Raw genomic sequence first — 144,179 nt, 5'->3', positions numbered from 1 at the left:
AACTCACTTCCAAAACCATGCAAGGGCACAATTCAAAAACAAACCAACAAAACTATAGGCCATTACCCCAAATGAACATCAATAACAATGGCACTCAGCAAAATGATCCACAAATCAAATTCAACCACACAGGAAAAAAAAAATCTAATGTCACTGTTAAATTATTTGCAGAGATGTGATCCTCATAGCACTTACGTAGAAATACATTTACTCCTACATATAAATATTTCTACCAATATCCACTTTTTGTAACCATTTTTTAAAAATTTCCTTCATTTTGCAAATTGAAAAGCTTGCTAATTTTGAGATGCCAAAAACTGATTTCAGAATTTAAACCAATTGCACAAGCTTCCTGGCAGATTTATATTTTAACAAGATGAATTTTTAATCATCTACTACATGACAGTGCAAAACATGTTATGAATTTTCTATTATTATTGGCTTTATTTTATGCCATTAAAATTATGTAATTTGCCCAAATACACAGAGGCTGTCATTGGTGAGACTAGATTTGAACCCAGTTAAACACGCTCTTTTATAGCATACCATTATAACTCCAAATGTAGAAATGGATTAAAAACAACATGGTTCCATCAAAATACGGAAAAAGACACTGCACTGTGGTAACTCAGGAAAGATTAAATTCTTTGAGTCGCCCCAAAGAACAAACTTTCATAGCCACTTTCCCACCACACCAGTACCACTAATATTGTGATCCCAACATGAGAGCCAACCTACTGATAAGAAGAAATCCAAAACATCCTTTCTCTCAGCAATGTAGAAAACTGTAAGATTATTTGGTGGTAGAGCTGCACTCAGGAAAACAGAATCCTTTCTTCGGAAAGGCATTCTAAGCGTTTTGTGTCTGGCGTGACAGAAGGTACCTTTCAGGAGGCCAGAGATGGGGAACTGTGGGCTCAAGTTGGGCAGACGAACACCTGCAGACTCCAATCCCATTTGGTCGGTGTTCACGGTCTTTTCTAAAGAATGTTCTGTGTCCTCACTTTTAAAGGCTCTACCTCACAGGTATTGGTGGGGAACTGTCCCACTCGGGACAACAAAGTTTCCCAAATAAGCACAGCCAACCTACAAAGTGTTTTGAGCTTCTAGTAAACTAATCGAATGAACCTGGGTATTTTCATGGTGTATCTCATTCTCAAAAACCAGCACTCCTTTCCTAAAGCAATGAGCTTCCCCTAGCCAAAAAGGTCCATATCTATCAGTTCCTAGAAATAACATCATGACATTTTCATAAGAAGGTTCATGAAAAGTGGAACCTCTGGGAGTGGGGTGAGCACCTGACACAGAAAGGAGTCATCGTGATTTGAAAACTTGCTGTTGGGACATCAAAGTCACAGAAAAAACTAAAATGCTTTGAAGTTCCAGGCTGCCACATTCACTTTCAAAATCTAGAACTTCTTTATGAATGGTACCACACAGAAATCAGGATTTCACAACACTCCCAATCTTTGCCGAGAGGGTCTGTTTTCTTTCTTGATGGAAGTTGTGTTTGAGCTTCCCCAAGGGCTCAAGAAGAGGCAAGGGATCAGGGCTTCCCTCCTATCCCAACCCATACAAATAGTCATTGGCATCCACACATGAGACTCAGCACCCATCTCCCCTGAAATAATACACTGAGGAACTGAACCAGCAAACTCACACCCTGTGATGTTCACATCAACCAAACAGATCGTTTTACTCAAGCAAAGAGAGTGACTTCTGCTTTAAACCCAACCACATTGCAATGATCAAACCTCGAGAAAATCTCTCGTGCAAAATAAATACTGTTGGTTTGAAACCCCAATCTCCTCATTATCTTCTGCAAGGGTGCTCTTCTCTGGAAGCTGTTTTCCGAGGAGAGAAATGTCTTTTCAGCACATCCTTGAATTAATTCAGCACATCAGTGCGGGCAGCCCAGGGAGCCATGAGGCACTCATTTGCCATCCTCATCACATTCTTCCCCAGAAACATCCCTCGTGGGACTTGAGAGCCCCCCAAAACAGCTTCTACAGGGATTGCACAGTGTAAATGAAATTCCTGTCTATAAACAGGAAGATGCTCTCATGACTTACCAGCACCTCTGCATGGGGGCTATCTTGTCTGGAAGGGAAATGCTGAGAAAAGGCAGTTTACTGAGAGGCACAAATTTTTACCTGTTACTGAGTGTGGCCAAGGAATTAGTTCCCATGATCTAGGCAAAGCATCTTGAGGCAGTAATAATAACCCCTATGTTCTTTCTGTGTAATAACACAACTGCAGGCTCTGTTCTCAGAATCCAATGTGCAACTAAGTACATCAAGGGATGATGAAGTGAGGACTTGCAGCAAAACCCCATTCTCTCCTCATGGTCCAGTGACCGATGAATTAGAGGCTGCTGTAGGGCTTTGCTGATCATTGCTTGACGCTGTTTATCTTATTAAAGGCACGGTGTACTTATTTTTCACCTTGTGGAAAGATGATACCAAGTTATCTTGGATCACTATCAAGAGACAAGAGGCTTAAGTAATTTCTTTTTGTTTTTTAGCACAGCCAAATGGTAGCTCACACAAAAGATGGAAGCAAGCATGCTACCTAAAACCTTAGAAGGAGACAGATATGCTATCCTCAAAGGCTTAGATGACTCTGTATATGAATACACAGTACGGAAAAACAGGAAAGTACTCAGAACACAGTAGGGTGCAAAGGAAAGACAGAACATGCAAGATAGCTAACTGTTGGTGACATTCAGACCTTTAGTCCTTGGACACAAAGAAGGTGGTGGGGGGGGAAGCAAAAACAAAAACCTCAACACCACACAGCAATGACGGTACCAACCACTGAACGAAGTGGGCACACATGGACAGGGATTCAGAATAAAATCACCTTCTCTGCTTCGAGGACTGATTTATGGCAAAGAAATGCTCTGAAGGCAATGGGCACCTAGACTAGCACAGTGATTCTCCGGAACAGAAGGAAAACTTGCCCTACTTCTCACACGAAGAATCCAATAAGCTCACAAGAGACTGCAATTAGAGAGGTGGACATACAATATGCCCCAGACTGCCTGACCAATTACTTCACCAAGACTTCAAGGCTTTCTTGTAACCTACTGTTGTGAGGGCAGCAAACACAGGCCCAGGCATTTTGCAGACAAATGATAATGGCCTTCCGTGTGTCTCAAATTGGCTCAAAGCCCATACTGTGTAAATTGCTAAAACACCCCGATGTAATTCTGAACCTCTTGCAGGCCTTAGGACTCTGTGCGCTGATAATAATTAGATGGACTGGATAATTAACTTCCAACATACAAAGGAATGAAGGTGAGTGAGGAAAGTGTAGAGCTTACCAATGTCTGCTTCAGGCCAAGGTACAAATTCTCTCTTTCTCTCTCTCTGTTTCCGTCTCTCTCATACACACACACACACACCCCACCTTGTGGCATTTATTTGAGGAATAAGGACCCTAGTCCATCTAACCGAAGTTCCCTGTAAGAATGGGGAGAAATTTTTCCACATTCACTTGATTACTCCTTCCTGGTACTTGCACATGCTGTCTTACTCATGATCATTTTCCTGTGGACAGTCTTGCCTTACCGCTTTTGAGATTGCTACGAGAAGCTATCAGCCGTAGGCACATGAGAGCACAGGGTGTTAACATTCACTCCCACAGGAAGAGAAGAGTTCATCTCTGCCTGCAGGAGGCAGAGCAGCTGACATGGAGCCCCCAGCACAATGCACCAAGTGTTGAAGAGCTGTTGCTCACACAAAGAGAGAAGCCTGGGGAGGTGGCAGGAAGTCTTGCCATCTGTCCAGGGCCATGAAGAGAAACAACAAGATGCTCCAGAGACACTAAACCCCAGGTGTCCAGGGTCTCAATCTACACTAATTATATAGTAAGGAGTTTCGAAGACTAGAAATCGAGATGCAGACCTCTAAACCATGACAGAAAACCTTATGGCATCAGAGGAAATAGCCATAAAACTTCTCTAAGAATATTTTCACAGTCCAGAGTTCCAGGAACTCCTGTGGGGGAGATGCAGCCCCACTGAAGGGGGCCTCAAAAAAATTCAATCACAAAGACAGAAAGCGCCTTAGGAGACACCATAGACTCTAACAGCAGGCCCAGGCCTGGAAGCTGAAAAAGGTTGTGTGAAAAGCCTTTAGCAGGGCTCAGGAAATAAAGTAAATAAATAACTAACAGTAAACTGCAGTGAAAGGCCAGGACATAGTGAAGAAAGCTCTGGCTAGAGTGTCAAACCATGACAATAATCTGCATCACAGGTGCAGCAGCAAAGCAGCGTGCAGTAAGAGATCCTGTGTGTGCTCAACTGAACATGACAAAACATGACACTTAAAATACCTGAAAATACAAGACCATGTGAAGAAAACTGGATAATGCTGATGAAAGGTTACAAAGGAAGATCCAAACACATGTAAAGTATCCTGTGCACTGAAGATTCAATGTTATAACCTGAATTCCTCCTAATCTGGAAATTAACCCAGCATAAAATATCAACTCTTTTCATCGGATGAGCTGATTCTAGAGTTCACACAAAAACAATCAAATAGAACAGCCAAGAAAACATTAACCAACAAGGTAAAAGAAGGAATTATCGCTAGCGGATATTAAAACACTTTCTTAAACATCAATACAGAAAGGGATTTTGCAGCGGTCCGTGAGATCAGTGTTGTAGAAAAGCAAATCAAGGGTGGACCCAGATGTTTACTATAGTTCACTATACGATAAAGACAAATTCACACCAAGGGGTGGAGAAGTCCAAGCCAGAAGTAAAAATCATTTCGAGACAAATTAAGTAGCTGTTAACTTTCTTATTCTTGTTGATTTTGTTTTATGGCTTTTCACTTAAGGGAATGTGTAATAACTGTGTAGTAGAGACTATCATATACAGACGTGAAGATACAATGCAGTGTGCATCTCTACTTCAAAATCAAAGATAGACTGTTAAGTATATCTTGATAATAGGATGCTGGACTCTCTGCCATTGTCCATACCTACAATGTCAGAATACACTTAAACAACACAATGATGGATATATGACTATTTATGAAAGACTATGTTATTGTAATAATATAAGGTAAGTCAGTGTGGGAGAGGGAATTTGGGAAAGGGCCAAGGGAACTTCCAGAAATACAAATAAAATTTTAAAAGTAAAAAGACATAAAAGAAAAGATTAAATCTGTATCTCCCACATCATTTGTAAGTCACACAGATGCAAATTTTTAAGTGAAGTGAATAAAAGTGAACAGAATGAGATATAGCTCCATCATAAGGTCATTGTATCTAAGACTGAAAATTCAGAATACTAATTAACAGACATAAATTATAAAAATTTTTAAAGCTATTGCAGCAATAGAAGTTATAAACAGACAAAAAATCAAACCAGAAAAAAACTTACAATTTATTTGAGACAGAGAATAACTTACATAATATGATAAAAACTGTTACAAATGGATAAGAAAGAAATTCAACATAAGAATGGATAAAAGATGTGGAGAGATTTGTAATGTGCTCAGCTTAGTCACAGAACATTGAGACCATTGCAAAATGCCAGCATCCCATGGGGCAACAGTTCATATCATTGCTGCTGCACGTCTGACCCAGCTCCTTGCTCATAGCCTAGAAGAATTAAAGGAAATGGGCCAAAGATCTGGTTCCCTGCCATCTTCACGTGAACACCACATGAATCTCCAGGCTCCTGGCTTCAGCCTGGCTCAGCTCTGGCTGTGGCAGCCACTTGACGAGTAAACCAAGCACATGGCAGATCTCTCTCTCAGACACTCCCTCACCCCTCTCTCTGTAACTGACTTTCAAATAAATCTTAAAGAAAAAAGGAAATTTAGGAGTAAGATGTAGAATTATCTTATTTTACACACTTCCAAGATTAGTGTTTTTGTGGACTTTAATGTCTACTTCGAACGATCTCAAGTGCATGAGATCTAATTTTTCAGGAGGAAGGCTAGATAAACGTGGCTTAAACCCTGCTCCACAATCAGAGGCTAAGCTCAGACATGCAGCAGTCCTTCATTCTCTAAGACTGATGTATTTGTTTGAAAGGCAGAGAGAAAGAGAGAACATCTTTCATCCAGTGGTTCACTCCCCAAGGAACCACAAGAGCCAGGAATTCCGAGTCTCCTCAAACCATCATCTGAGCCGTTACCTGCTGTTTTTCACGTGCATTAGCACATAACTGAATAAAAAGTGCAAGTCCTAACTGGCCCTCCCATACGGAACAGGCTTCCCAAGTGACAGCTTAACCCTCTCCACTACCACATCCACCGTCAGCAGTCCTTTGACAAGTGTGGACATGCCACCCACCTCCTGAACCTGAGAGATGCCCCAGTCGTTGGTCCTCCCCAGGGTTCTCCTCCTGTGGGCCCCTGAGGGTGCATCCCAGGACTATGCCCTGTAACAAGAACCTCCAGTTACTCTGACAGCAGGCTTTAACATCACTGGCAGAGATCAGGGACTGACTTTTCTTCTTTCACACCTGAAAAGGACTACACTCAAGATACAGCTCCAAGGACACAGGCCAAGCACAAGGCAGAACCCAATCAAGTGCCAAAAGGTGTTTTAAAAGGAGACTGTAAAATTTACTGTTCCGGAAATGCTAAGAAATTTGGTCTTGCCTGGTAGCAGAAGACTAAACTAATGGCCTCTGCAAAGCTGTCATAGCCTATGGTTTTAGATATAATTAAATGCCCAAAGGTAAAAGAAAATAGGAAATCGAGTGGGTTTGGGAAAGGTAAGTTAATATACAATAATATGCTAGGCAAGAACAATTTTGGTGCTCCTTTAGAGCTGTGCAATGAGTTTTCAAAAACTTTCAAGAAGAGTGTGAGTGCAAGTGTGGTATCCTCAGTCCTTTTAGCAACTCCACTGTCTGGCAGGTGAGCTCTGCTGTATTTCAGCCTCACAGCTTGCCTGGCTAGAGGTTTCGCCATTGTGAGCTTGCCTTCCCTGGAGCATCACATCTGGTTCCAGGCCAACAAGCAACAGAGAACTGAATCAAACACGGGTGCACACACATTCAGCACTTCTCATGGGCACAATTTCAATCCATATAAATCTAAACAGCCTGAAACTGAGAGAAGGAAGATGTTAATTTTCATTAAGCTCACAGCCACATTTTTGCAGTCCTGCTGTGATTGTGTTAACAGAGTTATCAATTTCAAGCAACCCTCTAACTCCTTTTCAACTCTGTGTCAATCCATATGTGCAGTCTGTAAATGCACACAGAGTAGTTTATTTAATTTCTAAATGTTTGATTGACATATAATTATATACATATTTGAGACACAGTGTGACATTTCAATGCATTTATACAATGTGCAATGATTATATCAAGGTAACTTAAACACCTACCCCCTTAAATATTTATCAGTGCTTTGGGTTAAGAACATTTAAAATTCTCTCTGTTAGTTACTTTAAAATATACAGTTAACTGTTGCCAGCACTATTTATCCTACTGATCTATAGAATAGTGCAAATTATACTTTATCTTCTACCGACTGTCCTTTCTCCCGTCCTAGAACCCCAACCTTTGGTATCACTATTCTATTCTCTACTGTGATGACATCATTTGTTTTTCATTTTTTTGTTTTGTTTGTTTTTTTGCCAGAAGAGCATATGTTTAAAAAAAAAATCAATGACACTGTAATAACCAGCTCTCCATAACTTTCAAATCAACTTTCCGATTTCTCTCAGTTTCAAAAACTAGACACTGCATCATAAATCACAGAAGACTGGACATAGAATTTAAGCTGTGGTTTTAAAACTTGATTCTAACATTTAGTACATGTAGCATTTATACTGTGTTATGTGTGTGTGTGTGTGTGTACGAGAATAGCAATTTTAAAATCAGCACTCTACTAGATTATTTTCAAGAATAAGTAAGGAGTAAAAAAAATATATGGGGCAGAAAATGAGATAAAATCTCTGAGATTTTTATTAATGTGTCATTATCACTTTATATTAGTGGTCGAAACTATGGCTCTGAACTTTCTAGCAGGTAAGGTGAGCAAAAAAGCATGATCAATTGTAGGATTCACAATGTCCATAACAGTAAAACAAAGTTTTTTTCATAAAAGTTACAACTTCTACTGAGTCCAGAAAGACATACTTTTCCTACTGAGCTTTTCTAGTGAGGATAAATGCAGTGAACAATGTCCTCTAAATAGCCTTAGAATAACAGAATAAGTTTCTTACCAAGCACATCATGCACGTCATTGTAAGCTGATCACAATGCTATAAAACCAGTTTTAGGAAAGAGATTCACTTATGTGTTAGGAACACAGTTCCCTGGTGGGGGCTCAAAGGATCTGGAGTAGTAGCCAGAAATGGACAGAAAAGGGGCCCATGGATGTATTTTTATTGGTCCATTAAGTTTGGAGAGCTTTTTCCACAACATTAAAATTTGGAGATTTCAAATAAGATTCAATTGCAGGATATGTTTTGGTTGGTAGTCCCAGCCCCCCTAGACTGGCAATCCCACAAGCAGAGACCACTGGAGACCGAAGAGCGGCCATTCGTTTAAATACATCAGCCACCAGCTTGGCTGCTTATCCCTGGCACGGAGCTGGAGGGACAGGGAGGGCGTATGTAAATTGGGCAGAGCAGCACCGATATTTCTGTCACCCAGCTTTGAGTATTGAACAGCAGCAAAACTCAAGAAATTTCATCCTCTCTCCAAGAAAGGTAACTAATCCTAAGAAAGGTAACTAATAATGACTACCTCAGAGTTATTATGAAGGCCAAATGAGATGTTTTCAAAAACACTTAACTGCTAATTCCTATTCAAATGAACCATATTATTACCAGAAATTATCCATAATGCTAGCTTTTATCACACTAATCATAATGGAACTTTGGGAATTTCTGTCTTTACTGGGTTATTTCTGGCTTTTTCATAAACTTCTAATGTTTTTATTGCCTAAATAGAATGGATGTATCCTGTGTAATATTTCATATCATCTTGATCCTTACCCTTACTCCAGCCACTGTTGTAACAATAAGTTCAAAGGTGGTTCAACCTGCTTAATACAGGCATTCCAGACATTTCTGTACCTAGGGTCTAAAGGAAAAACTCCACGCTTCCTGCTCCAGGACTTACCAGCATGCAGCATGGGCTATCATCTGAAACCAGCTGTCACATTTCTTGACATCCTACAAGTGAATGCCCTGGGACTAGCCCCTGACAAATGGAAACTGATGCCCAGGTGTTTCGTCTTGGAAATTAACAGTTTTGAAACTTGGAGCATCAGTCACCCAAACCACTAGCTGAAACATCCCAGTTCCCTGGCTCAGCCTCTTTGCCTCTTGCTCCTGCTCTCTGCAAGCACAGCCAAATCAACCCCCTGTGTATAGCATTTGTCTCTTTTTCAGTCAAATGTCACCTCAGATATCCCACAAAAAAAACTGTAAAATCAACGCTCAAAGGATCTATCAAGAAAGTAAAAAGATAAGCTACAGAATGTTTGGGAGATGTTTGGTAAATCTGATAAGGGATTTGCATCTAGAACACAGAAAAAATTCTAATAATTCCATTTTAAGAAGGAAAATAGGACCTGGCATGGTAGCCTAATGCCTAAAACCCATGCTTGCATGTGCTGGGATTCTATATGGGTGCTGGTTCTAATCCCGGCCATCCTGCTTCCCATCTAGCTCCCTGCCTGTGGCCTGGGAAAAAAGTTGAGGACAGCCCAAAGCCTTGGGACCCTACACCTGTGTGGGAGACCTGGAGGAAGTTTCTGGCTCCTGGCTTCGGATCTGCATAGCACCGGCCGTCACAGCCATTTGGGGAGTAAATCAGGGAACTGAGGATCTCTCTGTTTCTCTCCTGCTCTCTGTATATCTGACTTCCAACAAAAATAAATAACACAACTCTGCCTTTCAAATAAAATATTTTTTAAAATTCATAAATACTGAATGTTAAAAAAAGAAGCCAAAGCATAATATGTAACAAAATCACTGAATCAGAAAGATTGTAAGAGTGAGAAATAAAGAAACTTCAATAAAGCTAGAAAAAAGTTTCAAATGATAGGTACAGGATCTTACTATTAAGTAAAATAAATATCTAAGTAATATAAATAATCCTAAATGTATTAAGTTTTCCTGAAAAAGATAGGGGGCAGATGTTATATACAGGATTGCTGCAGTGCTTTGGACACGCACACCCAACAATCACACACCTAGAATCAAGCCCCATTCTGGTCCAGCCTCCTGTTCAAGCCCCTAAGAGGCTGGCAGACCATGGCTTCAGTACTGGATCCCTGCCATCCACATGGGAAACCCGAATGAAACTCTTGACATTGACCCAGCCTCAGCTGCCACTGGTGTTTGAAGAGTAAGCCAGCAGATGGCATATCTCTGTCCTTCTCTCTTGCCCTGGCATCCTGCCTTGCAAATAAATAAATGTTTTTTAAAAAAACACAGAAGACACACAGTAACTCAATGAATAATAACAAATAATAATAACCCACAGCAGAGTGACTATAGGTAACAAAAATGTCAAAATGTACTATGCATTGTATATTTTTGCATAAAACCAGAACTGGAAAAAGGGATGGTAACTGTTTTCATCATAAAGATAAACGTCTGAGGAGATAAATAATTTCACTCATGTGACCATTATACACCATACACCTGTAACCCACAAACATCTGCAATTCTTATATGTGAGTTTAAAAAAATCTATTTAAAATTGAAAAAAGCAAGACTCACAAAAAACTCACTATGTCTGTAGTAACATGCAAATAGACACTAAAGAAAGCGGGAGTGCTCACACCTTTAAAACACACTGTACATAAAAAAATACAGCCAGGAGAAACAAGCATTACATAATTGCAAAAGCATCAAAGTAGGTATGAAATGGAAATGAGCAAGTATCCATCAGCTGATGAATGATTAGGGAAAATGTGGTATGCATCCACAATGGAACAAAGGATGGAATTCTGCTAGTTACATGCATGGAATGCCAACTTGTTAAGTGGAAAAACGCCACACATGGCAAGGCAAGTGCCACATTCTCTCATTCGATGTAGAATCTAAAATAGTTGGTCTCACAGAAGCTAAGATCAATGCTGATTGCCAGAGACAGAGGGACTGAATGGGAGAAAGGCCTGGAGAAATACTGACGAATGGGTAACATTATCACACAAAGAATTGAAAAGTCCAGGTGTTCCATCATATAGACAAGTAACTCATGATAACTATAGTGTGCCCTCAAGAAAGCTGGGAAAATATTTTTGAATAGTTTTACCATAAATAGTATTTGAAGAGATTTTTGTGAACCTTACACATGTATGTATCAATACATCACTTGGCACCCCACAAAGATGTTCAATTGGATCTATAATAATAGGAAAAATAAAAGGTCTATACATTTCAGAGGACAATATAAAGACCATTATTACATTTCAGGCTAACTGTGGCTTGGTTCATGGTACACAAGGGACTCTACACAGAATATACTTACAAAACAACAGGGCCATTTCAGAACGTGTGAATATGATGGTTAGTTCTTGCTGTTTTTAGCCACGTACTACCAAAACCAAAGTGTGAAGTCAGACCAGAGAAAGCCAGCCCGCTTGCAGAAAGAGACATACATCACTGAGATAACTCTGCCTTCAGCAAGAATTCTAGATGGACTGAGAGTGCCCAATTAGGACTCTTACAGGATGAGAAGCCGATTGCTTCTGTGCCCCATATTGAAACTCTTAGAAGTTGTAAAGTGGCAGCCTTGACAGAAAATGAGATTGGTGACCTTGGACTCGCTTCAGTATATTCCATTAAAAGTTCTCTGGCAGAACAAAAGAACTAAGCCCACCGTGAGAGAGGTCACACTATATAAGAGGTCGTTTCAAATTGCTGCAAAGAAATGGTCTTTAAGCCAACGAGGACACTCAACACACAAAAACACACACCCAAAATCCCAAGGGTTCAACCTTAAATAAATGTGTTATAGTTCTTCACACGTCAATCTACCAGACACAGCTAATCTAGGAATCCATGCGTGTGACCAAGGACACACTGCGATCTTGGGTTCTTTAGCAGTTCCTCCCAGCCTCCTCCTGAATTAACTCCTGACCTACACCATCACCTCTCGTCTTTCCACGGATGAGCCTGGTCCTCTTTGCTGAAAACCGCTCCCAGGAATGTGCCAAACTGGCCACTCCTAGCCTAGCGCATCCAACTACAGTGCTCCCTACCTTACCTGTAAAATTAGTTGCACCAACAACAAAATCTTGGTGGCTTTAACCAACCATGTTTATTTTTGTTCATTCTCTCACCGATAAGACAGAGAACTCAATGTTATTATTCAGAAACTCTGAACATTTTTTCAACACACAATTCCGACAATTTCAAAAGCATGAAACAAACATGGTTTGTTTTGACAGTGGCACTTGAAGCCTGTTTTTTGAACTAATTACTTAAGTTTACACTCGATGGTCCAAGGTTATCTCACAACAATAGGCAGAGAAAAACAACCTTACCAACAAATCTACTGTGAAACCCATTCTTGAGCCATCCTAATCACCACCACATATGTTCCAAGCTAGTTGTCCCGCATTCTTCTTAGGGGGTCATAACATGAGAAAAAAAATACAACTATACTCTGAATTCAAAAATGTGTCCTCAAAGTAGCAAAGGTTACAATATTTTATTGGAAGCATCAGCAACTATTTGAAACTACCATACTGAGCTGAGAGGTTTATTAAAAGCTAGACAAGGTCAGAAGACCTTCACCAAATACTTTCTTCCTTCAGATTTCTCTTGAATGGTATAAATATTTACACTGACAGTCTCCTCTAGCAAGCAGAAAATCATAGCAACAAATGGAGCCTTGGAGGGTGTGGACATGGAAGAGAAACAGAAGAATCCACATTGCTTTCTTGTACATGAAATGTGGGAAAGGAGGACTCCCCACTACCTAAGAACGGGACTTTCAGAGTCTGGTCTGAGTTCAGAGACCTTTAGTCAGTGGCACCTGCCCTGCACACTTTACACAGAATGGCACCCCACCCCCACACTCCTCTCTTCTGTTTGATACACCTGGTGTGTATTGTATTTATTGCTTCCTGTCTACCTTTCGGGGCAGGGGTTTTTCCATGTAAATCTAGTTACTAAATAAATGCTTAGCACACAGGCTGAACTTCTTGAATATTTGTAAATAAATGAATGACTGCATAAGGGCATTTCCCAGAGTCAATGGAGAGGCTCGCCTTTGCCTCCAGAAGAGGGCTGGCAAGGCCGATAGAGAGACTTGGAAGGAGGTCCCTGGTCCTAGGAGGAAGCCCACATCATGGCCTTGGCACATCCACACAGCCATGATGTGGTCAGAATTTCTGCAGTGTAAGTCCTGGCTGAGCATCATGTGCCTTAACCCTGTTTTCAGATACTCCACTTCATTCATCCGAGACCAAGATGATCATTATTTAAGATCTTAAAACAGGGTTCTAAGTTGGAGTTGTATCCAGTACCAACGATGTCCTTAGCCCTAACTCATTCTCCAACTATCCTCCTAAAATTGTCTCATCCTTCAAGTCTTTTGTGGGTCAGTGACTCAAAAAGTATTCCCCAGCCCTTCAAGCAGACCAAATACCATAGGCCGTCTGCCATTCCCAACATCCTGCTGCTACCTTCTAGGCTTTATCTGCTGCATCTTATGCTCTGCTCCAAGAAGTCAGGAACTATATTATCTGCTTTAAACAGTGTAGCATGTCAAGAAATGTTAAAACAAAACAATGTGCTAAATGAAGGAAGTGCCAGTAGGGCAACATGCAAGAATCCATGCGTGCCGCAGAGACTGTACATTCTGAGTGGATCCCTTAAGAACAGGCACTACTTCTCCAATGTGTGGAGACACCTCCAATATTCTTAAAACACAAGTTTATTTAAAAGTTAACAAATCGAGAAAAACTGTTCTGAAATTGCACATTTTCTCCATTAGCAAATGCTAAAAATAGAATTCATGGCATGCAGAAATTGTGGTAGCGTTTTAACTGTTTTTTAAAAAGATTTTCATACTTGAGAAGTTGGAGAATTGCTGAGCTATAATAAGATAAAACTGAATTAGGTACAAAAAGGTGTGACACAGGCTGCACATATGCTGGCTCACTAAGCATATAAAGTTGACAGAATATTAATTCAGTCGACATTTTGATGGCCTTAACATAAACGGAGAAACAAACGTGCTAATTTCCCAAACTGACTGCAGACATTACTTTCTTTTGACGGGAGTCTCTCCGGTACGACGCAATTCTATTTTGTCTGCCAGTGAATCTAACCCTCCTCATTTTCTACATAGGCATACAAATACACACACCAGTGTGCTCAAACAACCTCATGTATATTTAAACCAAACACAAATTCATAAAGCTTTTACTTTGTAAAGGGAAGGATCTAGTCAAATGATTTTTAAGGCTTCATTTTTAGACTTCCTTTTTAAAACTTCCTAATAAACTTAGTAGGTTAATTTTACCACTACCTAAAGAAGTATATTAATTAAATCAATTACAAAATAATCCATCTAAAATTATTTTCAAGAGACTAACATTGTGACACAGGCAATTAGGCTGCTACTTAGGATGCTAAACCCAGAAGACAGTGCCTGGAATCCCATTCTAACTGTACTTTCCAAATAGCTTCCTGTTAAAGTGTCTACTACTCAAGCGGGCCAGAGATATGGAACTCCTGGCTCCCAGCTCCAGCCTGGCCCAGCCCTAGCTGTTACACCATAAATATATACATATATATTTTAAAAATAAGAAAATAACCTCATAGATTATTTATACCACTTACTCTGGTCTTCATAACAATGCAATATGCAGCAATTGTAAGAGGGGATATTTATATTAAGCACACTACTTACAAATATGCAAATCTAGGAGGCTGTGGAAGCAGAGAAATTATGGACACCAGTTTAGAATCCTGAAGGTCAAGACCACAACCTACTTCTCTGTATACTTTGAGCTATTGGTTACCAGACAAACAACTCATATATTCCAGGACTCCCTCCTTCACCATAAACAGACATCACAAGGTCTACTTGACACAATAGTGCAGTGCCTGGCAATGAAGAAAGCCTAACTGAAGTATTGGCATCTTCTTACATATGCATCTTGTCCAGTCAATTCCTTCATGTTATTTAATTTTATTTGCAAAGCAAAGACCCTGAAAAAATAGAGAGAAAAGGAGATAGACAAACAGATCTCACATACTAGTGCCCTCTCCACATGCCCACAACTCTCGAGGCTAGGCCAGGCCAAGTAGGCAGCACCAACTAAGTCCACACCTCCTGTGCAGGTGGCAGGGGCCCAAGTGCTTGATCTGATACCTGCTGTGTTGCAGGGTGCACATTCTCAGGAGGGTGGAGTTGGGTGCACAGCCAAGAAGCAAACCTAGACTCGGTGATGTGGGGTGGAACAGTGTGATGGGCACCAGCCACTGCATCGAATGCCCCACATGTTTCCTCTGTCCTGAGCTATGGACTATGTTTGCCATTTTTGAAGCTCTCCATAAATGATAAGTCAATTCTTAGTGTTTATTCCAGTCTTGCTCATGGCAAGGCTCAAGTAGGAGTGGTAGTTCACATTGAGCTCCATAGCAGCCATCCCCTGGATTGGACATCCTGTGGATTCCAAAAGGGAAGAGTCTTCCTCCAAAAGCCTGACATATTTAGGAAAGAAAGTGAAAAAAAATCCCCTAGAAGTTTCTAAATGGAAGCCCAGTATTTTAACGAACAACCTTATCCAGCAGAAAATCACAATTTTTTGTATTGTTTGCTAATTATAGGATATAGTTCTTTTTTTAAGAAAAAACTTTGGAAATAGATTTACAGAGAAGAGAGACAGAAAGACCTTCCATCTGCTGATTCACTCCTCCAATGGCTGCAACAGCTGGAGCTGGAGCTAAGCTAATCCGAAGCTAGGAGCCACGAGTTGTTTCTGTGTCTCCCAGGCAGGTGCAGTTTCCCAAGGTTTTGGCCATCCTCATCTGCTTTCCCAGGTCACAAGCAGGGAGATGGATGGGAAGTGGAGCCCAAATGTGATGCCAGCATTTGCAGGAAAGAATTATTAGATTGAGTCATTGCACCAGCCCCAGCATACATTTACAGTCACAAATACAGAAGTATTAAACAGGCAGCAAGTGAACTTTGTCTCAAATAAGTAAACCTATGGAACTTGTAGCAGGATACAAACACGCTTTACCTGGCCTGGGTAAATCAATAGAATATACAGTAAGTCTATGGAATTTTTAGTTCAACCATAATTCTAATGATCAACTCAAGGCAAGCAGAGACTCATGCACATGCAGGATTAATCTGTTCCCCCCCTCATGCATACACAAACACACACTTTTCGTTGCAAGAATATTTCATGATAGTCCATAAATTTACACCTACATAGGATTCACAGTTGTAATAATACACTGAGACATTTTCACCTTCCAGGGCTGGCCCCACAGCTGCTCTAGTGGGACCCTAACTAAAACTTGAAGCCAACACTGGAGGCCCAAAATTACAGAAACGAATCAAGAAAGTGAAACTCCTTTTTGCAGACAGTTCTGGCCAGACTAAACGCACAGAGAATCAATCTTAATTCTAGTCCCAAGGATAGAAATGGAAAATAATAGAGCAATTTTTCCCAGGAGGAGAAAGCTTTTGTTCCCACCACCTATAAAATGCCATTGCTTCTGTTCTTTGCAGATTCTAATTGACCCAGGCTCCCGAAGGCCTGATTCTCAGAAGTGGAAGAGGCAGCCACATTGGAGGGTGCTCTTCTTTGTTGCACTTTTCACAGTCAAAGGGCCTGCTTAGTGAGTGAGTGAATACATCCCAAATTTATTCTGAACCCAGGGCTTCCAGTGTCATCCTGTTTTAGTACATTCAGCTTTCTACAATGGCACACTGTTTTCATGTAAGATGCTACTCACAAGTCTTGTATTTATATTCATTTAAACAGTTTCTAGTTACTCTTTCATTGCAATCTTGAGCAGAAAAATAAGGGCGGCGGGGGGACTCAAGATTAGAGGATTCATGAGAGTAGTAATTAAGTGTACACTACAGCACTGCTCTAGGATTCCAAACGCACAATTTCATTCTGTTACAATCCCAAGCCTTGAAGAAATTCATACAGAAAATAGGCTGTCAAGCAATTTGTACATATTCAGAGTAAAGGAGAAGATGAAGAAAAATAGAGAACTTGCAGGTGGGGCAGTGATGTTGGCCTGTTAGACTTTGTCTTAGGAGAAGTTAGATAGATAGATAGATAGATAGATAGATAGATAGATAGATAGATAGATAGATAGATAGAACCCAATATGGGCAAAAAGGATATATATATATATAAATATATATATATAATATCAAAAATAGAACATATATACAGTATATGATTTAGTCTTATAGGTATGGGGATGCTGTTATTATAAGAGTAAAGTTATAATAGTGAAGTCCTTCAGCAATAGTCAAAAGTCCAACGTTATACTATGTGAGTGTATCGTGTCATTGTAAGTATACACAGTGGTAGAAAAAATAGAAAACCTAGCATTATATTGTCAAGATACATTTGAGTTTCGTTGAGAGCTCTTTACTTTGGGAGCAGAAACACATACTGCAATGCACCTTCCCTTCTCAGTAAGCTAGTCTCCACTATACAGTTCATTTATGGATATATATATACACACATACATTTATATATACTAACTACTTATTTATTTGAAGAGCACATTGACAAAGAGAGGAAAGATACGATGACACGTGGGAGAAGGAATCAAAATCAGAACAGAGAGATCAGTCTCCGTGTACTAGTTCACTCCCCAGAGGTCGCAATGGCCAGGCTGCAGTCAGGAGACCAGGACTTCATTTGGGTCTCCCACGTGGGCTCCAGTGACCCAAGCACAGCTGAGTTATCCACTCAGCTAACTCAGCACACTGAGTTATCCTCACAGGTGCATTAGCAGTAAGGTGGGACAGAGGGGACTAACAGGGACTTGAACTACCGCTCCAACATGGGAAGCCAACATTCCAAGAGACTGCCTCATGTGCTGTACCACAACAGAGCCTCAAAGCTGGCCATTTTAACAGAACATGAGTATGTCAACATTAGATAACTAAATATAATTTGTAATAGAGCGTACTGAGAAGAAAGAATAACTCAATATAGGCAAAAAAAAGATACTTTAGAAAGAAAGAAAAGACTTTTTCTCAGTTATTTGTTTCATTCTTGCCTAGATGATTAAAAATATCTCACTGATTACTACACCATTGGACTTTCAATAGATTCAAATTTTATATACATAAAAGTCCAACTATGTTAACTAGATACCAAATGAAAAACAACTTCCTCCTTAGCATTGATTTCAGTGAGTGATGGTGTGTTACAAAGGTGGTTTTGTTTTAAACATTAATGAAAGAACACCATGTTTTGTGAGGCTCCTACTCCATTATCATCTGTTCTAAATGTACGCCTGTGTTTCATTTGATGTACTAGCTCGCTTTATTGTTGATGGATAGCTGCATAATGTACCATATAATTACACATATGACATATTCAATTACAGTGAGTTATTTCTTATACACTGTCTGTAATTTGTGTTACCTAATTGCTCCATTTAAAAACATAGCTGTATTTCCTTAAATGTATGGTTCTCAATTTCAGAATAAGGTACTGAGTCCTACCTGGCACAACACTAGAGAAAATAGGCCTAATGAATATTCCTACATTATAGCAAAAATGTATGCAAATTAGAAGTAAGGAGATCAAATCGATGGTTCTGAAACTCTGCAATGGCTGTGCAACTTCAACTGAACCAGAAATTGTTAGGCATGAAGTCGATGGGCTACATGTACGTGCTCACTGTGCTTACACAGGGAGCCAAGGCTGTCCACCAGGGTCACCGATCATACTCAGCTACATGCACTCCCTCTGAGCAAAGGTCTGCCATGACCAAACAAACCACATCACACAGCAGTTATCTACCTGTACAACATAAATTTAAAAAGAGAACCTAGTGTCTAAAGCCTGGATTTAGCTGTGGCTTCCACTGTCTTCTTCACATTAAGTTGTCAATACAGATACAACCAACATTATTTAAAAACAGGCTCATACTAACTGACAAATGGTAGCAGTGAATCATGAAGTTTTCCCAGGTTGTAAACTAGAGGGCGGTGGATATTGAGATAGCGCTGTTTGGTTACTATGCGACCTGTAACCATTGCTCTCCTTGAAAAAGAAAGCAAAACTGCTCTATAAGCGAGATGCGAATATGTTGCTTGGTTTCTCGGGCAGCTAGTTTGTTATGAAAAACAACAGTGGCAATAAAGTCCAGCTCCATGTGTTCATGAAAGTACCTCCCTCCTGGAGATTTCATTTAGATTCCATGGGGATCTAAAACATAATTTTGGATTGCTGCTATTGTTTCTACTCTTACCCCATGTCTAATCAGTTTCTTCTCTTCCTGTGCCTAGTGTGGCCCCCTCCATCTTCTACACATTGTCCTACCTTCTGCCCCTCCTCTATTTCTACATGACTGCTTCCTGTGATGCAAACTGCACTGAAAACATTACTGCTTATCTACAAATCTTTGCTTATTTATAGTTGTCACCCCATACTCCTTCAGTCAACACCTATGTTTTCATAATTGTGACATGTCACTTTTACATCACTGACACCATACAATACACAACAATCAGAAGACATAAAAAAGAATTTGAGGATGTGATATAAAAAGAAACCCTAGCATACTCCTAGTATAAGTGTAAATTAATTCAGCCATTATGGAAAAGAGTATGGATATTCTCCAAAAATCGAAAATAGAATTATTGTATGATCCAGCAATCCCACTTTTAGATGTAGACATAGACATATCTAAGGAAAATATAATCAGTATCTCAAATATATTTGCCCTTCATTCAATGCATAATTATGCTCAATAAATATTCAAGATATGGAGATAACCTAAGTATCATTGAATATATATACACACACTGGGATGTTATTCAGTCACACACACACACACAAAAAAAAATAGCACAATTCTACTATTTATGACAACATGGATAAAACTAGAGGACAACACACCAGGTGAGTAAACCAGGCACCAAGAAAGAAAGACGGTGATCAGCTACCTGTGGAATCCTAGAAATGGAGGGCAGAACAACGGTTCTCCTGGGCTGAAGCCTGGGGGAATTCAGGCAAACTTTGTTATAAGATATACATTGAGGGAACCAATGCATAGTATGGTGGCTGCTGCTAAAAATACTGTAATTTTTACTTCAAATTTTCTGATAGAGCTTAAGTGCCCTCACCACACACACAACAAAGGCAAACTGTGTACAATGATGTAATGTATTGATATGATGGTTACTATCCTATGTATGCATATCACATCACATTTGTATATCCAAACACTGAACACCTTGAATATATATAATTTTATCAGTTACATCACAGTAAAGCAGGGGAGGGGACTTTCTCTACTGACACTTACAAAAGCCACCATTATACAGATCTGATGGTCGAGGGGCTCAGAGATGGGTGAGACAGAGGTACAGCTAGAACTCATCACCTATGGTGCTGAAAAGAAGTAAGACAGAATTAGAATGCTTGAAACAACCATCAGCACTTGTTCATGTCCACTGAGTATCCAATATAGATCCCCAGTGTCCACTGAGAACGCATTCAGGGCCAGTGGAAATGTCCTTGCTTATCCCCTCTACCCACACCCTGCACTGCCAAGGTGGACCTTAAAGCTTAAACAGACGCCCAACATCTTCTCAGTCTTTTCTCTAAAATAAGCCCCCAAATGGAACTATGTTTTCAGCTTGGTTTGTAACTTTCCAAGCTCCCCAGGCACAACTGGGATATAATCCATTCCCTGATCCTTTAACAGGACTTAATTTAGAAAAGGGTTGAATTCATTACACTTATTTCAAGACCCTGAAATTCTGCCTGAAAAAGCAATGTTTATTGAGTGCCTGGATTTTTGTGGTGGATGACTTTTTACCCTTAATGATTAGATGAACTGAACTAATACTTTCATATATTACAGATAAACAAATATATCTGCTATGTATACTATTTACATTTTCCAAATTATAAGTATTTTCACACCTAACTGGAAATTTATAAGATAGTACAAGTACTGAAATTTATCAACAATCAACTACAATCTGCATGTAGAAAATTTTCTAATTGCAAAGCATTCTTAGACTCTATTCCACATAGTAGTTTATGCTTTTATACTAATAACCTGCAATATATTTGAATAAACAGAACTTTCTCACATAAAATACCAGGGTATTTACAGAACATAATTTAGTCAAAAATATTTGTGCCACAAACAGAACAAAATATCTTCATTTTCTTAGATTATCTTTATGGAGGTACAATTTACATACCAACAAATGTCTCTACTATGTATACAAGTTCTATGAGTTTTGACAAATGTTTACAACCAAGTACACAAACAATCAACAGCATAACTCAGATAGATTGCATTTCCCCAGTGTCTTTTGCAGTTATATCTGAGGACAAATATACCATTGACCCACTCTTGCTATAGATTGGCTTCACCTGTTTTAGAATTTCCTATCAATGAAGTAAGACAACATATTCATTTTATGCCTCAATACTTTTACTCAATGCAATAGTAGGTTACACCTTTTCATTGCCAAGTAATGTTGTATTCTATGACATTCCACAATTTGCTTATTCTTCCTTCTGTGGTCAGATATCTTGGTTACTAAAAGCCATTTTCTCATGAGACACTGTTATCACTTTGAACACAGCTGGGACACCCATACATGAGCGACTGGTGAAAGGCAGTGTGGGGTGTATTTGCGAGTGTACATAAGTACAGAGCACTCTGTGGGTTTGAACAGATTTATACTTCAAAGGGACTACTTAGACAGGATTTAGTTTAGTAAACTCCAATGCATCCTGAACAATGTGGTTTAAACACAAGCATATTATCCTCCGGCTTGGTGATACATATGTGTACATGTGATTAGGGGTCCTCAAAGAGTCCATGGAAAGGTATATAATGAAAAAAACTATGCACAGATATCAAACATTTCAGCAAATGCCTATCTTCTAATTCCATAATTTTCCTGAATATCTGCGTGTCCATGTATACATATTTTTTCATTCATTCAACAAGCATTTACTTGCCTACTTTTTGCCTGGACTCTTTGAAGTCCCTGTTCTCTTGGCTCTGTTGACAAGGCAGTGTCCAGGTCAAGGTGCTATCAGGCATCTGAGTAAAAATGGACAATGAGGAAGAGCCAAAAAAAAAGGGCACATTACTGAACTACAGTTGATTTAGCTCTGGGGACATCTGGAGGAGTGATGCCCAGTCTCTCTTACATCTGTTGACAGTTGCCTTCCAGACATTGACAACAGCACCCCTTACAGGGCGAACTGGACTATAGTCGAGGAAGCCCTGCAGGAAAAGTACTGTGCATTTTTGAGGGTGACACTGGTGTGAAGAGACTTGCCCGCACAGAACTGCCAACTGTAGCTGCAGTTTCTACTAGAATTCAAACTGGTCCAAGCAAACCTCATAAGGCACCAAGGCATCTACTGCATTTCCCATATTGGAATTTACCATTCTCCATCAGAATGTGTGCTGATAGCATGTAACACGGTTGTAATTACAAAATGCTCAAAGCTAAGCACAAACACCACACACATGATGGACTATCAGCAAATACAGAGACCTAGAATGGCTACAAAGATGGTATGCGTTCTCCATCTGTGGATAGGAATCTGAATCAGTATTTCTACTCTGCATTAGAAAACCACCATGTGAATGTTTGTAGCCAGAGGAATTCTTACCTCACTGGGTTTCTACAAGGAGTAAATGAGATGAGCACATGGGAAATCACTTTATCCATTCTAAATCATTACATTAATACTTTCGTTTTTTTACAAATTTATGGATGAGATTTAACTTTCCTCTTGATCCAGACCAAAACCTGTGCATCACAGAAAACAGACTTGTCTTCCAGGCACTCCCTCCACACCATCGGTGCCAGCACACCTGCCCACTACAGTACAGCACATTGCAAGCCGTTCTCTGACCTCACTCCGAAGCGAGCCTCTTGAAAGCACAATGCCTGATTCTGTTTTGTGTGCCTGCCGCACAGCATTGTGTTTGGCATATAGCAGGTATACGATAAATGTTTGCTGAAATCGTTGAATTAATTTGCCATCAAATAACAACAGCCTCCTTCCTACTTAGCTGTGTCGCACAGCAAGCAGCCAGGCCCAGCAGGGTGGAAGAGATGAAGGGAATTCATCTAAAATCAATTTATTTGGGGAAGAAAATGTACTGTATTCAATGAAATGATTCAGCTTCATCTTTTTGTACATAGCTTCAGAGTTGTACATGATCGTAACTTTATGTCAAATATCAAATCCCTGAAGTCATGCAGCGGTATATTACTTTTCTCCACACAGTGTAAGACTGCAAACAACACTAACAATCCCTCATGAATTAATCCGAGGGGCTGCAGAAAGCGAAAATAGTAGCAGTTCACCGGGATGCAGCTGGGTCTTGTACAACTTGGCGAAAAAGGAAACGCCTACACACATATAGATAATCCATATGCCCACAGAAACATCCATTTCAAGAAACAGTATCTCTCCGCTCCCCCACAAAAATACAGGACTCAATAATCAATAGATTTTAAAAGCTGCAGGCCAGAAGACAATGCTACATTGGTTTGAGGATTTCACTAAATCCCTTTCATTTTTCTGAAACTGAATTTTAAAAAAATATTTGGAATTTGTTATAGCATGGATCAGAAAGGAAAAAAAAAACACACACACAAACCCAAGTGAGTGATGTCTCCTTTGAAGAACTGCCAGGTCTTATTGGTCTGGTTGAAAAGATACTTCCTAACCAACTGGAATGAGGCCTGAGAGTGGGAAGCGTAAAGCTACCCACTAGAGATCATGCTTTCTTACCAGGAGTCAACCAGCTGCCAGGCTGGATGCAGACAAAGGGAAACATTTTTTCCCTGTGAATTCTAGGCAGGCACCTTTTCTATGCAAATACCCACACATTGACCTGTTCGGCTGCAATACCACTTTGAGACAGGCAAAAATCAATGCCTGCCCCCATTCCAGCCAACTCCACGAGGCAGCTGGCCTTCAAGTGACCGCTGAGTCAGCCTGCACTATGAAAGGCCCCTAAGGGTGGAGTGTCCTCTGCAGGAGAGACCAGTGGGAGAGCCCGCCTTCACTGGGCTTGCCACCAGTCTGTCTTCTCAAAGCTCCTAAGGGCTGGCCTTCATCACACCCTCGGGCTCCTCGCCATCCTGCTGCCACTCTGCCCACATGGCTCTCAAGCTGGTGTTGCAGCAAACCCTGTTCTGCTGTTGATGCCCTAAAGGTGTTGATGAAAGTAGTCCGTCATACACGTCTTCAGCAGCAGTGAGACATCTAAGGAAGGTTGATGTTTGCACGCCTATCGACTGTTAGGCTACTAGAGCTCACACGAGTACATAGATCTTCAGCTTAGGATCATGCTCTGTATTTGAGGGTAGCGCTTCAAAATAGCAGAGAGAAGTATGAAGTATTTGGGAATAAATCTAACCAAAAGTGTAGGAGACCTATTCGAAGAAAACTACAAACTATTTAAAAAGGAAATTGAACAAAACCTCAAAAGATGGAATAACATCCCGTGCTCCTGGATAGGCAAAATCAATATCATTAAAATGTCTATACTACCACAAGCAATATACATTTTCAACGCAATTCCAATCAAATTGCCCAAAACATTCTTCACGGAACTGGATACAATGATTCAAAAGTTCATCTGGAAACACAAAAAACCACGAATAGCTAGAACCATCCTGAAAAATAAGAAATTAGCAGGGGGAATCACAATCCCGGACCTCTGGACATACTATAGAGCAGTGGTTATCAAAACAGCCTGGTACTGGCACAAAGACAGAAAGGAAGATCAATGGAATAGAATAGAAGCACCAAAAGGGAATCCACACAGATACAGCCAATTAATCTTTGACAAAAAGACCAATGACAGCTTAAGCAAGTGGGAAGGACTCTTTAGTAAATGTTGTTGGGACAACTGGCTGATAGCCTGTAGAAACAAAAAGATAGACCCACATCTATCACCATACACTAAGATCCAATCTACATGGATAAAAGACCTAAACCTACATCCAGAAACCTTCAAACTCTTGCAAGAAAATGTAGGAAATACCCTGCAAGACCTAGGAGTAGGTACCAATTTTCTAAGAAGGACACCAAAAGCAATAGCAGTTGAGAACAGAATAAACAAATGGGACCTCATCAAACTAAGAAGCTTCTGTACAGCAAGGGAAACAATCAACAAAGTAAAAAAGCAACCCACAGAGTGGGAGAAGATCTTTGCACACGATATAGGCGATAGGGGGCTAATTTCCAGGATATACAAAGAACTTCAAAACAACCAAAAAACCAAAACAAACAAGCCACTCAAGAAATGGGCACGGGAAATGGGCAAACATTTCACAAAGGAACAAGTCCAAATGGCAAACAAACATATGAAAAAATGTTCCAGCTCCCTAGCAATAAGGGAAATCCAAATTAAAACATCGATGAGGTACCACCTAACACCAGTAAGATTGGCCCACATAAACAAGAACACCAACGACGCTTGCTGGCGAGGATGCGGGGAAAAAGGAACCCTACTCCACTGCTGGTGGAGCTGCAAATTGGTACAGCCTTTATGGAAATCAGTCTGGAGAACACTCAAACAACTCAAAATCTGCATACCATATGACCCAGCAATAGCACTCCTAGGAATATATCCAAAACACCTGTTTTACGACAAACCAACATGCATCCCTATGTTCATTGCAGCACAATCAGTAATTGCGAAAACATGGAAGCAACCGAAATGCCCATCAGCAGAAGATTGGATAAGAAAGCTTTGGTTCATCTACTCCATGGAATACTACTCAGCTATTAAAAAAAACAAAATGCAGTTCTTTGTGGCTAAATGGGCACAACTGGAAACTATAATGCTAAGGGAAATGAGCGAATCCCAAAAGATTAGATACCACATTGCCATCATGGAGATGGCTGGGCCCTGGCATGTCACTGAGGGATGCATCAGCTGCCTGACCTTCTAGCATCTCCCAGGTCAGCCTGCTCTCACGCACAGCCTTCTTGGTCAGCCCAAGTCCTGAGTGTTTTGTGGGACCCTAGAAAATGGATCTCTGTCTCCAAGCCCCCACAAGTCCTTTCATTATTTTTACCTCATGGCCCTTACCAACTATCCATGCGCAAGCAATGAGGCAGCTGTTATAAACTTGAAAATAAGTTCGAGGTCCAGAATTAATTAGAAAAATCATAGTTAACAGTAGATTTTTCTCCCCTAAGATTTTGGATTTGTTTCCTCATGAAGAAGTATCAGGAATGATTCAGATACAATAGATACTCCCTAATTTTCCCAGAGGAATGAAGAATTTATAAAGAAATTTATAAAGTGATTCAGAAAAAGTTATCCCATTCTGTCTGCAGTCCCCTCCAAAGTTGTGGCTCACTCCCAGGTTCCATCCACCACAGCCCTCCGTTTGCTGTCAATATTCTTTCTCTCCAGCTGCTTCTGCTTTGTCTAAGTGTGCATTTAGAGCGCCCAAAAGACTGGGCAGTAAGCAAAGATCTGGGATTAGGAGGAGTAAAGTAATCAGGACTTTTAGAAAATTACTTGCTCAAGCCCAGGCCCCTTCCACAGAACATTCTAATAGCGCCTATGGTTAGAATGTCCAGAAATGTGCAACCGAAAAATCTGGAAACACCCCAAAAATCAAACGCTAAACAGTAATTATCCTCTCAGGAAACAGAACTCCGTAATTGTCACGGACCGGCTGAAAGGAATCAAGTGCATTCTGACTTCCCAGGAACAAGACTGCAGTATCAGCCGGAGTCAACATCAACATGCAAGGACAAGAAGCCAAGAAACTACTGTTTGCAACACTCTCCAGGTGAGGATTACCCGGGGACGACACAGTTGCTGGTATCAGCTGTCTGTTGTCTTAACTAAGACACCTAAGAGGAGCTACTGAGGAAGGCGGAAGGTACATTCTGACTTACAATTTTCAAGGTTCGCAGGGCAATGATGGACTGTCCCATCAGTTTGGGGTCCAATGAACACACTGAGTGGGAATATGCACAGAGGCTGGGTCACACAGCAAGTCAGGAAGCCAAGAGACAAGAAGCATGTTCGGCTTTTGTGGCCAACTCTTTCTAGACCCACCCTACGAGGCACTCCCCCAGTGACCTAAAGACTGTCCATGAGGCCCATGCATGAGATTCCATAGTCAGATCAAGTCTGCACATTTAATCCATCTTAACAAATGCATCAGCTGTTAACGCAGGATTCTGAGGCTTAAATTCCTGCAGGAGTTTGTGAGCCCAATCTCAGTCACTCCTGGGCAGTGCCTGGTCCCTTTCTGCAAGATGGTCTGCAAAATACCCTCTCCTCTGAATCTGTGACCTTAAGCTTTCCTTTGATAATGAAACTAAAATGTCTAAGACCCTCACTCGCAGGAAAAGAGATCCTCTGGATGAGAGCAGGTGCATTCTACCACTGGAAAAAGTTCATCATTGCTTGTGTGTGAATGGAGGTAACACAGGGTCACATAAACTTTTAACTAAGTTTGCCTAATTGAGAACTAACACTGTGTTACTCATTGTGTTCTCCCAATTCAAAGCTGAAGATCATACTGACAACTTCCCCAAAAAACGACAGTTAACATCAAACTCATTTTTGCTTTCTGCTACGTGTTTTCTAAGTGAATTATATACGGTAACATGTTTGATTATCACAATCCTATGGGAAGAGCAGAAATTACTGTCACCCCATTTTACAGATGAAGACGACGAGGGATTGCTTGTGATTTCTTGCCTGGCTGGGGCAGGTTTGTGCACAGACGGCCTGTCAAATGTCCCCATTCAAGGAACACGTCCATGGAAGTCTTGGTCTGTTCTCTAGCCAGGTTGTCCAAGAAATAGGACTATGTAGCAGAATTTTAAAACAAGATGTCATTTATTACGTTTTGAACAAATATTACAACTGATATGCAGGAAGTGAAGTCTTTTGCGTTTTTATTGTGAGAAATGTGAAAGCAATAGAGGACAGCCCAAAGCCTTGAGATTTTGTACCCATGTGGGAAGCCTGGAAGAAGCTCCTGGCTCCTGGTTTAAGCTCAGCTCAGCTCAGCTCTGGCCATTGAAGCCACTGGAGAATTAACCAGCAGATGAAGACCTTTCTGTCTCTCCTTCTTTCTAACTCTATCTTTCCAATAAAAAAAATAAATAAATATTTTTTTTTAAAAAAGGCTATATATATACTGATAAGTGTTGCTTGGATTTTACAACATAGTCATCAAGCCATCAATTTAACATTTCTCTAATGCCTCTTGTTCTAACACCCAATCATCCTCTGATTACAAACTGATTTCCCTCATAATTCTGCTTAGACTTCGAGTAGTTCCTGTGACTCTGCTAAGCTCCTAGGCATGTGTGTGCTTCTTGTTCATGGCCACAGACGAGTCTTGCTCAGCTAGGACTGTTGTACTGATTTCACAGACGGGGCGGCTTTAGCAGGAGGCATGTGTTCTCAGATTCCAGAGACCCTGGAGACCAGCACCCAGGTGAGGCTAACGGGGCTTGCGCTGAGGGCTCTCCCCTTGCTTTGAAGAAGGCCTCCTTCATCCTACATCCTTACACAGCCAGGTGTTTATGTGTTCTTTGTCTGATTGGCTCACTCACTTCCTCTTCTTACAATCACAAGTCCCATCATAGACACCCTTTCTCATGACCCGCCAAAGGCCGTGTCTCCATATTACATCATATACCGGGTTAGGGCTTCCACACATAATAGGAAACAGTGGGACACAGTCCATAAGAGGCATGGATGCGAGAATCCCTGTGACATGATAGTGCTTCAGCACAAACTATTCAACAGGTATCTGGGCTCCACTCATCACTGCACAGGAAACATGAATCCATCGCAGGACCTGACCACTGCGTCAAATGGAAAGCTCACCCTGGGTTTTCACAACACTGGAAAAAGCCTTGACTAAGTTCCTAAGTTAGCACTGCAGAAGGGTCTACCTGCCCCAACAGCTTCCCATAGATAACCCTCACAGCTGCCAAGGTAAAATCCATCAGAAAAAACTCTGCACTTACTTTCAGCCACGTTGTGTATTCCCTAGGTGTAAGTACCAGCAGGACACCTGGAGTTTGGAGAGGAATTTTTTGTGGGAAGACGGGATTTTCTGTGCTGACCTACAGTTTTCACTCTCCAGTCCAGTGAACACTTGGTATGTCCTGTGCATGGCCTACAAGATTTTTTAAATCGGCACATACACGCCAGGTACTTTAAAATCATTAAGCACCAGGGCTCTTCCACTGCTTTATCGGTTGATTTCTTCCAGCAAGTTCTGCAAAAACACTGGTTTCTCCCTTCCAGTTCTTACAGCAGAGGCCAAAAGAAATCAGTGCCAGTCTTCCCTCCCTCTCTGCACTCAGTATGTTGGCTCACTGTTCTCTCTGCCACTATCAACATGAGTATTTTTCATCATTTGGCAATGAAAGTATTTTTGCCCTTTTCCCAGAAATGCTGCTTCAGGATTGATGTCCAAACTGAAAGTTACTTCTTCCTCCTTGTGTAGCCCCCAAGTCTTTACAAGTGACATCAATAATCGCCCTCTGCCCACAACACTCACTAACCCACTTCTGGCAATGGGAAATGTAGCTTCATGCAGTTCTTTAAAATACATGTGTGCTAATGTGAATTTTACAAATATGTTTCTTTCACCTGAAAGAAAAAAAAATTGGTGTAGGTTGTCTAATAATTTCATACCTAGTGACATAAGCTACATTTCTAGATGCATCCTCAACAATAATACATTGCTTGTGAAATTAGTAATTTCTTGCTTTTTATGTAATATATATTGTAACAGACTTTGTTTTTAAATAATTAATCCCCACATTGCAATCCCCAGCAACTAATTCTCCCAAATTTCTTCCTGCAGTGGGAGGGCATAATGGTTTACTGTTTCCTCAGGATTCAACTACAATAATAATATGAACTATTGATCTGTTATCTCCTCCATTTGGTTGTAACTGCTGTTTCACAAACACATTAATGGAATCAATATTCTATTTATCAAATAGTCATCTTCAATGCAATTATATGTCAAGCCAATTTTGTCAATGACAACAATTGCTTTTGCAAAGAATTTAGGCCTAACCAGTATTATGTGTGGAATCATGGGCCTCTAATAGTTTCCTGGAACAAAATAACACAGGTAGCAATAAAAACAGATTATAAAACCAGAAAAGAATGTCCTCTTTCACCATTGCTAGTTAATATTGTCCTGGACGTTTTAGGCAAAGACCCCAGGCAAGAAAAACAAATCAAAGGGACACAAACTAAAAAGAGAAGGTAAAATTATCCCTATTTGCAAATGATATGATTCTATACATAGTGGAAACGACAGACTCTGATAGGAGACTATTGGAACTCATGAGAGAGATTATCAAAAGAGTTTAGAACTCATACGAGAGTTACAGAATATAAAATCAATCCTTCACCTGCATGTGCTGGTATCCTAAATGGCCACTGATTCTATTAGCTGTACCACTTCACATCCAGCTCCCTGCTTATGGCCTGGGAAAGTGGCCCAAGTCATTGGGGCCCATGAACCCATTTAGGAGACCCCAAGAAAGCTCCTGGCTCCTGGCTTCATATTGGCTCAGCTACAGTTATTGTGGCCATTTGAACAATGAAGTAGCAGATGGAAGATCTTTCTCTCTGCCTCCCCTTCTCTTTGTAAATCTGCTTTTCCTTACTGATAATTAATAGATACATAAATAGGAAATGAAGGAGTGTTTTCTTACACCATAATCCAAGTAATGAATATAAAAGAGCAGAGATAAAGAATCACCATTTTATAGGCATCCAAGTAATGGTTGATTCAGAAAAGAATTGTCAATGAAGGCTAAATATGGTCACAAAATGTTTAAGGGAAGTAGGTTATTTATACACGTTCAATATATCTTCTCACAAATTACTTAACACAGTGTAGTAAATTTCAAAATAAAAAATAACCCATAGCAGAACTGGGAGACTGGTAAGGTCTTAACCAAATGATCACAATTAGTGTTATCAAGAAGGAGAGCTTTTAGATGTGGGAAGAAAAAACACCTTGCATGATAGTATATCACCAAAAACATACAACCTGAATATAAAGAGAGAAATAGCCAAGATACCCAAATATAAAGACACTTTGCAGACTAACTGTCCAGGGTTCTTCAAATTGTCATGGTAGGAGTGGCACTGTGGCTCTGTGGCTGAAAAGAGCGCTCACAGTGCATCCCACAAGAGCACCGGTTTGAGTCATGGCTGCTATGCTTCTGAACTGCCCCCTGCTCACAGCCTGGGAGGAAAGGCAGCAGATGGCTTCAGGTGCTTGGGCCCCTGCCACCCAAGGAAGAGCCCCAGCAGCAGCTCCTAGCTCCTGGTGTCGGTCCAGTACAGCTTCGGCCTTTGCAGCCATTTCAGGAATGAACTAGCAGATGGAAAACATCTACAGTCATGAAAATAGGAAATACCGAATTATACTTTGCAGATTAAATTCTGTCACTGTGAAGATTGCCTGCTAAGCAAGTTGATCATGCTTGTATTTTTAAGACAATAAAAATTGATGCCTATTAATTTTAAAAAATGTTTTCACATTAAGATTCTTGAATTTTATCACTATAACTTGGTTGTGTAAATGAATATTCTTGTTTTAGGATATACGCACTGAAAACTGGGCAAAGAGATATATTGTATGCATCCTACTTTCAGATAGTTTGCAAAGAAATATCAAAACGTTAAGGAGGATATCAAAGAATGAAAATCAATCATAAAATGAAAGAATTTATGAAAAACTAAATTTAAATGATTTATCTTGGCACAAAAAAACCGCTTGAAGTCCACGCATAAAAGTTCCAGAAACTTTTTAGAGAATCCTCATATGCATAAATTAATTTTTTACTTCCATTTTTCTGCAAATTTTTCTATAGATTTGTTCTCTGGATATTTAAAGCCACAGGGTTGTTCCGATAGCTTTTTGTTACCAGTCCAAAAGAAGCGAGTTGAACGTGTTTGAAATCCCTTCAGATACTGATTGATATTGATTGAGATAGTAGATGATAAAGCAAACATGGAAAAATGTTTAAAATTGATGAATACTGATACAAGGGATATTTGAGTTCTTGGAATTTTATGTGAGATTTATCTAATTTAAAACTGCATGCATATATATATATATATATATGTAAATGTATGTTTATATGAACGTATATGAGAATCCAATCCCAAAGTAACTTAATTAGAACCCAAGAATTTCTCATTTAATTGGTTGAAGTAAAGCTTGGATTTGGGATTTTTTTTAAAGCTTTGCAGGTTACTCAAACCTACAGGAAGACTGGATAACCAAGCAATTATTGGACCTCCTTTAACCTGTAAAATAATTCCATAATAGGCTACATTCAGTTTAAACCCTGAACACCCCCCTAATTTTTCAAAACAGGTCAAATTTAATCATACTCAAAATAAATAAGTACATCCATTGACATGCGATTAATAGGCATACATCAGAAATATCAGGCAAATGTCCAGGGATGTATGACCCCTCGCCCCATGACAGCCTGGCACCTGTGGGTCATGGCACAGGAACTGAGGGCTCAGGCCACCTGCTCTGTGTGGATTAGACAGCCTTCCCTGGGAGAAGAAAACCACCTTTGCTTGCTGCTGTGTGAGTGACAGACCTCTTCTTTCTAAGCGTGACAGTTAATCCTGAAACAACCAGGTGCAGACAACCCAGTGAGTAATGAACTTGAGCAGGCCAGGAGAGGACCACACGATTTACATTCATTAAAACTAATTAAAACCACAGGCAGGAACTAAACACCAGTGACTCCTGTAATCAACAATTATTGGACTGCACCACAAACTATGTCTAACAGCTCTTTCAAAAACTTTCCTCTTTACACAGTTAACTCTCTCTACACCATAGCCTTGACCAGAAGTTAATGCTGGATTTTCTATCCTATCAGGGAGAGTACTGTATTATTTCTTGATATTTCTCACCAATGTAAAAAGCAACAGTCGAAGCAGAAATTTATGGCTTTCCATCATGCACTGGGTGTGACTTGTCCTCCCCGAACCTTCACTCTTTGAACAAACATTTGTTGGCTACCTGCCTGCTGGGAAGCACACTACAGCTCCAATGTATTTGTGAACTGAGAATATCTGCCAGGTACATAGAAGAAACATTCAACGTCCAAATTGAAGTTAGCTGCCAGAATCACAAGGTCTACTTTCCATCCAGTGCTTCTAAGAAAAGCTGTGGTTTAATCTCTCACCCACCCTCACAATCAATCCCCAAGTTCTGTGAATAGATTAAAACTAATGGAACCTCCAACTCCAAGGTCTTCAATGAACAGCACAGCATTTATAAAAATCAAATGGTGCATCCTAGCAAAAAATTGAGTAGCACTATGGATCAATTTTTAATTCAGCATTCCGTGATTATGTTCCATGTCATTTAAAGAGATACCCAGAAGATGGTTTAGGTAGGAAGTGGCAGATCTCAAAACAGATAAAGTAAGAAAGTGAAGCATGCTCAAGTTCCTGTAGAGTATCAAAAGTGGTGAACAGTGCCCAATGTGATATTCTAGCAGCTAAATCCTCACCTTGCACCTGCCAGGATCCCATTAAAAAGATGGTTTATTTCCTGGCTATTCCACTTCCCATGCAGCTCCATGCCTGTGACCTGGGAAAGCAGTAGAGGACAACCCAAGGCCTTGGGACCCTACACCTGAGTAGGAGACCTAGAAGAAGCTTCTGGCTTCAGATCAGCTCAGTGCTGGCCATTGTGGTCACTTGGGTAGTGAACCAGTGGGCAGAAGATTTTTCTATTTCTCCTCTCTTACTCTATCTTTCCAATATAAATAAACAAATCTTTTTTAAAAAGTGGTGTACAAGCTGTGTTGTAATTTGCTGCACCTTGGACTCACAGCGTGAACACGTCTGCTCCCTAACTCTTAACTGGGACTACCCTTCATTCTTTATGGGCCTGGGAGACAGCCTCCTTTTTTAGGCTTACCGCAGTGGAGCAAATAACCCTTCAGCAAGCGTCGCTCGGTGTTTGATTTGTCTTGTAGAAGTTTATGTCACCCACATGGATAACTGCTTTAGGACTTGCATCCCTGCCCCCACCCCAACCCAGCAGACTGCTAAATGCAATGCAGGGCTCAATCAATGTCTGCTGCATCTGAACCATACTGAAGAGAAAACTGGAAAACTGTCGTTCTAACTACTGAGGGAACGATTTTTCAGGTTGCTGAACAGATAGTGTTAGAGAAGAAATTTGTACAAATCGTCTGCCCCCCATCACCAGCTTTGGCCAGAAAAAAAAAGTTGTGGGCCTGGCGCAGAAGCCTAGTGGCTAAATCCCCACCTTGTATGTTCTGGAATCCCATAAGGGTGCAGGTTCTAATTCCAGCGGCCCCACTTCCCATCCAGCTCCCTGCTTGTGGCCTGGGAAAGCAGCCGAGGACGGCCCAAAGCCTTGGGATCCTGCCTTGAGACCCAGAAGAAGCTCCTGGCTCCTGGCTTTGGATCATCTCAGCTCTGGCCCTTGTGGCCACTTGGGGAGTGAATCAGCGAACAGAAGATCTTCCTCTCTGTCTCTCCTCCTCTCTGTATATCTGCCTTTCTAATAAAATAAAATAAACTTTTTTAAAAGAACGTTGTAACCAACATCCTCGCTGTTCAATCCAACCAGCAAAACATGCAGCCTCCACACCACTCCAGGGCTGCTGGAGACTTGCTGAGGTGTTAGACAAGCTCCTTTTCACAATGAGATGTAACAGCTAAAAATGATCATCACTCCGTGTTCTGAGGTTAGACGCAACATTTAATAACACGTATATTAACAAGTTGCATCTTTCCTGCTTTAGGCTGCAGAGTCGAATAAGGAAGCAGTTTCATGGGCTCTGGAAATTGCAACCACATACCACTATTAACAACCCTGTGGTTCTGGACTGCTTGCCGGCACATAACTTCCCTTTAATCAACAGCGAGTTTCCTGCCAGTCCCACAAAACTGACCATCAGGGAAACAACCATAAAGTGTCTGTCTACGTCAGAGCAGCCCACCAGGAAGCTCTCCTTTGCTCTTCGGTTCACGTTTTTAAGCCTGCATGAGTCCTGCTCGCTCGCTCTGTGATGGTAGCCGCTATCACTTTAAAGGTGAAGCTAACAGGTCAAATCCCACTTATGTGAATGTTCTTTACCTCTTGTAAAAACGATTACACATAACCATTCATCTTTATTATTATTGTCATCTTATTACTCAAGGCCATCCTCAACCTGCACTACTGGAAGCCAACAGTTCCACAGGAAAACATTTCCACGTATTTTTCTAAGGACTATTCTTTCAGCACCAGGTAAGGCTATTGTAGCCACCTAAGAAACCAAAACCCAGTTTCTACAGTTACCTGGTTACAATATTAATACTTAGAAATACATGACTATAATTAGGAGACCCTCAGAAATCTAGTGTCCTTCAATGAAGATACTTCAGTTACGCATAAATTTGCTTAAACGGATAAGAATTTAGTACAAAGCTGAACTTATTTTTCAGTTTAATTGTTTTAATCATAAAGGACATCAGGAGTGTATTCAAAAAATAGCTCCAATGCCAATATTTCAGACAGCATAAAACATTACAGGAAGAATCCAGATTTTATCAGTTTCTTGCTAAACCATGTATATGACAAGTAAGAATTCATTACTGCATCACAACTAGAGCCAACATTGAATTTCTTACTTCTGTTCAATTATTTTAATTATCTAAATTGATTCGCATTCTTTTTTTCCATCCATTCTACTTTTTCAAATCAATATCAGATCATGGTGAAAGAAAGGCCCAGAGGGAATGAGAGACTGGAATTTATATTCTCCAAGTACATTTTTGTGCTCTTCCAATTACTTTGACTTCATCTAGCAATTCAGACCACACAACAAAATTGAGTAATAAGAGAACTGTATTTAATCCAAATAATTCCTGTACATATTTTCACTTCAAGTGTGAAATTAGAAAATGACCATTGCAGAATTTATTTTAATTAAAATTTGCTGGAAGAAGAAGGAAGAATTAACTAGGAATGCAAGTGATTTTAACTGGGAGTCTCTGTCAATTGGTCAGAATTTGCACTCAGGGAAAGTGTTCCTCTCCCAGAGGAGCCCTTTAACTTCTTATATGCTAGAAATATTTGGCTGGACGGTATTTAATCCAGCACAATAACAGTAATTACAGACAACTCCAAATGTTCACAACACTGGAAAAGGCAGTACCACCATCACTCTCACCTGACATGTTGAGGAAAGTAATGTATTTAGTTATGGCTAACTAAGTTGTGAGGGAACTGGGATTCAGTGTCAGGACATTTAACTCCAGGACACCTGCTCTTGGCCCTCTCAGCCCTTGCAAATCTCACAGCTTCTCAGATCCAACCCCTCGCATGACTGCCAAGGCCGTGGAAGGTCAGAGGGTGCAGTCAGTACATATAGCCAGAAGGTATAACATTCTTTAGAAAAAGTGGCCATCATGTATTTCATTTGGTGGTGATATTGCTCACATTAGCTGAAATGAACCAAGAAGAATAACTAATTCTTTTATTTGTGTCCTATTTGACTCTAAATCTTGTTGGCTGAGTATTTCTGAAATGCAGCATGTGTAGTTTTATAGTTTGTGACAAAGGAATATTTCTAGGAAGTATTTTATGCCCCCTGTGATTTATTGATCCAGTTCTGTATGTGGGCAACACATCCACCATTCTTGGGGAGGCAGGGAAAATCCAAGCTCTCTACTTGTTCCCAAACAGAAAAGATCTTCACTTGTGCGACAGAGACTGGAAGAAAGGAGAGGATTTGCAGAGGTTCAGGGCAAAGATGAGGAGCAAGTGACAGACTCACGCAGACTGAGGTTTCACCTGCCAAGACGACGTGAGCCATCTGAAAAAGTGCAGTTGGACAGAAAAACTAAACGGACGTGGCGCTCCTAAAGTTATACCAAGCATTTAATTCACCCTCCACTGCAATCGACTGCATCCCTCTGAACAGACAGCAGGGGAGACGGTATTTTTAAAACAGGAAAGAAATCGTCAGATCATTTCTTGACTTCAGCACAGCTGCTTGTTGCAAATTAACCAAACGTTTCCTATGTGAACAAATTATCAAAGCTTTAAATACAATTATGGTGCATTTTAAAATTTCAGTTCTAATTATATTTCCTTTTGACAAGAAGCTGCTATCAAAATAAAAAAAAATTTTTTTTGCTGCCAACTCAGAACAGAAAGTGGAAAGGTGGTTTTTTTTGAAGGAGCTTACATGAAGAGAGCTAAACTTCATGTAACCTCCTTTCCCAGCCTTACAAAGGGAAAGCTTAAAAATAGACTCACAAACACGAATGTTAAACTTCTTTCAAGCCCACTCATTGATTTGTAATTTCATGTTCTTTTGGACAATGGCACACATACACTGCAGCCTGCCTTTCCCCCCACGGGTTTGTTCTCTGGATATTTAAAGCCACAGGGTTGTGCCGATAGCTTTTTGTTACTATCCAAAACAAGCGAGTTGAACCTTAGGCCTCTTTTTCCCCAGGAGGAAGCAGTGCAATGCCTTCTGCTGGCCCTTAAGACCCGAGCTTGCAACAACCTGTCTTCCCAGGGGTTCCTAACTGTTCGCTGCCTTCTGAGGTCACCAGCCCTTCCACAGCCCTCCCCCAAGCTTCTGTTGTAATACAGAGATGCTTCTCCGTGCATTTTGTCCCTTTATACCCAGAAATTGCTTCCTCCAGAATCTCTCTGACTGACCTGCTAAATCCCTCCCACAGGGTTCAAGGAGGGGTTCAAGGCACAAGCCCAGCACCTCTTAGCTCCCTCCTGTGCCCATCTTTCTTCCCCCCTGAGAGGAAAGAGAGGTCCATAAATTGCAAATGTGCGATGAACAAACCAAGGAGTTCGTGTGCCACGGGGACTATGCTGGCCCAGATCTTTCCCTCAGTACTCAGGGAAATCTTAAATTTAATTCACCAAGAAGTGAGCAGTGACTGTTAAGAATGATCTGTAGCTTCTGAGGGAGGGTTTGCTTGGAAGCGGGGAGAAGCAAAGTCCACAAGGATAGAGAGACAGAGAAAGCAGGTAAAAAGAAATTGCAGACTCAGTGTCTATGCCCAGAAAATTTGGTATCTGCAGGGTGTGTTTATACACATTAAACTTCCTGAAGGCCAGAAGAAACCCACGTGCTGGCTGCTTAAGGCAGATGTGGACACTTTAATAAGTCTTGCCAGACCATGAGATGTTCCAGGGTTTAGTGTATTCCCTGCTAAACTTGGGAGCAACTGAGACTGGCACTGGGAATAGAGGAGGCATGCATGCATTTCAGTTCTAGAAACTGCCACCTTTCGCAGACAGGTGACCAACTGGCTATCACAGCAATAATTTAAAAGTGACACAGGGTTCCTTGCTTGAAACATTGCCATTCCTACTGGAGCATGTACATGAAAATGCTTTTTCTGCATAGGAGCTAAGAATGAAATATCTTGATAGCTAAAATAATATGGAAAATTTGCATCAGACTTTGCCTTCCTGGATTGATCTTAGTCATCTTGTAAATGACTATATGTCTAGATATCACTGTATTTTCTCTCTTTCCATAACTAATATTGTTTCCACGTCAACAAAGAAGTATAGATTTCTATTTTATGGAACTAGTAGCCTACTGGTTGGATCTCTCCTATTCTGACAAGCCTTATACTTTAAAAGACAATGCCAAAGTTTAAATTGCACTCTTGCTTTCTTCTCTCCCAGTGTTTGCATATAATTTGTATTCATAACAAACTACAAGGAAGTTCTATTATTCATTTTTTAAAGTCTAACAGAGAAGAACCTTGCTTAAACATATTCATATTCATTCCTCTATGCAAAACACAGCCCTAAAAATCTCCTTGATTTATTACATTATTTTATTATGTTCTATGAGTTGGTTCTTTATCCAACAGTTAAATGACTAGGCCAGATCATTTCTCTCGTGCATTACCAGCTAGAAAAAAAAAACAACAATCTGTCATTGATGGGAATCGTGAATATTGGGTATGCCAAGAAAATTATAGTGGTTTATTGACTATGTTTTCATACTACTTTCTGCATTCTGGCAACTTCAGTATACATCTGGATAAACACAACTAACTTCTTTGTCTTATCCATTGCACCCCAGTAAAAAAAATAAAAAGGTGATGACAAGGCCAAGTACATCAACCATTTAATCTAGAAGAATTCAGTAAGGCAGGCTCTCAAGACCAGCAAGGGGGAAGAACCAGGCATTCAGTGGACATCCCTAAAGAAGCTAAAGATTAACAGCATCATTGTACCAATCAAAACCAACATGCACTATCTTCTCTAATCCAAACCTAAGTATGTGTTAAATACCAACTACAGGGCCTGACCCAGATATCCTGCTTAAACAATCTCCTCTTTGCCCTCTAAGTCTTCTTGGGCGCTGATACTCCATGCCCAACCAAACCTAGGACCCATCCTGCTCATCCCCACCAAGTACTGGCCTCGGGATATTTCTCAAACTGTTCCATGAATTTCAGTCTTATGCTCTCCAATTTGACTGTCTCGGGCAAAGGGAAATGATCACATTTTTTTTTATGTTCCTTGCAGAATCTGGGCAGAACAGTCAACAGCCAATAAATGCTTCTACCATAATGAATGAGTAAACAGAACAAAAGAGCCTGTTCTGACACACTCATTCTGACACACCAGTATTCTAGCAACACGAACGGAAAATGTCACTTCTACTCATGCCAACTGCATTGATGATGCTCTAAAATACGTTTTGATTTGTGTTTTGTTCTCTCGATCTGAGTGACAGACACAGGTTTTTCTTCATTTCATCACCATGCTTTATTGCTCCCCATTGTCTTGTATGCTTAACAGGTTGCCTATGGAAGAAACGTGCACCAAGTGAATGAGTGTTGGGTTCAATAATGATCAGAGATCCAAGAACCTCACACAGTTCATCCTAAGCTCTTCTTCCTTAGGCCGGTATCCATTTCAGCACTCTTACAGTCAACTAGGGCACAAGCATGTGTGTGCACCTTGAAGACAGAAAGAACAGGTGAGAAAAGCACAGATGGCAAAGAGAGGAGCTCTTGAGGACAAAGATGTCACCTGCTCAGATTGCCTATTCCCAAAGAGGGAACGAGGAGGGCTTTTAATGCTGCAGTAAAGATCTCCAATAAAAGCCTCCCATCCATGTCTGGGTCCTGGGTTTAAATTCCAACCCGCTTTTGTCACAAAGGTCCTGCTAACACATACCCCGGGAAACAGCAATGGCAGTTAAATATATGAATTCCCAGCACCCATGTGGGAGACCTGGAGTTCCAAGCTCTTGGCTTCGACTTGTCCCAATAGCAACTGTTGTAGATATTAGGGACACATGACCTGTCTCTGTCTCTCTATTCCTCTGCCATTCAAATAACTTTTAAAATCAAAGTTTTTAAATAAAATAAAATTAGAGGAAACAGAGGAAGTTCTATTATGAATAGAGTTTTCTAACATTTGTTACTTCTGGTTTCTGATTTTTGTGCGACGTTTCATTCTTTCAGTAGATTTCTGTTTAGCCTTTTCCCTTAGTGTCCAAGTCCACACCTACTGAATGCAAGTCTGTGAAGAGGAGGCCTGGGGGCTCAGTACGCTGATGGGGAAGAAGCTTTGGAAAGACCTTTGAGCTCCAAGCAGGAAAGACATTGACCTGGGGTTGGAGTAGATCTGCTTTCCAAGCTGAGCTGGCTCCATTGAGCCAACAACTTAAAATTGCTTTGTGATCACTCAGGGCTGTAGCTGAGACATTATTTTGTCTAGTTTAAAACGTCTCTGTAGGTTCCTGACCAAGTCTATTCAATGATGAGTTGAAAAAGATTATTTTTGCTTTCTGGGATTTTAAGGTTTACAGGTCCCAAAAATTAAGCTCCATGGCCCATTTTGGGGAAAAATGAAACTGACCTTAAACAGTCCTAGAAAGCCTCAGTGTGAACCCTGTGGACAGAATGAGGGGAAGCAGTAGGTACTCCGCTCAGGTTCTCTGCGGATGCATAAAGACGTTCTCTGCTCCAGTGTCAGCCTCAATGGCGGAAGCAATCTCAGAGATTTGTAAACAAAGCTTACAGCAGCCCAACTCAAAGTGAACAGTTTGGCAGCCACAATCCATGATCAGCACCTAATTAAATCTCTTCTAAGACCACTCAGCTTTGCACCTGCATGAAGCACTGGCATAGGCACTATGAGGAAGGCATCCATGGACTCGATGCTGAACGCTGTCAGCACCATGATTAAAAGAGAAGCTAAATTCTCCAGTCAATCTGAGCGTAGAAACCAACACTGGAGGCTGAGGTGAACTGAGTTCATTGCATTACAATTCCTAATAGTTAAATATATTTAGATAGAAATTTCTTCCTATTTTTGGCACTAAAATAATATAAGTGTTTGAGGCTGACAATAATAGGACACTCCACATCATTATGATGTGGAGTCCCTCATGGTTACTCTGTTTTTTAGCTTGGTCTTTCAGACGTTAAAAGGCATAGATTAAAAGTTACGCATGTTAAGGGTAGGAAATAGCATAATGTTGGCCAGGCATTATCTGTTCAAAGTTCCACAATAATATGCTACAATAACTTTTTAAAATTTACTTCAAATGTCCAGATAACAGTTCCTGGATTCATCAAAGCAATTAAAATATCTTACCCCCTTCCTTATTAAGTTAATGTTCATGAAGAATGAAGTTTCCTGTGGCAGGTCTTATGAAATCAGTTTGTCTTTAGCTGTACTGCTGATCCTTCCATCACAAACACAGGAATAATAGGTTTAAGGGAAACAGATGGGGGGAGACAAGGCATTAACAACATTGAGTTCTAAGACCTTCAGTACCTCGGAATTTTGATAGGCTTGCCTCCTCGAGAAGCAGTTTAATTCTATCTGAAGAATATCCAGCAAGAATGGCACCAGAATGGTTTTTGTAAGCTATGATTTCTCCTGCCTCTGACTTTAAGAGCATTTTCTCCATCTTCATAAGTTGTAAAATTTGGCACAACGTTGGAGTGAATAGTTGTTTTTATCAACAAACTAGCAGGCAAATTAGACCACTCCAAGTTACTCATACAATAAATTTAATTCCTAGAAATAATTCAACTAAAATTCAAATTAAATCATATTTCTCCTTTGTCTTTAATACAGGCCCTCCAGTTCATACATACACACCAATATAGTCTCCAGTCCCATAAATTTGCAAAAATGTGGTAAATGTGGGTGTCCATCATCCAGTCTGTTGAGGGTCTTCCTAAACAAGAGGCCTGAATGGGGAATCCACCTTCTCCAGCCCTCAGACACTGGCACTCCTGGGTTTTGGCCTTTGGCATGAACCACATGAGCCTTGTACCATCCGTTGGCATGACTCTCGGGCTTTCTGGTTGACACAGCCAATAGCTTTCCTGGGTTCCCAGCTTGAAGACATCACATGTCTTCACAGCCTTCTCAGTGTCCCACATCTCTCTTTCCCATTGACTCTGCATGTCCTGAGTACATGGATAGACACAAATGGCTTTATCGGTTATTATTAAAATCATAGTGATCATCAAGATCATGGGGAAGATTAGACTCAAAAAGGAGGACAGGATGACTACTAGACCCAGATCGCACAAGGCAGAGCTGGCAAATACAGAGGCCATGATTGCTCAGCTTCCTACGTGGAGGTGGCTCTCCAGCTAGCCTGAAAGTCATCAGGAGTTCTGTCTCATGACGTCCGGTCTCCAGTTGGCCAGTGCCTCTATACATATCAAAACTTCATTTTTATTACCAAATCTTTTTCACTCAGTGTCACTGTATGCATCATCCAATGAAGCTTATTTTTCAAGTACCTTGAGCACTGTCACAAATTAGAAGCTAAGAAAAAAGAAGTCCTCATGCACAGACAAGACTCAGTCACATCACAAATATTTTTCCAGACTCAAAATCATCTAGGTTCATTGTACAGCATTTTTTAAGTTGATAATTAAGGTAAAAAAAATATGGTTTAGCTCCATATACCTGTTACTTTTATTTTTTACCCCATTTATTTACTTGCTGCTTCCTTACGGGTCATAGAGAAGCATGTGTCTCAGTCTACACTAAAAGCAGAAATCAGGGAAACAACTATTTATTACAGCTCCCCAAAATACAAAAACAATGCTCATTATCCCAGTAGTCACATTGGTGGTGTCACTGTGAACATTGAATCACCCAGTCCCAAACCACTGCCACTCAGGCAAACAGAGGACTGGATCCCTGTATGTCTCATGTCACAATATTTGTACCAACTGATCCATATGTAACGGCTTTTGTTGTGCTTCCATTTAAAGCCATCTTTAGGAACAGACGCTGCTGATTTATTAGCATAGAGTTCCTGGCTCACATGCCTGGATGAAGTTGAATACCTGAACTGCTCCTTGAGGCACACTACAGCCTGCTTCAACTTAGAAACATCCAGCAACACTTCTATTCTAGGCTTGGGGGTCTTTCATGATCAGCAACAAAAACATGAAAAGGTAAAAGCCACAGAAACACTAAACAAGTCACGTAAAGGCATGTTTGTGCAGAATCAGAGCTGATTCAAGAAGGTAGAAGATCACCTTACTAGATTAGATCTCAGCAGGAACATACAAATAGCCAATGACTCAAGAACTGATTTGGGGGTTACACTTAGTAGGATAATTAGCAAAAAAAAATAATCCCATATATAGTGAGAGTTGACTATATCTGTCCTAGATAAAAGAGAAACTCAAGCTGTTTTCAGTCACCCCGCCATATCTAACAATATATACCTACTGAATGTTTAAGAATCAATCAATAGCACTTAATGATGTAGCACTGCAGGGACAAAAAGAATGTATACTTACAAGATTAATGAGCAGTCTAACACACAAGAGCAATCATATAGTGGCTGTGCAGCACGGGCGTATCGCTTCTGTTATTTATTCGATACAGCTAATTAGAAGGCTAGCGGACTTGGCACAACATCGCTGGGCTCTAAGTCTGTATCAAAATACAAAAAATACCACCAAATTTCACAGACACTCCACTAGAAAAACAGTTCATTAAATATCTCTAGTTGTTAATGAGTAATCGCCAAAAAGCATTTGGTCAATAAGTGGATGAATTTTCAGAAACATCTCAGATGTTACTGTTGATGTATTTAAAGTGGTTTTCCATTGAATTTTTATTTCACTTGCAAAAAAGAATTGCAAATTTCATTTAGTCCAGTTCCTTTTTCTTTATGAATTTGGGGAAAATAAAACACAATTTTAAGAAATGAGAAAAATTTCTAATTCAAATTCATCGTCCTCTAATTTAGGAAACAAACGCAGTTCCTACGTCATCTCTAAGCCAGGGCTTCCTAAACATTCCTGTGGTTCTTCCACACTGGAGGGGCATGTCGTTTTGACAGTGATAAGGCACAGACACAGTGAGCCCTCATCTTCTGCCAACAGACTGCTTTCCCTGCTCCAACTGCAGTCTGGGACTGAGTTGAAAGGTGTTTTGTCCTACTCTGTATTAATCGGCATTCTCTGAAGAGATACACTGGAAGGAAGGGAAAAACAGAGAAGAGGGAAGAAAGGAAGCAAGGGAGGGAGGGCGTAAAAGGGATCATGGTTGCTAAAAATCCCACAGTACTTTGCAAGTGAGAGAGTCTAAGATGGCAATGGTATGGTTCAGTCCAAGTCCAAAGGACCGAGAACTTGGAGGGTAGGAAAGGGACTAGTAAGCCCTGAAAAGACCAGAGTCTGGAGTTTCTGGTAGCTAAGGGCAGAAGACAAGCGAGATCCAGCTACAGGAGCAACAATTTACCTTCTGCTACTTTGTTCAACTGAACGGTGCTGCCCACATGGAGAATGGAGGCTGCCCTCTGAGCCCACTCAGACTAACAGGCCAACCTCGAAACATCCCCCAGACAAACACAGGCATGATGTTTTCCCAGATATCCTGCCGTTCCTGTCTCCACTCAAGCTGACATCTGAAATTAACCATTACATTCTCCTTGTCTTCCTTCCATTTCTCCTTCTTCTTTCTAAATTTAAGATTAGTTCTAACAGAGCATATCCATCTCTACTCACCTAGACACAGGTCTAGGATAAAAGGAAAAATCTACAAGTCTCAAACTCAGAAAAATTCATGGCCCATGAAATTCATTCATATTAACAAAAATCACAGTCCTTTATGGGCACACAATGCCATCCTTTATGGGCACACATGCCATCCTGACAATCCAAAAGCAGAGGTGGGATTTTATCCCTCTGGTCTAGGAAAGAAAAATTAGATCAACTTACAAATACTAGAAACTTGGCTCTAGGCCTCCATACCAGGAGGTAGAAGAACAGCCATAGGTTACCCTTGTCCTTCATTCCAACATTATGCTGCCTGCCCCTCATTAGAGGCAGGACATGGGCATTAAACGGAAGCGCGATCCCAGTGCTTCATTAACATTCCTGCCACTAAAGGGGTCATCATGATTTTATCTCCTCTTAACATATTACTTACAAGGTTGTCTAAGTCCTTTAAATATTAATATTTAATTAGTCCTACCGCAGCATCTCCCTGAGGCAAGAGTTAGCCTGCATAATTGCTATGTGGGTTAAAAAGAAGAGCAAAGGGAAGTTTGAGCATAAATTAACGATAATAAAACAGATCATTACGCTTCATGCCTAGAGACCAACATGGATTACTCCCTTTAGGTAAAATTGCAAAGTGCTTGCTAAAATCAGTCTTCACAGAGACCTTCGTCATTGCACTTTTACTGATCTCCATGCAGCCCCAATGGCCAGCCAATCCACTAGTAGAAGATGACAGTTCATATCTACTAATTTGCAAAGTGTCCACCAAAGATACTTGCACCTGAATTATATGGGAGTTGAATTTTAAATGGAGATTTCCATATTCACGAGAATTAATTTCTGCACTTTCATCAAACACTTTCAAGTGATTCTGCAGTACAATGTTCAAATTCTTGGAGGTGTTAGTAAATATGCAGAGAATATTATTTCTACTAAACAGGAGTTGAATGTTCTACCTTCTTGTCAGTCTGACAACTGATTGTTGAGATCATGCTTTATTCAGAAATTATTCTGTTTAGTAAAGAAAATGGAACAAGCCCACGCCTTGAAATGGTACAATATTGAATGACCATAAACACTGTTGGCTGGGCCTTGTGGTGCCGTGAGTGAAGCTGCTGCTCAGGATGGCTGTGTCACACTGAGGCGCCTGGGCTGGAGCCGCACCTTTGCTCCCTGCTGCACCTGGAAGGAGGATGGTGATGGTTCAGGGGTGTGGGTATCTTCCCTCCATACAGGAAACACAGGCTGAGTTCCTGGCCCATGGTTTCAGTCCAATCCAGCCCTGGCTGTTCTAGATACCTGGGAGTAATCCAGCAAATGGAAGTTCTCTCTCTCTCTCTCTTTTTCTCTTGCTCTCTTCCTTCCTCCCCCTCTCCCTCTCGCTTTCTACCACACTATCTCTGCCTTCCTCCCTTCCTCTTCCTGTGTCCTTTCAAATAAATATTGAAATAAACATAGTCCCTTGTATTTTTCATTTTAAAAGCTTGTTTTTAGCTGAAATGTTTGCAAGCATGTGCATGTGTGTGTGTGTGTGTATTTGTAGCCACAATCTCAAGTAATCATCCTCAACAACTCTAGGAAAGCTGCTTGAGACTTGCTTCCTGTTTCCTAAGGTCGATCAAAGTATGTGCTTCCCAAAAAGTGGTCTCTCCCATTATCTAACCAACAGAGGTCTGCAACAGCAAGAGCTCCCTGGAGAAAACCTTTCTCATTCCTACCCACAGCCCCTGTCTTCCCAGCCTCCTAAAACCAACAACAGCTCATTTCCTACCTTACACACATCTCTGAAAATTCTGTCTTCCAGCACCCATCAAGAAGCCCACTGCAACTCGTGGTGAAATGAAGCTCAGTCTAAGGGACACATTCAATGACACACCTCCTCCCGGATGCTCCCATCTCTGTATTCAGCTCTCATCTCCAGGGAATAATGAGCCCCGTAATATTAAAGCCACTCCCCAATCATGTCACAATAGGTAATGAATAAGGGATAACCATTGCATTTATTAACAACAGACACAACACGTATTTTTAAATGATTTTCTTTTTCTTTGCAAAAGTATGACTTTATCTGTATTGTTTAATTACAAGCTTTCAGACAGAAATACCCAATGAATTCCTCACAGTGCAGAGAAGCAGCAAAACACATTTCGCTCCAGATGAACTTGAGTGATTCTGCTCATCCTACTTTAAGAACCTGGAAGCCTCCTACACTTCCCTGTTTGACTTCACTGCACAAAAGATAAAAATCAAATTCAGTTTTCAACAGCATCAACTAATTCATTTCATGTGCATGACATAAGCATTTTTCATCTTTTTAAAAAAATGTTTCTATAATTTTTCTGTTTTAGTTAGATGTTATTCCTGGAACTTGTTTCTAATGTTTTGAAGGTATACAAAAAGAGAATATTTTTAAAGAATTATAATAAGCAAAGATAAGTCTGAAAGAAATCGTGACAAAATTACTTGGCTGCACAGAGATATTGAGCAGTTCCAACAGAATCAACTTTTCTTGTTCTATAACCACAAGGTCATTTTAACTAATGCCACCGAACAGATAAGCAAAGGTCTCAGAAATCACCCCAACTTAGGCCCCTTGTTAGCAAGTTCAAAGTTAGGTATGGAAGTAAAACACACAAAAGATGACAGAATCTAATGTAACTTGCAATCAAGAAAGAATCAAAGACCCAAAAACCAAAAGGCATATCCAATGGAAATTTTTTCATTGCCTTATATTCAATTGCCTGAAACTATTTTTAATAGTCATACTTCTTCCAGTCTTAAACTTTAATGTGTATCCACAGCACTTAGGAATCCACGTTACATGCAGGTTCAGCTCGGATCCTATCGCTGCTTTGTGGCAGCAGTAGGACGGTAGCATGGGAGCCAGCCAAGATGCAACAATTCCCAGCCTTGCCCTCTGAACGTCCAGAATTCTAGTCACCTTACTGTCTGCAATGGAACAGCAGCATTTGCATTGCCCAGTGCTTGAGAGACGTAAAAATGAAAACAGCCGGGTGAGGCAAGGTTCTCAATAAATACTCTTTGTTTTAATACTTTGAATGAACATCACAATAGCATTTGGGATGCAAAACAAAAACCCAGATTCTAGCAAAATATTTCTATACACTCCAGGCAGATGTACATGTAGGTGGAGCAACCCTTACAAAAACGTTAAAGGTTTTGCACTCCTTATAACAATTATTAGAAAACTTGACATATTACCCTAATTTGTATCTAGTAACCCAGCATCTCTATAGGGCAAAATGCTTCAGACAGTTAGTTGAGAATGAGATGGTCTGTATTTGAAAGAAAAGGACAGCAAAGACAAGAAATTAGACAGCATTCTCCAGCCATGCTAACCACACACACAAAATGACAAAACCAAATTTTCATCTTTACATTCTTTTTGTATTTAGTAGTTTTTAATTTTCTTTTAATTTTGTTGAAAAGACAGAAGCAGAGAGAGACCTTCATCTAGTGGTTCACTCCCTAAATAGCAGCGGCAGCCAGGGCGAGACCATGCCAAAGGCAGCTGCTCGGAATTCCATCAGGTCTCCAGTTCTTGACTGGCCTCCCTCCCCTGCTTCACTGTGTCAGCAAGAAGCTGAATTAGAAGCAGAGCAGCAGGGCCTCAATCCAAGCACTCCAAGGCAGAGAACTTGAGCTGTTTACTCTACACACCGATAATATTTGAATTCCTTAAAATAGGAAGGGAAAATTGGCAGAAACTAGGTGTGCCTTCTTTCTAACTCTTGGAAGGTACACTCAGGATGCGAAGTAATCAATAAAAGAAATTTTTTTTCAAATTGCACAGAATATTAATATCTTAGGCAGCTTAATTAGGAAATCTGTCATGAAAATAGCTTTCTAACTGCATCTGTGGTACATCTTTGCTGGCATTTCAATTGATTTTCTTTAATACCAAGTTACAAACAGGGGCCTAGAAAAACGTTTTTATTTTCTGTTTGAAAAATCAACCCTTAGCTTGAAATACACTGAAACCTTGGCAAGTTGCATTCCAATAAGCAGAAATGGTGATATTTTTCTACACCTAAACTGTGATGAAATTTCTGAAACAGCATTGCCAGAAGCAAAACCTCAGGAGATTAATAACACTTTCACAATTCCAGCTCACGTGTGGATATTAATTCCACTCTCTGAAGAGAACCGCCAAAATGGCATTCATGAAGATTAAAACCATTTTCTACAAGACGGGAAATTTATATGTATGCTTCCTATAAAATGCAAATATTACCAAAGAATGGGTCTCCATGGAGTTCACTCTACACCTATTTCTTTGTAAAGTTAAATCACCCTGGTGAAGCTCTTTCACAAAGGCCCTATAACATTCTTAAGCAGCAAGTATTTGCTGCTCTGCTGCCAAGGTAACTCCAGAGGTTGTTGACAATGACATGCACCCCCGGTAAATGGCCACTCACAGAGCAGCCACAATGGCCTGATAATAGAGGTAGGAGACACTGCAGACTTTGTGAGCCTGGCAAAGGGGAAAAAAGACTCTTACAAAACATGACTTATAGGGGTTGTCTCGCCCTTGGATCAAATGTCTCTCCTGGTTAAGTCCCTTGAAGGGCATGAAGTGCAACGGCTTTTTCCAAGATTTAAGAACTGACAACAAAAGCAAGTGTTACATACAAATCAGAAAATCATAGGCCTGTATTTTTTTTCTGCTGTGTTTCTTAAAGCAATGTTTTAAACAAGTGTTGTGATAAACTACTCTAAAGAAAACCCACGTTTTTTCCCCCTTCTTATTACATCCTAGCACTTCTAGCCATCAGATATGAAGGGCGTTTTCACACAGAAGCAATCACCCAACTCAGCAGGCCTATGCCTGGAGGCCAAAGGTCAGTGCAATTATGCTATAGTCTCCCTGGAGTTAATATCACACCCCACAGGGATGAAGCTCAGGCCACAAAACAGCCCCCTCATACACCAACTATAAACTGTGACAAGCAATAAATGGCTTCCATCCATTCTTTTAGCCTCTTTGGCTAGCTTATGAATTAAATTAACCTCAGGAGGATCCATAGGCTAATAATAACCATATTTAGTTGTCTATGAACATGCCAAACATGAAAGGCCAGGTCAGACAATGAAAGTTTATATAGCATTCTGAGTGACAGAAAGGAGTAGGATCTTGAAGCTTCTCAGTTGGAGGTGACAAAAATCATGGAGGAGGAGAGGCACAAACGATAGCACAGCACTGAGATGGTTAATGGGCGTCTTCGTGTTGATGGCAAAACAGAGGACACACCATCTCAGTGAAGAGTGTATGTCTAACAAGTAGAGCTTGCCTGCCATGCATTTTTATAAGATCCTTTATCTAAAAACTCCTGTAACCTTCTCCATTTTCATGATGGAAAATGGGACTAGAGGAACAAACATTTGATGTGGCAGTTAAGACATTTCTCGGACGTCCATATCACCGGGCATCAGTTCAGGTCTCCATTCTGCCCTGATTCCAACTTCCTGCCAGTGCATGCTCTGGGAGGCTGCAGGCTGTGGCTCTGCTGTGTGGCTTCCAAGCAGAGCAGCGGTGTGTTCTGTGTTCTGAGAACAGAGGGCAGCGGCAGTTCCTTTCCAGCCTGAGCCAGGTGCAGGGGCAGAGAAGGGGGAGCTTCTATGTGCTGGGCAAGGAGGTGAGACCTCCAGCCACTAAAGAGACAACACTGAAATCCACATCTCGGACATTTATGGTTGTTTCCAAGTCAGATTTGGACTCTTCAGATCCTTTCTTGGGAGAAGATGGGCTATACATTATTTATAAATCAATTAATGACAGTACCAGTTAAGTAACAGAACAGTCTAACATTGAAATTAAACAGAGAGACAGGAAGTTCCCAGTGGCTGAATCCACAACAAAAAATCACTGAAACACAGATTTTTTTTGATTAGTCAGGAGCTTAGGAGATCAGGAGGTTTGTCAGAATTTCTTGGCTGCTAAATTAATACATTCAGATCTGAAATGAATGATTTCATTTAGTGCCTGTATGTTATATTTGCAGGCAGTTAATATGAATTCTAACTAAAATAATTTCAAATAAATTGTCTAAGTCACACATACAATGGTGATGGCATGATTAATTACACAAATCTAATAATACTATGACAAAAAGGATTTCAGTACTACTAAATATGTGCTTTTTATTATTCTTGCCTTGACGTACTGCTAGTTTAATTTCTATGTGAAATTCTCATATAGAAATTCTGAAGTTTTCTAAAGAGATAAAAAAAATTGTTTTTTTAATATTTGTGTTGCTTTTATTTATTTGAAAGGCAGAAAACTGCTGCTTCAGTCCCCCAAATGCCTGCCATGGCCACAGCTGAAGCTGGGAACCAGGAAAAGAATCCAGATTAGCTGTACAGGCGATGGGAGCTTGGAGTCATTGCCTGGAGTCATCTCCTTTCTACGCATTCAGTCATTGCCTCCAAGCTCCCATCAGCAAGCCAGACTCAGGAACAGAGCTGGAGCTGAACCCACACACTCCCATGTGGGACCTGGGTATTTTGAACACTAGCCCAATGTCCACTACTAGTAAATATAAAGTTCAGTGTTATGAGTAGTTTTAGATGTCAATTTGACTGATACATAGGATGCCCGGATACCTAATTAAACATGACCTCTGTGTGTATCTGTGAGAACGTTATGTCAACTAGTGGGTTAGTACAGCAGATGGCTCTCCTTAATAATGTGAACACACTGAGTTCTGAATAGAACCCAAAAGTGAAGGAAGGGGGCCGGCATTGTGGCACAGCTAGTTAAGCCACCCTTGGGATACCTGCCCCCATGCTGGAATGCTGATGTTCAAATGCTAGAACCACTTCCCATCCACCTTCCTGAAAGGAATCTGGGAGGCAGCAGATGATGGCTTAAGTACTTGGGTCCCGTTGCCTACATGAGAGACCTGGATGGGGTTTCAGGCTTCCGACTCCAGCCTGTCTTAGCACAGGACATTGAAGCCATTAAAGGGGAGGGAGAGAGAGGAAGGCAAGGAAGGAGGGAGGAAGGGAAGAAGGGAGAGAATAGGCTGGCTGGCTAGCTGGCTTGGCAGAAACACATCTGTTTTTTCTGAGAATCCAAATGGTTCAAAAGGTCATGATACAGAAATTAGAAATAACTCTGCAGTATTTTCAATGGGAGTAGCAGAAAAGTACAAGATTGTATTGAACATGTACTAATTTTAGGGTATGTCTTGACAATTGGTTTTAAATAATACTAGCATTATTCTATTATCACTTGCCCTATTATCAAAAAAGTGAATGGCAGAGGCTAGCATTTCGACATGGAAGGTGAAGCCACTGCCCATGATGCCAGCATCTGATTTAGGCACTTGTTTAAGTCCTGGCTGCTCCATTTCCTATCCAGCACCCTGCTAACGCAACTGGGAAACCAACAGAACATGGCCCTGGCACATAGAAGACCAGGAGAAGTTTCCGGCTCCTGGCTTCAGCCAGGCCTAGTCCTGAGTGATGTGGCCATCTGAGGAAGCGAGCCAATAGATATGAGACCAGTCTCTCATTCTCTTTCTCTGTCTCTCCTGCCTTCCTTCCCTCTGTCTCTGTGCCTTTTCAACAATAACAACAAAGTAAATTATGAACAAAAAATGGATTGGATACTTGTGAAATTGCTACTGCATGATGAATAACAACAGACACTAAAAAAAATTTGAGATTTCCTTTCCCTCAACCAGTAAAAAATGTCTTTACGTTACTATTATTATAATTCTCAACTATTTTGAAAATCACATAACTTCTGCTATAATTGTAATACCACCTCAATGCATCGATGTTCATCAGCCAATTAAGAAAAAGCAACCCAACAGGTGAAAAGTGCTTGCATGCATATTTATTAAACTTCTTCACATGTATGCTTAAATCCAAGTTTTCTTCAAATTTTTGGCACAATTTTCTTGCTTTTATTCCTCTGAGTATTTTCTTTATCTACTTTTAGGGAAAATTTATTGAGCAATTTTCCTGAAACAAACAAAAGATGTTAGTTCTCTTTTTACATCCTGTTTCACAACCATCTCCTTTCTACGCATTCAGAAATGACCGTAACAGCTCAAAGGGCAATGTCAGGTTTATGTAATGTCCACTATTCATGAAGTAGGAGATGACCATTCCTATACTCTTTGGCCCAGCATTCTCAAAGTCTAGCCCACACCAGCAGGAACTGACCCCAGGTACTTGTTTAAAATATACATTCCCAGGCTCCACCCCACTCCATAAATCCAGGTGCTCTGAGAATATGACTCACTCACATTTGATGTACATTGTGAGGTACACTCAAATTTAACAGCCACTGCTGTATTTAGAGAGAAAAACATTTTGAAGAGTAAGCGGGATAAATCTGAAGCTTTTATTACATTAGGAGCTATATCAGGACCATTTCTCCCCATTTTCAACATCCCAATTAGGCAAATTAGGCAAACTCCCTAATTTGCTCTTTTGGATACATCAGCACTGATCTGCCATCAACAAAATGGTCAATGGTCCCATCAAGTTTTCTGTAATTTCATAGAGAAGTGATAACTACATATTACCCAGAGTACAGGCAGTTATAATATGATTTTTCCCAAGTCACCCTGGGATAATTTGGCCATTTTCCTCACAGTGATAGTCCCTGCAGCCAGCTCAGCAGGGATTCCTCCCATCAAATCACAGATACAGATTGGCACTGCTTTGCACCTCACAATGAGTTCCCTGGCTTGATCAGATATTTTTAAATATTGTAAAAATATATACATATATCTTTGTCAGCAAGATATATGCCGTAGGGACAAAATAACAGAGCCAAAGGCAAAATGTGTCCCTGGAAGCAAGGAGACAAAAGTTGATTCCAAAGGTCCACAAAGGCAGAATAAGCAAAGCTTCTCCTGGACTGGAGAACTCCTTTTAGGTAATAAGCAAGTACCTATAGCATCTCCCAAGTGTCCATGCACTAAAATTCATTAACTAATCAGTCAATTAAATTTTGAATGCTTTACTAAATATTTTTAATTAAATTACTCTGAGTTAGAGCCAAAACCAAATGATGCTTATAAGAAAAGGGAGCACCAACTCCATATCAAACACAGACATCGTGGCTCAGTTTAACTCAAGCAGAAAAACATCTCTCCACCCAACAGTCCAGACAATAGAAAATGGTGACAGTCAGGCTAGGTCTTCTGACTCATTTGTGGATATGTCCATAATCTGATCTTTGCCATATAACCTTGAGTTCCTGCAAAATCACAAAAGGGGAGTGACAGTGCTTATCAAAGATGGAATCTCATTCGAGGGTGAGATTTTGCTTTTCTTTTACAGCTCAGACAGCAAGCTCATTGCTCCAAATTGGCTCCTGTACATGGAGCTGGAAGGACCTGTCTCCCTGGTTCTATTGTTCATTGCTAGGCTGCGGACCTCTTCCAATGTGGCGGGATGGGACAGTCCACCAGTCGGCACTGGGCAGTGAATAGACTCCCAAGCTTCCAAGAGTTCGCCTCTGACTCATTTCTGGGACAGATTTGGTCAACTTGCAACATTTATACCCACACATGTACACACATACAGACATACACAGGCACCACACAACCATTAAAATATGGCCTTCAATTGTGTCTGCCCATACTCTGGGTCAGACACTCTCTCCTCTCTGAGTCTCAACTCCTAATACAATCAATTCTACGTGCTTACTAGGATTACATCCAAAACAGCCTGTGCCACCACCACCAGCTTAGGTTTTCTGACTACCTTTCATCTGATTTTTTAAATGCAATGGTTGCATCAAGGAAACGAGCCTTCAGGGAACATTTTTTCAAGTACTTTTGACCTCTGTGTGTCTTCACTTGAGGGAATGTCTCCCAACCTTCCACCTTTTGTATCTTTCACTCTGTGCTTGCTAGCAACAGGTGCTCCAGGGAAGAATGGGCACTCACAGCCCCAGGCGCTGATTTTTTAGTACTATTTGGGCAGTACTCAGGGTCAATTGCCAAGCCATGGTTACCATGGCAACTGTGCCAGATAGAAGTGTTTTCAAAACAACAACAAATTAAAAAGCTTGGTTCACATGAAAGCAGGAGCAAAATAAGGTACAATCAAATACCAAATCTCTTTGCTACTGAGCAATTTTCCTCTGCTAAGGCCACAACAATAAAAATTATTATTTTTTTTAAAAGCAGCCATTTCCCAGGAGAACATAGAAAAGGAAGAATCTAGTTGGTTCTTTTCACTTAACTCACTCAACCAGGAAATGTTGTGGATTTTAGTAGTTAGCCTGGTGTACAGAAGGAACCATCTCTGCTCTGCCCAAAGCTGCCACTTCCATCTCTGGGTATCCCATCCAGGCAAGGGTTGGACCAAAGTTTCTGTCCCTCTCAGAGGAAATGTGCCGTTATTCACCACTCACCTGCTTTCCCCAGAGCTCACAGATGGAAATCTTACTACTGCAAAATCTTCAATCAGGGAGACTACAACAACAAAACACACCAGTCCCCTGGCAGTTGATACTAATGGCTGGGCTTACGCAAGGCTAATCTCCTAAGTCAAAATCAGTACATTGTGTAAGCTACAGTGTTGTACAATGTGGTCGTAAGCTTTCCTGTCTCAAAAAAGACGCTTTCTTATTCCCGGAAGCTTAAAACAATTATACAAGTTCCACCTCTTTTGGTTTCTTCAATGTCAAAGTCTATAGAAAGCCCTATTTAAACATAAAGAAATAAATAAGTGTTACATTTTATACATATAGACACTCAATAGGGATCTGAAATCTTTTTTTCCCTTTTAAGGTACCTCTCTTTTAAAAGCACATGCACTAGATGGTTCCAGCATTTTCAGTCAAAGCAGCAGGAGCTGACCCACTGCGATTTCAGAACCATGACAAACTCAGCCCCTTTATCCAAAGGTACACATTTCAAAGACAGTCTCAGCAGTTGACTTTTTTATGGCTCCAGTTTGTGCAACTTTTTTGGGGGACCCTCACTCATCCACATAGCTAAGATGTCTAAATGCAGCAAGCCATTAAATAATAATCATTTTCTTTTTTATCAGTAAAGTGGGAATACAGAATGGATTACAAGGAATACATTGGGATCGCAGAGACACGCTGGGCGTGCGTCCTCCATGACATCCACTCAAAAGCTAGGAAAACGCAGAAGCTGGCACTCGCAAATTTAGACGTATATCATCTAAAAGTAGGGAGGGAAAGAGGAGTTCAAATTGTTGCTGAACTAGGATTCTTTGTGAATAAAGGGCAAAGTGCTTTCCTGGGTGCCCCAAGCCAGAAACTCCACAGCTTTACAGCTGAAATTAATAGCAAGCAAATACTAAAGACTTCCACAGAGAATGATTTGAAAGAGGAAAATGAAGGGGCCTGCCCTCTCTGGTACCTACCAGCAACTCTGGGTCTTATAAACACATCAAGCTATCCATTACACACACGAGTGTGTTCCACTCCCTGCAAGAAGACCGTGTGAAAGGGATTGTAGTGCTGAACTGACTCTTCAGAGGGGCAGGCAGAGGCTTAAATGTCTTTGTTTAAGTAATTGGTACTGCCTGTGTTTTTACGGTGAGTGTGTTATGTACAGCAAAGGAATTTCTACACTCAAGTATACCTTGGAGGTATTGCAAGTTTTGTTCCAAAGCATTGTAGCAAAGCAAGTCACATAGATTTTTTTTTTCTTTAGTGCATATAAAATTTATATTTACATTATACCTTACCTCATTAGGCATTCAATAGCATCAAACTAAAAAATAATGTGCTACCTTAATTTAAAACTTCCGAGTGTGACCCAGAGACATGAAGTAAGCACCAGTGGGTGGAAAATGGCACTGATGGACTTGCTTGGTGACTTGCCACCAACCTGCAGTTGGTAAACAACAGAGCATCTGTGAAGGACAATAAAGCAAAACGCAGTAGAATGAGGTTTGCCTGTTTCTTTCCATCTTGGTCCTTGACTATATGTTCCAAGGTCCCAAGCAGAACACTGGGAGCATGAGCAGAGTCCCGTCACTTGTGGTCTGCAGAGAAAGGAAAGTTAAGAAGAACGCCATGCATGTCCTCTTCTCCCACGGGGAGACCTCACCTGTAAACTGAATACCAAGGAGGGTTTATCACATCGTCAAACCCACCTGAGGTGTCAGGCTTGTTTTGTGAAGAGTTAGGTTGCACTGCCTGAAAACCTGGCATCACCTATGAGCACTAGGCAGAGTCCTGGTTAACCTAGATCCTACTAGTTGGAACTAACCTAGATCCAACTCTCTGCTAATGGCCTGGGGAAAGCAGCAGGAGACGGCTTGAGTGTTTACACCCCTATTTCCTATGTGGAAGACCTGGATGAAGTTCCTGGCTCCTGGCTCCTGGCTCCTGGCTCCTGGCTCCCGGCTCCCGGCTCCCGGCTCCCGGCTCCTGGCTCCTGGCTCCTGGCTCCTGGCTTCTGCCCAGTCCTGGCTGTTACAGCCACTTGGGGTGCTCTTGTGTACTCTCTCTCTCTCTCTCTCTTTCCCTCTCTGCTTCTGACTCTGCCTCTTTCTTACTCTTACAAATAAATAAGCAAATGGTTTAAGAAGTCATTTGGCTTAGGAACTCAGAGCCTATCTCTCCACTAGAGCAAGTAATTGAACATGTTGTGATTATCAAGCCTATAAGATCTAATTTCACCTTTCAGCAAAATGTGGTAGATATTTTTCATCACCAATAAATGGCCTGTCTTGAAGACAAAAAAAAAATTTCTCTCTCTAAAAATAAGAGTTTCTTCTGAAATTAACAGAAAATTCAGCTAATCAAAAAATAAACTCTTTCAGATACAGATAAAAATTAGTCCCATTAGCAAAAACAAAGAAATCACTTATTTATTTAAATTCTGATGCATCCCTTGGCTTAAGTTACACAGCACACATATAACTGCTTGGAATTTTTGACAGAGTAATTCAAATAACTGCTTCGGTTACCTGCAGTCTTTTATTACCTACAGTCGTTTGCCCTGAAGGCTGAGAAGAACTTTAAAAATAATACAGCTACCTTTTAATTATTCATAGAAAAAATGTTAACAACATGAGAATCCGATTCCCCTTGAGACTGCTACTGCCCTGAGTAAAAGAGAAATGAATAAAATCATTTACCAATTATTCTACATCTGATCACTTTTGCTAGTCCTCTTAAGCAAAACTGTTTTATCATTCACTCCTACCTGGTGAAAGCCAAAAAAGATAGAACCAATCTATACCAGTCGTTTGTATTTCTCCAAGAAAAAAAATGATCGAGTTGCACAATGCAGTGGGAAGACAAAATAACTAGAATACGGTGCACAAAATTATGAATTCCTACATGGTTCAATAAAACCAGTGATGAGCAAATAAAATACCAAGCACTCATTAAGATGATAGAACAAATACTTGTGGATTGTCTATACACCTGCTACATTGCCTGAAGGGAAGCAATCCAAAAATGGCTTGGGATAACTAGGCACAGCCGGAGTGCAGGATCCGCATGGCAATCCAACACATTCAATACTAAAATACATTTCTAATTTAAAACCTCTCTGAAAGTAATAACTGCCCAGTAACCTCTGCACAAATATAAAATTGAATAAACTACACACTTCTATCAATCCTGTGACCTTTCTCCAAGCTGAAGACTTCTCTGAATGTCATGAAAGTATCACACCTTCCCCACCTTCAGTGACTCTTGACAAATCCCATTGTCACATTGAAATGAAAGACTTGCAATAAAGCAGGGTCATTTTTATATTACAAAATGAATACATTTTATTCCTTTTTTGCAGCGACAGGTAGAATATCTGCATGGGAAGCCAAAACCTGAACAGAATGACTAAATTTTTGAAATTGACAAATTAAATGATACATCTGTCCAGACACGGAAATAGTATTATTTACTACAAAGCCACAGGATTCATTTTGCAAGTCTGCTTTCTGGGGGAAAGGGAAGAAGGACTGTATTAATTATACATGATGAATGACTTGAAACTCCCTGGGTGCTATGATGAAGATGAACGTTTGAGAGCTTTTCCTGAGGGGCTGCATCGTGCTTCAGAGCAGTATGTTTTGCTTGATATTTTAGCATTTTTAAGGACTTTTAATAATCAAAGCAGAAATGCAGTGCACCTTGTGGCACATAGAGATGCACACAAGTGCACACACACAAACAATCATCATGTCACTTAACAATGGGGAGTACATTCAGAGAAATCCGTTGTTAGCCGGTTGTGTCATTATGTGGACATTATAGAGCGTACTTGCTGAGACCCACGAGACACAGCAAACATGAGATTGCTGCCAGCATAACCCAGCACAGTTCCACAAGCAACTGTTTGTTTGTTTCAGATCTATTCATTTCACTTGAAAGTCAGACTTACAGAGAGGAGAGACAGAGAGATTTCCCGAAACGCTGATTCACCTCCCTAAATAGCTGCAATAGCCAGAGTTGAGTCAATCCAATGCCAGGAGCCAAGGGCTTCCTCCAGGTCTCTCACAAGAGTGCAGAGGCCCAAGGTGTTGGTCCCTCCTCTGCTGCTTTCCCAGACCACCAGTGGGAGCTGGATCAGAAGTAGAGCAGCCAGGACTAGAACTATGCCCACACCACAGAGTATTGTGTTCTACGGTTCCATGCTAGCTCCAACAGACAACTGAGTATACTCTAAAATGACAATAAAACTCCCATAAATACGCAAGACAGATTGGAGCATCATGTCCTGGACCTGACAGGATGCACTGTCCATGTACACACACAGACTGGTTACACCAGCCCCCACCACAAATACAAGAGCACTGCTTTGGGCTTCAATGTCACAGGGGCTACTTCACTAAGGGACAGGAACTTCCTCGTTTCCTTATACTCTTACAGGAGCACAGTCGTGTACGTGACCACTGAAGTGTTGCTTTGCACTACGTGACTACATTTGTATTATTCAGTTGCTCTCAACACCCAGCAAGTCCGGGTTTCTGCAAGCAAAGTGGATGGTCTCCCCCAATTCATGTAGCTATGGTAACCTAATGACTCCCCTATGTTCCAGATGCTTGCCTTGTCAGTGGGTGGGATTTCATCAAAACAACTGCAATCTTGTCAATGTGTACAGTAAAGTTGTGATTACCCCACACACGATCAGACAGAAAATCAGCAGCCTCACTTCTGAAAAATCACATCATTCTAAATGCCTGCTTCCAGACACAGCATCAATATTGGCTTTTGTTTGACAGGTTTTTGAGAATCACACCTTGTAAGGCAATGGCACTTGCTTCTTGTGCGCCACCATTTCCAAAACTGTACATTGAAATGCTCCCAACACTCCCTCAATAACCACACATACCAGAAATTCATGCAATCAGGAAGTCTAAAATCTCCAGGTCGAAAACAACCCCCTTCTACTTCCTTCCAGCTGAATATAAACATGAACACACCATCTAGTTCCTGAAACTTTTGCCTCATATTTTAGCAAGCACCGTGTAACTCCAGTGATAGGAATTCCACAGAGAGGCAGACATTGATAAGGAAAAAATAATCCTTCTGAGTCATCATGGGTACTACAAATTGCCACTTGGATCCTTGGCAACAATTTCCCAAAAGAGTATACGTATATGATACCAGATCAAGTCCCCGTGATTTTCGTTGGGATGCTGTTTTGTAAGGCACAGTGCTGAGACAGTCTTGTCACAAAGCAAGATGCCTGCACTTTTCTTTCCTTGATTCAGCACACCATGTGCACAACATCAGCAAGCACTACAGTCCTCGACAGGGGGTCTCCAGGGAAGCAGTGGGGCAGGCACACACCCACCAGGAAGACCGTGCGGTCACCCCTTTGTTGATCTCTCCCATCGACGTAGGAGAGCACAGACCTCTCTGTGTCCTGGATCTGTAAGCAACAGGCACAAACCTCACCAGTGAATGAACTGAAGTTCAGAAGTGGGTCTGGGGGGATTCATGAAGAAACACTGAAGTACTGTCTCCAGAGTTGTCAAAGCCGAGCACAAGGGGCTGGGTCCATCATGCACAACTTTCCCGTAGGCAATGGAAGGCCTCATTGGCCTGAACATGAAGCTGAAATCCAGTCTCTCAGTGACGGGTTCCAGCCACAGGTCCCTGAGGACCACCAATCCCCTAGCTGTGGCAGGAGAGGGCGTCAGCCAATCTAGAGGCCCAGGACCAACTGGAGGGGGACTCATCCCAGCACAGGAACCCCCGGACTGTGGACTTTGTGACATCCGTGGAAGAGACCCTGCATCTCCTGGAAGGTCTCCCTCTGCCCACGATGAGCTGACAGCTCTGTCTCTTGGACGGAAAAAAGAGAGCCCAAGATCCCCATCACTTCACTTTCCTGGCACAAAACTCGATGTAAATTAAATCCTTGGGCTGTTCTGCCACTGTGCCTAGATAAGAATTAGCAGTGCATACTTTTTACCATTTATTTTCAGGTCCAGATGGGGGTGCCTAGGGAAACCACAGCTCTACTTCTTCTCATGTTACTATTCAGTAAATTTGTCAATGGAGGTTTAGGAAAATAGAAAAACAAAATTGGGGCCCGGCGCGGAGGCCTAGTGACTATAGTCCTCACCTTGAACACCTCGCCAGGATCCCATATGGTCACCAGTTCTAATCCCAGCAGCCCTGTTTCCCATACAGCTCCCTGCTTCTGGCCTGAGAAAGCAGTCGAGGATGGCCTTGGGACCCTGCACCCACGAGGGAGACCCAGAAGAGCTCCTGGCTCCCGGCTTCGGATCGGAGCAGTACCAGCCATTGCAGTCACTTGGGGAGTGAATCACCAGAAAGAAGATCTTCCTCTCTGTCTCTCCTCCTCTCTGTATATCTGACTTTGCAAAAGAAAATAAATAAGTCTTTAAAAAATAAAAGAAAGAAAAACAAAATTGGAGCTGATACACAGAGAGAGGAGAGTAGAATTTCTTACAAGAGCTCACTCTTGCAATGAGACTGATGGATTGTTTCCAGGAGGCCACATTTATGTAACTGCTACATTTCCTTCTCTTTGTTACAGGAAAACTCTCCTAAAGGTTACTTCCCATGAGTACTTGCACAGGCACCTGTTGAGGACATAGGTTTTGATGGGAATCAAATTGCATGAGACCCTGTGCCAGGCAAGCAGAAGCCTACTTCTTCTTTGTCTCCTCTCTGAAAACCAGCTGGAAGAAAGCCCCAGATCTCCCCTGCACAAAGTCCATAGCCCTGCACTCTGGGACAGCGTCAAGGGCACCTGCTGACCCCGTGCCCCAAGCTTCCTGTCCATCACCTGACTCTCACCCTACCTTCTGCCAGGATCTGCCTTCTATATCAGTTGCAAGCTGTAGCAAGCTGTGAGGAGGCCTGGCCCACTTCCTTGGATAAGAGCCATATGTGTGCCGAGAGCCAACTGCGGGCACTGGCCCCATAGGAGGCTCCGAGTGTGACAATTGCTCCATGTCCAGCTCACTGCCACATGCTATATACCTCCTTAATCTTCCCAGTTGCCCAAAGAGGCAGGCATTGATGGCATCTTGAGACTGCACGACTACACCCCCACACTCAGGACAGTGCCCACAACTGGCTTCTCTCCCAGGAACACACAAGAGGTCAGGGAGGGATGAAGACTCCCACCCTGACATCACAGGCCTCAGTCTGTCCTCAGGCTGCTCTCTTTTAAAGTAAGTCCCTAAAAGACCCTTCATAAGAATGTGTTCCTTTTTTAAAATGGATTTGCTATACTCCCCATCACTGTGTGTTCTCCCATATTGAAGCAATTACAGTCTGATTTTTTATTTTAAAAAGTCCACACTGGCTTTATATGAACATAATTAATAACTCCAGTTAATTGGTGCTGCAATTCTGACTGTCAAATCATCCAGGGACAAAAACGCGGACCTGGGGACGCTTTGTCCACCACGGTGCGCCACCTCCATCTAGAGGCTGTGCCCAGCAGTGCCGCCGGCTCCCTGGCAGGTGGAAGGGAAAGCCAGCTAGACTAAACTCCTTCCAATGTCACTGGGGTCAGCCTGCAGGCGTCCTTCTGTTTCCTGTAAAAATGATTCTCTAAGTCTTTAAGGTGAATATTCACAGCAAAATACAATGCTAAGATTCTTAAGGTGATGAATTTGAGAATAGCCATCCTGAGCGTCAGAGTTCTGCTGTGAGCTCTCCCAGAAGACACACTAGCTACATTCTATACACATTGCTCTCTCCACAGCTGCCAGATATTCCTTCCTTAAATTGCTAAAAGCTTCCAAATAGTAACAAGTATTTCTCAAAAATGCACAAGAAACAAAGTGCAACTTCAAGAGTTAACTTCCCAAACTTTACATAATTCGAAAAATCCCAGGAAAATTTGCCAGTGACAGACAGCTCACAGTAACAACAATAAAAACCACAAATGTTTGCTGAGCACCTACAATGTCTACATGGCCTATGTTTTCTTATGTCTAACATCACAACAATCGGAAGATTAGTAGACACATCATTGGAGAAATAATGGAGCCAGGGCTTGGAACCAGCCTTGTGGTGCAGTGAGTGAAGCCTCCACCTGTGCAGCCAGCATCCCAGCACTCATTGCTCATTTCCCACCCAGCCCCCTGCTCATACACGCACCTGGGGATGCAGCAGCACCTCACCTGACTGCCTGGGCACCTGCCTAGGAGACCCATGGCGTCTAGCTTCAACCTGGCCCAACTCTGGCCATTGTGGCCATTTGGAGAGTGAATCTGTAGAAGGAAGACCTATCTCTTTGCAACTCTCCCAAACACACAAACAAATCTTTCCTCCAAAACCCAGATGCATATAAATGATAAAACTGGTATGTTACATGTGGTAACTGATGAAGCTGGTATTTGAAACAGATTCCAAAAGCCCATTCTCTCTCCAATTAATCATGTTAATGTGAAATTAATAAAGAGACACTAATTATCTGAAATGGCAAGCTAATACCATTCGTCTTAGTTAGTATTTCATGTTAATACAACCAATGAAATTATTTGACTTGTTTAAAATTTGATTGAGGGCCTGGCATAATAGCCTAGCAGCTAAAATCCTCACCTCACATACCCTGGGATCCCATATTGGTGCCAGTTCTAATCCCAGTGGCCCCAGTTCCCATCTAGCTCCCTGCGTGTGGCCTGGGAAAGCAGTCAAGGATGGCCCCAAAGCTCTGGGACTCTGCACCTGTATGGGAGACTCAGAAGAAACTCCTGGCTCCTAGCTTTGGATCGGCTCAGCTTTGACTGCTGCAGCCACTTGCGGAGTGTGAATCAGCACATGGACGATCTTCCTCTCTCTCACCTCTCTGTAAATCTGACTGTCCAATCAAAATAAATTTTTAAAAATTTTCGATTGAAAGTCACCGAAATAGAATGACTTTCTTGCAGTTCCATCTGCTGTTATGGCCAAATTGCCCGACTTGAAGAACGTCCCAGGGGGAACAATGCAGGGAACAGAAGACAGCAAAGGAGAAGACATGGGCCTGGCTTGATGGAATTACTTTGCGGGAAGTTCTTATGCGTACATGTAATTGAACTCACTGCCTCTGAGTCCTCTGCAGGCAACCGTGTGCTGGATGACGACTCAGACTCTTAGACTTGTCATTCCAGTGGCTTACAGTCATTCAGCAGTGCGGGCGCAACGGTCCTTAGACCAGCATCCCAAGGTTCTTCTAGGCACTTGTGGCTTCTTTAGAATCTGTCTATTAAACATTCCTGCTGAGGTTTGTATTTTTATGACATTGCATTCACTTAGAAACACAATAAAATGACATATTAAATGCTTTAATATTAAATCTAAATATTTATAAAAGTGATACATTCTAATATCCATATGGAAAATCTGTCTTTTTACCTCTGCCTGGAAAGGAAATGATTGGAGGAATATCCACAGAGAGCTGCACCATTATCTTGGTTAACAAGCTTCAATGTGGATTCCCAGGCATTGCTTCACTGCAAACCATGTGGCTATAAGGACTGACTGCTTAAGCCAGAAAGGGTGTCAGTACCATTCCCCCTGTAACGTTCATTTTTCACAGACAAAAAAATCTGGGGTCCATAAACATGAAAGGACGCGCCCAATGCTCGCAGCAATATCAGTGCAGATCGAAGAACAGAACCCGGGAGGACTGACAGCCGGTCCTGATCTTTTGACAGATTGCACTCAACCTGCTGTACGTGAGATTCTCCCTACTCATACATGGAGCAGGCAAACTGGACGAACACTCAAACATCTGCCTTCGATGAACTCTGTCAGAAAGAGCAGGTGCCTAGATCAGTACCTGGCACACAGTAGGCATCTCATGAATGTCGGCAAAATGCTGAATGCTGTAGGAACACATTCACCAGTGAGCATCTAACTACACGTATCCATGGAGAATAGAATTGCATGACCCTCTCTTTACCTTTGGTCTCTCACATGGTAGAAATGGAAGGATAGTTTCAGATGGTCAGTAGGAGAAAGCAACGGCCTTTATTCTCAATTCAAAGCAACTGACAGCAAAGAGAGAAAGAAAGAGAAAGAGAGAGAGAGACAGCATGCATTTGGCATCATGAATAAAGGAAAATGATTCATGAATAAAGGAAAATGATTTCATAAACTTGGTTGTTTTAGAATATATAAATTAATAGGAAGGCAATTCAGTCCATAGGTAAATTTGGATAAATATCTCACTCTAAGAGAAATAGAGAACCCTGGGTTGATTGCGTTTGGGCTGTGTCATTCAGTTTGACACTCAGTTACTGTTTCCTGGAGGATCCTGTAGGCAGGAGGGTTTAGAGGGAAGCCCTTCTGAATTGGCCCCTTACCTCTTCACGTGGCCAGAAATGATGAGAACCCAAAGGGCACACTTACTGAGAATGCAGAAGACCCATTCAAATCTCATTCAAAGAGAGAACCATCAAAGAAAAACACTTGATTTTTCACTTGTTGTATTGTCACAATTTTATATTACACTAACGCTCCATTTAAATGAACCGAACTGTGGGAAATATTAGTACTCTCATATGTTGCAATTAAATTTATTCTCAAGGAAGATAATATTTAATACCCATTAAAATGACAACATATGCCCCTTAATCATGCAAGGTTACTTCTGGGAGTTTCTTATGTATGTTTGCAGCCCTGAGACGATGTATAAAGGACACCATTTCACCATCACCTTTTTCCCCCCGCCTTCCTTGGGTCCCCCTCCTGTCACTGTGGCAGATCTTTCTCTGTCAAATCTCCTCGGGACTTTTCCTTCCTTGAAACCTCCTCCTGCCACTATGGCAGGAGCTCTTTTTCCCCCTTTTCCTAAAAAAAATCCTGCTTTGTAAGCTAAAAAAAGTTATTTTCAGTTTTGATCTTTTCATTGTTTATGAGCCAACCCAGATGTTCATTCACAGAGATACAGATGAATAAATGATTTGTGACATATTTGGTAACTAACTTGAATAGATATTTCTCAACACATGGTACAAACATCTTCCACAAGGATATATAAAAATGCTGGACGGGGTTAAGTCACCACTTGGAATATCACCACATGAGGATGCATGGCGCAAGGCCTCTCTCTCCTGAAAACACTCAACCAGAAGGCAGCAGATGATGCCTCAATACTGAAGTCCCCAGACCCACATAAGAGACCTGCAGGTGTTTCAGGGCCCTGAATACTGTAAGCATCTGAGCAGTGAGGCAATGGATAGCAGATACCTGTCTCTGAGCTTTTAAAACAAAACAAAGTAACATTGCTTGTCAAAATAAAATGGGTTATCATCTTACACCAGTAAGAAGAGCTATTTGCAAAAAGATAAAAAGTAGGATGTGGAGAAAGAAGAAATCGCATATATTGTTTGGTAGAAATATGAATTATTTATAGTTACGACAGAAAACAGTGGGGCACTTCCTCAAAAGTCTATAAATAGAACTGCCCATATGATCCAGTGATCTCACTACTACATATATTTCAACAAAATGAAGTCACTCTATCAGCAATACTCGCATTGCTGTGTTTATTCCATTACTGTTCACAGTAGCCCATATATGAGTTCAACACAGGCATCAATCAACAGAGGAATGCATAAAGAAAATGTCCTCGTGGGGTTTTTATTCAGCAACACACACACAAATGAAAATATGTCATTTGTAGCAACATAGGTGGAGCTGGGAAACATAATTTGAAGTGAAATAAGTCATGTACCATAAGACAAAATGCACCACAAAACAAAAAGCACATGGCCTCGCTAATATGTGAAGCTAAACATGTTGGCCACAAAGAGTGGAGCAGTGGCCACTGAAGCTGTGACGGGAGGGAGAGACAGGACGGTGCAGAGGGAATGGTTAACCACTTCAGGGTGTAGTCAGGAGGCATAAATTTAAACATCTGAAAGCACAACAGGCAACTGTGTTTGAAGAAAATGCGTATTTCAAAACAGCTAACGGAGAGGATTTGAATACTCCCAACACAAATTATAATGTTTGAAATGATGGATATACCAATTAACCTGATCTGATCATTACATATTGTAGGCATGCATTGAAATGTCACACTGCATCCCAGAGGGTACAATTATTATGTGTCAATTAAAAATTAAAATATACTAAAAATAACAGATACGCTACTGTGCAGTCACATAATTGAGTAATATTTATGGCCATAATAAAAACAAGCAAGCTCCCCGTGCACTAATATGGAAAATTATCCCAGAAAAATTCCTAAGCGAGAAAATCAATGTGTTGTACATCACGTACGGCACATCTCGCTTTGTGTAAGACGGAGAGGGAAACAGGATGTTAATATTTCTAGACTGTAATTTTTCAAATGTGTGAGAGCATACGGGCACTGGCAATGGCAGATCCTTGTGGCTGGGGATGATGGAAAACAGAAAAATGAAGGACACAAGTGGAATACAGGGATTCCACCACGTGTGTTTTCACTTCCTTGAAACTCTCAAAAATCTGAACTATAGCTTACCTTGAAAAGCAGAACCTGCAGGCGGCTGGAGGGAAGGAACTGCACAATGGGACATTCTCCCCAGGGATCTCATCCAGGTGGCTGAGATGCTGTACAGCCCGCCCCACAGGGAGCCCTGGGCAGGCAACCACACAAGCAAGTGGATGATCTGGAGGGAAAGCCATGGGCAAGGGAGCGGGGAAGGTCCCCAAAAGCAACCCTTTACACTCACAACTCACCCCTAAGCTGACACATGCGTGGCAGGTGAGCGGATACTGAACTTTGGCTTCCCCGGCTTTTAACATATATTTACACAAAATATGCATTTCCTTTCAAAGGGCCGCAGAAGTGCTTTAGACAGAAGTCATAGTGAGGAGGGTGTTTGTGAATGGACATAAAAACTAAGGTAAATTGGTATCCTTCCAAGAACCAAGGAGTACACACATTCGTACATGTGTAAAAGTCTAATTGCAAAGCCAAACACTGTAAATTCTAATATATTTTGAATCTATTTTTTTATTTAATGCTAGAGAAATATGAATATACTAACCTTATCAAAAACAAAAACAATAGGAAATAAATTCATGCACATGAAGAATGGTTGGTATTCACAATCTATAAATAAAAAAATCCTGGGACAGAAGGATGATTCCCCAACGCAGCTTTAGAGAAAAAAGTCCTAATTTTATTCCCAATGTCTTTGGCATAAATAGCACATCTAAAGTTTTCCCAAAGCTAATGACAAGCTGTTTTGCTCTAAAAAAAATGTTATTTTCCTTTTTGAGATGAAGTCAATATGAGAATTACACAAGTTACACTTCAGTTAATTTAGCCATAATTTTAAAAATTATTTTCCTCCTCTGTATATCTGACTTTGCAATAAAAAATTAAATTTTAAAAAAACACATTATGCCATCCAATTATGTAGACTTGAAGAGAAAAAGGATTTTGATCCCCTATTCCTCTAACTATGTCACTGAATCATACAAGTAAAAAATCAGGAGGAGGTGTTTTCTCTGACCACTATTGACCAGAAAGAAGTAAAGATGCATTACACAGTCCCATTTTAGAGGAAAGCCATCACAGCAAACCATTAGTCCTTCACGGATAAATTCTACCCTTATATTTTAGCAGTGTATTTAATCCTGAGGCCTGGGAACACCATGGGTGCATGGCTGTCCACCATGGGTTATCTTGCTTCCCTCTCCTGCCCTGAGATGGTGCCCAAGGCAGATGGTCGGCTGCCATACTGGGGCATCTAGCCCCAGCCTGCTCGTGTTATGGGCATCTGGGGATAGAGGTCAATGTTCATCCTCCTACAGGACATAGGACAACCCCAACAACAGAGACCCATTTGGTCCAAAGGGGTCCTGGTGCCAAGGATGAGAACTGCTGTTTTTGTGTTACAAGAGGAATAATTATGTTATACTTCTCAAACAAAATGTGGGATTCTGGCTACTGCACACATATGAGCAATACATAAGTTATCACATCCATTCCTAATGTAAATTATTGATTTACATATATATCTTGACTGTTGTACTTTAGAAAGTAAAAATATGATTTCATTTTTAAAAGGATTGAATTTCCTATGGCCTGCATTTACACAAGGCAGCCCTTTCATCTGCTCAACAATTATGAGTCAAAACATCAAGATAACCTAGGAAACTGAAGGGGAAAACAGAAACACACTCAAGATGTTGCTTTTTTTTTTTTTTTACTGTAAACACAATTAAAACTGTCTTAAGCTGGAATGTGTGTGTGTGTGTTGGTTTACAATTTCATATTTTATGCTAATTAATGCCTAAAACGTTAGCCAGCCCCATAGATCCAGAACGTAATTAAACGAGTGAGTCATTTACACCCACTGTGGTTCACAGAGTGACAAGAAACACAGGCCTAGTTGACATGTGTTCATGCCACCCTAGCAGCCAAGCAGTAAAACTGTGATTAGGCAAACGAACCAAACATTTGGACTCATTCAATTTCTCTACAATTGCACAGCCAGAATTTTCAGATTCACTTTAACCATCACCAAAACACTGGCATTCCTTTTCAGATCGCTCCGCTTGCCAGGAGAGCTTGACTTTTTAATCTAAGTCAAGCGGAGATAGAAAGTACACAAACTGGAGATGTGGGAATTCGTTGACCTTTACTGAGCTCCAGACTGGAGAATCTGGAATTTACTAATTGAAGCCAGAGCGGGTAAATAAACATGGGAAAACCCAGAATTTTAGACTTACGGTTTAACAGAGCAAGACCTTTGGTCAAATAAAGTATTCAAGTAGCAACACCCAATAATTTTCCAAAAATAAGAAATTTTTTTAAAAACTGATCCAAACCTGTAATTTTCTAGCAAGCTAGCTTTGAGATGAGTTTCAAAGTGAGTTTCTGCACACCCTGTTGAGTTTGCATTAAGATTCATGAATATGAATCATTCACAGTGACTTTAGATAAGACTATGACCATGTGTGTGATCAGAACCACTTTGTGTTTGTTGGTTAGTGTGTCCCATAAAACACCTTACGTGCTATTAAGACCGGAGGCTTCCCGTGTGCAGTCACACCTCTTTTTGTTTTCCCAAAATGATGGACAAATCACAGATCGGTTCTCTTCCATGGTTTCCTTGCCTTTTCAACACTGCTCCTGAAAATCAATGTCCCATAAAGTTCAAACCTCGCTGGATGTTATCTTGGCAATCAGGAGACTAGTTAGGAGTTTGTTAGATTCTGTTTGCCGTTGCTACTATCAGCAGTATAGTCAGTAGTATGAATACTATTTCTGTGACTGAAAGAAAGCTCTAGCATATCAACCAAAATATGGATTTAACTCATATTCTTATATTAGAATGGGGCCAGGTCCCAGTAAATCCATCATAGGTTGAAAATGCCCTGAGATGCAATAAACACCTCAAGACTTTCCAGGCATCACAGCTCAGCACACAGCTCACGGCCGAGTGCCAGCGACTCCTACCTGGAGCTGTGGAGTGACTGGGCACTGCAGCTGCCACTGTCCAGCACAGCAAACAAGGATCACAGCACATGCCCACCAGCCCAAGAGAAGACCAAACCTCAGATTTGCATGTAGATCACCTTAAAAAGGTGAAAAATCAGGAAGTCAAGGAACAGCTGTGTGTTCTTTCCATATAAATCCAACCAAGCTACTCTGAGCTCTCAGAGACTGGGTTTGCTCATCAATAAAGCTGGCTGAAGACAGACACCCCACAGTTTGTTACAGGGAGAAGCAGGGAACATGGCATGCAGGAAAGTGTCCTAAACAGTTCTTACAACGTGACTGATTTAACCCCATCGTTAAATGAGGTTGATTGATAGATTTGGCTTTGTTCATTTTCTATATTTTTTTCTAAATGAGGCCAACACTCACAGAAATCAGGGGATTGGCCCAAAGCCTCAAAGGCTCATGTGATAGAAAAAATGGAAACTAGTCTTTGGAGCAGCTGCTTGGCAACCAACCAAAGCCCCAATTCCCCATCCAGCCCATTGTAAGCAAGGCTCTCATCACCCAGTTGCAGTCAGGACTGTGGCTGCCAGCTCAGAGTTGCGCCCTCTGCAGCGTGTGACGTAGGCCTAAGGGAATCAAAGTTCCAGGACTGGATTGACTAATTCGGAAAGCACTGCTACTTCCAGAGACCCCTCCAGGATCTACTGAAGCCTCCAAGAAAACAAAATCATCATGCACCTTCTCCCTAGACCCTCATCCCATGGGGACCAGACCCAAGACTACATCCCAATCAACCTCCTGTGCACAATCTCCATGTCTGAGACTTCCAGTAAGCCGACCAAACAAAGGTTCCCGAGTCCCAGTCCCGTGTTCTTGGCACAGTAGGACACGTGAAAGCAGTGGGAGAAACTTCTTGCGATAAGAATACATCTGCCTGCCAAGCTATCAGCAGATCTTTGACGGATGTAAAACAGGACCTGTAATTTTAGATTGTTGCAAGACAGCTTCATGGTCATTCAGAACAGAGCCTGAAGCAAATTGGAATGCCAAAAATATTCTCTGCTACCTATTTTATTTGAGGAGAGTCAAAAATAGGACAAAACTGTCTCTTACTGTCAAGGAGAAGAGAACAGACATATGACTTCTACACACAAGTGCTTGCCATGGAGTCTGTCTCCTCGAGATGCACACACTGTGTGCTACTGGTAGACACAGAAGCTTCTAGAAAGCCATCTCTACATGCCTTCAGAACTTGCTCCTACACACACACAAGGGTCTAGGAGCAGTCGTGCTCCCCTGAGAGTACCTGGGCCTGAGCCATTGCATGCTCTCCCTGCCCAGTGTCCAGATTTTCAAGTTGAGAGATACAGACTCTGTTGAATCTGGATACGTGTTACGAAAGTGCAGAAAATGCTCTGCCCTTGGCTTCGCCTTTCCAGGGTCCACCTAAACTCCTTGTTCAGGTGCTAGAAGAGGCAAAATAGCCTCAGCTTTCACAGGAAGTTTGCTAATGCATCTGGGTTGGATTCTGCTGCTGGAACTCCAAATAGATGAACTGTGTAGTATGCTATAGCTCTCCAGAAATGTTCATTAGGTCTTTGGCACAGAGGCACTGTCACCCATATGCTGACACCAGCAGAACCAAAGAGAACTATAAGTGCCCACCTGTCTGGATGCCACAGACAGAGCCAAGAAAGAAGAGATGGAGGAAATTCATGATAGTTGGAAGAAGTTCTTCAAATGTCACATCACTTCCTTCTCAGAAGTCTCCAACAACTTCACCTCACTTCCAGGGAAATCCGCTCCAGGAATCACTGCACCTCCACATTCTCCACTTGAACTGGCCTCTGTCTATCTCTGATCTCATTTCCTGTTCTATTTGTTTACTTCATTCAGACACATTGACCTCTTTCTCCTGCTCAGGCACACTTCTACTCCAAGGTTTTCGCATCCACACTTTCCCAGGACATCTAGAAATCCCACCGAGGTGGATACGGCTCATAGAAATCTTCCCTCCAGTCTCTGCGCAGATGACATGTCCTTGGGAAGGCCTTCCCTAACCTCCTATATAGAAAAAATGTCTCTCTCCATAATCTAACACTACATTACAAAATTGCTGTATATTTGTTAATCACCTGCCACCATTATTCATTTGCAATTTCCATCACGGTCATGAATTTGTATATGTTCCATCATGGAGTCCATACCATATCATACTAATATTTATTAAAGAAGAAACAAACACATTACTGAATCCATGAATTGAGATACTTCTATTTGCAGATGCAGAGTCAAGAACATGGGTTGATGACTGTGCATGGCTTGGTGCTCGGCTCTCATGTCTCAGGCAGTACAATCTCAACAGATGCAACCCAGGAAGAGAACTCTGACAGATGAGGCCCATAGAGGGCGCCACTCTACTTCCTGATGTCATGGGCACTCACCTGCCAAGGACCCAGGCACTGAGCTCCTAGAGCCTTCAGGAGGGGCGGGGCTCTGCAGAGGCGTGTCAGGCGGTTTTAAAGAGTAAAAGAGCAGCAGTAAAAACTCACAGGTGCATTCCAGGCTATGATACAGCAGGCTAAGATGAGACTCAGGAAAAAGGCAAAGAAGTGTCAGACTGCGGGGCCACATTTCACCATCGGCCCTGAAGGTGCAATTTTCCCTACAAGCTTTTTTCCTCTTGTCAAACAGCTTTTCCAGAAACTCTCCACAAATTAACCAACCCCATTGCCTGGGGTTTGAAACCTGGCCCTCAAAGCAAGTACATTTTCACATGTGTTCTATTCCACAGTCATCCATGTGCAAAATAAGTTTACTTAGGTTCAAAGAAAACTCAAGCTCTCATGGATTAAGCTTTGCATCTCACAAACTGAGTTTTGCTTTTGTATGTCCTAAGTGAATCTTCTTTAAATCTCAGTGGTTTGCAACAGAACAGGCCAAAGCAATGATGTCACTGTCATTCTAACTGGCATGGCAATGGTAAAATGAATTACAAGATGGACTCTAAAATATGACTGGGGTTCAGCAGACCCTGAGGCATCCAATGCTCTTCTCAAAGCCACAAGACGTGGGTGCTGGGGCAGAGACAGTTGTAAGAGGCAAGAGTAAGCAAGTGTTCCTGAGCCAAGGACTCACACCTCTGTTGGATACCAGCTACCTGTTGTGAAGCACAACGTGAGAATGAACATGTGGCTTCATGTATTCCTTAGTGCTATATTAGACAGACAGACTTGTACTTCACTTAGTAGCTTGGAATTAGACTAACTGGCAATTTAATATAAAATTCACATTGTCTAGAGCAACAGATTTATAAAAACACATTCTTGAAAAAAAAACAGATATGATCTCTCTGAGAAGAAAATATATCAAAAGTTTCAATATTGTAGTACTTTTCACTTAATTTTATTTCTGGAGATTTAGATGAAGACAATAACAGCTGCGCAGAAAGATTTAGTTACAAAAATGCCGGCACTGTGTGTGATGTCATCATGAACATCTGGAAATGGCATAAATGTTGAACACCAGAGATTGAGCAGAACAACCCCGGAACATCCATACAAGAAGATACAACACACCCTAAGCAAAATATGGAAATCTCCAGAAGCTGTGCCAAGTAGTTAAGGTCTACTTTTAGTTTAAAATGGATCCTATTTTTTACTATAATAAAAAAGTACTTAAAAATTAATGTGAATTTTGCTGAAATGTAAAAATTCCTGAAGGACATATGCCCAATATTAGATTGCCCTTAAGTATTTGAATTGTATATAATTTTTATTTTACTGCCTTTATACCTTAACTACAAAATTGCCTATAATGAATGTATACTACCTTTTAATTTTAAAAAGCTATGTAGTTTGAAACTATCTGATAAAGAAAATGCATTTTGTGCAGCAGGAGCTGGAAAAGCAACTATTCCTTGCGATGACAGAGAAAAACGTGTGTGACTCTGCTTGGAGATATAGTTCTATCTTGCCACCTTGAAATGATAATAAATAACAACCACTCTTACAATGAAGCAATGTCAAAGGCTACAGTGGGAAGCCAACGCAATATTAATAGTTCCCAGTCGGATGTTAAGCAAGTGCAAAAGTTCCCTAGAGAAAGACAGCAGTAGAATACACAATCACGGGTAGAAGTGTGCACTTTTGGCAAACGTGCTCTTCGTGAGGTCCTTTTTGATGCACGGTGATCATTAACGCTTACTCTATTAGACTCCTTCAATCCCCATGTACAGAGTTCATGAAAAGAGCATTCATTATCGGCGTTGGCATGGCAGAGACCCCATCTGCATGAAGGCTCACAGAACGTCGCAAGGTGGGGGCTGGAACCATAGCAGGCCACCAAGCTGATTTTCTCCTTCCTCACCTCTGTAACCACATCCCCAAAAGCCCCCATACCAAAAGCATGTTGTTAAATTCCCAGGGTGTAATGATCCTCCACTGGGCACTTCACAAGAGAATATCCCAATGAGGCCGCATGTGATAAATTCTAAGATGTGGTACAAACATCACAGCATTGCAATTGGAGAATTGCTGGCTTGCCTACTTGTCCACCACAGGTAACTGGCAGAGGCCAATGTGGAAGAGATTTGGAGGTCTACAACACTGCCCTATTTACAGAAAACCCTTGTTCTCAATTCCTTGGAAGATGTTTTAGATATCAAGCTTGTCAACATGAAGTTCATCAACCATAACGTATACAGCGTCAGCAAGCAGGAAGTGGTAGTCCACAATGACAAGTCAAAAGAACTTCCTCATTGAATACTGTCAGCTAAGAAGTGTCTGGCAAATTGGCCCAACTGTTCAGATTGGAAACAGCCTATGTACCTGGGATTTGAAAATGATGTATTTAAAACTATAGCGGATTACCATGATCATTTGAAAGAGCCTTTGCTCACATTTCATCTTGATATTTTGTCAACATATTAGGCTTGCTGCAGAGACAGCAAATGGCAGTTGAAGCCTTTTAGATCTGCTGCCTGCTGGGAACAGGAGCTGGTGTTAAGGGTGACAGTCAAGACCTGCCTCAACACGGAGACACCACTCCAGTGTGACGGCCTGGGCATGAGGATGGATGGCACAGATATTATCCTGTTGTATCTTGTGTTCCAAGGACCAAGTGGACTTGGATGAGTTGCTAGGTTGGTAACAATGACCAGAAGATTCTGAAGGTCCCCTTGGCTTTGCCGACCTCTTTAGAGAAGTGTGGGGCTCATGTACAAAGAATGCAGATAAAATATGCAGGAGCTGATATGAACATCACTGTATCTGTCCCATCATTTTGTCATCAAATTAGTCCAAAAGAAGTTGAATACCAAAGAGCATATGGCTCTCAGAAGCCACAGGCACCTTGCTGAAGTCTGATTGGATGCCAACACCTTCAACAAAGAGAAGAGGAAAAAGCTGAAGCAGTTTCAGAAAGCCTTTCCTGAAGTCTACCATGAACAATTTCCCACACCAGAAAGCAAAGCACTTGTGTTTCCTGAAAATCCCAAACAACCACAGCTGCCTATGTGGGTGCTGAAAAAAACCTTTCCATCCATTTCAGAGAACAACGAGCTTCCGGCTGTGTCGCTTCAGCAGCACCTGGGGTCAAGGGCCTCTGTTGGCCTGATGACCATGGGTTCCTCATGAGGAGGATGTTGGTGCTGGGAGAAGGAAAAAACAGACTACTGAGTGTCTGACTTAAGAAGTAATAATAATAAACTGAGCCATTATCTGTATTTTTGTATAACTCAAGCTGTTTTTAAAGGGTACTAATCAATTAAAATGATACAAGTCCACATCTAGGTATATAATTAACATGCTTATAATTGTTACAAAATGGAAGTCAAGTATTTTCCTATTGGTGTTTGCTGTTCTTCATGGTATTTATAACATAACTGTGTGTAGACCCTGGGTCCCAATGTCTTAGTTATAACCAAGTCATAGGTATAGCACGTTGTCTTGCAGATGACAGACACCAGGTACTGCTGCTGTAATGTTGGCTGAGTTGCCAGTAGTGATTTCTGCTGTGTACCTTACAGCTTGCATTATTACACAGAAAGTTCAGTGCTGAAAATCATGATGGTTCATCTGGATGGCACAGCAGCTTTTGCTAACGCTGGTTCCATTGGAACAGATCTGTGAGTTGCTGTTTACCTGTAAGTGGCATAGTTTTTCATCCACTCACATGGTATAAAGTTACTCTTTGCCAAAGATGGAGGGTTGAACTGTATAAATTCTTAGATACCCCTAGTCCTACGATTTTTTATGACAAATCTATTTTATGTTTGCAAAATATGCAAATCAGCTAAGTAAAATGTGACCAGTTCCTTTATAAATAAATTTTCCATCTTCTTTATCCCTTTAAAATAAATGGAATGGAATGTATAAAAAAGAAATATCCAGAAAATGTCAAGCCACTTAATCACATTTGAAATTTTACTTGCCTTTATAAAAGCTGAGCATTTCCAAATCTATGCATTTTACAAATTTATCTTTATTCTCTCATCTTACCATATTCTAAACCTGCCTGCACTCACGCCTATCCTCTGCCACACATCAAAAACAACTAACATGTCTTTGCAGCTTTACCTCATGAATTTTCTGCTCTGTGATGATCTAGTAACAAAGAGGCCTACGTTTTCTATTTTTGCTGCTAAGAGAGATACACAGGAACTCGGGTTTCTTTGATTCATAAACCATTGTTAAGCTTATCGACTCTTTCATTCAAATCACATCAACTGTGCATCAATTAAAGAAGAAAGGAGTCAAAATAAGCTTTCATGGAAATAGTTTCTGCATTCATTGCAAAGAGTCTGATTACATCTGCCCTTGAATGCATATCTGGGAGAACAAACTTCCCCCCACCTCATGGTTCATAAAGGAAGAACCTGGGGCACATGTAACAGGCTGATGGACAACAACCGGGAAAGTGAGTGACTGCGGAGAAAACACGCCAGTCCTGGAGCTTTCAAAGCTGGCCACAGGGAGTCGCTCCAGTGGATACTATCTTTGTTTTGGCTCTGTTCCTCCTTCTCCAACTCCTCACTCCAAGAGGATTGCTATACAAAAAAAGGACTGCAGTGTGCAAAATCTCCGCTAGAAGAGGGTTTCATTTCGAATCCTCCAAGAACTAAGTTCAGGGGCAAGAGTTGAAGGAAGTATATATTTGGAGGTTCAGATAACTCCTGGAACGAAACAAGAGATTCAAGGAAGGAAGAGAGGCAATGGCAGCAAGTTGTTAGGCAAACATATTGGTGGGTTTTTGTTGCATAATGCTCCACTCACCAAGTTTCCAAACAAGCATACATGGTACCTCACATGGAGTCATGCAGGAAGTTCTCCCTGTCTGGGCTCACAGCTGATCTCTTCATTCAGCTGATGACTCTGCTAGGTCCAGTGGGTTTGCAGTGGTCAGACACACAGGTGGGTGGTCTGGTAGTTTGGGCTGGAAAAGCATATTTCCTAGTCACCACTCACCCTCCCACAGGCCAACTTGTACTCTTTCAAGTTGCAGTCTCTCATTCCAAATAAAACCCACAGGAAAAGAAGCTCCAATAGGTAATCACTCTTTAATCTTCTAAGTGGGACATGCTTGCTCATTCCCCTATGGACAGAGCAAGTCACATGACCACCAGATTTTTTGTTTGTTTAATTTTGTTTGTTTAATTTTTGAGAGATAAAGACAGAGAGACAAAGAGAGAGCCATCCACACTTTAACTCCCCAGAATTCCCACAACGGCCTGAAATGGGCCAGGACTTCCACACGGGTTCTCCATGTGGGTGGCAGAAACCCAACCACTTGAGCCAGTAGACCTTTGCCTCCTGTAAATATATACATACAGGATATATGTATACATATATATATCCAGGATGCTGGAATCAAATGGAGCTCAGTACTTGAATCTAGGCATCCAATAGGGGGTACAGGCATCTTACCCATTAGGCCACATGTGTGCGTCTCCACCTTTCCATGGGAGGTCTATACTATCACACAATAGGAAGGAGAAACATATGTGGATAGCTTTTACAGTCACCACCACCACCTGCCATATAGGGTGACTAGTACATAATCTGACAGAGATTCTCCCATCCAACCCCCGTCTGAGGAAGCTGGGGTATTCACACCTAAGTCTCCATCAGTCACTGAAGGGCTGCACTGGCACTGCATTCCCAGCCGGTGGCACAAAGAGCAGGCAGAGTGCTTCAGGCACAGACCTCACGCACACCCATGAGATATTGCCAGCTGGAGGTGTGGAATAACCAGAAACAAGAAGTCCTAAGGCCCTGTCTGCAAATGATACAAATAACACATAGTTGTTCAATGGGATTCAGCCATCCAAGGCAGATAGAGTCAATTATTTTTATTGTAATCCTTTATAATTTATGAGACTGCAAAATTTCTGAAAAGTGACACTCAATAATCCATTCCTGTTGTCCATTTAAAGAATGGCACATTCAGGCCTGGCGCGGTGGCGCAGTGGTTAAGGTCCTTGCCTTGCACGCCCGGGATCCCATATGGGCGCCAGTTCTATCCCGGCAGCCCCGCTTCACATCCAGCTCCCTGCCTGTGGCCCGGGAAAGCAGCAGAGGACGGCCCAAAGCTTTGGGACCCAGAAGAGGCTTCTGGCTTCGGATTGGCATAGCATCGGCCGTTGTGCTCACTTGGGGAGTGAATCATCGGACGGAAGATCTTCCTCTCTGTCTCTCCTCTCTGTATATCCGCCTTTCCAATAAAAAATAATAAAAATAAATCTTTAAAAAAACAAAGAATGGCACATTCGTTCGCTTGGCTCCAATAGATAGATAGCCACCAAGAGGAAATCTACGCCAACTTGTTTAATAACCGCTGTTTGATGTTCAGCAGGTATCATTCCTCTTCATACGAGGAATGAACAACAAGCTGAGCTACTTTCAGTGAACTAGCTTTCCACCTCACCAATGACTGAGGAGCAGGCAAATATTTCCTGGAAAGGAATAATCAAGAAAGAGTCATGATCATATTATTACCATCAGTTTCAGGCAGGTATTACTGAAGACCCAGGTCTAGAACCTAAATCTTTGTTTATAAAATCCGTGTACTTAATACAGTGACAAGTGGTAAACCATAATGGTCAAGGTTGTGGCACATGAAGTCAGATGTGTGGGTGGAATCTTGGTAGGCCACACACCAGCTGGTTTTAGTTTTATGAGTCAGAGAAACTCAATTTCCTGTAAGATAGTTCCTTGGCAGCAAAAATGGAAATCTCAGTCTTTGTTGTAACTTGGTTATATGAGAGCAGAAAACTAACCAGGTAAAATAGCAAAAACAAACAAACAAAAAAACTAGCTTTCTTTAATATTCTGGCAGTAGTATGGAGGTGGGAGAAAGGGAGAGAAAGCAACAAGATTGATGATGTTTGAGACCCCAAGGAGAGACCCCAAGGAATTATAGCAAAAATCAACAACTTTAATGCTCTAGAGCAATATTGGCAAGTGGTGAGTATATGTGGTTTATAGAAGTGATTCCTGTTCTCACATACTAAGTGGTGTTCGATTAACTTGAGTCAACAAGAATTATTTGATAATAGAAGATGAAAAATTGTATAAATAAGCTTTATTTACATACAGGTGTTGCCAAATATCCTGAGGAAAGTAGATGCTGATGATAATTTGAAGTAAATAGTTCTGACTGCAGTAGATTCTACTTTTTTTTAATGATTCTTGATTTGAAAAAGTAGGTATTCTAACACAGACACTGATTTACAATACACACACACACACACACACACACACACACACACACACACATGCTCACACATGAAGGTTTCAAAAGTACTCCTGGGGATATTGTCTGTTCTCTTCTACTTATATTTATTACAGTGTCGGAAGAGACTGTCTATTAATTTTACCAGCATCACTTATGTTCAAAAATATTATAGAACCAATTCTTGCAATAAGACAATTATTTGGGGAAAAATGCATGCTCTTGTCAGTTCTGGCCACTCTTCAATCCTGGTGTACCCTGCAACCAAGAACCAAGGTCAAATTCTCCCATGTAAGGACAGGGAACAGAGTCTGCTAGGTCTTCTCATAGCCACTGAGCTTTGTCAGACAGTTCCTCTCTCCTCTTCCTCCCCCCTTCTCTGAACATGCAGGATGTGGAGAATGGATGCTCCTGCCAGGGAAAACCAAGACCACTCTGGGATTCAGCATTTTCTACCTGCTAAGAATTGGGAAGACCAGAAGTTGTGGGAGGAAGGGCTCGCACACCATTGCAAAGCTGCAAAAAACCATCCTTCAGTCCCCAGAGTGAAAACCAGGACTTTGTCCCTTCATCAGTCAGTGGCTAAGTCAGCGCTCAACGCTGTGTAATTAAAAATCCAGCAATATTTTTGGAAAGGGAAGTTTTGCAGAGACATCAGGTACAAGGCCAGATGATGTATGTTTTCAATGAAATCAGTTGAAACATGGCTGACCTGCCTTTTCACATCTTACTGCTCATGCTGTCACCGATTTTGCCTTTGGTCATGGCTCTCCTCCCAGCCCAACATTCAACAGCAGTTCTGTTGCTAGCTGACAGTGATGGTTGCACAACACTGAGACTGTCCCTGAGGTCATTCATCTGTATGTTTAACAATGTTCATGGCAGAAAAAACTGGGTTATGTGTATTATACCACATTTTTTAAATAAGCTAGGAAGAAGCATTAAATAAAAGTTCTTTCAAATTCAGACTCTTTTTTTCCCTCCTAAACCAACTACCCATCAATTTGACCCCCAAAGAACTGAAATAAAATAAACAAAAGCAGAGGCTGCAATTTATGCTTGCTTTTTAAGTAAAATTCAGCTAGTTGTTTAGATCTTAGAGTTGTCATCAGTCACCACTTCCTAATTTTTGTGGTTATGGAAATTAACCAGCAGAAACCGAAATGTTCCTGAATCATAAATTTCCTCATGCCCCCACCACTCACAACTGGGAATGCCCCCCATAATAATCATGGTCCCACAAACAGACTGGTGATTTTGCTAATTCCAGAGTTAATAAACTAACTAAAGCTTTGTGGCAGAAACCCACTGCCATGCAAGCTGAGAAGTAGTGTCAGTAATAAGAATACCATCAAAGAGCCACACAAATAGGCTTTCCCAAAAAATAAGAAAATGGAAAACTCGCTCGACAATTTCTGATTGGCTGTAGCTTAAGAAGGAACCATTTCATTTAGTGCTTCTGTTAAGTGAGACAGTTTCCAAGCAAGGCCTTAAAGAGAACAAGAGAGTTCACTGAACACAAATTTCCTGTTGACCTTGCAAAGCATCCATCCAGCATCTTTAATCTGACATCAGTGTAAACACACTCACGCTCTCCTTCGCATACTGATGACCCCCCCACTCCCTAGAGCTTCACCCTTGGGGTCAATGTGTCATTGGGATGATTTCTAGTCATTTGTGGGTAACTTTGTTTTAGCTTCCAGTTATCAAAGTTCATGGGCTTCAGCCCCCACACTCCACCCCCATCCCCTGCCTGCTCATCTGACTAAACATTCTCCTTCCTAAGAACCAAGTCACTCCACATGGGATTTATTTTGAAAATCTTCTAAATTTAGTCTTTCTTCTCTCAGCTTGAATAATACATTTGACACTCAGTCTTGACTATAATCCTTAAAACTACCTCATTCAAATGTACCAGCCACACTCGTACTCTAATACTAGTTGGATTTTCCAAAGAATGGAATCTGTAAAAAAAACATATGACTTAAAGAAATGAGAAAACACTTAAAATTTAAGGCTGACTGTGCACACACCTGAGCTAACGTGCTTAAGCTAAGTCAATAAATAAAGCATATTTTGAGCCTCTGTCTTAGTCTAGTACCAAAATTAATTTTTTGGAAAAAGAATTATAACGAAGAATAACGCAGTTCTGCTTGGTGGCACACAACTTTAACTATGAACAGCTAAGGAAAAACAAATATCCCTAGAATACAAGGACAAAGCAACTCAAACCACTTCAGTTAAGTCATATGGTACACAACCATGACCAAATTATAGCCTACAGCAATAAGTCTTCAAAAGGCTGGAAGGATAGATTTTGGATTTAATACATCCCTGGCTATTCTAAGTATCCAGGGAGTGAACCAGATAATGAAAAACAAAATCTCTTTCTCTTTCTCAGGCCATAACTCTTTCAATGTAAATATTGTAAAAATATAGAGGGAGCTGGGCCTATGGTATAGTGGATAAAGCCACTGCCTGCAGCATTAGCATCACAAAGGCACATTGGTTTGAGTCCCAACTGCTCTACTTCTAACCAGCTGTCTACTAACATATCTGCGAAAACAGCAGAAACAGCCCAAAAAGCTCCCGGTTCCTTGGCTTCCTGTTGCATTCATGTAGAAAGATGGTGGTAGATCTTTCTCTATTTCTATCTCTTTCCCTCCTCCTCTCCCTCTTCTGTAGTGGTCTTTCAAATAAATAAATAATTTTTAAAATATATAGAAATGAAATATGAGGATAAATGGAAAGCATAGCAAATAACGACTTTATTAAAGTTCCGTAAAATGCCACATTGCGTTCTTGTCTTCGTCCTCAGTTTGCTGAATGAAGTGGTCATGTGTTGGAAACATTTGTCACAGTAATACATGACACTTGCTGGGAATCTGTTAAGAGCCAGGCACTGCTATAAATGCTTCAGTGATATTTCTTACAGCTCTAAGAGATAGGCATCATTAATATTCCATTTTATGGAAGAATAGACACAGGCACAGAGAAGCCTGGGAACTTGACCCTGGTCACACAGCTCTTAAGGGTCAGATCCAGGACTGAGCCAAAGCCTAGAGCTCATGTGTTTGTTAGATCCACCATGTGATGTTACTTTCTGTGTAAGACCTAACCACTGAATCCACTAGTGAATTCCATCAACTACTTCCCATCCATGGGGAGAGGGACCTACTGCTGTGCTCCATAAGCACCTCTGAGGGACAGACTCTAGTACCTAAAAGAACCACAAAAGTTGTTCATGGTCCAACTGCTAAATAAAGGTGCAGTCTGTTAGAGCATGTTCTGTTACAACACAGTGAAAAAAGTGCTTAAACCCAAGGAGTGGCCTGACCACCATGCCAAAAGCCCACTCCCATTATAATCTTTTAAATGTATATTTTGTAAATCCTCTAGATGGAAAAAAATAAACTAGTAAAACACACGTGCACAAAATGCACATATAACATATTCAATAGCTTGTATCATATTCCATAGCTCGGGAAATGCAGGAATTTCAGAGGTTGTTGGAAAATGAAAGAGATAGTGCATGCTCTAAATTAGCGTATATGTGTATGTAGCCTATTGTTGAAGGCAGATACTGGTTTTACATTTTAAAATGGATGTTATGGGGAGAAAAAAGTGCTTATAGATGGACTAGCACAGAAGTTTAAAGGCTAATCCTCCACGCTGTGGTGCCAACATCTCACATGGGCACCAGTTCATGTCCCCACTGCTCCACTTTTGCTCCAGCTCTCTGTTAATGGCCTGGAAAAGCAGCGGAAGATGGCTCAAGTCCTTGAGCACCTGCACCTGCATGGGGTATCTGGCTCCTGGCTTCAGATCCACCCAGATCCAGTTGCTGCAACCATTTGAGGAATGAATTAGTGAATGGAAGATCTCTCTCTTCCTGTAATCTACGCAAGTCTTTAAAAAGGAATTTGTAAGATAATCCCTGTAGGCTTCTTAGTACGACTTCAGAAAAATTCATGAAAGCAATCCATCCCAGCCATAGGTTCAGGAATGTGGCTGGCTAAGCTGAGCTGGCCCTGAGGGCTGAGAGGAATGGATGACGAATGAATGTACTCCAGTCATGTGTTATCACAGAACACGGAGGCGGATGAGGCAACCCCAGACCAAGTGAAGGGGAAGTCCAACTTGTGTCCACACTGCAAAAGCCTAATGCAGCCCTGCTCAGCGTAGGAGAGGACGTGGATCCCCTCCAGAGCCTGGCTACGGCCTTCGGGGCTGTATGGACCTTAGTAGGTGGAGGCACAGGGAAACAGGTAACGTTGTCCTGGTCACTGCCACAGCTTTTGAACTGTGCTTCCCATTGTGCTCTTCACATCCGTGAGCAGCTAACAGCAGCTGTGTTGCACCTTTCTGTCAGTTCAAGCCTGCTGATTACATCTGGCAGCCTAGTAGTGGGCAAGGCACTCAACAAATGACAGAGATCAGAAGAGGAGGACAGTGTTGATTAAATAATCACAGAGTTCTTGGAACAAGGAGCATTGGATGCATGGTTGATTGAATCAATTGCTGCGTGATCAAAGCTTTAGTCTAACTGACCCTCTTACACATCCACCCATTAGATAGATTAGCACATATAGATTTTAAAGTTCAATTGTATCGGCCTAGGAAATTTGCTGCTCTTTGCAACGACTAGCTTTACAATTTATATATAAAGCAAAATTGTGAATTCTTTCATTCCCAAGTTCTTAAAATATCTTTCAGTACTAATCAAGTATCTTAACACAAGCTAAAAAGCATATATGATGTGTTATTTGCAACTTATATTTCAGAATATTGTCAAGAATTAGTTAAGTTCAGCAATTACTTTAGGCCGTGTGGGTGTGAGTAAGCCAGTTTTTTTGGTCTCTCACTACTAAATACCTTGGTTGCTGCTGAATCCACTTTGGGAATTCCTCTCAATTCTAAAAGTATTTACCTTCTCATCTTTCTCTAAGAGTGATCCTCCTCCTCATCACTGTAGGATACTCAGCCACAGGCAGCCATGCTATGCTGTGTAACCTCTATACTCAAGCCCTACTTAATTGGCCCTCAAGTATATACTGGTCCCAAGTGAAAAATCAAGTTTTCTAAAAGAAGGCTGGCACTCAGAACTAAGATATGGGGACTCTGTCCCTTCATAGGCTGGGAGGTGAAGTTTGTGAACTCAGGAGCTGTGGGTGAGAACATTCTGCCCTCAGCACAAGGGGAGCAACAACACGCACAGAGAGAACGAAGCAGCAGCACAAGAAAGCCAAAGACCAAAGACACAGGGGCGCCTGTGGTTGTGCATTCCCTGTTTCAGGCCTTGGAGATCCAGCTACATCCTTAGCCCTAAATCTGATTGCCTTTCACTGAATTTGAGTTGGCCTCCATTAGTCAAAGCCATGCTCTTCAATACTAATATTTCAGAAACTGTGTAAGACCAGTGAATGCTGGCATATTTATTGAGATATGGTAGCCTGAAGAAGGGGAAGAAGAAGGAAGAAAGAAAAATAGAGGGTTGATTACTTTTTTTTTAAGATTAGAACAGAGTAACAGAGAAAGGAGAGACAAAAAGTGGCATCTTCCATTCACTATTTCACCCCCCTGTGGCCGTAGCTGGGCCAGGCCTCTGGAGTGGTCAGGGAACAGGGAACACCATGTGAGCCCTTCTCCTGTCCTTGTGGTGACTTTTGTTGAAGACTAACTGTGGCTGTGCAAGGACCCAGAGACCAGCAATGCAACAAAACAACATTGCCTTGATGAGAGATGAGGAAGGGCATGCTAGACCATGTCTACGGTAGCTTAGGGCTACCTCCCGACAGAAAGCCAGGCCATCCACACAAAGACTTGGCATTGAGAGAGGCACAGACACATGACAGGACGTTGCCATACGGACATCCCACAACACCCCTCCACCTGCCCTTCCTCCTCGCTCACTGGTTTCCTAGAAAACGTCCTCAGGTCTTCCAGCTGCAGCGTTCTAAGAGGAGCCTCCTTCCCATACCCAGCCAGGAGGCAGGTAAGGTCAGGGCAAGCACAAGGCAGAGCAGAAGCTTCCCAGGGATGCAACACTGGAACTGACTGATAATTATCACCTCCTGCCCCGTGGCAGAAAATCTCATCAAACCGGCTCCACAGAGCAAAAAGTTGTAACACAAAATGTAAACAAAACGTAAAGTAATTAGAGAAAACAGAAGGTTAGAACATTCTGAATCTTCTGTGCCCTTGACAGGAAATATGTTAAGGAACCCAGTTCTCTAAAGGAGCAAATGACTTTGTGATCTCAGTCAGTAATTGTCTTTATCTCCAAGAGCTGAGGGCCAACTATCTGTGTGCCCTACACCATTCTGGTAGTCTGATGAGGCACGTGGACCCCTCAGAATAATATAAAACAGACTTCAAAGAGCCCATGGGGAGTACATAGTTCATAAAAAATACACAAAGATTTCAAATTTTGCACCAAAATAAGAGAGTGCAGATCTTTAAGTCGGCCGGCTAATTGTTGGTGTGGCTATTGGGTTCTTTGGGCTGTACAGGGTGGGAGAAATTGGCCTTCACCCAGCCGAAAGGCAACTCTGATCATGTGTGACACAAGAAATAACCATAATGGCAGAGCCAGGGCCAGCAGAATATGGCCTTCATGCCATTGCTCAAGCCAGAATTTATTTTTCCATCTAAGATCAAGTGTGTTCTCTTCCTAGAGCTATTATAGCATAAAACAACAGAAATGTTTCTCTCAGTGTTAGAGGCCAGAAGTCCAAAGCAAGGGGCTGTCAGGGCTGATTCCGAAGGCTTGGAAGGGAGGTTCACGCCATCCCACCTTTTACAGTCTCGTTGTGGGGCTGCATAACTCCTAGAACTGTCCTCCCAAGGTCTCCTTTGTTCTACATTTTGGAGTTGTCCCTTTATTCTCTTGCAAGGACACCAGCCATTTGATTTATAGTTGCCCTACAACCAGAATGATCTCAGGTTGAAATCCTTACCTAATTACATATGAAAAGTCCCTGCTTCTAATTAAGGTAACATTCACAGTTTCCTGACTAGGACATTTTTACATGATATAATTTAACCCGCTACACCCAAGTCCCTTAAAAAACCCACACCTTTTATAGCCACAGAAATTATTGTATAAGATGACCCAAGGCAACATAGAACATAAAACATTTTATTCTTGCACACAGCATCAGTAGGTTTTCCCATTTTGTGCATGTATGTGGCCTCTGAAACTGTATATTATAAACCACTGGCATTTGCAGAAACATAGTAAGTAAAAGCAGCTACAAAAAGGAAATAGAACTGATGTGGCCTGGGTAGGTGAGATGGAAAGGTCAAGTATTTCAGGGACAACTCTGAGCAATTATAGGCACAGACCAGGAATTCCCAGCAATCAACTCTGCAGTGAGATGTGTCCAGGTCGGCAGTGTGGGGTGTAGACCAGAATAGGTCTTAGCAACAAGACACATAGCCCCTTAGTCACCATTGCCTAAGGGTGTTCCCAACTCTTTAAGGAAACAGGCCAATTATTATCCAACCCACGCTGGAGCCATGATTGAATTGCAAAAGATATGCTGTGTATATCTGTGCCTAAACTAACTCTGAGTCTCAAATGATATATAGTTCACCTAGTGATACATAGCCAGTTCTTGTAAACTAATGCTTCTATGTTGACTTAGTTAGTTCTAAGATAATTAGAACATAGTACAAGGGAGAAACAGTGGAACCGGAATGGGGTAACAACTAATATTCCTCATCATACTGTGTAAAAAGGAGAGGCTACGGGATCAAATGTGGATATTCACTTTGTGATTCAATGCCCTTAACACATCCTAAGATCTTTAAATCTAGAGGCCAAGATATGTTGATGTGACTTCTGTCCATATCTTCAACTTCAGAAGTATTTTCTATGCCTCTAAAACGGAAGAGGCAAAGAATGAGGGCGAAGGTATTGATCTGTTTGTTGATAGTATTCAGAGATGTACTTCTTAACAGATAATTATTATTCTTGTTACTATAGTATTATAGTATGGTATGATTGTTTTATTACAATATCCCTCTGTGAGAGCTTGAAGGAAACACTTCAAAGTGCTGTCCGTGAACCGGAACAAAGCAGGTGGGGGTTCCTGGGTCTTTTCTATCCCTTTTTTTTTTCCAAATGAGGCTTCATTGTTCACGCTTTGAGAAGAGCTGGGAGCTCAACAGTGACAAGTGTCAGCCCTCCTCCCTGGAGCCACATCATTTCCTGATTCCCATCAACTGGACTGGATGAGATTTCACAAACTTCTCTGTTGAAGCTTCTAGTGTTCAGGTAAAATATGTCTGTTTCCAGGAATGTCGTTTTGGAGAATCAGTGCAGTCATAAAGGGGTCTGCATTTAAATTCAGTATTAAAATGCCTTGATTTAGGGCCTTAATTAATTCATATTTGAATATCATAAAAAGTTACAACCTACCTCACCGATGCCTCTAAAGATGTCTCCTTTATAGCCTTTCTCAGGCATGAAATCCAGCACAGAAATTTTGTGTAGGTTTTCAAAATGTATAAAAGCACAGACTCAGAATATTCCCAAATATCCCACAGCTCAATCAAAGCTGACACATAAAGGGGGTCGGCAGAGTAAGTCATTTGTTTTGTTTTTCTCCGTTTCCATCTTTTAATGATTAAATTGTTCTCTTATGCGGGCCAATTGAGACCACATGTCCAGGGCACTCTACCAAGCAGTCATAACAAACAGACAGGCTGGCCCTGCAGACTCACCCTCCTCCAGCAGCTGCTGTGTCTCCCCACAGCACAGGGACACAGGTTTGCGGAACGACCATGGGACCTGCCCACAGCTGCTTGTGAAGCAATGGAGCACTTCCTGAGAAAAGGCCCTACACCTCTGCTGTGCTTAGGGGGAAAACACTGAGCGAAAAGATTACAGATGAAAAATGATCCCTTTAAAAAAAAAAAAAAGGCTCCTGGAAAAGAACACAAAGAGTGGCCAGAAGCATTTGGCCTTTGCTTGGCCCTCAGCACACAGTTAGTTGAGAAACCTGGTGTGGCTGCAGAAGCAAAGGCTGAACCCAATCCACCACCCAGTTCTTTACACGAAAGACTTTAGAAATCACACATTTCTACACATCATTTCCCCCGGGCTTCCATCAGTCCACTGCTTTTCCTTCAAGCCAGTCATTTGCTCAGGCATTCAGCAATTTTTGTGAGACCTACTACGTGCCATTTATCATTCCAAGTGGTACCAGTTCACTGGGGCACAAAGTACAGGAAAAACCTTTGTCCTCCTGAGTTCCAGAGTAGAGACAAGTGATAAACAGGATGCATCACCTCTCTCTCCTGTTCTCCCTGCGACTCTTTCAAGTAAATAAATCTTTCACAAAATTAATAAGTATCTAATTAAATTTTATTTAACCCAAAATAACATATAGTAGTTAAATCAGTTGTCTGTCACATAATCTGGGAAGAAAAACCAATTAGCTAGATTAGGTACTACCAAGTATCTTCAGTTAATTTTACCAGCATGATATATTCACTTTGAAGGCAATTACAAGGCAAAAAATGACTGAGAAAGTACTGATCTTCAAAAACAGTCAAAACACACAGGAAAAAATGGCCTATTGTTTCTGTATTTTTAGATGTTGCTTTTCCTCCTAGGATCTGCTTTATGCTGATTTCACTGCTAATTCCATTCAAAGCGAACAGATTAACATTCACTCTTTATTTTTCTAATTTCCTCTTGTGCAGAAAAATCCCACAAGCGATCACTTCCAGACACGAGGCACAGATCGGCTGTCACGGAACTGTATTCCCAGTAGTAACACCAACCAACACCCAACTGTTGATTCACATCGTGCTTGCAGCCCAGAAGACTGAAGTGAAACTGGGATGGCCTAGCCCGGTTTTTGAATTCCCAAATGACTGTTTCTAAAAATATCAGATGCATTTATTGAAAGATAAACTTAAATTCTCTATGGCTCTTCAGACCAGCTTGACTACCTTCTTCTCTGACTATATCACTGCAGGGGGCATGGCCAGGGCCACCTCCAGATTTCCACCCTTCATGCTCAGCAGCATGTGATCACAGCCTGCCTGTGATCTGAGGAGCCGGGAGACCCAGATCACAAGGCAAGGATTCCCGCCTGTTCTCAATCCTACAAGAGCTCCAGCTATCCCTCATTTCTCAGCTTCATCAGTGAATTCATAATTAAATTCATTTGCTTATTTATTTGAAAGACAAACAAAGAGACAGAGTTCCTACCCACTGCTTTCCTCCCCAAATGCCCCAGGAGCCAGCATCCAGGAACTCTGCCCATGTCAGCGTCTGGTACAGGTTCTCATCAGGACTGACTCTGGGTATGTGTGGGAGGTAAAATGTTGCTTGCTTTTGCTTCCTGGTATGGGTTGGCAGGAATATTGGAAATCGGACACAAGCAGGTCACTGGCTTGTTCCCTTCCCTAACCCCTTTGTAGTTTCATGGGAGAGGGGAAGGCAGGAGAAAGATTCTATTTGTCTACTTCTCAGGAGAATAAGAAAGAAATAGAAAAATATGCTTTTTGAGACAGGAAATTGAATTTCCAAATGTGCTGGGAAGCAGCTGAGAAATTTTAGACACAGGAATTGTTTACTCCAGACCCAAATCTACAAAAAAAAAAAAAATTAAGTTTTTTTTTTGTTTTGCTTTCAACAATGAATGCTGTCCTCATATGACTGCTCTGTGATGAAGCCACCTCAGTGGCAGTATGATCAAAGAGCCAGAACTGCACATGGGTCCTCAAAACTCTTATCCATCAGGACCACATAAACAACAGATACCCAACTTAAACAAACAAATGTGTTTATCTGCAAGGCAGATCTATAGAGCGAGAGGATGGGAAACACAACTACCACCTGGTTTACTTCACAAATGGCCTCCTACAGCCAGGCTAGTCAGGATCAAAGCCAGGAGCTTCATCAGCATAGCTGAAGTAGACATGGACGGCAGGACCCCAAGTGCTTGAGCCATCTTCAGCAGTTTTCCCAGGTATGTTAGCAAGGAAGTGGATTGGAAGTGTAGCAACCAGCATTCATAGAGACGATGGCATTGCAGGTGGCTGCCTAACTCATTTTGACACAAACCAGCCCCCTTTAACCCCACAAATGACTTATGGAATTAAAAAGCTGAGGAGGAAGAAAGCTGTCTTCAGGTATGTAGTCCAACATTTTCAGAAATCAGTCTCTCCCCTTCTCTTTGCTCTCTTTTTCCCTGAACCAGCTTTATTTCTCAGGCTCCCTGTCTCCTTCTAGGGACCAAGTAAATGAACAGCCTTCAGAAAAGAATATGTGGCTACCTGAATTGTTACCTAAAGGATTCCTATTGGCCTAGACCAGATCACATGCTGCCAGTAAACCAATCAGCACGGACAATTTCTCTGCTTTCATGAGCCAGGCCTGAATCACCTGCCACTTGTCAGATCCCACAGATCCTCACCTGAACCTTAACACCAGCTCCAACATAGTGCCAGGGTATGTAGGAAAGGAAAGGAAAGCTATAGTTAGCTGAAAGGAATGGGGATACTGCAGAGCCAGGAGGGAGGGGACCAGGGAGACACCAAGTGCAGCCAAACCTTAGACACGTTTTTGGATTCATGCAGAGTAACTTTTCAATGTGAACAGCTCCTCAACTTCAGTGTTCTCCCCTCCTCCCTCGCCTTACTCTAGTCCAGCTCCAAACGCTAGGAAAACAGAAGTCATTCAAAGGCATGTTCCAGGATTCCTGAAATATCCTTGAATAGATAGTAATTTCATTGGTTACAGTCCTTTAGGAATTCTCCCATTATATATATTTTTCTCAAAGCCAGGAAGTGGGTGAATCCTTCAGTCAATGAGTTCTTCATACACAAATGCTAATAACAGATCAAGTCACCTCCAGGATCAGTATTTGTTGGAAGCCCACCCATAATAAAGTGTGATGGAGGGCATCCATTGGGCAAGGGTTCATCTGCCACTCAGATCTTATCAGTGCCTGAGGTCTAGTCCTTCCTCCAATCCAGTCCAATATCTTGGTCATTCGGAGCTTAAGAGGCAGCAGGTACAAGCTCAGTTCCGTGAGTCCCTGCTGCCCATGTCCAGATAGGGTTCCTGGCTCCTGGCATGGCCCTGTCCCAGATGCTCGAGGCATTTAGGAAAAAAGTGAACCAGCAGAGTGAAGATTCTCTCTCCCCTCCTTTCCCCACGCGTTCCCTCCATTCTCCTTCCCCTTCTCTCCCCTCTCCTCCATTTCCCTCTTCTCTGCTTTCTCCTTCCCTCCTTTCCTCTTCTCTCCTCTCTCTCTGCTTTCAAATAAAAATTTTTAAAAACTTCTTTTTTAGTGGTGGTAAGGTGAATACTAGAGGAAGCAAAGAAGCCAAGACCTAAGACAGCGCAGAGGGGAGACCCTGAAAAAGGAAGGACCCAGGAGAGATTACTTCAATGTAAAAAGCCCTTTTAGTGAATCACTTGATGAAGCCTGGTGAACACTGACAGTAGAGCATCACCAATCTGCTGAGCATCTGCTTTTGGGTGGCTTTGGGGCAGTGGACTAGTGAGTAAAGAAGTCGTCAGCAAGTCTCAGCAGCCCGCTGAACGTGGAAATCCCTAAACATCTGGGAAAATCTGCCTGGGGTTCTGTCAGTAAGACCACAGCAAGAAAGAGCAGTCCTGCCAACAGCAAATCCTCCTGCTATTCAGGTTGCTGGCATCTTTGGGAAGCTTAATTTTCCCCTACAGCAAGGGTTTAAGGAAAGTTTATGAATTGTGTGTCCCTGCTAGGCCTCAGGTGGAAATAAATCTTTAAACCAAAACATAAATAAGCCAAGTGTCTCTTAAGTTTACTACTAATAAAGGCAATTTTTCTCTCATATCTCAGTAATTTAATCTTCCTTTGCTAGGACTCTGGTTGCCTGAAGCAAAAGAACAACAAAGAAAAACGAGCTTACAGAACTGAAATATATCTGCCTCTCACAATAATTGGGCTTCAAGATTTTTCACCCACCTAAACATGACAAGTGATTAAAGCACCATTTCTGTTATTAGTTGAGGGCAGCATGTGGCTGTATGGTTGTCCATTATTTCAACTCAGAGTGGATCCTAACACCATCGAGAAACCACAATGACCCAGTGCACAGATCCCAGCCATCTGTGTCTGGTGACACAGACCACCATGGACACAGGTTACTCTTAACCAGTGAAGCTGGTTACTCCCGTCTTATCCAGCAGCTTTCTGGATATAACATGACTTTCAGGGGATGCACCTGCAAGAAGAATGTGTGGTGACTGGAATGTGTGGTGGCCTAAAACCAGTTCTCTGCAACTATCTGCCTTATATACCACAGACAACAAGCCTACGTTCTAGTTGTCACCATTAGCGTCACAGCCAGCGTGCTAAGAATCAAGTTTTGTGCCTGTAAAACTTAAATCCAGATGTTGCCCAATTCATCACAGAACCCCACCCATGAAACTTTTTGCCCTACAGATAGATTTTTCTCTGGCTTGTCAGTCTTGAACCTGGGAAAACCAGCTGCCACGGAAGCCACATGGGTTTATAAGTTTTCTCTGGCCTTGGAAGAGACTAGCACAGTCTCTGCAAACACAATCATGGCCAATAGACTCATGAATAGTGAGTGCACTAAGTCTGCAGGCTGATGACAAGCCAAGCGCCATGCTCAGTATGGTGGGCCGGTCCAGACAAAAACAGGAGCTTTGGAGTTGTATTCGCAAAGAGGAGACCCACCCGAAACAGCTCTCCTGAGCTCCTGGCTGCAAGCCGAACACAGAAACTACACTGCGGTAGGCAAGCAAGACATCGACCCAATTGCTTAGTTTTTGCACAGGCTCTTGGGAGGATTCTAAGAAAGCCAATGGAAACAAGCAGTACATATCAAGGGAGAAAAAAAGCATGAAAGCTCCATAAAATATTCATGTCCTGGGGAGTGGCAGGGGCAGTCTTTGCAAGAAGTCCCGAAATGAATAATGCATGACTTTCCTAAACAGTTTAGACAAAGAACAATAAACCCATGGAGGAATTACAAGACCAATGGATATGTGGACTAGATCATAACAAAGATGTTACTGAGACCTGTGGAACAGTGATCTAGAAGCTGGTAGAAAACAAAGGTTACTCAGAAGAGTTTGTTTATTCAGATTCACTGTAGCCCCAGCTAGGAGTCTATGGTGAGCAAGGCTGTTTTCCAGTCTTGGTGATGTGAAAGACACTACCCCAGAAGAATTAACACTTACTGCTTTCTGCACGAAAGAAAACACTGGCCAAACAGCTCTTTCTGAAGTTACAGTTCCTCCTAAAACAGTGTGTTAGTTTGGCAAGTTCTGAGATTTCACTGCATACAGAAATGAACTATCTAATTGCCACCAGTGGCTTTGCAAAGATTTCTTGGAAGACAAGAGGGTCTGGGGTGGGTCCATAAGACACTCTAGGGAGAGCTGAGAACCAGGAAAACAGAAGGTTGGCTCACAAGAGCTGGGAACGGTCCACCCATATGACAAAGCCTCTGGCAGACATGAAATTTAAGTCCAGATGCCTGGGTGAAAGACAGGCATGTCTTCTGGAGGTGGTATGTTTCTAGACTGCCACATTTGGGGGGCGGGGGTTGCTCCTTTGGTTATAATGGTTAAATGTTAAGCCAGCATGCCAGAGTTTTAAGCTCCTTCTGCATAGACAGGACACCAAGCCTTTGGTGTAGCCTGCATCCCATAATGGAGCACTGGGGTTTACATCTCAGCTCTGCTTTTATGTTATCCACCACTATTGGGCACCTGGGGAGGCAGTGGTGATGGCTCAAGGGCTTAGATTCCTGTTTAAGTTCTGGGCTCCTGACTTTGGCCTGGCCCAGCCCAAGTGACTGCAGGCATTTGAGATGTCAATCAGGGAAGTCAAGATCTTTTTCCGTTTCTAGCTCCATCCAAGTAAATGAACAAAGAAACACAAAACTGAAAGACACCAGTACGGTTGTATGTGCCATTGGTTTCTGTATCCATGAGTTGCCCATCCACAGACTGAACCAGTCACAAACTAAAAACTATTCAGAACAAAACTGCACCTGCACTGGGTATGTGCAGACTTTCCCCTGTACAACATGACACAGTCCCAGTGACACTGCAATGGGTATTGTAAGAACAGAGACAAAGTGGGAGGGAGTGTGTAGATGACCCCCCCCACACACACACACACCATTTCGTCAGGGATCTGAACATTTGAAGATTCTGGAATTCTCAAAGGTCCCAGAACCAAACCCTCAAAGATCCAGAGAGAAAACTCCATATAGTAGCATATTTTGCTCCTGTTTGGCGAGCTTCTCTGGAAGGAAAACTCATCATCAGTCACTCGGTGGGCCCCGCATGCAGCCAGGGCTCCCAGGCAGTGGGGGGCGATGTCGCCCTTATCTGTCACCTGCGACTCCACGGGAATGAGAGCCAACTGGAAGCTGAGCCGGCCCTCAGGCTCCTGGAGGAAGGCTCCCCGGAGGCTATCAGACTGGGACGCGCCCACCCAGAGGGCTGGTGGAAAACCCCGAACACCCCAAGGTCGCCAGGTCAGCTCACTGGGCAGCGACCAGAGCAGCCGAATGGGAAATTCTGGTCCTTCCTGCTGCTCAGGGTTCCCAGCGCCAGCTCTGCCTGGAAGCGCTTTCTAAACCGCTGCTCTTACGCAATCTAGCAGGCCCTCCCTCCGGGCTCTGGCTTCTTATACCTGTGAGAGCCGCCCGCCCGCCCCGAACCCGGAGCTGTCTGTGCCGCGGAGCCTGGAACTGCGCTCTCCCCGCCTGGCTGCCGTCGCGTGACCCCATCCGCCCTGGAGGCGCCTCTCCTGCAGGTGGGTCGTGTGGCGGGCGAGTGCTGTGCAGCCTTCGCCTTCTCCTCCGCGCGCACGCGGGTTTCCTGATCTGTCTGTTTTTCAGGGCCCGGTTCCCAGCACACTTGTACTGAGAGGCGCGCCTGCCTCGCTGGGAAGCAAGTCCACAAGTTTGCGGAAACTTGGTCTTCATTTCTCTACCAGGGTATGCAGGTTGATCTGCAGGAGGGTGGACAGGGCTTGGCTTCCTGTCCCTGGATCCACATCACAGGGGCGCCTGGCGAAAGGGCGCTTGCCCCTTCATGCCCAGAGCTGAACATTTGTCCTGCGATCTTAGCCTTCTATTCCCTGAAATGATTTAGTATTAGCTTTGGCAGAAGCGGCTGTTAGGAATCTAGTTTACTGCAGAGAGTCAATAAAGCCCGGATCTGCTGCTTGTCCGGAGACTGGTGCAAAGTTGCTTGGGATTTTCCTAAGGGACAGAAATGATTGCAGAACCGGGGAGGGACGGAGACACCTCACCTTCCCCAGGTGCAAACTAAAAGGCGCCTGGTTCCCAGGGTCACAAGCGGACAATCCGGAGTGCAAGAAACCTGCAGGTTTAAAATGCCAGAAATCTTGCTAATGTTGCCGGTAAAACTTAATAATTACTTATATTCATAAAAACGCTGGCTTCATTTTTTAAGGAAACTGCCCAGCTGGGCATTCTCTTCCGGCAGAAGCACCTTCGAGTTTTACCCCACTTGGCATTCAAAGGAGACTCCGAAACCCTTCTCCAGGCTGGCTGTGTGAGAATGTCCCATTCGCTACAAATGGCAGTCATACAAATGTCACTCACATGAAAGAACTTTTTTTTCCTGGTACAGTAGGTGTAATTTTATAAAATGGCACATTTATTCGAAGCAGTAACTTTTTTGAGATATGGCCTTTGGCAAGGCCCCACATTTTCCTGAATGCTGTAATTTAGCACGGCAGGAGATTGCACTTGGCGTGTGTTCCACCTTCCCGGCAAGGCAGAGGCGAAAAGGCAGAGGTCCCATTATCAGGCCTGGACCTGTGAAGGAACTGGAAGGACACGGTGCCTGTGTCCCAAGAAACTGGGTCAGAGCTGTCCCCCTGGGCGAAGGCGAGGGTTCTGCTGAATTCCTCAACCTACACACGTCACCCCGACCCCTACCTGACCCCTCACCTGACAGTCACTCTCACTTTCGCTGGCTTCAGGCTGCCCACTGTTGTTTATGAGGGTACCAGAGATGTTTTTACCAGCCTGATAAAAAATTGAACATCCTAGGCCCTGCCCTGTGCTGTGGGCAACTGAAGAAAGATGAGCTTGGTCATATTTTTAAGTTGAAGGAAGCCAGGGCACCCCCTACACCGGGTCTCTTGAATCTTGCAGAACTGCCTAAGTCTCCCCCCTCTAGGACTACTGCTATGAAAGGATGCAGAGTTGCCTTTTAGTGTGTGAGCTGCCGATTTTGCGGCTACTCTCAAAAACCCCTCAGCGACCCACACCACCCACCCCTGGTCACCAGCCATCTTTTTTATTAGCTGCTATGTTAAAATCATTTCCTTTGAAAATCTTAAGAAGGCTGATGAACTGTAGCACCATAGCGAAAGGAAACAAGGACCACCTCAGTAGCTTTTCACAGCTGGAGGATTTACTAGGGTACCTGGTCATAGCTGTTCTGTTATTCATTAAGTGCCTGCAGGTACACCTGCCTGTGATTCCTACTGGAAAGACCTAGAATAGGCCGCAGAGAGTGAAGTTTTCTGTGCAGAGGTTGTTGGCTTTGGGGGTTTTATCGGCACGGGGGATGGGAAGATCTCTAAGAGTAGGCTGCATATATCAATAGAAACAAAGTTACAGGGCAGGAATTTGGTGCAGCACCCTATGTTGCTGCTGGGGTCACCCACATCCCATGTGGAGATATGTAATATAAGTCCCAGCTGCCCCATTTCTGAACCCGCTTCCACTAAGGCACCGTCCACAGGGAGCATTAAGGCTCAGCATATTTTTAATAAAGGTCATTTCTAAAATAATGTAAATTGTTTTCTAAGAAATCAGCCTGGGAAAGAATAAAACTAAGTAAATAACGGAAGAGATAATTAGTGCTGAAAACAACACATGATAAGGAAACATACTTGGCCCCAGCTACATAAACTATTTGTTCTTTCAGTATAATTAAGGAGTAAAGACCCAAGCTTGGGGTTTGAAGATCTCTGTAGAAATGAGTGCAGGAAGTAGTCCTGCTCTAATTAGTTCAGCAGGACACTGAGTCCTAGCCTGCATTCCTCTGCCGAGGTTCCACAAGCGTACTCAGCCGTAGGTGCAGTGGCCTTGCCATGTTGCTCTCTGTCAACGCATTTCCTCAATCAGCATCTGAGACACAGATGCCGCTTTAAATGTAGACGTGTGGTCATTGCTGCCCTCCAGATCCATCGTCTTAAAAGGAAAGAAAATGTGTGTGAAATGGTCCCTGGAGAGAGTCGGGAGCCCTGACTGTGAATACGAAGGGCAAGAGTGGCCACTGAGGCCGTTCTGCAAGACTTTGTTCAGGTTACTTATCGCCGCTGATGGCAGGGGGAGGCGTCTGATTTCCCTTCTGGACACACAGTCGCCCACCCACCCACCCCTGCTCTGGCCCGCGTGGCAGCTGTTACCATGGCCTAATCGCCCACCTGCAGCATGTTCTCTCGGTTCAGTCTCACAAGTCAGGGCCTGTCGCATTTCCTCCTCAGCCCTGACACACACCGCATGCACTGTGGCCCCGTGAATCCCTGCTGAAACCACAGCGCCGTGCCAAGTCGTCACTGATAACCGTGATTCTGATTGTTAAAACCTGGTGACTCTTCAGCCCACAGTGGGTGACGAGTGTGAACACTGTGCTGTGTTCATTACTGAGCTCAAAGTGCAGCAGCCAAGGCCAGAGTCTCACGGCCCTCGTCTGGGCAGACGCGGGAGACTGGGGTGTCCAATCAACAGCTGACATTACTGTAACTCTATTTCAACTCACCTTATTATTATGTTATTATAGTAGGTTCATTTCTTGATAAATCTGTAACTACCAAATTTTAAAGGGTGACAAAGTGTGACTGAGGCATTTAATACAAGTTGTGAAGGCTGGAATGTTGAATTTTCAAATTAATTAAAGACATGTTTGTCTTTCTTTAAAGACTGGCATGATTAGCCAAGTGAGCGGTTCAAAAGCTTTAAATTATATCAGATCATTTTTACAGAGCTATCATGCTCCCAGTAGTCACATCTCCAGTACAAATGTAGGCAAGTCATTTGTTCATGCTATTCAATCTCCTGACCCGGGCTGTATGGGAAATAAGATGTTGAAGAGAATGCAAAGAACGCATTGGCAAATGGTTTCACTACAGGGTTTGTTGGGGTCAGATCTACAGCAGAACTACTCTGCTCCCAAATGAGTTGGCAACTATTAATATCCAGAGAATTCCTAGGGCAATCTAACAGTTCATTCAAAATTGAGTTGCTCGAACAACTTCCTAAACATCTGACTACAGCAGACTCAACAAATCCACCTGATTCCTTGGCACTAAAGACTTAGGGGGTTACTGCAGGTTGTTACAGAGCCAGCGCACACCGTGGTGCAGCCAGAGCTGGCACCTCACTGACATAATGTCCACCCACTCATCATGGCCCAGCGCACACCGTGGTGCAGCCAGAGCTGGCACCTCACTAACATAATGTCCACCCACTCATCATGGCCCAGCGCACACCGTGGTGCAGCCAGAGCTGGCACCTCACTGACGTAGCGTCCACCCACTCATCATGGCCCAGCGCACACCACGGTGCAGCCAGAGCTGGCACCTCACTAACATAGTGCCCACCCACTCATCATGGCCCAGTGCACACCGTGGTGCAGCCAGGGCTGGCACCTCACTAACATAATGTCCACCCACTCATCATGGCCCAGCGCACACCGTGGTGCAGCCAGAGCTGGCACCTCACTGACGTAGCGTCCACCCACTCATCATGGCCCAGCGCACACCACGGTGCAGCCAGAGCTGGCACCTCACTAACATAGTGCCCACCCACTCATCATGGCCCAGCGCACACCGTGGTGCAGCCAGGGCTGGCACCTCACTAACATAATGTCCACCCACTCATCATGGCCCAGCACACACCGTGGTGCAGCCAGAGCTGGCACCTCACTGACGTAGTGTCCACCCACTCATCATGGCCCAGCGCACACTGTGGTGCAGCCAGAGCTGGCACCTCACTGACGTAGTGTCCACCCACTCATCATGGCCCAGTGCAAATCGTTAGTGAACCACAGACTCCGAAGTTGTTGCGGATCTAATAAGTCACGGGAGTTCCAGGGGAACCAGCCTGGCTGTTGTCTGTGCCCAGGCTAGAGTCGAGTGACCCAGATAGCCTAGAAGGCACAGGATGACCCACATGGTGAAACTCTTGGCCAAGAAATCCTCAAACACTCATAATTTGTTTTGACAGACGCTGCTGAGATTAGAGTGTGGCAACATGCATTAATGAGATTTTTAATCGAGCTAAAACATCAACAAAGAACTAGAATTAATGACAATTTTAGCCTGAAAGCATAATTAAATAGGTAATACGGTTCTGCTTTACCTCCCCTGTCCCATGGTTCACTGGGCAGTGGTACCCGTGACCAGCAGGATCATTTCCACCACAGCACGCGCTGTCGCATGTTCCTGACAAGCTGTTAAGAAAACATGTGCCAGTGGGCACCACCCTGGAACGTTCATGTAAAGGTGGCCATTAGCTCTGCTATTGTGACGTGACCAGGATTACCATTCCTTTGGTGTCACGCCATTGGCTAGCATAAATACTAATCGTCAGTAATTTAGGTTGTTTGTGACATAAGTAATTATCCTTAAAAAACAGACAGTTGAAATAACTCAGTTTGTAGCAAACAGCCTGCAGTGGTTTCTTTGTGAAGATCTTTACAGGATGGGTTTCTGTTAGCCATGGTTATTAGTAACTTGCATGGCTGCAAGAACTGGAAATCACAAAATGATTATTTTTCTTTCCTCTAAGCAAAGTTGAAATTTGAGGGTAATTTTTTAAAAATTCACGGAAAAAGTATTTAAAAAATGTTTCTGTGGCCTAATTTTTAAAAGATTCATGCATATGAGGAATCTTCCAGAAGTTCATAAAAAAATGCATACAATGAGAAATTATGCAGGCTTTTCAAGTTTTTTAGCCCCAAAATAAACTTAGCATTTAATTCCTTTTTTCCATGAACTTTATGAAGCCTCTTCAGATATATAATTTCTTTTACAAACACAAGTAAAACTTAGCTAGAATAAAAATTTATGTTTTAATTTCAAGAGAGTCCCTCCTAGCTCTAATTGGCAGCCAATTAGAAATGGATATTAATATATAGATTAAAGTCCCTTTCCAGTTAATCTTGTTTGTCCACTCCAATTCTCATTTAAAACATACTTATGAATTGGGGCCTGCTCTGTGGTGTGGCACGTGGCATCCCCTATGGGTGCCAGTTGGAGTCCTGATATGCCACTCACAGACCAGCTCCCCTTGATGTACCTGGGAAAGCAACAGAAGCTGCCCCATAGGATCTCCATGTGGGAGAGTGGGAAGAAGCTCCTGGCTGCTGGCTTTGGATTGGCTCAGCTCTAGCCAATGTGTCATTTGAGGAGTGAACCAGCAGATGGAAGACCTCTTTTTCTCCCTGTGAACTTTGCCTTTAAAACAAATAGTTTTTTTAAAAATTACAAAGATATAAAAGTATCTAGTAATCTTCCATTTCAAATGATATAATCCTGAAATAATTTGAAATGGCAACAATAATGCCTTTTCTAATCTGATTACACAGTAGGTAATCTTTGAGTAATTTTATACTGGTGGCTCTTCATTGCCACAATTAGTTAATACATAGCCACCGGCTGTCTTTCTCCTGGGAAACCCCTCACCTGAAAATCTTTTCTCATGCTGTAGCTTGACTTAAAGTTGCCACATAAAATACTCAACGCCCAGCCTAACCAGATATCATATCAGAAACTTTGTAGTATAAATGTGCCCCAAGCATTAGGGGGTGGGAAGTACACTTACACTAAGAAGTTATTCACTTTTTTTTCCCCTTGAAATTCAAAAATAAATGAAACTTGGCATCATGCATTTTTATCTGCCATGTCTGGCAATCCTCACTTGACTGGGACCTAATGCTGATCAAGTCTGAGACAGACAGCCGCTCCTCGCTGCCTTCCTAGTCCGTCACCCTGCCGTGTCTTTTTCAGAGCATTCCTGCCATCTGAAAGACCCTCATCTATACTGCTGTGTGCTTTTCTGACAGGTGCATCCACACATGTGTTTCTGAATTGCACATATTCAGAAATCTGGTTTGACCTTTGGGAAGGAGACACCATTTTGAAACTAGAATGTGTGATCCTGTGTATACGCCAAGACACACAGTAGGCACCCCAAAAATATCTGGAGAAGGGATGTGTTAACATGCACATTAAAGGAAATACTTTGAAATCTACGCACACCTAGCAACATGTTTTTATAGAACTGTCCAGAAAAATCCATTGGATCCATTTTTACCAGCTGTAACCAGCAGTGCTGAAAACAAGGTATTCTGTGCTTGCTTCGGCAGCACATATACTAAAATTGGAACGATGCAGAGATTAGCATGGCCCCTGCGCAAGGATGAAAACAAGGTATTTTGATTTTACACAGTAATACACAACTGTCAGTAAAGGGTCTATGCTAGAAGGTAACTGTGCTAATTTTCCTGAAGAGTCTCGATCTTACTGAATACAGCAGCAGCTCAGTGAAGAAGTCGGATAAGTTCATGTGTGTGTACGGCTTTTACATCACTAAAACATATTTTTGCTTTCTGATTTTCTCCGGGAAATGTTAGAACAAACTCTCTAATCACAAGAGCACTGACATAGTTCTCAAACTCCCTCTGGCCCCACTGCCTTAGGATGAAAGGAAACGGCTGATGGGTGGGCTTTGGCTCTAGTGTGTTGTCAAATCATCAAGGGTTTCCACCGGCGGTTAACATTTAGAAGGAATAATAAAACAGATTAAGAACTTTACAAAAACAAAACCCTGCTCACAGGCACAGAATTAAAATGAAAAACTCCTGTGAGATCTTATGCAGTTTGAAGGTGTTATTTATACTCCAGATCGCCAGAGGGCGCCATGCCACCAACATTGGATTTGTGTGTTACAACCCCAATGGGCACAGGCGCTCGTGAGCATGTCCAGAGGGGAGAGTGTGTGGGCGACTGTGATGTGTGATAAATGGGCACTTCAGAATTCAAAGTGGAATTTTCAAATGGTGCCAGTCATGTGGCTTCATGCAAACGGCGGATGAGCTATGGCACTGCTCCGTGTGAATGTTGTTAGCAAGAAATGCCAGCCAGCCTGGACTCAAGCGAACTACAACCTGTGGCTCTTGGAAGATGATTTTTCCAGGTTTCCTTGGGAGGGTCCAGGACAAGGTACACCTAGAGGCTGCCATCACACTTTGGGTCTAGCGGGGGTCTTTTGATCCCCTCTCCCTTGGGAGGCCTGCAAATGCAGGTACCCTTGTTATGTCTCTGATTATCTTAAGACAAATGTCTGGCCTCTCAGCCAAAGATTCCTTAGAGAAAAAGTTTCAAAGGAGGAGAAATATTTCTACTACCCCAACAACCTCAAAACACCCTATTGTCTTTCCCTGCCCACCACTCGCCTCCTAGAAACACAGATGCATGAACCTCTGCATCTCCAGCCGCTCTCAAGCATGACTGCTCTTTAGAGTCACTGAAGTTTGCTGAGGTTTCCTTTGTTGGACTTTGACCTGGGTCACCCTCAGATCAATGGATTCATACCCCTCAGGTGGCGGTTCCCCTGCACTGTCACAGCTCCCTGTCTGACCAAGAGGGATGACCACGGTGGCAGGCCACTGACTGGCAGTGGAAAACGGGTGTAAGGTAATGGTTCTCTACCTTGCCTACACATCAGAATCACCTGGTGGAGCTTTAAGACGCACACAGTGCCCAGGTTCTGCCTCAGGTCAGTTCAGGGCAGATTCAAACTCTCCAAGATTCTCCTCTTGAGTTTTCTGTAAAAACTCCCCACTTGACTTGAATATATAAATCATTGGGAGAATATATAAATCATTACGTATTTTTCTCTTTATTCTATGAAATCTTTAGGGGAAACAAATGGCCAGTTTTCCAAGTGCAAGGCAAGAAAGTGCCCACCTTTTAGAAGAAATATGGTTAGGTCCTTCTTATGCAGAGAAGTTGGTAACAGAGTCCGTTTCAGAGCCTTGATGGTGGACAACAGTGCCACCTGGCCCCAAGCTGCTCCAAACAAAGGACTTCACAATCCTATGTCCTATCATATAACTTTAAATGCATATCCCTTTACTACAGAATCTGCATATCCCTGTCAAGCTCTGTATAAATCTGTGTTTTCACAGAGCCTATGTTGCCTCCTAAAACATCAACTCTTTTGGCATTCTATTTTTAAGAATATTTTGAAAATTTGAATCTTGGCTTCCAAGAGCATCAGGTTGAGTCAGTCTCAAGAGGTATACAGATCATGTGAATTCATTTATTTATACTTAGTTAGATTTGTTTGTATGTTTGTTTGTTTATATTCTCACTAACATAGAGGAGACAGCAGGTTAGCGATTTCCAGGGCTGGAGTCGACTGTTGGGAGAGGACTAGGTATAATAAGAGGCAGCAAGAGAGAGAGCTTGGTGGTGACAGAAGCATCTGTGTCCTGGTTGCAGTGGGGACAGTGAGAGTCTGCACATGGGAGAAGCAGATAGCAACAAACACACAGGGCACCCATGGCAGCGCCCTGGTCTGGGTACCATGCTACAGTTGTATAAAAAGTAGCTATGGCTGTAAGTAAAGGGCACACAGAGACCTCCTGCACTATCCGTATGGTGTCTTCTGCATTTGTAATCATTCCAAATGAAAAATTTGGCTCTCGAAAACAAACATTTATCTAATTCTCTACATCTCAAGCAGGCCCTATAAGATCTCATTTTAAAGATGGTCAACCTGAGGTACCAGGAGTTTGTGCAACTGGCCCAAACTAGCAGTAAGGAAGTCATGCCTGTCTGTACATATCCTCTAGGGCCAGCATCGTGGCGTAACAGGTAAAGCCACCACCTCCAGTGCCAGCATCCCACGTTGGTGCCACTCCCCATCTCACCTGTTCCACTTCCAATGCAGCCATTAAAGCAGCAGAAGATGGCTCAAGCCTTTGCTGCCATTTGGGGAGTGAATCAAATCAGTAAATGGCAGATTTTCTCTCTCTATTTATCTTTCAGATAAATCAATAAGTCTTAAAACAAAAAAGCCTTCCTTTTTTTTTTTTCACTGCTCCCCATTGGTCAGTCCAAAATTCCAGCTTCCTCCTCTTTATGTCTCACAGTGCCTAGAGCACAGAAAAAACTACCTACCACTTCCAACTCCAGAACTCCGTGTTTCTCACATGGTCACCATATGTCTACTAGGCACACACTGAAACTTTCAAACTAGGGTTAGGAAGGAAGCAATTTTAAGAGAAATTCAACACTGAAATGGGAAATAATCTTTAAAAGTATAGATACTAACCTAGATTATATTAAATTACAGACACTTTTTATTCAAATTTCACAAATATTTTAAAAGTAATACAGTCACATGGTTCATAACAATATCTCAGCTTTAACTGCTTTGCTTTCATTTTGGATAAAATTAAAGACTTTTTACTATTCTTCAAAGTCTTTAATATTTCCTTAGGATGCACTGACAGTTCAGTCCTTTTGCCCAGTTTCCTAATAGGCAATTGATTTTTTTCTTACTGATCGGTAAAACTTTTAAAATATTTTTCTCAGTGTATTCATTCTCTCCTGATTTTTCTTACTGGTTTCTGCTTTGCAGGAATTATTTATTTTTACATGATCAAGTTTGTCTATCTACAAGCGATTTTGAAAACAGACCTCACTTTGTAAAATACTTCTCTAGGATTTCGTCTAGCTCTATTTTTTAAAAGTTAAATCTTCTATAAGTTTTGATTTTACACCTGGGAATGCAGTATGAGTATACATTCCTATTTTTTTTTTCCTTCCAATTGGCCGTTGAGTTGCTCCAGCATTAGCTATTGAACAATCCATATTTTTTCCATTGGCTTGAGACACCATCTTAATCATAGATATTTGGGTTCATTTTTTTTCTCATTCCAGTAGAAATTTTTCCTTTGACAGTTTCATAGTATTTTTAGCATTTAATAGGATGAGCATCCTGGTCATTACCCTAATTTTCAAAATTTCTCCATGGGAACCATGAGTTCAATACATACAGTGTCATTGCAACACATCACCATAGTTCACAAGATGTGTGTGTCTTGGTTTCCCACTGCAGCTCTTTATCCAACAGAAGCTTTTCTCCAGGCTCATATAAAAATATGAGCAACAACTGTCACTCTACTGAAATTTTGGAATAACACACTTGAGACAATTAGGAGATTCAAATGTCAGCCGCTTATAGGATTTCCGTGATATAATTATCATTAACTTATCCATGCCCAGAGCATTTATATTTTAGTGGGTGTTCATGTTATTATTTTCCAGCTATGGATAAAATGTCTACAGATGCACTTCCTCTTGCCATGAGTTCTCCAGAAAAGCGAGAAACTGTCTGCATCTTTGGAACTGGGGATTTTGGAAGGTCACTGGGATTTAAAATGATCCAGTGTGACTACCATGTTGTGTTTGGAAGTCGAAACCCTCAGGCATCCAGCCTGCTCGCCAGTGGTGCAGAGGTCCTGAGCTACGCCGAAGCAGCCCGGAGGTCTGATATCATAATCCTCACCATCCACAGAGAGCATTACAGCTTTCTCACAGAACTAACTGAGGTTCTCAATGGGAAAATACTGGTGGATGTCAGTAACAACCTCAGAGTCAACGAGCACCCAGAGTCCAACGCAGAGTACCTTGCTCAGCTGATGCCGAAGGCCCACGTGGTGAAAGCATTTAACACAATCTCAGCATGGGCTCTGCAATCGGGAGCTCTAGATGCAAGCCGGCAGGTAAGGCAAAATGAACTTACACTCAGTGTTGTAGATGGGTCTTTTAGTATGCACTTTCCCAAATATTGCAAAATACAATTGCTACCAAAAAACCAACTATGTATTTCATTTTGCTTATATGTATGTGCCATGGATAATTTTCCAGGGTTTTGACCAAAGTCAACTGTTGGATCCACATCCTCTGTCTACACCCTCAGGTTTTAGTTGGGGTGAGTCCAATAGGGTCACTCTCGGCAGATCTCCTGTCAGCACCACAGACATGCTTTCCATTCCCACACTCTGTATGGAAGGGTCCTAACTGATGCTGCATCTGCAGTATAGATTAAGCTGCTCACAGTGCCAAGCCATGTGTGACTGCACCCTCTGGTACCTAACTATCCAGCACACATCTGGAAGATTCAGACATCCACTTGCTGGACATAATTCAAAATCATCGTTTTGAAAAATGGTTCAGCACTCCATGATCTTCTTCTGTATATTGCTTATAAAGATTGAGCAGTTCATAATCAAAATGCCTGGGACTAGAAGTGTTTTGGGTTTTGGATTTCTCTGGATTATGAAATATGTGGATACATATTATACATTATGAGTTATCACAGGGAGAGGATCCAGTCCAAACACATATTGTGCTTCATGCACAGCTTTTACATTAAGCCTGAAGTTATACGATTATACACAGTGCTATACAGTATTTTTTAATAATTCTGTATGAAATTTTCTGCTCGGAACATGCTGTCGGCACTCAAAAGGCTTGGGGCATGGAAACATTTTGAAGTGAGATTTTGGATTAGTGGTGCTCAACCTCTATAGATTTTCAAAGTAGTATTAAATTGAAAAACCAAATAGATAATCAATTACTTTCTCACAGGTGTGTGTCTGTGGAAATGACAGCAAGGCCAAGCAAAGAGTTATGGATGTTGTCCGTAATCTTGGACTGACCCCACTCGACCAAGGGTCTCTCCTAGCAGCCAAGGAAATTGAAAACTACCCCTTGCAACTATTTCCAATGTGGAGAATGCCCTTCTACTTGTCTGCTGTGCTGTGCGTCTTCTTATTCTTCTACTGTGTTGTAAGAGACGTGATCTATCCGTATGTTTACGAAAAGGAAGACAACACATTCCGCTTGGCCGCTTCCATTCCGAACCGAGTCTTTCCCATCACAGCACTGACGCTGCTGGCTTTGGTTTTCCTGCCTGGTGTCATCGCTGCCATTCTCCAGCTGTACCATGGTACAAAATACCGCCGATTCCCTGGCTGGCTGGACCACTGGATGCTTTGCCGAAAGCAGCTTGGCTTGGTTGCACTGGGCTTTGCCTGCCTTCATGTCCTCTACACACTGGTGATTCCCATCCGCTATTACGGTCGATGGAGGTCGAGAAATGCAACCATTACTCAGGTAGATCCCTTTTTGTATATTCCCCTGCCTTCTCACATCAAAGAGAACTTCTGGGACTTTGGTTTCCATTTCATAATTCTAGATCACTTTTCTGGGCATCGTTAGTGTTTAAGTAGAGTGCGACAGTCATGCTTGTTTATCCAATTGAGAGCTCATATAACTAATGGGACTGAAAGTTAGTTTTCCGGGTTCACTGGGTCCAGCACACTCCCACAGCACACTGGGATGCTGACCAACTGGCAGGTTTTAGGACTCAGGAAACACAATGACACGGATTTCAATGCCTTTGGGTGGCAGTCAATAAAAGTAAACACACTCATTTGTTTACAAGCTTTGATTTTTTTTACTGCCAGTTACCTCATTTTGGAAATCTAAATCAACTTTCTGGTAACTAAGGAGGCCACAGCAACGCAAATGAACTCAACGGTCTGTGTCACCACTCCTTGCGTTGTGGTTTACAACCTGCTTGTGAGTTGCCCTGGATAACAAGTCAGCTAAACAACTGTGAGCAAATATAAACCGTTCTCTTTGGCATGATCCAAGGATCAAAGAGAATCAGCTCAAGGAGTTTTACATCTGCCCAAGAGGAAGTGTTCTTCGTTCCAGCTCAGAAATGATATTGCCCGTTATGATCGCAGTGTGAGGCTGCAGCAGTAACCCCTTGCTGACGATTCTATGGGCTTCTCTACATTATTTCCCTAAGAAACGCATGGGGGTTACTTAGGCAGAAGTAACTCAACTCTTCTCAAACACCATCAATGGTGTGTTACTGCATAAATCCGCATGGAAGAACCCGTACTTTGTGGGTGTGAGTAATCAACACACACAGCTAAAAGGAATTCTGATGCAATCATGTGAGAACACTAAGCTTTGCTTGAGGAATAAAAAACCATATGGTTAAGGTTTAAGTAAATGTTTAGCTTCTTTCAGGATTTACAGGATAAGTTAAAATTCTCTGTACAACTCCTGGAATTAAGTATTATAATAAAATCCTAGCAAAACCAATTGCTTTTTCTTAGAAAAAATTATGCAGTTCTAAGTCTTTCTCTATAATTATTAGTAAATCACTATTTTAAAATACCATGTAATTTGTTTTGAGTAAATAATACTCATGCATGTATTTTTGAGCTTCTTTAAACATGTAGGCAATCTGTAAAAGCCATAATTTTTTAATGCTTATAATTTTTCATAGCTCATGACCAAGAAAGAAAACCCATTTAGTGCTTCCTCCGCCTGGCTTAGTGACTCATACCTGTCTCTGGGAATCCTCGGATTTTTTCTGTTTGTACTCCTGGGAATCACTTCCTTGCCATCAGTTAGCAACACAGTCACCTGGAGAGAGTTTCGATTTGTGCAGGTAACGGCTTTAAGATTTCATTATAATATTGCAGAATGCACATGGCTTTGCAAATATCCTAATTTCTGTTATGTGATGACTAACTTTTTCTTCATTTTGCTTCAGCATTTCCCTAGCAATCTCATTTTTCTAAACAACAGTTAAAATATTTGAAAGAATTCAGAGAGAGAGACGGAGAGACAAACAGACCTTCCATCTGTTTGTTCACTCCTTAGATGGCGGCAATGTCCAGGGCAGGGCCAGGAATTTCACCTGCATCTCCTACATGGGTAGCAGGGCTCAACACTTAAGCCATTGACTGCTACTTCCCCGACACCATTAGCTAGGAGCTGGACTGAATATGGAGCAGCAGGACATGAGTCACTGCCAATATGGGAAGCTGGCATTGCAGGTAGCAGCTTTACCTCCTACAACACAGTGCTGGCCCCAGCAATCTCATTTTCAAAATTCAAATCAGGGGCAGGCACTTGGCCTGGTCATTAAGACACCAGCGAGGATGCCAAAGGCCCGTTCCCAAGTGCCTGGGTTCAATGTCCTACCCAGGCCTTGACTCCAGCTCCCTGCTAGCGTGGCCCCTCAGAGGCAACATCAGTGGTTCCTGCCTCTCCTATGGAAGACCAGGTCTGCTTCCCCAGCACCCAAATTAAGCTGCCTGCTACAGGCAAACAGCAGCTCTGTCTCTCAAATAAATTCAGTGTTAACAATCCAATTAGAAAACACTGAACTAAGGAACAAATGGGCAGATTCTATAACGGTTTGATTTCCTCGTAGCTCACTCCTTGCAGGGTGTCTGACGGGCCCCCATATTCACAGCTAAAGCTATAGCATGGAAAAAACACAACTGGCTGTTAAATTTTGTGTATAGAGATGTATGAAGAATAAGAATAAAAAAGCAACGGCAAAGATTGGAAAGTGGCCTTACAACACGGCTTACTGGCACAGACAGACACTAGATGAAGGCTGCAAACAGTGCTAGACTGTTCCAGGGAAATCTGTTTCTGTCCACCTGTCCACCAGCAGACACCTCATTCAAGACACACCCAACTCTCCAGGCCACACCCAGCTCCCCAGGCCACACCCAGCTCTTCAGGCCACACCCAGCTCTCCAGGCCACACCCAGCTCCTCAGGCCACACCCAGCTCCTCAGGCCACACCCAGCTCTCCAGGCCACACCCAGCTCCCCAGGCCACACCCAGCTCTCCAGGCCACACCCAGCTCCCCAGGCCACACCCAGCTCTCCAGGCCACACCCAGCTCCCCAGGCCACACCCAGCTCTCCAGGCCACACCCAGCTCTCCGGGCCACACCCAGCTCTCCTGCTGCAGGACTCTTGCAGGTGTTGTCCGGGCATTTGTCTTAACAAGACCTCCAGACAATTCTGATGTCTGCTTATTGTGAGCCACAATAACACAGGCCATCAGTACTTAAATGAGGTTTGTGTTTTAGAGAGCTATTTGAATTTCAAGTCTTGTAGTTTCTCCTGAGGCTAAGTGCAATCCCATTTTCTCATAACCCCTCCGTTCAAGGCATTAAGACAGACATAGAATCTGTGCTTTAGAATAAAACAAACGAAGTTGGCTCACTGTTGTTCATTGCAATAGTCATTAAGTAGCATCTGGGTTTACTCAGTGACAGGCAGTAATGCGGTATAGCTTGGGGTCATACTGTGTCTTAGTCCTCCCGCTAAGACCTTCCAGTCTGTGGGATCCACTATTCCACCCTGCACTTCAGTGAGATCAACTGTTCCAGCGTCTCCGTGTGTGACATGTTTATCCCTCTGTGCAATCCTTGGGGTTTTTTAAAGATTTATTTATTTTTACTGCAAAGTCAGATACACAGAGAGGAAAATCTTCCATCTGATGGTTCACTCCCCAAGTGAGCGCAATGGCCGGTGCTATGCCAATTGAAGCCAGGAGCCAGGAACTTCTTCCAAGTCTCCCACACGGGTGCAGGGTCCCAAGGCTTTGGGCCGTCCTCGACTGCTTTCCCAGGCCACAAGCAGGGAACTGGATGAGAAGTGGAGCTGCCGGGATTAGACCCGGCACCCATATGGGATCTCGGCACTTCAAGGTGAGAACTTAAGCCACTAAGCCACCGCGCCGGGCCCAATTCTTGGTTTAAAAAGTGAAATGGTTACCATTCTGAAGGAATCTTCACACCTTTTTTCAGTACTTAGCAGAGTCCTAAATATTACAAATTTCAAATGCTGAGGTTACTGACAAGCTTCCTTCATCGGTTACAGTGTGCAATAGTCAGTTTTTTGTGACTAGAAGAGGAGCAAAATGAGAAAGAACTAGGCTATATCAGCTTCTAGCTCACAGGTTCACAGCCCAGGATGAAGCTGCCCCTTTGCTTTCAGCACCTGCTGAGGTCGAAGGAAGGTGGATGGGAGATTGTGGAACAAGGCAGGGAGTGTCAGCTTTTTTCACCACAAACCTAAGACGCCAGACACAATTAAGCCAGCCACCTGTGAGCTCTTTATCTCAGTGGGGGAGGTAGCTGTGGGGCAGGGGGCGAGTGACAGAGAGAGAACAGGGTGGAGAGAGAGCAGAAACATTGTTAGCACCCTCGGCTTACATGACCGACCCTCTAGAAGGCGACCTGCTCAGGCCAGCCCACGTGAGCTAAGGGGCTCTCCCCGGGCCCACCTCTGTCATGCCATAATCAGATCCCTCTCTGCCTTCAGTCCATCAACCACTCTAGCCCATCACCCCACAGCCTCAGACATTGGGGTTTAAACGTCCGCATGCGTCCGCATGAGCTTCTGTTCAAGCTGCAACAGAATGTGCCACCTTAATCCATTGCATCATGTTAATGTACACGGTTCTGTTTCTCGCTCACAGTCCAAACTGGGCTTCGTGACCCTGATCCTGTGCACGGCGCACACGCTGGTGTACGGCGGCAAGCGGTTCCTCAGCCCATCAGCTCTCAGATGGTACCTGCCGTCAGCCTACATCCTGGCACTCATCATCCCGTGCACCGTCCTGGCGATCAAGTTCATCCTCCTCCTGCCGTGCATAGACAGGACCCTGACGCGGATCCGCCAGGGCTGGGAAAGGGACACAGCAGCCGTTAAACCAGCAGTGAACGGAAAATCAGACATCTGAAGCAAAGCTGAATCTACTCATGCTTCCGGGGTGTTTGCAGAGGAACAACAGGTGCAATAGGAAGCCCTTTGCTCTCCCAGCACAGCTGGAGGTCGGTGACAACACGGCCTGACAGTGAGCACTGACCGGCTGGGGGGAACACCCCTGCAGGCTCCGACTGCCGCTTCTCCCGGGCCACGGGGCTGGCACTGGGACTGTGGTGTCATGCTAAGAGGCATCTGTCTGTGGGCAACACAAATGCCCTAATGTCTGCTGGGAATTCTGGAGAATTTCTACACAGCTTCCTTCTCTCCTACAAGGGCTGAGTTAAGCAGGGTGGTAGAAGCATTGCTTGAGAAAAGTGTGAAGAAAAGGGGCCGGATGAGCTAAAGGAATGAGACCGTTGGACTGTAAAGAGCTGTCTCGCTAAATTCCTTAGTTATATTTTTCCTTAACTTTGTTTTCACCTGTATCTATGTCCATTATGAAGAACTATTTTATAACACACACACCAAAAAGAAAAATCACCACTGATTGGAAGTTATCATGCCTTACATATGTAGACAGAAATTTACGGTTTTCTTAAAATTTTTCCTCTGTAAGAAACAGATTGCAACGACTGAGAAAAAAATGTAGAGCTAGAACTTTGGATTTTTCTCAATGTGCAATAAACAAGGAAGAGTTCGTAAAAGCCCTCACACAGAACAGTTCAAGGAAAGAAACCTAAATATTAGCTAACAGGCTAAGAAAATGTTTTTGAAATTATACTACATTTGTTTGGTATTATTTGGGCTTTGTAATTCACAAAATCCAACCATGAGACTGATGTCTACCGCAAGGATGCAGGCTCTGATACTAATCTATCATAATTTTAGAGATGAAGTGACTTATTCAGAATCATACACGTGACCAGCAGGTGGATGAGAAGAGCCCTGGGAAGCTGTGGGGGCAGCAGCTCGGGGAAGGGACGCCCTGCTCGCGGAAGGGACGCCCTGCTCGGGGAAGGGACCCGCGCCCTGCTCGGGGAAGGGACGCCCTGCTCTGGGAAGGGACCCGCGCCCTGCTCGGGGAGGGGACGCCCTGCTCTGGGAAGGGACCCGCGCCCTGCTCGGGGAGGGGACGCCCTGCTCTGGGAAGGGACCCGCGCCCTCCTCACCCCTCGTGGATGTACAGCTCGGTTCTTCTGCCTTTCTGTGCAGAGTGGGGAAGGGAATGACCACGTCTGTGACATTTCCTCCCTGCTCAACAAGGGTCGGTCATTTAGTTGTCTTTCATTTTTGCCTTTATTATCACATTGTACGAGGTGATTAGAATATTTAGAATCGCACCCACCATCCAGGATGTTTTTCAGTAAAACTTCTCAAAAACAGTCATATCTATACTGAGTATTCAAATTTACATCCTTTCTGATTCATTTAACTTACTAAAGGCTTTATTCTCTTCCATAATATGTGAATTTATTCACTAGCTGTATAATATCCATCAAATGGGCATTTACTTAAACAGTGCCCTCACTGAATATATAGTCTATTCTACATTTTTTTTTTTACTAAAACAAACAACATTTCAAGGGTATTTTTGCACTTGCTAACATTTTTCCATAGATTCATTTATTTCCTCAGAAAGAACCCTGGCTAGCATTTATTATGCTTTGCCAATTTCTGGCTAAAGTGACTTTATACCATCGGATTCGGGTGTTCACTGACTTCATCACAACATTAGGCACTTGTTTCCCATTTCAGTCTGTGCTTCCCAAAAAAGCTGCAAACACACCCAGATCGTGAGATCCTTTAGTTGATCCACCTCAGCGTCAGGCTGTGAGCAGGGCACCAGACCGGCCAGGAAGATCCCACTGCTCTCGGGGTTCCGCTCCGGTGTGCCCAGGCTGGGGCTGGGCCGACTGGGCGCTGGAGAAGCTGTGGGCACTGGAGAAGGAGAAGCTGTGGGCGCTGGAGAAGCTGTGGGCGCTGGAGAAGCTGTGGGAGCTGGAGAAGCTGTGGGTGCTGGAGAAGCTGTGGGCGCTGGAGAAGGAGAAGCTGTGGGTGCTGGAGAAGCTGTGGGCGCTGGAGAAGCTGTGGGTGCTGGAGAAGCTGTGGGCACTGGAGAAGCTGTGCTGCTAACTGCGCTGCCCAGGGAAGGCACACCCGGCCGAGACTCAGAGCCGAACAGAGGGACTGCCACAGCTCGAGCACGTCCCTTAACCAAACACGAACTCTTCTGAAAGTCAGTGCTTCCCTCAAGGTCATCCATGACTCCTCGAGTGACCTCCCGGCCCTGCTGGCAGTCCCGACCTCAGAGAAGCCTGCCCTCCCTCCATCCTCCCGCCCCTCAGCCAATGCCACCATCTTGCCGAAGTCGACTCCTCCAGTTAGTTAAGGGAGGTCAGACCAGAGGCAAATGAGTGCTCTGTTCCTTTTTAACAAGCTGACGTGAGAAAGTCCAACCAGAGGTCTCCCTGTAATCTGGGGAAATGTTTATGAAATTCACGGGCCTTTATATCTACGTATACCTTCCCCGTGTTGGGCGATGACAGCGTTGTTTAGATGTATACTCATTAAACGTTTCTTTTAACATAGTTTCCAGTTGCTGTTTAATTCTGCTTGTGACTCAGCAGCGGCCCCGGCAGTAGCACCTGCAAGGATTTCAACACAGCTATTCCAGCACTGGGCCTGGAAGGCCTTGGTTTGGACCAGGGGCAAAGGAAGCGATGGCCACGCACAGGTGTGCAGTGCACACCCTGAGCTGGGCGGGGAGGAAACCGCCAGTGTGTCCTCGGCCGCCGTGCTCAGGGAGAGGTGGCATCTACTGGCTACCCAGGGGGACCTGTACCACCCTTAACTGGAGCCATGGGGGCATGGGGTGAGGGGGCAGCAGTCTTTCAGAGAGCAGAGGTCAGGGCTGGTGGCTGGACCAGCACTTGGGTTCAGACTGTGCGGCCTGGCATTCAGCACCCCAAACAGCCGCAGCCTGGACGACTGCCCCTGGGCGTCTATAAACCAAACTGAATCAGCTAGAGAGAGAGCCCATGGCCTGGGGTAAGCTAGCAGCAGAGCGGCTTCAGGAGGGAGCGGCCCACGCGCTCCCCACGCGCTCCCCAAACGCTCACTGTGCAGGTCACAGGAGAGCCAAGACCAGGAGGAAGGTGGGTCCTGCCTTTCACCTTGGGAGCCCAGAAGATTCTGGAACTCCTCCCAAAGTCAAGGGGCAATGGCAGTCAGAGCGTCACCCACTGGCCTCGCCCCGCTCAGTCCAAGGCACACACACGCCCTGGAAGCCCACGCGCAACTTTCCACGGAGCTCCAATCCTGTAGAATGCTTTGGGGTTACAATGCAGAAAAACCTTTCACTTCACTAAACATTTGTTCAGTAAAATTTAGGAAAGGAAAACAAGTCATTCTTCCAGGTAATTTCCTTACTTCAAGCTCTGGGAAGAATCCTGGACTCCACCTGCGGGAGACCCAGCAGCAGCTCCGGGCTGGATCAGCTCAGCTCCAGCCGCTGCGGCCATTGGTGGAGTGAACGAGGATGGAAGATCCTTCTCTGTCTCTACCTCTGTCTGTATATCAGCCCCCCCCCCACACACACACACACAAATCACTCTTAAAAAAATCATGGAATAAGAGAATTGTCTAGGGTCAAAGGCAGAGGGGAGCAGGAGGACGGTATGGTGCCGCCCTCTTGTGGCCGAATCGGAGAAGGGCCTCCAACACCATGGACTCGGAGGTTTATAATGCAGTCTATTATACACTCCCACAGGCAAAGTCAGTACTAGCAATCTGACGTGTGTTACCTTATTTCACCCTCACAACAACCCTCAACATCCCTATTTATAGAGCAAGAAAACGAGCTTTAAGAACTCACTACTAGGCCAGACTCACACACGCAGCACCTGCCCCGAGCTGCGCTGACACAGCGAGGACTCCACGCTGTCCTCTGAAACCTCACTGGAGTCTGAAATGGTCCCGACTTCCCTGCCCTCAACACTCCCCAACCTACTTAGGCTGAGTCCGATGGCTCCAAGGCTGCCCAAGCACGGTGCGTGGCTTGTGCCCGGAGCTCAACTCCATTGCCATGGCCATTACCATCTTCCTACTTGGCTCTGAGCTCCCACTTCCCTGAACCCCAAACGGGGATTTGTAAAGGCAGAGCAGAGGAAAAACCCGGGGCCCAAGAACTCTGAGGTGGCAACCAGCGAGGGGACAGCTCTGCCAGGGCTGCAAGACCAGGGCCACCTTCTGGCTAAGCATTACTGCTTTTACTGTACTGGCCAAACTTTTCATCCTTAAGACCCAGTGATGTGCGGGATATTCCACACAGCGTTCATTTGGTATTTTAGTATTAAATAAGGAATCTCTGTGTTCAAAAAGAAAAATCTCTTCAGCTCCATCATCTGTAGGCTCCAGGGGCCAGTTTTTCCCTTTTACGTAAAATGGAGCACCGAATACTGTAACTTGTCATACCAAATAAACTTTTCCCACGGCTTGTAGTGAATCGGCAAAGTTTTAAGGAGTGTAACCTACGTCTGTCGGTGAGGAATCCTTCTTCAATGTCGCTAAGAAAGAAAGGGATGGAAAGCGACATCAGAGGCCCTGCTCGCCTGCCCCCGGAACTGAGCAGTGGCACCTGCCAAAACCACAGAGGGTCAGGATGCAGCCAGCCACCGGAGCAGGCTCAGCCCCGCTCCTGACGGAGCTACCACTGCCACCAAGAAGGAGTCGCTTCCACTTCAGGCACACAGCAGGTGCTCTCACACCGAAACCTTCCGGTGTGAAGGAGGGCAGGGCCTCTTGTCTGTCTCCCTTAGCAGCAGGCGCCGTCGCCTGTCCTGGCTCTGAAAGCATGCAGTGGCCTGAGGGAGGGCAAGGCTGGCCTGACACGGGCCTGACCGCCTGACACGGCAGAGTCTTTGCTCACCCAGTGGCCAGCTTGGTCCTGAGGGGCCTGTGCAGGGGAATTCCAGGCCCAGGCAGGGACTTTCCAGATCCAGCGTGCAAGCCGACTCCTACCGGCACGGAACCAGCCCTGACCAGCGGAAGCCCGGCTGGGCCTCATGGGTCCTCGCTGCCCAACAAAGGGAGGCCATGTGCATTGCCAACCAGCCAGGAGCTCAACATGCAAACTGTAGCCCCAGTTCCAGCCAGTGAGAACTGTCTGTCCTAATTTCTCAGCGAGCCCAAGGAATCAAGCAGTAGCTGCTCAGCTCTTTGCTGTGCGTTTCGCAAGAAATCCCTGCTTTGCTTCACCGCCTGATGTCAGTAACTGGCATTCTACACAGCAGGCAGGACCTGGGAGGCAATAATAGGTCGCCCATGTTATTCAGTGTCCTGCTTTAAATCACTGGCTCGTCAATCATCAGGAATGAGATGAGTCAGTATTTTTGTTTGTTCGACACAGATCTGCGTGTGCATCTGTTTTTTAAAAAACCACATACTCAAATCTCCACTGATTGCCTTTCTGTGGTCTAAACTTTTCCTCTGAATTTCGGACTCTGCACAGACCAGCGTCCCCTGCAGACCACACTTTGCATAGCGCGAAGATGGACCCAGCCTGAGCCAGGGAGAATCCTGGGGCAAGTAGCCGATGAGAGACAGAACAGAGATCTTTCTCGTGCTCTCCCACCGCCCGAATGCCAGCGAGGCTGGGTCTGGACCAGCTGGACACAGTGTGCGTCCCACCTGGGTGGGATCCAGGTCCTTGAGCTGTCATGTCCGTCTCCCACGGTGAATCCGTCCCTCAGCAGCGCGTCCTTTGGACCGTTTGGACTTGGATCCTTGAGAAACACCTGCTTCCACAAGGCCCAGGACGCGGAGGCTGTCGGTCAGGTCACCGTGCTCTGATTCCGCTCCGTTCCGATGGAGCTGTGTGACCCGGCCACAGCGGCTTGCCCCGTCCCTGCTCGTTCCACTTCTGTGAAGGAGTTTGTGACATGCCTTATCTTCACTAAAGTTTGCCTTCCGTACGTCTGTTTATCCTCTGGTCCAGCAGCTTGTTTTAGACATTCATTCTACTTGCATGATCACCTCACAGTTCCTAAGTAAGTACGGCTTTTACGTCTTTATTCTAGTTATGGGTAGCAGAAAGAGAAACATTTTGTCCACGACCTACAACTTCAACTGTGACGTTGCACGGGCTAGCCGAAGCTAGACACCTTCTAGAAGGAAGGAAAACCTGACAGGTCCCAAACCAAACGTAATGCTACAGCGACATCTTGTGGAAACGGTCAGTATAACACCAACCCTGCATCGGTAAAATGAAAGATATCGGATGTACCAATACCATAGGGGACAAACTGGGAACTTAAAAAATATAAGGAGCCTCGTGCTTTCTTTCCTATATCAGAGAGTCTGGGTTCAACCAGCTCCAATTCCTAGTCCAACTCTTCCAAGTTAGGAGGCAGCAAGCAGTAGGCTGCAACAGTAAAATAAACGAAAAGCAGTTGCGTTTGGAAAGCATCATGTCCCATCTCTCTGGCCAACGGCTGTCACATAATCGCTGACATCGACTTCTTGCAAAGCACTTTGAGATGCAGAAGCCGAGTTCCACAGTGCCTGCCTTTAGATGGACGCAGTGATCCTGAGGACTGTGGGCACTGCGCGACCCTGAGGACTGTGGGCACGCGAGGGTGAGCGCGTACAGGTGCACTAACCAGTCCCGAGCACCACGTGCCGCGCTCTTGCAGACGGCGCACAGTTCAGCAGCATCTGGGCTAGAGCGCAGCATGGAGGGGCGTGAACCAAGCGCACTGCGGTGTTCCCTGGCCTGGAGCAGCTGTGGTTCCCTGGCCTGGAGCAGCTGTGGTTCCCTGGCCTGGAGCGGCTGTGGTCTTACGTTCGATAAGGCTCTTCCGCGGCTCCTAATTACAGCTGGTGTCGGTTGTATCAACATGTAGAGGTCAAGTTCTCTGCCAAGATTACAAACTCACAGCACACACAGGTGTCCTGTTAGTGCCATGAATTGTACCAGGGGAATGCTACTCCAGGTGATAATAATGGCTTGTTTTCCCAATCTTAGCTCCAAATTTTCATAGCATAATGTTACACACTATGTTGAACTAAAAATGTACCGAAACCCACGTATCTAAAGTGCCACCAAGTCTCAAATATTTAATATTTCTGTTGTCCACTCCTTTTCAGCGCCACTGCTGTCCGTGAACACTGCTCATGTAGCGAGCGATGCTTTACGGCACGGTCGATTTGCAAAGGGGCACCGTCCACAGATGTCAGACTGGGCCACCCTAGCAGCGAGTGCCCGACCACTCTGTATTCTTGCTCACCTGCCCCTTTCTGGGCTGAGGTCAATTATCTTAGAAGGTGCCATGGTATGGCACACCGTGAGCATCTGTGTTGAGAGCAGTAAGGCAGAGACGGCAATTAGAGTCTGAAAAGCCACGATTCCCCACACGAGCAAAGCCAGAGAACCACAAGATGGACCCCGGAGCGCCACCGCGGCAGGTGCCGCGGAGATCAAGGAAGACACAAAGCAATAGGTCAGGATGTAAAAGGTCCCAGAATTCTCAATTCTGAAAAGATGCACACCAAGGAACATTCTAGAAATTTCTCAACTCCAAGATAAAGAAACAATCTCACAAGTGCTGAGACAGAAGAAACGGGTTGTTTGTTCACCACATTCATGAGGAATGTCTCGTGGGCAACACGAGAGGACTGCAAGGACCCAGGGCCCAGCTCTGCACGCCAGTCCTCCTCCAGGGAAAGCCTGCTCAACAATCAATCACTATGAACACACTGCTCGAGGTGATGGTCTGCATAGAAGGGAAGGGAGCCGTGCAGGTCCAGAGCAACGAGTCCGGCCAGGAAAACACATCTAATGCGGTACAATATGGACAATCACTCAGAATAAGAAACACTGAAGTTGAAGAGACATAATGCCAGAGATACAGAGCCCTAAAAAAGAGAAAGTCATGGGAAATGTATGCTATGAGAAAAAATACATTTATTTTAATTTTTTAAAGATTTTTTTATCTTTATTGGAAAGTCAGATATATAGACAGGAGGAAAGGAAAAAATATACAAGGTACAGACCTTGGCTCTTTATGGGCCAATTTTTCATTAGCAAAGCAAAAGAACTGATGTCATTGAGAGAGAAATTTTTCTTAAAAAGCGGAAACACACAGAGATGTGACACAGTTCCATGGGCTGGCTCACTCCCACAGATGCCCACAGCAGCAGCTATAGTCCATAGATTATAAATCTATATCTAATCTATAAATACGCATGCATGTACCAGACTCCAAACTGAATGTTTTCAAAGGAGGGAGGTTGACTTCAAAAAAAGAAAGTTCTTTTTATATTTTTAGTAAGCAATATCGAAATGCAGAGGTTACAGTTAAGTCTAACTCAGGTTTTTAAAGGCCAGTATATTTATTGGAGAGGCTGAAAGACAGAGAGAGATTTCCTCACCCTCTAATCCATCCCCCACATGCCCGAAAATGAGCTGAATCGAGAGGCAGGAGCTGGGCACGTGGTCTTCGCCTGCTGCCTGGGTGGCCAGAAGCCCCGCATCTCACTCTCCACTCACAGAAAGCTGGAGCTGGAGCTGGAGCTGGAATCGGGGACCGAGCCCTGATCCCTGGATGCAGGGCCAGTGCAAAGAACTGCTAGGCTAAACACCTGCTCCCATGCTAAACCTAGATGTTCAGCTCACAGAACCTTCGGGTGGGTTCAAGGTCTGTGCTGCAGGTAACCGGAAACACTGACTCAGGAAGATGAGGCAATAAGGAAATGGATTTCTTAGAAACTTTGCAACTTTAGTGCAGTGAATGATCTGCCATTTCCCTCGAGTTCGCTCTTTATCCTTGGATTGGTCATGATGCAGAATAACAGCTCCTTCCCCACTTCCTTAGGGGCATGCCAAGAGTCTCCAGCTGTCCTCTCTGACTTTCCAGCCCATCTAACTGGTCAGAGTCAGATCTCAAACTCATTCTCTTTACCAAGGTCAGAAAACATATACTATAATGTACCCTTGTAACCACTGCTAAGCGCACGAGGCAGCTGTCTTAGCCATACTCCCAGTGTTACATCAAAGGTCTCTAGGACTTGACTCAATTGACACGACCCAAAGTCCATCTCCGTTGACCTACTCCCTGCTTCCTCTTCTAGGAAGAAGTGCTGAGACAACCACTTCATCTGCTTCTGTGAGTTAGATTATTTTACAAACCTCCAACAGGTGCAATCATGCCATTGCCTTTTATGATGGCCAGTGTCACTTAGAACGGCCTCAAGGTCTCCTGTACCATAGCATATCCCCGGAAATGCTTGCTGCAGAGCTCATCAGGCTACTCTCGGTGTTGGGAACCAGGCTGTGATGTGTTGGGAGGCTATCATGTTTTCAGTCGTTTGATGACCCTCAGTTCTGTTTTCCACAAATGGTTGAAATTTGAGTTTTTTTTTAATTATTGGGCTTAGAGTTTCCAGAAATTTACTCATTTATCCGTTTAAAGACAGATGGAGTGGAATTTTCTATCCACTAGCTTACTTAACAGATGCCTGCAAACTCCAGAGCTCCATCAAACCAAAGCCAGGACCCAGAAACTCCATCCAGGGCTCCCACGCGGCTGTCAGGACTCAGCTGTTGAGACATCATCTGCTGCCTCCACGTTGCTCATGAGTAGGAAGCTGTTCAGAAGCAGAAGAGCTGCCACTCAAGCCAGGCATTCTGGGCCCGGACAGTAACCTACTGGCTAAATAGTTGCCTTGCATGTGCCAGGATCCTATGTGGGCACCAGTTCATGTCTTGGATGCTCTACTTCCCATCCAGCTCCCTGCTTGTGGCCTGGGAAAGCAGTAGAGGATGGCCCAAAGCCATGGGACTCTGTACCTGCATGGGAGACCCAGAAGAAGCTCCTGGCTTTGGATTGGCTCAGCTCCAGCCGCTGTGGCCACTTGGGGAGTGAACCAGCATGGAAGATCTTTGTCTCTCCTCCTCTGTAAATCTCTTTCCAATAAAAATAAAATAAATCTTAAAAAAAAAAAAAAAACTACAGGCATTCTGTTATGGGATGTGCATCCTCTAGGCTGCAGCCTAACCTGCCACACTGACACCGATGCGAAGGCTAGATCTTCCACAAGCCCAGCAACAGGTCTCCCTAGCCCTTCCTTCCTGGTTTTTCTGGATGTCACTCATCCTAATATCTCGGCAGGTAGCAGGTGAGAGCTCACTGTGGCTTGAATCTGCATTTCCCTGATAAGTATTTGTGTGGAGAATTTCTTTGTTTATTAGCCACTTGAATAACTTCTTTGCAGCGTGGTCTATTCAAATCCTTTGCCTATATTGTAAATTCTTCTGTTACTGAATCATAAGAGCTCTTTATATATTCTGATTATTAACTACTTAGCTGAGCCATGGTTCACATTTTCTCCTATTCTGTACGGGATGCCTCTGCGCTCTAGTTGTCCTGCTTGTCCTTACGCCATTCACACGCAAGAGGAGTGGGCTTCCTGGATTGGGAAGGTCACCACCCTCTGAGGGGAATGGTGGCCAGCAGGGGTGGAATCTATGACCCTGGCAAACACAGGTCCCCCCGCCTCAGCTCCTCAGCTCATCTCTCCAAACTAAGAAAGGCCTCCCTGAAGGTGTTAGTCAAAGAGATGGCTGCAAATGTCTGCAATGTGAATGAAAGGGCAAGGCTCAGAGCTATGTGAAACCCATCTAGGACCTCAGAATCTGCTCACAGAGGGACCTCATTCAAGCAGTCATTGAAACCTTCATTTAATTCCAGACTAACTCATTCCTGTTTCTTAAAGTAGAGTTTATAAGGCTTTACAAGCTGTCACATCAGTTGCTGGGTGGAGATATATGGTCATAGGGACACATGTGGGTACAGGTTTGTAGCCGAGGGTGGGTATGCAGTGAGGGTATATGTGATTATGTGATTGTGTGGATGGGCAGGGCTGAAAGGTGTATGTGTGAGATTACAGGGAAGGGAGGGTCTGGGTGGACTTGGTGGGAGGAGGGTGCCTGTGAGTCCATGGTGGGGGAGGAGGGTGCCTGTGAGTCCATGGAGGGGGAGGGTGCCTGTGAGTCCATGGTGGGGGAGGGTGCCTGTGAGTCCATGGTGGGGGAGGGTACCTGTGAGTCCATGGTGGGGGAGGGTGCCTGTGAGTCCATGGAGGGGGAGGAGGGTATCTGTGAGTCCATGGTGGGGGAGGAGGGTACCTGTGAGTCCATGGTGGGGGAGGGTGCCTGTGAGTCCATGGTGGGGGAGGAGAGTACCTGTGAGTCCATGGTGGGGGAGGGTGCCTGTGAGTCCATGGTGGGGGAGGGTGCCTGTGTGTCCATGGTGGGGGAGGGTGCCTGTGAGTCCATGGAGGGGGAGGAGGGTACCTGTGAGTCCATGGTGGGGGAGGGTGCCTGTGAGTCCATGGTGGGGGAGGAGAGTACCTGTGAGTCCATGGTGGGGGAGGGTGCCTGTGAGTCCATGGTGGGGGAGGGTGCCTGTGTGTCCATGGTGGGGGAGGGTGCCTGTGAGTCCATGGAGGGGGAGGAGGGTACCTGTGAGTCCATGGTGGGGGAGGAGGGTACCTGTGAGTCCATGGTGGAGGAGGGTATCTGTGAGTCCATGGTGGGGGAGGAGGGTGCCTGTGAGTCCATGGTGGGGGAGGGTACCTGTGAGTCCATGGTGGGGGAGGAGGGTGCCTGTGAGTCCATGGTGGGGGAGGAGGGTACCTGTGAGTCCATGGGGGAGGAGGGTACCTGTGAGTCCATGGTGGGGGAGGAGGGTACCTGTGAGTCCATGGTGGAGGAGGGTATCTGTGAGTCCATGGTGGGGGAGGAGGGTGCCTGTGAGTCCATGGTGGGGGAGGGTACCTGTGAGTCCATGGTGGGGGAGGGTACCTGTGAGTCCATGGTGGGGGAGGGTACCTGTGAGTCCATGGTGGGGGAGGGTGCCTGTGAGTCCATGGAGGGGGAGGAGGGTGCCTGTGAGTCCATGGTGGGGGAGGGTGCCTGTGAGTCCATGGTGGGGGAGGAGGGTACCTGTGAGTCCATGGGGGAGGAGGGTACCTGTGAGTCCATGGGGGGGAGGGTACCTGTGAGTCCATGGTGGGGGAGGGTACCTGTGAGTCCATGGTGGGGGAGGGTGCCTGTGAGTCCATGGGGGGGAGGGTACCTGTGAGACCATGGTGGGGGAGGGTGCCTGTGAGTCCATGGTGGGGGAGGAGGGTGCCTGTGAGTCCATGGGGGGGAGGGTACCTGTGAGTCCATGGGGGAGGAGGAGGGTACCTGTGAGTCCATGGGGGAGGAGGGTGCCTGTAGGTCCATGGTGGGGGAGGGTGCCTGTGAGTCCATGGAGGGGGAGGAGGGTACCTGTGAGTCCATGGTGGGGGAGGGTGCCTGTGAGTCCATGGTGGGGGAGGAGAGTACCTGTGAGTCCATGGTGGGGGAGGGTGCCTGTGAGTCCATGGTGGGGGAGGGTGCCTGTGTGTCCATGGTGGGGGAGGGTACCTGTGAGTCCATGGTGGGGGAGGGTACCTGTGAGTCCATGGTGGGGGAGGGTACCTGTGAGTCCACGGGGGAGGGTGCCTGTGAGTCCATGGTGGGGGAGGGTACCTGTGAGTCCATGGTGGAGGAGGGTGCCTGTGAGTCCATGGAGGGGGAGGAGGGTGCCTGTGAGTCCATGGTGGGGGAGGGTGCCTGTAGGTCCATGGTGGGGGAGGGTGCCTGTGAGTCCATGGGGGGGGAGGGTACCTGTGAGTCCATGGTGGGGGAGGGTACCTGTGAGTCCATGGTGGGGGAGGGTGCCTGTGAGTCCATGGTGGGGGAGGGTACCTGTGAGTCCGTGGGGGGAGGGTGCCTGTGAGTCCATGGTGGGGGAGGGTGCCTGTGAGTCCATGGTGGGGGAGGGTACCTGTGAGTCCGTGGGGGGGAGGGTGCCTGTGAGTCCATGGAGAGGGAGGAGGGTGCCTGTGAGTCCATGGGGGGGAGGGTGCCTGTGAGTCCATGGGGGAGGAGGAGGGTACCTGTGAGTCCATGGGGGAGGAGGGTGCCTGTGAGTCCATGGGGGAGGAGGGTGCCTGTGAGTCCATGGTGGGGGAGGGTGCCTGTGAGTCCATGGTGGGGGAGGGTACCTGTGAGTCCATGGTGGGGGAGGAGGGTACCTGTGAGTCCATGGGGGAGGAGGGTACCTGTGAGTCCATGGTGGGGGAGGGTACCTGTGAGTCCATGGTGGGGGAGGGTACCTGTGAGTCCATGGGGGGAGGGTGCCTGTGAGTCCATGGGGGGGGAGGGTACCTGTGAGTCCATGGGGGGGAGGGTGCCTGTGAGTCCATGGTGGGGGAGGGTGCCTGTGAGTCCATGGTGGGGGAGGGTACCTGTGAGTCCATGGTGGGGGAGGGTACCTGTGAGTCCATGGTGGGGGAGGGTACCTGTGAGTCCATGGTGGGGGAGGGTGCCTGTGAGTCCATGGTGGGAGGAGGGTGCCTGTGAGTCCATGGGGGAGGAGGGTGCCTGTGAGTCCACAGCAGGTGTGCAATTCTGTGGGAGGGTCAATATTGCATTGTAGCTGATGATGGGTGGGAGTAGATACAGAACAATGGGGAGGGACAGGAAACGTGCAGAGAGAACAAGTGACGGGATTAATCAAAGCACTTCCCCTTTCACCGGCTGATATTTTCTGTACATGCACGTTATATAATACATACATAGGAAATGAGCCCATTGTTAAAGATGTTGCAATTTTTTATCTGTTGCTTGGCTTTTAATTTTGCTAAGGGTAGGGTATTAACATAATGAATTTGGATTAACAGGACTCTCCTTTTAATGTTCACTGTAAAAATGCAACTTATAAAAAAAAAATCGCAGAAACAAATGCCCATCAACCCCCCGGCCAGTGACAACCTAACAACTCATGCTTGAACGACTCGTGTCGGAGCCCACAGCCACAAGACAGAGACAACCAATGGCATCACTGCATGTTTCTCTCTGTAAAGATCTAAGCACTCTAATTTCCTGTTGACACTAGCAAAAATTAGTTCCAAACTAGCAATCAGAAGTAACTATCAATAAGCTCAAAACCTTGTCCCGGCAGGTCTGGTTTTAGGAACACGTCTAAGAGAGCCATTCAGTATGTGATCAACACTATAAGCAGGGGCTGCTATTCCAGTGTGGTCTGTCGTGATAACAAAAAAGAGAGAGACAACGTGGAATGTGTGCCTGCCACTGGATAACTAAAACGTGGAAGGGTCACACATTTAAATACTCTAGAGGCATCAAAAATATTGAGTAAGAATAGTTAAATGAAATATGAAATAGTTAAATTCAAATATGGAGGATGATAATGTGTTTGTACATCCAACAGTCTGAAAGGATATAAGTCAAAATATTAACAATTATTTCCTCCGTATGATAGGTAAGCTTTTCCTGTTTATCTGATTTAAAGACCATAATATACCATAATAGACCATAAAGACCATAATATAATATGTATTTCTTTCATCTTCTTAAGTCTCACATTTGATTATTAAAGATTAACTTCCAGTAAAAGAAATTTGTGTTGCAAGATGCTTACAAAATTTTGTGGTATTTTATTCAAATTACTTTCAAAATAACTCTAAGCTATGTTCTATACCCATGGGACAGAGAGATTTAAACAGGAACAAAAGAAATAGGGGCACTGGGCCCGATGCAATAGCCTAGTGACTAAAATCCTCGCCTTGCTTGCACCAGGATTCCATATGGATGTCAATTCTATTTCGGCTGCTCCACTTCCCTTGCAGCTCCCTGCTTGTGGCCAGGAAAAGCAGTCGAGGACGGCCCAAGGTCTTAGGACCCTGTACCCTCGTGGGAGACCTGGAAGGGGCTTCTGCCTCCGGGCTTCGGATCAGCTCAGCTCTAGCTATTGTGGCTAACTGGGGAGTGAACCAGAGGATGGAAGATCTTTCTATGTCTCCTTCAGTCTGCAACTCTGACTCTCCAAAAAAAGAAACATTTTTTAAACAATGAAATAGAGGCATGGTGGTGATTTTAACGCTTATCGGGTCTTCAGATAGGGCTGCATGAGTTCAGACACGCATCTTGAGTGTCTATCACCCTGGTTGTCAGTAAATTATTTGAAACTATCTTCTGGTGTTAACAGTGTTAAATGGGCTCCCCCAGCCACTGCCAATCAGCTCCCACCGCCACCAACGCGAGCACACGTCTTCAGGTGTAAAGAACTCTTAGAGACGCAGTTCCTAAGCAACGCCAACTCTGGCTCGCTTGCACACTGAATGCAGTTGCTGTCGGCTACTTTGTACAAGTACAATCAGAACATTTCATGGAAGGCCTCGCTGGCACACACCCTGCTGAATCCATTTACAGTCAGTTACTGATTGCCAAGGGTCCAGAGGGCAATGCAATTCCTGGGCTATCAGAGTTTATATTTCTTGCAGCCCTCACTTCCTGACTCCTGCATCTGGCCAGCCAGCAGGGACAGCTCCCCGTCAGCATCACCAGCAGCTGCCCATAGGACCTCACCTCGCCATGCAGGTAAGTGAGAGATCTGTAAAGCAGCTCATGTCCCACGGCTCCACACAGCCCAAACGTTCAAGTTCTACTCATCAGGAACAAAGGTCCTAACCCAAGGGAGATGGCCAGCTTGTATTTCAGGCTGACACTACCTGCTAAGTTTGTTTTTCTAGAATATTTAAATATTTGATATTTGATGGGTAAGTGCTGAAGTCTGTAATAAATATGGTAAAGAAGGTTATTTAGGGCCAGGTGTGATGGCTTAATGGCTGGATCTTTGATTTGCAGGCAGTGGGATCCTATACAGGCGCTGGTTCATGCCCCAGATGCTCCACTTCCTGTCCAGTCCCCTGCTGGTGGTCTGGGAAGCCAGTAGAGGATGGCCCAAAGACCCTGCACCCTCATGGGGTAACCAGAGGAGGCTCCTGGCTCCTGGCTTCAGGTCAGCTCAGTTGTGGCCATTTGGGGAGTGAACCAGCAGACAGGCGATCTTTCTGTCTATCCTTCTCTCTGTAAATCTGATCCACTTTTCTAACAAAATTAACTAAATCTTAAAAAAAAAAAAAAAAAAAAGAAAAAGAAGAGTCTTTAACACTGGGTAAGCATGTATCAATCTCAAGATATTTAAAGGGCATATGAAAATGACAATTTGACTTTGTACTGAGAATATTTACATAAACCAACAACTTCAGCACCTTGGTCAGTTTGGCTCCTCCGAATGTCACTCATTTGCCTAGAGAAAAGACTTGGATTTTTTTTTCCCATTTTGCTCTGAGATAATCATATCTAACTTAAAGTTATCCTGGCAAGCTCCACCCACCCTGTATTAATTAAATGGAAGCAGCCTGCTTCATAGTATTTACAGCAAATTCTACAGAGCATGGAAGTTAAATTAAAACTGGAGTATCTGTAGTCCTGATAATACGTGGGCTCTCCATAAGTTCATGGAAAATATATACATGGGTGTCAAAAATGTTTTGCACCAAAATGTGTCTATTTCATCTTATTTACCAAGAACTTCCTGTTTTACACTGAGAGTCTGATTCTCCCATATAGAGGTTTAAGTAGATTAGTCTCAACTGTATGTTAAAATAGCACAGTTGATCTTCTCCTTACCAAAATAAGAATGTCATGAACTGTGGCTTCTCAGACAAAAAAAAAAAAAATGCAGACAAGAGGGTCATTCCAACCTCTTTTCTCAGTTTCACCACTTACTTCCCACTACGTGGGAATAAAATACACTATGAGACATCTAGTTCCTGCTGGACATTCTCTGACATGGCGGCCTGGCATATAAGGTTCATCCAATGCCTGCTCCACCTGGTGCCTAGCAGCCAGGAGCAGGACCTACCACCCCTGTTTTCTGCACGCAGCCTTAGGCAAGCCAGGGCTGCCTGGGCTGCAGCTCCAGCATTCATCATTGTCCTCTAGTTCCCAACATGGGGACGGCAGCCCGTGAAGCCGAGACAAGCATGTGTCAGCGTAAGCGACAGGCAGCGCCAGGTGCTCTTACAGCCTGTCAAATAAGCAACTGGCTACCCTAGTATCATCCCTTTCATTGAGAAAGTTGCATCATTTCCATTGTGCCAGGCATTGTTTAAAATGCTTTGATTTCTAAAATATAGCCTATCCAGGCAGAGATTTTTTTTATTACTCGAAATTCACGAACCAATCAAATTGCAGAATGATAGAAGAAAAAAAGTTCCAAGAGAACAGTAGGAAGTGCAGACAAGATCTGAGTCAGGAGGAAACATTGAATCCTGGGGTCACCACTGTGAGTCCACTGACCGAGAGCAAGTCACAGGGCCTCAGGATGTTTGCTGGGCTTTTGTTGTTCTATTTTGTTTTCCATTCTGCAGTGTGGGAGTAAGCTTTGTGGTATGGCTAGGAGACGGAAGGGGAGACAATTAGACAACCTTTGGTAGGCCAGAACACCCTGTCCCCACCCTTTGGTCGCTGTTGCCTGCTCCCTGGGTAGTATCTGCCCACAGTTTTCTTGGCTGGAATGCACACACACACACACACACACACACACACACACACACGATGTGTAAAGCACAGACTCATTTAGCTATAAGTATACATATTGTCCAGAGCTGCTGGCTGGCTAACTGGAAGTATCTGCCACCTTTGGGAGCTCCGACAACAGACTCATCTTGCTGCCCTCCCCACCCCAGGCCAGCACGGCGAGTGTGTTTTTTGGAGGCCCAGGGAGGGCCAGGCAATGCAGACAATCAGCACGAGCCCCATGGCCCCCATGAGATGAAGCCAGATGCTCTCATTTCACAACCTCAGGAGCCCCGGGGATTAGCTATCGTCCAGCACAGGTAACCACGTCCCTCGTGGCAAAAAAAGTCCTTGACCAGCTGGGGCCACTTAAAACACACACGCTCTGCAACAATCAGTGACGCAGTCTGACCTTCCCTTGAAAAAAATGACGATGAGCTACTGCTCTGGGCAGCAGGAGCGAGAAACGCTATTCTTCCCAAGACTCTTGTCTTAACGCTCATGCCCCACAAAATCCTCAGAAGACAGGTGTACAATTTCTAGTTGCCCGTTGTTATCAACGCTCCTGTCTGGAGAGGCGAGTTTCTAAGCGACAGGTCCGCACATCACGAGGCACCACACCCAGGGCGAACTAAAAGAAACCCGAGGCTTTCAAAGCACCAAGTAACACGGCTCATTTTCCAGATATGCGCGAGGCCTGGTTCACGCAGCCACAGAAACTGGAGGGAAAGAAACTGCAGTCTTTAGCCACAAGTGATCTTAAACCACTTACCTGAAGAGGAAGTTTTACCATCTGGAACTTTCTCTGTTGACATCAGCATTTCCACAGGGGCAAACGAGTGTCCACACTGGCTTGTGGGTTCTGCTCTGAAAGAAAAAGGCGCACACTGTCACCCCTGTAACTGGGTGGGGCGCGAGCTTTCCCCCTGGCCAAGTCAGCCCTGCCAGAGCTTAGCCCGTCCAGCTCCCCTCCTCACGGCCACTGAGAAGCACCATGAACACAGCACCTGATTGCAAGGTACCAGTGGGGCCAGCATGGTGGCATGTAACTGGCAGAGCAGCCACCCAGGCCACTGGGGCCACGTGGGCATTGAACCAGTGGGTTCTGGTGTTCTGTCTCTCCCACTCTACCTTTCAAACAAGCTAGTAAATTTTGAAACACTTTCAGAAGTCATCGGTTTTTTGTGGTACAACCTGGCTTCATCCGCTATCTACAAACTTCCTAGGGGTTTCCCCATCACCCACATTGCTGTCAGTCCTCCGCCCATGAGTGATGATGGTGTCATGCTGTGTGTTCTATGATGCAGTAAATTGTTAGTGAATCACAAACAATTGGCCTCTGTGGTTTGTGTTTTATCCTGGAACACCCATATGTGAAACTCAGACATCAGAAGTCAAAAGCTGGTGCTTAACCTCAGTAAAGTTATTTATAAATCGACGCCTTCATCAGTGTAAGCAAGGACAACTGCGTTAACAGGTGCTTCCAGTGGAACATTAAAAGGGAGCATTATGGATGGCAGCTGGCATCTTCGAAGACGCTAGTAAAAATTTCTCTCTCCACCTCTACCCTGCCCACTGGAACAAATATTAAATCTGCGAAGGAAAACCACAGCTCCTGTTTGTACACAGCCCTTTGGGGGCCTTGCCGCTTTCCTGAATGTTTTAGATTCCTTGGGCACTTATGACTAAAGGGATCCACCTACACAAACAAGGCTTTAAAGACAGTCTGGCCACAGGGAGTTTGTCACTGTGCTGTGAAAGGGAGATGGACAAGCCAGGGTCTCCTGGCATTCCGTCTGATGACCATCCTGGCCAGGGGCTGGTGAGGGTACACAGGGTCCCCAGAGGCCACTTTTCCTTAGGGTGACTCAGCCACTACTGTGTGTACACAGATCATCTGATTAACTGCTACACGCCCTGAGTCATGCAGGCATCCTGGTGCAGTTTCTAGGAGGGGCTGGCAAGCGAATGCCCACAGTCCAAGCTGGCCCTTCCCCCGTGTTTGTCTACCTAGGAGCTAAAGATGGCGCCTAAATTTTACATACGACAGAAATAAAGAATAATATTGACCTATGACAGCTATTTGAAATTCAGATTCGTGGTCACAAGCCATAGGGTTTCTCTAAGTATGGCCAATGGATACTCAGTTGCAAAAATACTCCACAGGGCCTCCACCTCCACCCACCTGGTCCTCTGCAGGGCTTGCACACCCTAGTGCCAGGCTGCTCTGCAGGAACAGCCCTCTGCTCCTCTGTGCCCGTTCTGCAGTGAGGATGACCCCAGCTCCTGAGTTTTCATGGAAAAGCTGTAAAGTGCTCCGAAGAGGGCCTGGCGCATACAGATTTTTCTTTAACATTTATGTTGAAATTAGCTGCCATATTTTTTTCATAAACCAAAGATGTTCCAATGTCTGACTTGCAACTAAGACGACAGTCGGCACAGCCTCTCATCCACCACACTGAGGAGGCAGAACTTTTTTTTTTTTCACGTGTTCTGCTTTTCTTCCCAACTGGAGTCTTGAGAGAGTTTCCTCTCAACTTTGAGTTCAGCCCCGGCGTCGGGGCTTGGAGTTAGTCGTTTCTTTGGGAAGAAGCAGGTATCGATACGGAGGCCGGGGTGGACCCGTTCCTAGTCCACCTGAATGCTGGCCCGGGATTGGAAGGCAGTAACCCATTGCGGAATCCCTCAGAAACCAGGCAAGGCAGCCTGCATTTCCTGAGACAACAGGTGCTGGGATTCGGATTCGGGGTTTGTGTGGGTATCCGGAGGTCGCAGGGAGGAGGACAATGACCGACCCAGAGAAGCGGAGCCGAGACGGAGCAGCACACACGGGCAGGTGCCCCGGCAAGGGAGTCAGGGGTGCTGGCAGTGTGGCTGAAATGCCACACGCACACAACAAACCAAAGGCAGAGTCTCTTCAGCCCGGTACTCAGGGCGAAAAGCAACGAGGGGCTTCTCAGGGCCCCCTCAGCCGCCGCGCGCTGAGTTTTTGCCTAACTTTCTTCTTGAGGGGACGTTCTGCTTCCACCACCCAGGCTGACCGAGTTGTTTTCCTGACACGGCTGGGCCAGGCTGCCCGGCCCAGGAAATGCCCCTTCTCCTCGGGGCGCGTCCGGCCCACGCCCGGCTGAGCCTGCAGACCAGCAGCCCCTGGCGGGGACGGGCACTCCGGTCACTTGGTGCCAGCCACACCTGCCACACCCTCCTGGCACGCAGGCCGAAGGGCCCTTTCCAGAGGACACTTTTCACCTGGGAGTGGCCCTCCCCTCAAGTCCCGCACTAAACAGCGGCTCTCCACAGGCAACAGTGCTGGCCCGGGGCCAATTAGGAAGTACAGCGGAGGTCCCCGGCGCACTGGAACGTGCCATCTCGGTGGAGGGAGGACGGGCGCCACCAGACAGCACCTGGCGCGTCGCGGGTCGCCGACGGATGCCCGCCGGCGCCCAGTCTCAGCACAGAGAGCGCCCAGGCTGGCGGGGCCCCAGGCCCGGGAGCCGAGGCCCCGGTGGCCCCGGGGCTGAGAGCGACTGGTCAGCGCGCCTCCCCCGCGGGCCCGGGTGGTGCGCTCGGGGGCGGCCCGGCGCCGCGGGGCGGGGAGGCTGGGCGCGCCGGGCGGCGGTGGCGCATTCTGCACCATGGCGTACCCCGGGCACCCTGGCGCCGGCGGCGGGTACTACTCAGGCGGGGTAAGTGCCGCCGGCGGGCTGGGGGCGCCGTCCAGAGCCACCCGAGGGGCGCTGCCGGGAGCCTGGCAGGAAGTGCCTGGGGGACGCTGCTGGGCGGCTCCCAGGGCTTCCACAGCCCCCGGACGCGCTCCCATCCTCTGCGCACTCCCTTCCTGGTTGCAGATCCCCGTGGCTGGACTGCTTCCAGTGGCTCCCTTCTTCTCTCTGTCCCTGCCCTTCCTGGCGCTAGGGGACAGGTAACTAGAACTCCGACCCCGGGGGGTCTTGGATACGAGAAGGCAGGAAAAGCTGTAAACTGGGTGTTGGCTTCCTCTTCCACTTTCCTGTCGGTTCCCCTCACCCCGCGCAGCCACATCAGCCGTTTTACTCTAGAAAAGCCTCCCCGGGTATCCACTCTACTCCAGGTCCAAGAGAGTAACAAGGGTGCCCCGTGAATTCACGAGGAAGGTGGCCCGGCCGGGGTGGCATTGGGGTCGCGGCGCAAGGGTGAAGCGCCCCAGAGCCTGCCGGGCCAAGTCGCTGGCCAGCCCCAGAGCTGTGTGAAATCTAAAACCTGTTGACAGGACCCCAGAGCTGCACGGACAAAAGTAACCCCCGTCCCGAGCCCTATCCTGAATGCGCCTGCAGATAACTTAGGGTGGTTCAGGGGGTCACCTTTTTGGATTATGATGGGATGCTAGCAGACAGAAGGGGTGGGAAGTTTCAGAGGGCCCAGTTGCAGCGGCAACCGGCAGCTGGGCACAGCCTGGCTTTGCCTGAAAGTCTGTGCTGAGGGCTTAAGGGCGCAGGGCTGGAGTGATGCCTGTGTTTGTGTCCGCAGTACGGAGGTGCTCCCGGAGGACCCGCGTTTCCTGGACAAGCGCAGGACCCGCTGTACGGTTACTTCGCTGCGGTGGCTGGACAGGTACGCCTTCCCCTTGACTCTTCCTTTTGCAAGTCAGAATTTGCATGAGTTAACTTTGCATACAGTAAACATCAACAGAATCCTAAAATTCTTCTAGAAATACATCCCTTCCTTCCTCCATTAGGCGTTTATTTCAAAATATTCTGAGCAGCTTAAGAAAATGGACACTTCCCTTGCATTGCATTTGACTGTGGGTGGCATTTACTGCCTAGTGGACTAGGTGGGTAAGTTAAAAACCCACCACCTTCCCAATAAGGAAGTTGATCCTCCTCTCAGTATCAGGAGGGTAACTTTGTGGCAGCCAGGCGATGTCACCAGGCCAGCCCTGCCGTGTCTATATTTGGTGTGGTGACCTGTTGACCCAGAGACAGGATCCAGGCCAGATCCCTGGAACCCTTTGCTTTTGCAGGCTGGGCCACAGCATCTGGCTTGTGTACAAGAGTTCCACCTGCAGCTCAGGAGGCTGTTGGGTGTAGCAGGTGGTTATACTGTTATAAGGCTGCCATGCCTGGAGGGACTACTTGCATTTCTGAGTTCCACCCAGCCTTCTTGTGATCAAAAACTAGAGACTGTGGAAACTGAAGGGGAAGATGCTACAGAATGTTCCAGATAAAAGCAGGACCACCTTTTAGAGTAGCACTCTAAGAAATGCAGCTGGAGAGTTTGAATGGAAAATTCAGTCTCAAATGAGAAGGCTCTCACCCTAAGTAACTGCTCCATCTGTTATCGATCTGTGTCTTTGAAACCAAGAGACGAGGCCAAGCTCTCCAGCAGCCTCCCTCCATGGCCCCGGCCACAGCCTGTAAGTGACTCCAGCTCCTAGCCTTTCAGCAGCCCAGCCTGGGTTCACAGTTCAGTCGCCTCCAAGTTCTCGGGTGCTTCTTGGTCACAGGGCTGAAAATACCTGAGGATTTGAGCATTTTATTTGAAACCCCTGCAAACAGCACCTATTTAGTTCTGACCTGACTCGTTTGGAGCAAGCCTATTGCATCCGGATGGCTGCTCTGTGTGCTGCTGTGTCCCTCCACCACTGAGACAGAGAGAAAGAAGAGTAAGGCTTTTAAGCAGCTCACCCTTTGGGGTACAAGTTGCCTTGTTGCACTGGGTGCCTATCTTCACACGTGATGTCTCCTCTGTCGCTGTCCACAGGATGGGCAGATCGACGCTGACGAGCTGCAGAGGTGTCTGACGCAGTCGGGCATCGCCGGAGGATACAAACGTGAGTGGACCGACCCCGTGTGTCTGTGCAGACACACGTCGTGTGTCCTGTTTTCACTGTTAGATGTGATACAGACTGCGGGACTTGATCCAGCCAGGTTTGGAGTTTCAGGAGAGATGTGGGTAGTTAATTTGGAAGGTTCCCGATCAGTCATTCCATGCCCGTTGGTGGGACGCTTGGCCATGTGTGTCTGCAACCACTGACGGCCTTCGGGCACTGCCTCTGGCTGGCGTCCCTCAGCACTGGGGCAAGTGTTGAGGTAAAATCCACCAGGTCACCTGCTGGGCATGGCAGCAGCTTACAGTGCTTTGCTTACTCTGTCCCAAGTTGGTGGCACTCAGGTGCCGAGTGGCCAGGCCTGTACCCCTGACCTTGGAGCCCCTAGGCATACTGCTGGCATGGGTGCTTGCTCTGACACCTCTAGGTCCCTGCTCTCCTCCTCCCACTCAAAGAGAAGATGGAGAAGACCACTAGGTCCTTTCCCTGGCCACCTTGCGTGTGAGGCATCACTCAGTGCCTCAGGCAGGATCTCAGCAGGTGGGATCTGCTGCCCTCAAACATCAGACTGGAGCCCTCATTTCCTGGTAGGCTGTCACCACGCTCGCACGTGGGATGTCCAGTGACAGCTGACGTTTCTGGAGGGTTTCCAAAGGGCGTGTTTACCAGATGGCTGTTGTGAGTTGTGTGTGTGTGTTTCTGTTTTCTTTAATGTGACTTTAGTTTCCTGTTACTGTCTGCTCTTTGGGGAAGAGCCTTTGTAGCATGTGTCATTTAATTTTATCCTGAATGAAAGAAGCACTTGATAAACTGAGATGACTTTTTGTTTTTTTGTTTTTTTTTTTGCTGTTGCAGACAGTATATTGAAGCTGTCCATTGCTAAGTTGTCCATAGTTAGTTGGCCACCTCTTTGGTCCCCAGGCCTCTGTAAAGCGCAGCTCGAAGGCCATCATACAGTGTGCCTTTTCCAGTGAGGCTGTCGGAAGGCATGCTTTCAGGAGCTATGCAACATCTTCCATAAAGAAGAGAGGGCCTGGTTTCCTTAAGCAGCTGAGCTCTCCCCTGTGAAGGGAGCCTCTGGGGAACCACAAATAGCAAGAGAGCAGCTCAGCCACAAAACGTGTACAGCGCACAGTGGTACAGCTGGGTAGCAGAGCCATCACACATACATCCAGCTCTGGCCACACAACAGGAGGCAGAAGTTGCCTCACAGCCCCCTTGCAAACCTGCATGTCAGCCAGACAGTGGCCGGGGCCCTGTGGCTGCCAAGCCATCCAGGCAAAGCCTGGGAAAGAACCAGCATGCTGGGCCCTTGGTGCGTGCTGTTTAGAAACATCACAGTAATAAAAGCTAGCTCAGTTGTGTTTTATAATTTCCATTTTGTTAGAGGGGGCTGAAAAAACTGAAGCACAATGTTTCTGGAGCAAGCAGCTTAGCCTGGTGGTTAAGATGCCCACATTCCCCATGGGTGGGGCTGGGTGCAATTCCTGGCTCCAGCTCCTGACTCCAGTCTCTTGCCAACAAAGATCCTGGTAGGTACTGGTGATGACTCAAGTCATTGGGGTCATGTCACTCATTTGGAAATCCTTACACGAGTTCCCAGCTCGTGGCTCGAGCTCTAGGCATTTCAGGAGTGCACCAGAGGCAAAAGCACCCTCTGCCTTGTCACCTACCCTCTCTCCAAGTGTGTGTGTGAACTGAGCAGCTTTCAGGGCCTTGTCTGCGTGACCTGGTCACTTCTGCTTTCTGGCTTCATAGCTTGCTTTGTCCCTGCGCATTGTGTCCGCCAAATCCTGGATTCCCATCACGCAGTGTGGTGTTAGGGTGGGTGGGTTTGTTTTTCCCCTCCTGATGTTTAGGTGGATGACTCTGGTGTATGTTCTGGCTTGGTGGCAGCAGGGAGGTTTGAGAATGTCCAGGGAGCACTCTCAGGGGACTTGGCAACAGTGAAGGTGTCATCCCTTCACTGAGCCATCCAGGGTCTTAACACAGAGCAGCCTTGTGCAACACAGAGTGCCAACAAGCACTCCTGCTCTCCCACGCAGTGTAAGCATCGTGTGTATAGAGGCCTGGGACCACATGGTAAATAAAACAGAAAAAACAAAGTGCCTGTTTAATTCACTAAAATCAAATTTGCATTCTAGAAGGAATCGGTTTTATTTGCCCAGAAATTGCACTTGTATAAATTTAATTCTGTATACGCTGAGTAGTGTATAAAGGTATATGAATGACATTCCTGATTAATTTGAACGTGCTCAGTAGAGTGTGAAATTTTGAGGCCGTGTTAATGTCTTGGTGTCCTTTTCTTGATTTAACAGCTTTCAACCTGGAGACTTGTCGACTTATGGTCTCGATGCTGGATGTATCCTTCACTTTGTGGCCTAGATAACCCTAGCCCTAACCCTAATCCTAACCCTAACCCTACAAACCATTTCCTTCTTGAGTTTATTTCACAAATAATATGCAGTGAAGCTAAAGTGACAAGTAAATACTCAAAAGCTTCCTGAAGTGATTCACTTTCAGGATGTGATCTGCTGGGAATAAAGAAGAAGGCAGGGAAGCTGAGAAAATAGACTGTCAGTTGCTTATTCAAGGGAATGGCAAAGAAGTACAGGGGTACTTTTGGAAGTTCATAGAAAATGCATATTATGAAAAAGTATACAGCAGTTTCAAAATTTTCTTGCACAAAAATCATCTTTGAATTTGATTTCCTAAGAAGTTTTGGAAGCTTCTTCCTATAGACAGGCAGGTCCTGACACCTGGTCCTTGTTGAACTATTTCACCAATGCTGACCTCATGATGCCTGCCCCCCTTTCTTCATTTTCGAAATGTGAGTAGAGAACAGTTTAACAAGGGGACATCTGAACCAAAGATGGCTCGGACAGAAGGCAGGATGGTACAGCATGGGCACCCAGTCTGGGGCCATGTGGCTCACGATGGTGGTCATCGATTCTCTTTTTCCCCACAGTTATTGTAGCTACTCGGGGCTCCTCCTCCATGGGCCCTTTCTGTCAAGTCTTTTACCAGCAATTTATTAGATATCAAGAAGCATCCACATTTGCTTTTTTTTCTTGTTGCTGTTTTGTGTGTGTGTGTGTGTTTTACCATTTTACCAGAAAGAACACAGATTTGCAAGCTCTTAGTACAAAATTGTGTTATCACAAAGCTATGATCCTTGATTCCCATTCAGAGAGATATGTCTGGCACCATGGGTTTCAGTGAATTTAAAGAGCTCTGGGCTGTGCTGAATGGCTGGAGACAGCACTTCATGAGTTCTGACACCGACAGGAGTGGGACAGTGGAGCCACAGGAGCTGCATAAGGCCCTGACAGCAATGGGTATGTATTGCCAACCAGAAACAGCAGAAACAGCCGGTGGCCTGGCAGTGGGAGCAGAGCCGTCCTGCCCTGGGACCCGGGAGATCTCGGTAGTTTCTGTTTTGGGGTCTCAGCCTCAGTGCTCTTGGAGACAGTTTTGGGAGGTTTTTCTCGGTGGGTGTGCGTCCTCATAACCGAGACGAGTTCCGCACTTGGGAACCTGGCCTTGAGTCTTGTGTCACGGTCCTGTTTGTTGCCGTCCTTGAACTCTCCTGCTGGGCGCCTTTTCTCCCTTTCAGGATTTAGGTTGAGCCCGCAGGCTGTGAATGCCATTGCCAAACGGTACAGCACCCACGGCAAGATCACCTTCGATGACTACATCGCCTGCTGCGTCAAGCTGAGGGCTCTCACAGGTGCGTCCTGGGCCGCCTCTCACCACCAGGCGCCCACGGGACCTGCGTTTCCCCTGCCTCTCTGCCTGGTGGTTCTCCTCCAGCAGTTTTTCTCCCTGCTTTAGGTTTTTAATATTGTTGTTAGGTGTGCCCAACCAGCTCATTTTGGGGGAATCTTAGATTTTTAAGTATTATGCCTCTAAAATAGCATTCACTAAATTTTATTAAAATATTCCAAAACATAACTAACTCACATGCAAAATTAACTTAAATCCTCATTTGTGAAGAACTGAAAATGATCGGACACTTCATCACAGCATGTTTGTCATATCATGAACCCTAGGTTCCAATTTTCTTGTTGAGCAGTATCTAAATTATTGCAAAGTCTGAAATTCCATATTTTCAGTACAATTCAGTAACGGCCTTCGACTCTGCATAGCTTTAACTGACTCTGTAGTGAGATAGTTTTTTTTCAGTTGCAACTTGAAAAAGACAGCTGGCCATGCCCTGCTCATTGGATCACTTGGCTGTGTACTGAACCCTTTCATGTTCATGTAGTTGTCTTTGCCTTGGTCTTTGCTTCCTATTGCCTGGTTGTACAATGTAAATGTGCCTGCAGTTAGAACCCAAGATGATGAACTATTATGATTTTAGGAAAGGTATATATAGAAGAGTCACAGATGTCATTGTGTTGTTTTACAGATAGCTTTCGAAGACGGGACACTGGGCAGCAAGGTGTTGTGAATTTTCCTTATGATGATGTAAGTCAAGCAGATGGGTAAGACTGATGCCCAGCCAATGGGCAAGCCTCTAATGATGGCTGTTCATGAAAGAAGCCAGAGAAATCAAGGATTAAACGATCAGGAGTTACCATGCAACATTTGTTAATTTCATAGTTTATTCATCTTGCCAATAGCTAAGCTATGTCTGATTGGCATTGGACAATCTGGGTTTAAGGCCCAGGAGGTTGCACTGATTACCTGGCTGATTAGGCAGGTTTCCTAATTGGTCTGATACTATTTGCATAAAGCAATTGTATAAAAGTGCCTTTTCCACTGGCATTATTATAAGGTTTCACTCAGCTGTACCATGCAGCTATTGTGTCTGCTTAGGTGTCCTCCAATCCTCTCGGTCATTGTGAAGTAACTTCAGCATCCAAGCTTGTACTTGACACTGTTCCTCATCCAGGCTGTAAGGCAGCCAGTTCCCCAGTAGCTGCATCAGATAAACAAGGGCCAGGCTCTGGGACCCCCTTTGTTGGATGCACGTGACAGATCGAGGGGATGTTCAGCTGTTTCTTCATCTTCTGCTCAGCTACTGATTTAAAAGGATAAGTCATTTTCAGAACTGAAACTTGTCAGCGCTGAACTCTGTATACTGTCTCTGCTCTGCAACATGTAAGGATTTATGTGTTTTCCAGTTGGCAGCTGCTGTGGTTAAGAGTAACATTTTCAGAGGTTGTGTGTGTATGTGTGTGTATGTGTGTGTGTGTGTGTGTGTGTGTGCAAATGAGGTTTTTCTGCTGCTTCAAGCTGTGCTCTCCTTAGGTTCAGCAGCAACCCTCCTTCGCCCTCTCTCCAGTTGACATAGGCCCATCACGAGGCCCCCACGCTGGGGAGCAGCCTGGGAGGTGAGGGGCATGGCGTTGGCCCCAGATCTGTAAATGTGCAGCTGCTGCAGTTCCCTTTGTCTGAGACAGGGATGCCCGGCTTGCTCTCGGGCCTGGCCTGCCAAGATTAGCCATGCATGTTTCCTAACTGGTGTTGGGAGAACAAAAAAGTTATTGGACTGAGCAGTCTGCTCCCCTAGATTTCTGGGGATACCAGCATTTCACAGCACATCTCGCTGCTTTAAATGTGGGGTTTCGAATAGCTGGGGAGGGCTGACTGCTCTGCTTCTGTACACACAGAAGCTGCATTAAGGATGTGATGTCAAAATGGCAGATTTTGTGAGAATAATCTTTGAAGCTGCTTCTTTAGAGTTGAGGGGTAAAACTGATACAACAGCATACACTTGTATTTGTCGGTAAGCAGCTGTGACTGTGACCATTCCTGGAATGTTGGTGTCTGGAATTTAGTAAATCCTTTATTGCTTGGAGTCATAGTTGCATCCTATGTAAATTTTGCTGTGAGAAACCCACTGGATTATCTGTTCAGCTGCTTTGCTAAAATATGAACCTTCCCACCCTTCTTGTGTTCCCACGTTAGAAAGTTGTAGGTGTTTTTTTGGAAGGTACAATGTCAGCTGCCTTTGAGTAGACAGTGTTTGGGTCTGTGGTGTAACTCTGAGTCTTCTCTTGCAGTTCATTCAGTGTGTCATGAGTGTGTAAACCACGAGGAAGCTGGGTCAGCGACACCACGTCCCATCCGGAGCTCACACTGGGCTTACTCCTGACCTTCAGTAACCCGTACGAACTTATCTAACGGCTGTACTGAACCGCTGTCACTTTGTGTGTAGTTTTGATAATAAATTCTTTGCAACTTTAGAAGATCAATCTTACTGCACCATTTACAACTTCCTGGAGCCATGACTAGTCACAAATTTTCTTGCCCAATCTTTCCTATAAATTTCTGTTTGCAGCATGTGGATGGCCCGTTATATATTTTTCACATTGTCACAGAGAAGAACCTCTGTGGTCTTTCCTGAAGGAGCTTCAGCGTAGTATGGAGTGGGGAGTATTCTGCTGTTGATGGGTTAGGCCCAGATGAATGCAAAAGATGTGCAATTTACGTAAAGCTTCACAGAAGGAGAAATGCAGCTCAGGCTCTGAGACATCTAGATATCATAGTGATTTTATGAACAAAGTGATTAGTTTTTGCTTCTAAAACCTGTTTGAGGGGTGAGCACTGTAGTGACCCCCACATCCCGTATGGGGGTGTTGCTTCTGACCCGGCTTTCTTGCGCTGCGTCCTGGGAGGCAGCAGGTGACGGTTCAAGTGCTTGGGCCTCTGCCGCACGTCGGGGCACTCGGACGGAGCTCCTGGCTGCTGGCTTCGACCTGGGCCAGCCCCTGTTGTTGCAAACACTGAGTCAACCTGCGGATGAAAGATACCCCCCCCTTCTTTCAAATATGTGAAAATAAATAAATATTGAAAACAAACTCTACTTGATTCTTTGACAAATACTGTCTGTACCAACTTTCCCTGCGTCTTATAAGTCCTGTACATTATAAGTTTAAATATTTAAAGACAGTGTACAGAAAAACACTAAGAGAAAAACAGGAAAATATTAACTACTGCTAATTTTGGCTAATGGGATTCCGGTTGGCCTCATTTTCTCATACATCTCTGTGTTTTCCAAGTTTTCTGTGACACCATAATTCTACAGGTGTTCTTTTGAAACGTTAATTAAAAAAAAAGTGACAATTCAATTTGGATAAGCCACATTTTCAGGTTTTAAAAAGTAAACAGCAAAAATCCCGAGAAGAGTGATGTGGTGCCCCCCCCGGGAGTCAGGGTCATGAATTTTTTTTTGTTTCTGCTGCTATTGTTCAAATGTTTTTCTAATGAGAAGATAATATATTGACAATGGAAATTAACATTTTTTTGAAAGAGACAAGAAGCACCATCCACTGGTTCACAACCATACTGTTTTATAACTGGCACTGGGCCAGGCTGAAGCTGGGGGTCA

General features: G+C 44.0%; 2 protein-coding genes, 1 long non-coding RNA gene, 1 other non-coding gene and 1 pseudogene across 5 annotated transcripts in view; 4 read left to right on the top strand and 1 right to left on the bottom strand.

The window, feature by feature from the left end:
• The window catches only part of LOC121145835, a 152,103-nt gene extending 105,507 nt beyond the window's left edge, over positions 1-46,596 (bottom strand). For both annotated transcript variants that reach the window (XR_005882090.1, XR_005882088.1), the window contains exon 1: positions 44,080-46,596. This is a non-coding gene — a long non-coding RNA (uncharacterized LOC121145835). The remainder of the gene's footprint in view (positions 1-44,079) is intronic.
• A 28,918-nt stretch (positions 46,597-75,514) lies between these two features.
• Positions 75,515-76,766, top strand: LOC121145585 (annotated as a pseudogene).
• Positions 76,767-96,604: 19,838 nt separating this feature from the next.
• STEAP4 (STEAP4 metalloreductase) lies at positions 96,605-114,354 on the top strand. The gene is made up of 5 exons (XM_040964974.1): positions 96,605-96,697; positions 107,273-107,730; positions 108,599-109,126; positions 110,319-110,483; positions 113,326-114,354. The coding sequence occupies exons 2-5, from the start codon at positions 107,275-107,277 to the stop codon at positions 113,587-113,589; spliced, it is 1,413 nt and encodes a 470-aa protein (XP_040820908.1). The 5' UTR covers positions 96,605-96,697; positions 107,273-107,274; the 3' UTR covers positions 113,590-114,354.
• On the top strand, positions 103,284-103,386 carry LOC121145962. The gene has a single exon (XR_005882121.1). It is a non-coding gene; the product is annotated as a U6 spliceosomal RNA (small nuclear RNA).
• Positions 114,355-134,632: 20,278 nt separating the features above from the next.
• On the top strand, positions 134,633-143,034 carry SRI (sorcin). Its single transcript, XM_040964975.1, has 8 exons — positions 134,633-134,720; positions 135,541-135,624; positions 136,774-136,843; positions 139,159-139,202; positions 140,031-140,178; positions 140,457-140,570; positions 141,252-141,310; positions 142,852-143,034. The coding sequence occupies exons 1-8, from the start codon at positions 134,670-134,672 to the stop codon at positions 142,876-142,878; spliced, it is 597 nt and encodes a 198-aa protein (XP_040820909.1). The 5' UTR covers positions 134,633-134,669; the 3' UTR covers positions 142,879-143,034.
• Positions 143,035-144,179: the final 1,145 nt, after the last annotated feature.

Source organism: Ochotona curzoniae, unplaced genomic scaffold (genome assembly GCF_017591425.1).
Source record: "Ochotona curzoniae isolate NIBS_2020 unplaced genomic scaffold, NIBS_Ocur_1.0 scaffold_3835, whole genome shotgun sequence".
In the NCBI taxonomy this organism is placed as follows: domain Eukaryota; kingdom Metazoa; phylum Chordata; class Mammalia; order Lagomorpha; family Ochotonidae; genus Ochotona; species Ochotona curzoniae.
This window is presented reverse-complemented; position numbering and strand designations above follow the sequence as displayed.

Bases quoted from the DNA above. Each gene is read 5' to 3' on its own strand.
- STEAP4 (XM_040964974.1), top strand. From the start codon at position 107,275: ATGGATAAAATGTCTACAGATGCACTTCCTCTTGCCATGAGTTCTCCA. The intron at 107,731-108,598 runs GTAAGGCAAAAT...ACTTTCTCACAG, and splicing joins CTCTAGATGCAAGCCGGCAG to GTGTGTGTCTGTGGAAATGA. The intron at 109,127-110,318 runs GTAGATCCCTTT...AATTTTTCATAG, and splicing joins GAAATGCAACCATTACTCAG to CTCATGACCAAGAAAGAAAA.
- SRI (XM_040964975.1), top strand. From the start codon at position 134,670: ATGGCGTACCCCGGGCACCCTGGCGCCGGCGGCGGGTACTACTCAGGC. The intron at 140,179-140,456 runs GTATGTATTGCC...TCTCCCTTTCAG, and splicing joins TAAGGCCCTGACAGCAATGG to GATTTAGGTTGAGCCCGCAG. The intron at 140,571-141,251 runs GTGCGTCCTGGG...GTTGTTTTACAG, and splicing joins CAAGCTGAGGGCTCTCACAG to ATAGCTTTCGAAGACGGGAC.